Source organism: Pteronotus mesoamericanus, unplaced genomic scaffold (assembly GCF_021234165.1).
Source record: "Pteronotus mesoamericanus isolate MK-2021 breed Mesoamerican mustached bat unplaced genomic scaffold, CSHL_Meso_final contig_192, whole genome shotgun sequence".
Classification (NCBI taxonomy): Eukaryota; Metazoa; Chordata; class Mammalia; order Chiroptera; family Mormoopidae; genus Pteronotus; species Pteronotus mesoamericanus.
The window spans coordinates 2,820,587-2,933,476 of NW_026555082.1; the positions used below are offsets into that span (position 1 = coordinate 2,820,587).

Below are 112,890 nucleotides of genomic sequence, written 5' to 3' on the forward strand. Positions count from 1 at the left end.
CCTCCAGCTGCCCTGGGTCACTTACCTCCACGTCGCCACTGGCCGCCACCAGACCACGCTACCCCTCAGAGGGAACATGCAGTCTCAGCTACGTTCCCCTCAGGCCGCCTGGTACAGGCGAGTCCACGGTGGGTGACAAGCATCTTTATTCATTTTAGGGGGGGCGGTGAGCGAGAGAAACGCGGACTCGCTGTTCACTCGTCAGCGCGCTTGCTGGTTGACCGCTGCCTATGGTCTATGCCCGGACTGGGGACCAGCCTGCAGCCTTGGTGCACTGGGGCGCGTTCCAACCCAGGTTCCCGGCCAGGGCTACAGCTTCTTCGAGGAGGCAGTTTTTATTCACCCAGATGACCACAGCTGGACGCACCCCCAAGGAACACGGGGCCATGGTCCCAGGCCACGCGCCAGCCCTTCTGGCCCCTCCCAGGGATACTTCCCTCGGACCTCAGCGGCTCCCTCCTTGGACGGGTGTCCAGGTCCTGGAGTCCACGGCCCAGGCCCAGCACTGGCTCGGCGACCTCTGGCACACCACTGCCCTCTCGGCCTGTTTCCTCCTCCGCACGCGGCCCGCAGGTCTGCCTCGCCGGGTTCTCGAGCTGACGTGCAGCGACGTGCTGCAGACCTGGCGTCTGGGGCGCCCCGGGGTGCCGTGCGGTGCCCCAAGGGCCCTGGTGGGTGCAGTTCTCCGCATGGGTCAGTGGTTTCCCAAGTGGAGCCCCCTGGAACGCAGCCCGCGCCCCCAGCCCCCAGGCGATGCCGGTGCGAGCTCCCGTCCGAGGCCAGGGGGCCTGGGCCAGCGGTGTCTGAGTCAGGGTCTCTCTGAGCACAGCGCCCATTTACCCCCGGGGGCTTCTCGGGCTGGGCCTCCCCATCCCCACAGCGTCTCTGGGGCTGTGCAGTGCTTTCCCGCCCAGCCCTCCTGGAGCCACGAGGCCCGTATGATCCCACTTCACAGGAGACGGAGGCACGGACACCCCCAGGAGGCGGCAGTCGTTCGTCAGACCCCGACCGCGGGCCAGGCCTGCCATGACACGCTGGACGCGCAGACACCGGGAAAGGGACACGGGCGAGGCCAGCCAGGCCCCCCCCACAGCCTGCGAAGACCCTGGCTTCCAACCAGACTCCCTTCCAGGCCGGCGTTTTAACGTGCGTTTCCAGGGGCCTGGGTCACTGCCTCAGACGGAGACAAATACTGTGCAGCATTCATTCGGTATTAGCTGAACTGGAAGAGACGTCAATCGATTTTTGTTCACATTGTGGACTCTGCCTCACAAGTGGCTGCCTGAGGAACTCTCCCGAGGCTTGTAACCCCCACCGTGGGGTCTGAATGACGTATCTTCTGAAATACCGAGCTTCTCCGCACCTTCTCTCACTACCTTCCTATGACGCTAAGTTAGAGCTTGCCCATCACCACCTCCGCTTTCCAAAGAGACCACGGAGGCTCGGAGGTCACACGACTACGTCGGAGAATCACCTGGGTAAACACATTTATTGATATTGAACATCCAACGTGTGAGCGCCTAGATCTGACCCCCCACTCCTACGGCACCGAAATGCTGACCCCCAGGTCCTGGGGATTCCCAAGGACGGGCCGGCCCCGGAAAGTCGGAGGGCACCGGCCGCCGTGCACACGGTCGCCTCGGGGTCCGACGGGCACGCGGGGGCGGCGGGAGAACACCGAGCAGCCCGGGGTGTCTTACAGGTGCGTTTATTCATGCCAGCAAGGAAACGGCACCCCCACAACGTACAGCGTGCCCCGCGTCCCCATCTAACAGTGCTCCGAGGCGCAGCCAGCACGACGCTCCGCCGCCGGGCACTCCAGGTCCAGCTGCTCAGTGATGACCATGAGCGGGTGCGGGACTCGAACCTTTTGAAAGAAGCAAAAACACGGACCCGACTTAGGACGGACCAGCAGGACCAGGCCACCGTGCAAGCGTTAACGGGGCAGAGGCAGGACGCTCAGAGGGCTGCCTCCCTACAGGACGCCAGGGAAGGGACGGGCCTGCGGGGTCGGTTGTGCGGGCGCGCCGAAGGGGGCGGGCGGCGGGGGGCGCCGCCTCCCACGGGCGAGGAGTGGCCCCGGGTGTGCAGGCGCGGACAACTAGGTCCCGTCGCTTGGGGAACAGTGGAGGGCCGCCCTCACGTGGCGCTGGCCTTCAGGCTCGCCACAGCGCAGCGCGCCGCCCGGCCGCCTGCCTGCCCCTGTCTCCATCAGGCCCGCAAGCAGGCCTTTCACTTGGCCCATGGGGTGAGCGGTGGTTTTTAACATTCAGGCCACAAGGAGCAGAACTTGACGTTCAGAACATCCCTGTCGTGCCTTCTGTTGGGCTGACTAAAAAGTCCATTACGTTTTCTCCGTAAACTAAGAGACACACTGTTCGTGGTCACCAACACCTTGTCTGATTTGGTATTTCGAGTGTGTCAGCGTCTCCCCCGCTCCTGGCCTCCAGCGCATCAGACAGCCCCACCGCATAGTTATTTGGCCAAAACGTCAACAGTGCAAGAAACCTCGCAGCCACTTCTGACACGTTCGAGCAGTCACAGCACCTTCTCTACAGACAGTGCAATTTTTTTGGTGTGTATTAGTTGCATTTTACCTCTCTTGAAATAATAAAGAATACGCGGAAAGTGTTGTGTATCTTCTTCCATTTTCAACATTAAAGTGGTGACACAAAAATTCACCAATTTTGATGAAGTTTTTCTTTTAGGGTTTTTTTTTTTTAAGAGAAGGGAAGGGAGGGAGAAAAAGAGGGAGAAACATCAACGTGGTTGCCTCTCATGTGCCCCCTGCTGGGGACCTGGCCTGCAACCCAGGCCTGTGCCCTGACTGGGGATCGAACCAGTGACCCTTTGGTTCTGGTTCGCAGGCTGCACTCAATCCACGGAGCCACACCAGCCAGGGTGATGTTTTAAAAAAATGCACGCTGACATGACAGCTGTCACAATACAATCTAACAAAATTGTCTGGAATGCGTAGTGGACTTTTTGGTCAACACAACACGTTTACTGAACCTGTGTCTGCGTCAATTCAGGGCACTGACATGCCCCATCCTGGATCAGTACGATGGTGTTTTCATTCCCCACCCAGTTAGAAAGCGGAAATCTTACCTTTCAATGCTTTGCTTCTTTTATCTAAAATACAAAGAAGGAAAAATGGGTCACATCAATGCTTTACAAAAACCCTCAACAAAATTCACTGCAGTTCTTGGTGTCTGGCCGGCCAGCCCAGCCCGTGTGGAGCTGCCGCAGGGAGCTCCCGGAGGCCAGGAGCTCCCCGCACCTTTGTGGCCACGGAGTAGGGCCTCTCCCGCGGGTGTCCTGGGAGTGGCGAATGGCTCCCCACAGCCGCCCGGCCCAGACTCCAGGGCTGCAATTCAAAGGTTTTCCTTTCTCTCCTCTTTTTGACCCACTGATTATTAATGTGATTGAGCCCCATTGCTGCTCTGCTGAGAACCAAACAGCTACCCAGCTAAAACTTTTAACGTGAAATATCCCCAACATTCAGAATGACGGAGGAGGAGCAGCAGGACACTGGGCACCATGACTCCGCCCCATGAGGTCTAGCCTGCACTTCTTAGAGCTGAGGGCTTCCCTATGCGTTCGAAAGAACCACTGCCACACCTATGGAAAGTCACAACTCCCTGACTTCCAGGTCTTGCCCAAATTTTCCCGAAGGTCCCGTAATGTCTCATGGCTGGTGTGTGGACCCCCCCCCCCGATTTGAACGAGGGCAACTGGTGTGCGGATGGTCACGCCTAACTAAGAACCACGTCCTTCAGTGTGCACTCTGGCTCCCGCTGAAAGGGCCTCTCTTCCTGGCCTCCGGTGAGTCGGGCGTGGAAACTTACCAGCGCTCCTGATTTTGTAAATGATGAAGCTCATCAGCCCCATTCCCACCCAGATCTCCTGGTAAACCTGGGTGTAGTAGGGCTTCATGGGGACCCAGACATTCTTCACGAGGCTCTGAAACATCTGCAAAGGAACGCAGCGATGAACTTTAACATGACCGTGGTTTTAAACTGAACTGGCAAGGGATTTCCATCTGCTCACGAAGTTCACCCTATTTCCCACAATGGCACATCAGGGGTCTGTGGATGCGAGGCGTGCCCCCCGAAACCGCAGCCACACGGGCTCCGGCTCACGACTCTGGAGCCCACTCTCCCCACGACGCCCCGACGTGGCCACTGCGGCAGTCACTTCTCATCGCACTGTCCTGCTCAGAACTAGGGGCGTTTGAAGCTGCAACAGCCCTGGCTGGCGGGGCTCCGCGGGCCGCGCACTGGCCTGCGGCCTTGCGTTCAATTCCCAGTCAGGGCACCTGCCTGGGTTGCGGGCCAGGTTGCCAATTGGGGCGCGTGAGACACAACCACACATGCATGTGTCTCTCCCTCTCTCTCAAAAGAAATAAAATCTTTTAAAAAAGCAGAAGAAGAGCACGGCCAGGGCACGGGCACCCGGTGGGACCGAGACCTGGTTCGCGCTCAGCGCCCGGCCGTGCCCCGGGCTCCAGGCGCCCTGAGGTCTGACTACACGTGGGAGCGGCAGCCGCTACGGCACACCTTGTGGCGAGGACTTCATGCGCGTGTGCGCTGGAGGATTTCCTGTGCGGCAACTCACACCCCCCTCACCCCGCGTCCGTTGTCTCGGCGCTACATCCAGCGCAGTTATTAACTACAGTCGTGCTGTTATACGTGTATCTCAGTCTACAAGTCCATCCCTAAATACAGAGCAGCTTAAGACGACAAGGTCACGTCCTAAGAGCTGCAGTTATCACATGACTTATTTCATGAATAAAAATATTGAACCAATCATGGAATGTGATCGGTAAAAGCCACCCATTTCTGCATTTACACAGTTCACCTTTATGTGCAGGTCCAAACTAAGGTTTTGTTTTGGTGTTTATGGTTTACTGCAGACCCTGAACGGGACACGCACACTTTCATCTCGATGAGGAGCGTAACACCTGGCCCACTGCCCACAGTCATCCCAGCCGCCGACTGGAATCTCGAGACCCCCGTCCTTCCCATGTGGCACGAAGATGCCCCTTTGCCTCTAGTGTTGCAGTCTCACCTGACTCCGCCCTCCCCTCACCTCACCGCCCCGCCCCCCCGGGGCTGCCCAGAACCCAGAACCGGCATCTCTTCGTTGGCTCTGGTCCTCCTCCAGGGAAGCCCGGCCCTGCGATCACCACCCGTTCTTTCAGCAAACGTGACCTGAGCCTGTGGCCCGTGCGCCGAGACCCCCGGATCAGATGGAGCCTGGAGGGTGGGGCGGGTTCGGAGGGAGGCCCGGGAATGCCGGACCCCACCCCTAGCCCTGCCACGTCCCAGCTCAGTTAACCAGCCTTGGCTTCCACACCCGTAAAACACCGCTAAACACTGTGCCCACCTCCCAGGGCTGTAACAAAGACGAGTTACTCTGTGTCAGGCATTTAGTGTCTGAGGTCCTCTATGGAGCGCTTGTTCTATCCAGTGTCATGGCTGGACTAAGGAAGGGAAGGCGGCCCAGGCCATTTAGGGCCTTGGAGGCCACGATCAAGACTCCAGCTTTTAAGACTGGCACACAGATTCACCAGCATTCACGACACGCGTCCTGTGCTTTCTCTTCTGCGCTGCTCCCCGTCCCACCAGTGCGAACAGGAGCAAGCTGAGTCCGCTCTTCGCTCCTGCCCCAGGCCTGGCTTCCGGCTCTCCCCGAGGAGAACACTCACTCAGCCTGGAGCTTGGTCCTTGCAGGAGGGGCCACTCCTCCACCTGGAAGCCCTCAGTCCCTGTCCTGAGATGGTACCGGAACCAAAATGCTCTGCCAGCACGAGGCTCCAAGAAACCAACAACCTGCCTTGAGAAAGGCGCCTGGGAGGCTCTAGCAAGACCCGAGGCTGCTGGACGCCCCGACGGGCAGAGCTCAGAGGCACGGAGTGCTGGCCTCTCCTCCTTGCACCCCGCAGTTGGGGGGTGGGGGTGCTCCAGGAGACCAAGGGGTTGGAGGCCTGGGCTGTGCTGGAACCAGCGCGGCCCGCTCTGCTCCCGGCCTTGGGCGAGCCCCTGATGCTGTTGTTTCAGAAGTTTTCCCTTCTGTGAAACAGGACGCTCAGTGGGACTCAAGAGACACAAAACCCAGCCTAGTGCCTGGTGGCGTAAGGACTCGGTAACCGACTGGAGCAATAGCAGAAAGAAACCCTACGAACACCCAACTGACTGCAGTGTATCTGATGAGGATAGCCAGGACCAGAGAGCGGCTCTCAGCGAGGCCAGGTGGGGCCTCCTGAGCGAGGCTCACCGAGGATCTGAGGGGGCAAAGCAGGCAGGTGAGAAGGGACCAAGGACACGTCCGTTATCCTGATGCTTTGCTCAGGGCCCAGGTACCCCAGCGTCATCTGGTCACCTTTAATTATCCTGGTCTGCTAACCATACACTGAAAATACTCACCTTTCTCCTCCAACTTGCCCTTTAACCAAAGTTGCCATATGGGGTTGGACAAGTGACACGATCTCAGCGTTTAGTAAAGTAAGGCCCCTACTTCCTCCGCCTGAGTCCCCTCTGTCCCTCCAGGCCTCCCAGCTCTGTGTGCAGGTTTTACAGCACCGGAGGCCCATCCTACTCAAAGGTTAATTGGGTGTCCACCGTGTCCGTTGAGGGTCTGCAAACGTTTTGGCACTTTAACAGCAAACTGCTTTCAGACCGCCCCGGAGGGAACGAACGTCTGACCCCTGGCGCCCCAGGTCGGGGCTCAGAGGCCGAGTTCGACCCCGTTTTGGACCCGTTCCCCGCTCCTCCCTGGCGTACACACAGTTCAGCCTAGAGACAAGGGTGCTGCGGGAACCTGAGGGTCGCGGGCGAAGGTTCTAGACGCCGTAGGTGTTCTTCTTTGGACTATGGCTCGTCACCGGCCGCGGCGTGACCTCCGCTCGGCGGCTCAACCGCGCACGGCCGAGGACGCGCCTCATCCAAGGGGGGACATTAACCCTAACCCCTAGGCCGGCTTCTCCAATTTCGGGGACCCGAGCGGAAGAGCTCGTGCGGGGGGCGGGGCACCAAGGTCAGCGGGGGTCGAGGTGGGGCTGTCTGGGCTGGGGAGGGTCCCGCTCGCCGCCGGCTCCCTCCGCGGGCACGCTCGGGCCCGGGCCTCCGCCAGCCAGCGTCCCGTCCCGCACCGTCCCGGCTGCTCCGCGCTGAGCACCGAGTCCCGACTCCCGCACTCACCTCGTCGCAGGACCAACGGCTCAGGCCGCCCCAACGAGCACAGCCAACAATTTGGGAAGGTCACCGAAAGCGCAGGCGCCGCGCAGGGCCTGCCGGGAGGGCGGAAGGAGCGGCGGCGTCCCAGAGCCGGAACTCTCCCCAGGCCGCGCGGGTGCACCACAGCGCCCCCAGCGGCCGCTCCGATGCCGCAGGCTCGGAGGAGGAGCGCCGGGGGAGGGGCTTTGGGTGTGTGTCACAAATGGTGACTAACCGTCGGGGTTTGCCCGGGACGCGGGACTTTCAGTGCAGTGCCGAAACCGGGAAGGGCCTGGACAAAGCGGACGAATTGGTGGAGGTGAAAAAGGGACCATCTTTATTTGCTAAAACTCGAGAAGTTGAGTCCCCCATCTCTGTGGTTTTCTTGCCATTTCTCCTTGCACTGTTAACATTTTGCTCTGCATACTTTAATGCATCTATTTGGTGCCTCCTAATTCTACTCATAGCCAATATAAAGACTTCCAGAGTCTGGACCTAGCAGACACAGGCTTTGAAAACAACTGTGCCCTGGCTGGCCTGGCTCGGTGGACTGAGTACCAGGACTGTGAACAAAAGGATCCCCGATTCGATTCCCGGTCAAGGCACACGCCTGGGTTGCGGGCCAAGTCCCCAGCAGGCGGTGCGCGAGAGGCAACTGATCCGTGTTTCTCTTCCTCTCTTCTTCTCTTTTCCCCTCTCTGAAAATAAAAAAACAACCCCCCAAAACCTACTTACTATGCACAGAGAAATAAAAACAAGAACATTGTAACAAATGAAACAGGAAAACGCTTATGTGCTTTAAAAAAGAGCAAACAGAAAGCAGATGTGGTTAGCTGCAGATTAGACACTTGAAGAATTACTGAAATGTAAAATAGTTAGAAGAAACCATTCAGAAACATAGACAAAAGAGTTCAGAGAGAAGGTACAGCAAGAAAGTCCATCATACATATAACTGGAGTCTTAGAAGAAAATGAGAGATGGGGCAGAAACATTAGAAGAGAAAATGGCTGAGAATTTTCCAAAAGCGATGAAGGAAAAGCACACCAAACATTAAAAAAGCGTTATGGAAACGAAGCATGCAGGTAGATGAAAATAAATCAATACCTTAAACCTCAAAATAAAGCCACAGAAAACTAAAGAAAATGAAAAAAAATCTTACAATAACTGCCAATCTAGAATTCAGTGCATAAGGTGTTTGCCGTGTATAATGCGCACTCATCTTTTTGGCCCAAACCTTCAAGGAAAAAAAATCTTTCATTTTAATTTTTTAATTCAATTATTTATTTATATTTAGTTTTTTGTACTATAAAGGAATTTTAGCATTTCTTTTTGAACATATTATGGTATGAAAAAATTTATGTAACAAATAATTACAAAACAACAGAACAGATAAAAGATATTTTTGTAATGGGGCACAGCCAGGGTCCCCAATACCAAAGGGTATTTGTAACAGGGTCCAGAAATTGGGGTGTCCAAGAAAAATATATTCTCCCCACCCCAGGGCGGGCTGCCATGGGGGATGGGAGCCTTGACAGGGTCATTGAGAGTCATTTTGCGTGTCAATAACAGGATAGCTTCCTTCCTCATATGCAAAGAGAATTATTTTGCATATTGCCAAAGCTAATCAGGAGGTTTAAAAGACTTAATACAGAATGTAACCGGGAGAGGAGGAGGGCAGGGGCCTGCAGGAGAGACAGAGACTCAGACTCTGGGGAACAGTGTGAAGACCACGTGGGAAGGAAGAGGGGAGAAAGGACTCTTGCTGGTGGGCCAGGAGAAGGTGCCACATGGTTATGGAGTAAGAGCTGGAGATCGCGGCGACGCAGCGGAGGGTGCTGAGACCCGTGAGAGGCCTGCCGCGCCGAGCCCCGGACTTCTGTCCTTTTTCTTCTGAAGGACGGCGCCCCTGACAGGCCTGACTGGCCTCACTGGGCAAAGGGGGGAAGGCAGGTGCTGGTGGTTGTTTTAAAGGGATTTTGAGGTTTAAGGGCAACATATAGCCATTCATCAAACCTGTATAACTTTTGAATAAATAGTTCCTTTCCTTTCCACCAAACTCTGCCATTCAGAGCCATAATTCCAAGGGCGGCGGGCAAAGGACCCACAACCGAGGGACCCCGAGGAAGTGAGGCAGGAGATAGTCAGGAAGGAGGACACTCCAGAGGTGCCCCGGGAGATAAAGCACATGGATAAAGGGCGGAGACCCCGTCCTAAGTCTGGCGGTTTCTGCATCCGGAGAAGCGTTGAATCCTAGAGAATCCGGACTGCCCCTGCGCAGAAGATGCTGCCTGACCCCTGCTTCGTTATAATGAATTAGCACCGTGGGGCCCTCTTCCCCGTAGCCAATCAAGGAAAGGGAGGCCCACCCTACGGAACAAAAGTCCTCCAGCCCCTGAGTTCCGCCCTTTTTTCTTGCCCTGCTCCAGCTGCCCCTGCTGCCCCTGCGGCTGTGGCCGCGGCTGGTAGGCTCATTTCCTTTCTTCTCTGCTCCACTCTGCTCAGAGCTGGCCTGTTCCCATGTTCTGTGCGGCTTAATAAATCTGCTTTTCTTCGCTTTCTGCTATAAACTGTGTGTTTGGTTCCATTTTTTGTCCGCGATCACCAAGAACCTGGTTACCTGTGCCCACCTGTGACAGAAGGGGGGGTGTCGTTTCGGTAATAGCATCTGGGCACCCTCCCCCCGCCACGGGTCCATTTGTTTGGTAACAGTTTCAGGCACTACCCATGTGTAACACGTGTCCTTATTTTTCCCTCAAAAACTTGAGCAAAAATGTGCGTATTATACACAGCCACATAGGGGTAACCTTCCGTGAAGAGGGCTGACTTTTCAGACAAACTGCGACTTTGGGAATAATCAGGAGATGCGCAGGGGGGAAAAAAAGAAAAGTCAGCATTCGTTATTCAGGCAGAAGTAAACGCGCTCCGGTGGAAGGGTGGTTGGGGGCAGGAAGGTCAGCGAGCAAGGTCCTGCTAGCAGCTCAATCAGGTGAGGCTGCGTGCCACCTCGGGAGGCTTGCCCTTTTAGGGCAGTGGTTCTCCAAGGGTGGTTCGGGGGTTTCCACAGCCCCCAGAGAGTCAAAATTATTTTCATAATAATGGTAAAATGTGAATTGTCTTTTTCATTCAAACTTTCTCACAAGAGTCCGGTGGAGTCTCCCTGAGGCTGTGTGACTTGTGCTGTCACAGAGAATGACTACAGGAACGGGGAGGCAGACATGAAGAGACCTTTGACAATGTAAGAGTGTCACTATTCTCACACAGAAAAAACATTGTATTCATTTATTAGATTTTGTTTTTAGAGAGAGCGGGGAGGGAGAGAGAGAGGGAAAGAAGCAACGATGTACAAGAAAGAAACATCGATTGGTTGCCTCTTGCGTCCCCTGCTGGGGACCTGGCCCGCAACCCAGGCCTGTGCCCTGACTGGAACAAACTGGAGACCTTTTGGTTCACAGGCTGGCGCTCAGTCCACTGAGCCACACCAGCCAGGGGAAATTTTAAAAAAAAAATATAGTTATTTTTTCATAAAAATAATTCTCTAACATCATGTGGTTTCATTATTTTAAAGTAAAAAAACCCAACAACAAACCCAACACCATTTTTCAGCTGTAATCCCTAATCAGGGAGATGTAACCCACATAAACAAAAACTCTTCAGGGTCTCCAATTACATTAAAGAGTACAAAGGGGTCCTGACACAAGGACCAGGTCTGAGAGCCACTATCTCAGACTAAGAATGTTTCAAAATCACAGTTAGTTAGAAAACTGCTGAGGTCCGCAAACATCCAGGTCAAACTTGAAGGGCATCGTTGTAAGCTATTTCCAGACAAAGTTTTTGAACTTCCAACCTGACTTGAGATCAGTAGATTTTTAATGTCTTCAGCTGCACACATCCAATAAAAAAACACATCTTCAAAGAAAACAATGTTTAAAGACGTCACCTGTCCATCTGTCTATTCTCCCCTCCCCGCCCCCTACTGGCCATGTCAACACCTTTATTCAAAGTGCCAGATGTTGCACTTTGTGGTTGAGAAGGTCAGCAAAGACAAGTAGGAACTTGGAGCTTGGCTTCTCCTGCTTTTTGGGAAGTGCTGCTTTGGCATCAACAGCAACAGAAATTGCCATCAGTTGTTCCCCCTTTGGGTCTGCAGCTGGCGCTGCTCCCGGAATGCAAGTAAGCAAAGCCTCCAAGGGTGCAGGTGCTCAGCGGCCTTCCCGTCTGCTCTGGCCTAGATGTCTACAAGCCTGCTGAGAACTGTCCAGCTGTCTCTTTCTAAAGGAACTTTTGACAAGAATGCAAGATCAGCTGGGCTACGTGTGGAGCACCAAGACCCACTAAACCAAAGGAGAGGAGCTCGAAGCCAGTCAGCCTGTGAGGACCCAGAATACCAACTAGTGTTTGGTCAGGAAAATGGCAATTAAATGAGATAAGATCTCCAAGTGGAAGAATCATCAACACACTGTCCTTAAACTGTAGTTAAAAACTCAAAACTCAAGAGGATGGAAGGAAATAGTAACCCCAAAGCATCAATGAACATAGAAAAAGCCCTCAAGAAAATGTATGAAGTGAACCCTTTTCAGAAAAAAAGCAACTGCTACTTAAAAACATATTCATTGTGACATTAGCAAAGGACAACAGCCAGTGGTAACAGGAACATACCAGGACACACAAATGTCAGCTAGTTCCAGAGTTGTTGGGAGTGGTTTCAACACATTTTGTGATATTTGGAACATGCGCTGGACTTCATATAAAGCATGAAGTTGAAGTATTTTCTAATCAATGCTGCACTATTTGGAATAGTCAGAATACATGGCCCAGAGCTCATAATAGTCGGGTGGCCAGAAGTCCGTATTTTTTTTTCTGTAACATAAGACACATTTTTCATTTCCACCAATAACTTTATTGATTTGGATATTTTGAGTATGTCGGCTGTCTCTTGAGTGGTGTAACATTGATTGTTCTCAATTAATGTCTTAATGTGATCGCTACTAACTTCAACCTGACCATGGAGCAACATCCAGCAAGAAATCTCCAGCATGAAACTTCGCAACCCTCTTTTGGTATGTTTGATCAGTCACAGTACCTCCTCCATATGCTGCACAAACCTTTTGTTGCATTTGTTTTTTACCTTTCTTGAAATAATAAAGGATAATATGCTGAAAACATTGCATATTTTCTCCCATCTTTAATATTGAATGGCTATACAAAAATTAACCAATTTTGACTTTTCTTTAAAAAGAGTTTATTTTTAGAGAGGTAGAGGGAGAGAGGAAAACATCAATGTGTGGTTGCACCTCACACGCCCCCTACTGGGGACCTGGCCTGCAACCCAAGCATGTGCCCTACCCTGGGAATCATACCGGTGACCTTCTGGTTCACAGGCCAGCGCTCAATCCACTAAGCCACACGAGCCAGGGCTTGACTTTTTTTTTAATGCATGCTGATATGACACCACAATACGTCACCATACAATGGTAACAAAATTGTTTTGAATGAAGGTAAAGACAACTAATTGCTACAAGAGCCATCATATGGAAAAATGAACGTTTAGGCCAACCCAATGTTAGTGGTGTGGCCAGGATTCAGACCTGAGACTCCCAGCTCGGTCCCGTACTGGGCTAATTTTTTTTTTTTTTTTTTGGTGAGACACCAGTAGGTCAAGCCTGCCTAGCCTGACTTACGCTGGTTTCTTGAGCTAACCTATTTGGGCACTTTGGGGGCATATTCCAGCCCTTAACTGATTGGACATCACACTGTTGGTCCCGAAGATTCTTTCACACGGCTCTTCCCTGAAGGCGCCCCACGGTGCCAGACAATGCACTAGGCACCGACAGTATGACAGGAGAGCTGGCAGTCGCCTCCCTTCCTTTGTACACCTTTGCAGGATTTTCCCTCTGCCTCTCCCTTCACACTGTTTCCTAGGGTTCTCTCCTCCACCTTCCTCCATTCGTCTAGCTTGGTCTGGACTACTTCAGCGGCTCAGCAAAACCACCGTCGATCTGCCGACGACCTCCAAATCTGTGCCTCTCACCCCCTTGCCTAACAGTGGGTAGGGCGGTGCACCTGAGACGCACGTGGAGGAAGGAGGATGAATTTCATTTATTTATGTTCTGGCCCCAGAGAACTTCCAGATCCTCCACTCAGCCATCGCGGATGCCGGCATCCAGGCCTCCGCCCACGAGCCCCTCCTCCGTGCTCCCCCGAGTCCTCTCCGGTCCGGTTCTTCCCCGGTTGTCCCTCCGGCGCCCACCTAGGTGTTGTTTTGTTCAAGAGGCCTTTCCTGACCTTCTCCTTGCTCCTCGCCACCAACTTAGGTGCACAGTGTTCCAGTTTTGCAGCCACGAGAAGCACAAGTCTCTTCTTTGGTTTGCTTTCCGCCTCCGCACCCTGAGCTGCGTCCCTGCTGTACCCTGCGGCCCTGCACCGGGCCAGGCACACAGGCGGTGCCCCATAAGTGCTGTGCACCGCGGCCTGGAGCCTCACGCGGCAACCCCCAAAGGGAGAAGGCGGAAACTCGAGGCCTGGTCTTGCTCGTCGGGTCCATTGACACGTTGCCTCAGCCCCGAGGGCGGAGGGGCCCGCCAGTCTGCCTCCGGGACCGCAGTCCCGCGGCCCAGGTCCCTGCGCGGGGAGGCGCGAGCCGAGCTCCCGGCAGTCCTAGCGCGCTGCACGAGGCGCAGGCAGCGGGCGCTAGTGCGCTCTGATTGGAGGGCCCCTAGCAGGGCGGAGCCTCCGGCCGCAGGGGGCGTGAGCGCGTGGACGGTGCGTGGCGTGCCGGCCGACGCCAGTTCCCGCCGCTTGGTCGGGCGGTTGAGGCGGTGCCGCCGGCGGGCTGCGACCATGTTGCGCAAGCTCACCGTCGACCAGATCAACGACTGGTTCACCATCGGCAAGACTGTGACCGATGTTGAGCTGCTGGGCTCGCCGCCCGCCTTCCCGGCAGAGGCGGCCAGGGACGAGGCCCAGCGCGGCGATGGGGCCGCTGGCGCCCGCCTCGTCACTCCAGCCCCCGGCAGGGCCCAGGCCCAGGCCCAGACGCGCCAGGCGGCGCCCTGGAGGTAGGAGCCGGGCGAGCTGCGGGGAGGTGCGGGGCCTGGACCCCTGGGGCTGGACCCCATGGCGCGCCCCTGGCCCCCGCCGGCTACCCAGGCTCGCCTCTCCCGAGCAGAGGCGCGTTCGAGTTTCCTATTAATAGTTAGAGCAGTTTAGGGCGCTCGGAAAACTGAACGGAAGGTCCGGGTGCCGGTACCCTTCCTCCCTCAGCGAGTCCCCGCTGGTAGCACTGGGCTGGAGTGCGCTGCGTTTGTCGCAGCGGGCGGGCCGGTGTGGGTGCGTTGCCGATACCCGAAGCCCGAGGCCGCGGTGCGGGCTCACTGTTGGCGTCGGTGCGCCGGGCGGCGCGGTTGCCGGGCCCTGGAAGTCCTGCGCCGCCGGGCCCCCCCCCCCCGCCGCCGGCCGCCGCGGCCCCGTTGCGCTGCTCTCTCGTGTTGCGTGGTCCGGGACGTCTGGGGGCGGAACCTCCGGCCGGCAGCCTTTGCACACCCGCGGCCTTCCCTTAGCGGCGGGCGGTTAAGGTTCCTCCGCGTCTGCTCTGGCCGCAGAGCTGCTGGGCTGCCCCAAAAGTCTGTTGCGTGTTTCCCGCACGATGGCGCTAGTAGCGCTCGGTTGTCTGGAGCTTCATTAGAAACAATCCTGTTAGACGGTATTGTGACGGTGGTCACGTCAGCGCGCATTAAAACAAAACATAAAAATTGGCGACTTTTTGTGCAGCCATTTTATTATTGAAGACAGAAGAAGGTACGGGACATTTTTGGTGTATTATGGTTTTTTATTTCAAGAAAGTTTAAAACCGAACTGAAACGCGAAAAAAAACTGTGCCGTGTGTAGAGAAGGCGCTGTGACTGACAGAACGCTCAAAAGTGCGAGGTGTCTCGGCATTGCTGACATTTTGGCCAAATAGCCCTTTGCCGTGGGGCTGTCTGATGCCCTGGAAGGTGTTGAGCAGCTCCCCGGCCTCCACCCACTAGACACCAATAGTCGGGAGAGTCAAAATATCCAAATCAGCAATTTTATTGAAAATGAAAAACAGGTCCTTTATTTTATGGAGAAAACGTAACGGACTTTTTGGCCAACCCAGCACTTCTTTTGTAAGCGCTCAGTAACACCCTGGGCCTGACCTACCGCGGCCTGCCGGCCCGTCCCCCTGCTGAAGGGGAGCCTGGCACCCAGGTGTTGGCGATGAGGAGCAAGGCCGCCGTGGGCCCGTGGCCGCGGGGCCAGAAGCCTTCAGTGCAGTTGGGTACCCACCGAGGAGCATTGCACGCGGGATGTTCAGCTGTGCTCACGCTCCGCCTCCCGCTGTTCTTTGACGTAAGTACAGCAGCTGCTGTCAGGTGCGCTGTCCAAGTGATTTTGGTGGAAAGAAGGGGAGAAGACACCTTCCGTTTTTAGAAGACCCAGATCCCGGGGGCAGAACACCTGATCCCTGGGCAGAGGCCAGCGTGCAGCGCCTCTGGCTGCGGGGTCTGCGCTCGGACGGCCCCCCACCCCCAAGCTCAGAGCCCTGTACGGTGGTTGTTAATTTTGTTAAGTTGATCTTGTTTGTTGCTCTCTCTGATCTCGTGGGTCAGGTTTTCATGCCCCTCTCAAGCCTTTGCAGAGCCGAGTGCAACTGGGGATATTTGGTAAATGCTTTCTTGGAGGCCGGAGGGGACAGAGACGCCCTTGTGAGCCTGCGAGCGGCGGTTTGGCCCCTGCTTCGTGCACCGTTTCCTCGGGTTGCTCTGCCGGTGACCTGCAGATTGCCCTTCTTCCCCCCCCCCCCGGCCCCGCCCTGGCTCCCAGACGTGGGCGGCCGTACAGTGTGCTTTTACAGAGCTCACTGCATGTGAGGTTGAAAGTAGGTTATTGTGAACCTTGTCAGAAATTGAAAGTATGGATTTAAACATCCTTTTAACTGCTAACGACCAGTTTTTAAAATGTCCAGTTCTTTATGGACTGAAACTGGTAAAATCAATGTAAATGATATTACAGAGTAATGAAAAGACAAAATACACACCCTATTATAAAAATCGTTACAGTCAACATAGGCAAAGTTAATTTGTAAAACTGCCTTGGGGGTTTCAACCTCTGCAGCTAACTAGTGGCAGGCAAACAGGTTGACATTTGTCTGTTTCAGAGTAATCCTCCGCCTGAAAGTGCCCTCCTTGACCCTTGATGTTAGGGTGGCCGGTGGCCTGGGCCGTGGAAGAATTCACCAGAGAAGGAAGTGCAGAGAACAAAGTTTTAAAAGAGAGGCAAAGAGCTGGGCGTGGAAGTGCGCCGGCCTGGGGCAAGGGGGCCGTGAGTGCTCACGGGGTCAGGAAAGAGGTGGGGGCTGCAGCGGGGTGGTCACTGCGAGCAGTGCCGGAGCCGGAGCTTGGAGGCTGACTCGGCCGCCTCAGCTTGTTCGCTGTTGTCTGGGGGTCCAGGGTCGGGGAGCTCCTCTCTGGCATGTCCTGTCTGTAAGTTTCGAAGCACCCGCATAGCGGGTGCTCTGAGTAAGCTTCCAGGTCCTGGGACCAGGGGCTCAGAGAAGCAGCAGTTCAGGGTGCCCGACGGGCTCGAGGGGAGGGCGCCGGTGCCGGCGAGGAGGGCCGCCAGGGCTTTCTGCCCCCTCCTACCACGTGCACGTGTGATGCCAGGGGCTCTGGCATGTGGAAGGCCCACAGCTCACTGCAGCGCTGGTATTTAGTCCTCGAAGCAACCCCTTGAGGTTGGTGGCATTTTTGATTACAGATGAGAAAAAAGACCTGGGTGGCAACGTGACTCGCTCGGCTTTCGCAGTAAATGGTCGTGGGAGGCAGAATGACCCCAACATCTGTCCCTGAACTTGTAAATGTGTGACAGACACAGGGATTTTGCAGGTGTGACTGAGGTTACAGACCCTACAGCAGGGAGTGTGCTGGCTGGGGCGTGGGCTGATGGCGAGCAAGGAGGCGGGGCCTCTGGCCCACAGCCGTGGGGCAGTGAGTTCGGCCGACAGCCTGGACGGGCATCCAGCAGGGGATGCAGCCCTGCTGGCTCTTGGACGTTGGCCTTGTGGGACCCTAAGCAGAGGACTCAGCGGCGTTCACCTGGGTTCCTGAGTTGCAGAAACAGAGATGATAAATTTCTGTTTTTTAAAAAATCCTTAACCTGAGGACATGCTTATTTTTAGAGGGAGGGAAAGGGAGGGAGAGAGGAGGATAGAATCGTCAATGTGAGAGAGGAACATTGGTTGGTTGCCTTCCGTACGCACCGTGACTGGGAATCGAGCCTGCAACCTTTGGTTTATGGGATGGCACGCCAGCCAGCAGAGCCACACTGGCCAGGGCAGATTTCAGTCGTTTTCAACTGCTGACTCTGCGGTTCGGCACGCCTCGGAGGTATAGCGGGTTGTGTTCCAGACCACCACAGCGAAGCAAATACCGCAGTAAAGTGAGGCATGTGGATTTTTTTGGTCTCCCGGTGCCTGTAAAGGTGTTTGCACTCTACTGTAGTCTATTAAGTGTGCAGTAGCACTGTGTCTAAAACTGTGCGCACACCTTCACTAACAATGCCAACCGTCACCTGCGCCTGCGGGCAGGCGGCTTCCGCAGACACGCTCCGTGCCGGGTTGCCCCGCCTTCGGTTTCTACAGAGCACAGTGTTACCGGGAGGCCTCCTGCCGCGAGGGATGCCTGTAACGTGTTCTGGGGCAGCAGGAAGCCAGACTCCGGGCGAGCTCATGCAGGAGGGCGGCCCCAAGGTCGGTGCCTGCCGTGGCTGTGTCTTTTCAGGAGGAAGAGCTGTGAGTGGAGTTTTGATGGCGAGACCAGGGTTGACGGGGCGGGGGGGCGGGGGGGGGAAGGCCGGCTTCCCAAGCAGAGGCCGTCCCAGTGTGGGCCAGGCTTGCGAGGGACGGCCACTCACGCGGCGAGACCCAGGGCGTCGCGTGCCGGGGGCGCAGCTGGTGAGGGGGCCAGCAGGGCGGCTTCGTGGGGTTCGTGCGCAGTGGCCACAAGCAGTGAAAACAAGAGCAGCGGCTCCAGGCGGGGCCCCAAGCGGGTCAAGGAGGCTAGTCCTGGGAGGTGCACGTGCAGCGTCTGCGGCCCCTGTGGCCTCGATGTGAGCGTCTCCCTGAGGAGTGGCCTGCGTCCCTGGTGGCAGACAGGGCGCTGGGAGGGCATCGCCAAGGGCGGGGAGGAGTGGAGTGGTGTGTAAGTTGCGTGTTTGGTGCTGTCTGGACCCGACTGTCCTTGCTCCCGATGGCGCTGCGTGTACCTGTGCGCTGGCCATGGAGCGAGCTCCCTGCACGCGGCGGGGAACCTCGGTAGCTGGCTGAGCGGTTTTCCCCCAGTGCCGTCGGGCATGCGGGCTGCTGCCCTCAGCTGTGGCTGGAGCTCATGGCGCCCATGGCTCTGGCTGCGGCTCTTAGCGCGCCCTGGGGCGGGCTCCCGGCTCCAAGGCTCACGCTGCCTCCGGGCGCAGGAGGCTCTCACTTAGTTTTCTTTGGAGGGCTTTCAAATTGCCATCGTCTGGTGCTCGCTCTCACCCAGTTGTTAAAAAAAATTATGTATTGATTTGAGAGACATCGATTTGTTTTCCACTTAGTTATGCTTATCTGGGTTGCCCCTCCTACAGGCCCTGCCCGGGGACCGAGCCCGCAGCCTTGGCGTGTCAGGGCCAGGCTCCCACCAGCTGGGCTGCCTGGCTGGGGCCAGTTTTCTTTCTTCTTAATTCCACTCTCCCAGGCTGGCCCCATGCAGTGGGGCCTGCAGAGACCCCCCTGCCCTCCTCGGCGCGCCCTGCCGTGAGCTGCTTGCCTGCTGCTTTACGCCCAGTGACCCGGGCAGTCTGCCTGGCGGGCGAGGGAAGTCCCTGTTGGTAGCTGCGGAAGTCAAGGGTCAGGCAGGTTTAAACGCCCGGCTTGCACAGGCCTGTCAGGGCGTGGCGTGGGGCCGTTCCCGCAGGGCAGGTGGGCCCCCGCTGGCCTGTGCCCTGCCGACCGCGGGCCTTGCACAGACGCCAGCGTGTGTGCTTGTATTGCCCTCCAGGGGTTTGATTTTCTGTCCACTTTGAAGGGCATGTTTTCTTAAATTTTTAAAAAGGATTTCATTTATTTTTAGAGAGAAGGTAAGAGAAGGAGAGAGGGAGGGAGAGAAACATCAGTGTGTGGCTGCCTCTCACACACCCGCCACCAGGGGCCCGGCCGGCAGCCCAGGCACATGCCCTGACTGGGAATCAGACCAGCGACCCTTTGGTTCGCAGACCAGTGCTCAGTCCACTGAGCCACACCAGCCGGGACTGGTTTGTAGATTTTTCTAGAAACAACTATAGTTGTAAATTATACCAGTACTGTTACAGGAAACGTGGTTGGTAGGTTATCGCCAAAGCCACATGAGGTAGAAGCTCAGGAAGAGCACCAGCACTCCGTTTTCCGCCCCGTCTTCCAGTCTGAGTTAGGCTTGATGCCTGCGCTGTGGTGGCTTAGAGAGGTGCGGGCTCCTTCGCATCCTGACTCGCGGGGTGACAACAGTCCTTCCTTCAGCCACTGTGAGCTTTTCGATAAGAGTTACTTTAAAAGATGCCCCTGTGAGGCCGCGGAGGAGGACGGCTCGGCCATTCCTGCTGCCCCTGGCAGTTGGCGGTGCTGTGGGCTCCTCCTGGTGCCCCGCTTCCTGGAAGACCCCGGGTGGGCGCCAGGTCTGCTGGGTTTCATGGACAGCGCCCCTATTCTCGTGACAACAAGGGTTTTGGTTTCACCCTTGAGGCGATGCTGCCGAAGCCCTCGTTTGCTCTGTCCTTGTGCGGCACGAGGAGCAGCCGTGCCCTTTTGCCGCTGCCTCTCCCGCAGACGGTTTCCACCCCGGAACCTGGCGGAGCAGGCATCGCAGTGATGGCTGTGCCACAGAAACGGGAGGAGGAGGGCACGGGACTGAGCGGCGTCTTCGTTCCAGCTGCGCCTCGGGCTCTTCCTTTCCCTGTTCTTGTTGAACCCTGGTCAGCTTGACGCCATTTATGGCACAGCCAGGAGTGAGGACCGGGTGCTGCCTGTTCACCTGGTGTGCAGGGAGACCCAGGGCGGGAGGGGTTTTCTGGGAAGGTGTATTTTGTTCCAATCTTGAGGATTTTCCTTTTAGGTGAACCTCCCCCAGTCTCCAAATATAAAGTTATAGACATGAGGTTTTCTGGAATTACCTTTAAGAGTGGTAAAGCTCTAAGCCCTGGTTGGTGGGGCTCAGTGGACTGAGTGCCGGCCTGCAAACCAAGGGTTCGCTGGTTCAATTCCCAGTCAGGGCACAGGCCTGGGTTGCGGGCCAGGTCCCTGGTTGGGGGTGTGTGAGAGGCGGCCACACGTTGACGTTTCTCTCCTGCTCTTTCTCCTCTCTTCCCCTCTCTCTAAAAATAAATGAATAACATCTTTAAAAAAAACTTTAAAAACATGGTAAAGCTTTAGCACTTTATCATACAAATAAATATGGCCAATGAATAGTTTCTTACTTTAATGAGATTATGAAATGTAAATTTAGGTGTTAAATATTTTGTTGCTTTAAACGATCATAATATTGTTTTAAAGTGCACATCAGCATTGCTTTCTTTGAGAGCAGCAGCTACTAATGTTAAGCCAGGCTCTCCTTTTTTTACCGACATAACATAGAGCTATGTTTTCATACTTTCCCTTAGTTTAGTTGAGATTAAAAGTGGATGTGAGTGTCAGGGCGAAGCTTTGTCTTCACCCGGGTCCTGCCTGTCGCTGTTCCCCCCCCGCCCCCCATGGGGATGCTCTGGGGACACTGAGCGTCAGAGAACGGGACTCTCACATTGTGTTCTCTACACAGTTTCCTTTTAGAATCAAAGTCACGGTAAATGTCCAAGTTTCACATTGAATTTGTCAAATTCCACACTAAGTAAATGCTTTAGTTCCTGTGAGATCCTTTGAGGTATAAGAAAATACTTAAAAATATTTTTTCAAAGTATTTAGGAAACAGTTTTTAAGAAACATTGCATTTTTAGAGAGGTTCAGAAAGAAACCCCATTTAAGAGAGGACATGTCCACAGGGATTTTTACCTTCTGACCGTGCTGCGAAGAGATTAGCACCGCCGCGCCGCCTTTCCTCTCCCTTGACGCGGAGACGGCTCAGGGCGCCGGGCGGTGCTGCGGCAGGTCCCACGTGCTGGGCGCAGACGCCGGGGGCCTGTTCTCCGTCTTTCGGTCCACGTAGCTGGAAATGGTGGGAATCTCGTCCTTGTCCGAGCTCCGGGCGTGGTCCCCGGGGCACGCGGGGTGAGCGGGGCCCCCCGCGGCCAGGCCCCCTGGCTGCCCGCCGTTCTCAGGGCTGCCCAGGGCATCTTCGAGAACCTGCTTGAAGATGTAGACGATTTCCCAGGGCAGCACATCATTTTCTGCCAGAACTTCTCGAAATCTAGGGGGAAAGCAGTAAGGAGTGTGCATTACAAAAGATTTCTTTGGCCGTTTCCCTTTATCTCCAACATGCAGCCAGTGCGATGGGATGGTATGGCCGTTCCCAGCCTTCTGCGTGACCTGCACTTTGCTTTACCCTTCTGCACTGAATGTGATTTGAAAACATGTCCTCGCCAGCAAGACATCCACAGATGTTCTGTCCGGCCTCCCCGTAGGTGTGTTGGTTGCTGGGAATTTGATACGTACGATCAGAGACCATACGAGAGCCCTGGCTGGTGGGGCTCCGTGGGCTGAGTTCCGGCTTGTGAACTGGAAGGCTGCCCGTTCAGCTCCCTGTCAGGCACATGCTGGGTTGGGGGACCTGGTTGGGGGACCTGAGAGAGGCAACCTGTTTCTCTCTCACACTGACGTTTCTCTCCCTCTCTCTCCCCCTCCCCTCCCTCTAAAAGTAAACAAAGTCTTTTTTTAAAAAATAAAAAATAAGAGTTTCTGTGGCAGTCTGGTGTCTAGTGTGAACACAGCGCTTGGACTGGCCGGTGCCCCCGCCCCGGAGAAGGCCGGCCCCTACCTGCTGAGCACGGCCCCCGCCTGGCAGGGCCGCAGCTGCGCGCACAGAGCTTCAAGCTGCCCTTGCGCGGTGGCGGGGATGGCTGTGCGGGGGATCTGGCGGTCTCGCAGCCTGCTGTCATCCACACCTGTTTCTTTCCCGTTTTGCTCATCTGCGATCTCTTGTACGCGTCTCTCTCTCTCCTTTAGATGCCATTGTAATTCCCGAAGCAGCATCTTTGTCGCTGCCTCTGAGCCAGGGCGGCGGTTGGGTCTGTAGGAATTGTATTTGGGCCATTTTGTCCAGCCAAAAAGTGGCATTTTTAGCCTGTGGAAATAGTCTTACTTGTTTATTTGCATAAAATGTTATGGTTCTGATGAGCAGATATTTGTTTCTTCGTAATAAATTTGCCAAAAAAAGTGTGTTTTTCACTAGTTAGATATACAGGTCAAAGTCAGATTAGAACATGGATGAAAGTCTTTTAAAATTTCTAAGTAGGTCAGTGCCAAAAACCGCCTTTGAAAACACGTTTATGTAGCTAAGCAGAAATATACAAAGTTAGAGATAATGTGCAGATTGAACATTTTCTGAAAGTAACACTTGCTATGAAAAGTAAGACTTGCTATTGAAAGTTCTTGCTACTAAAAAACATTTAACATACTAACATAAAGTGCAGCCTAGAGACATGGCTTCCCTTCGGTTTTGCACGGAAAAGGATGAAAGCGCACCTGTTAGGTCGGGGGTCCGATGTGGTGGTGTTGCCAGATCACCTGCGTCGGTGCCGGGGCCTGTGGACTTGGGCAGGTCTGCTGCGCCCGGCTGCGTGCCTCCTGTTGATGAGCAGCCTCCTCATTTATCCCTCATTTACACCCGAAACCGTGTTTGAAATACACACCCTCTGGGGGAGGAGCGAGGCTGCGATGTCCTCGGCAGGGGGAAGGCTCCTGGCTCACCTGCGGGCAGGCTGGGAGAGCCCGCAGCAGGACCCGTCGCCGAGGCCTCACAGGCGCCCTGGGCCTCTGGAGGTGGCGCGGCCACCTGACGAGGCAATGGCGGCTGTGGGTGCGGGGCCCCATGCGCCAGTGTTTGGGGGGGGCGAAGTGAACGGCGCCCCGTGGCTGTGCTCCGGCGACGGGTGGGCGGTCACCTGCCGCGCTGCCTGCTGCGCGTGCTGTGGGTCTCTGGCCAGAGCCGTGTTTTTGTGCTCTGGACTCTAAAAATAACCCTGCTGCTTTGATTCTTCAGCTTAACCTCCCCGCCTCTTGGAGGCCAGGTCACTGTCCTCTCCAATGAGAGCAGGGAAAAGAGACGCGGCCTGACTGTTGGCGAAACACAGGTCCTGCGGAGGCGCCTTCTTGCCGCAGTGGCCAGGCAGCGGCGCTGACGTCGGCGTGTGTTGGCTGGCGGGTAAGCGGACACCTGTGCTCGTGTTCCGCTCCGGGCAGCAGCGGCTTGTGCGTGTGGGCCAGTCCTGGGGCTCGGTAACGTCAAGTGCTCCCTGTCGTCTCTTTGGAAATGTGGTGTTCGGGTAGCAACAGACGAAGGCAGGAGGGCCTGGACCTGGAGCACAGAATTGAGTGCAGAAGGTCGCCTCTGTGTCAGGCAGCCGCTGGGTCCTGGGCGGCCTGGGCTGCTGCTCAGGCTTGCGGAGGGCTGATGGGCCTTTCACGCCCCCGGTCTGGGTTACTCGACTGCACAGTGGCTTTTCCACCTGTGACATTTCAGACTTTCTCTCCTGCCTTTGCCTCCCAGCGAACCGTGAAGCACAGGCATGGTTCCCCGTCAGACTCGCGTGTCGTGCGTGACGGACAGTAACGTGCGTGGCCGCTCGCAGGGCAGAGCATGCCAGGCGTTGGGCTTCACTGCTGCCAGCGGCGGGGCGGGGGGGGGCGCGTTCCCGTCACCGGGCGTGTGGTGCTCTGAACGCTTATCCTGACGGAGCTGTCCTGTCGCATTTGCCGCTGCAGAACGACGAACCGGGCCCCTTCCTCCTCTGCATGGTCTCCTTGGATTGCTGCTGTTTTTACGTTTGCCTCGGAAGGTGGCGTCTGGGGACGTGCTGGATGTGGAGCAAACACGGGATATCTGTGCTCCGCCCAGAGCACGTCTTTGTCCCGGCCAGGCCTGACCGCCTGGCCCGCGCCTTGCCCTCTGTCCCTTCTTCAGCCTGCCCTGGCGGTGTCTCCTGAGACACTTGCTCTGTCTTTCCCGTGGACCTGCGCTCCAGCCCTCTCTTCCCGGGCCCAGGTCCCTGTCTTCTCCTGTCTGTGTGAAAACATCTCCGTGCCGTCCTTGGCTGTCCCCTTGGCCTCCGGCGCGTGTCTCTGCTGTCACACTCAGAGGGCCATGGGGCTGCGATTCTGTTCTCCCCTCGCCCTGTCTCCTGGTCCTTTCTGATGAGCTGTCCACTGCAGGGGTCGGCTCCTCGGTGCCCGGCCGGCGTCCTTGCTGTACCATGGCCTGGACGCTGGCGCGGGTGGGGGTGCAGCAGCGAGCAGCACAGACCCACCTGCTCGTGGGCAGACCAGCGCCCGCGCAGGGTGACCTGGCAAGGACAGCAGCGTCCGTGGGGGTTGCCCATTGATGGGCCACTGCCACCCGGCCGGCTTCCAGCTGCCTCCCCGCTCCACCCGACGTGCTCACGCCTCTCGCCACAGAGACTTTGAGTCCGGCTCCTCGGAGCGGCTCCCCCCGCCTCGGCCCACGTGCGGGCGCCTCCCTTTGACCTTCCTAGGACCAGTCAGCTTTCCGGTGCTGAGGGCGTGCTCCGTGTGTGATCGCCCGTTTTATGACTTGTCCTGTCTCCTGAGAGCGCCAGGCTGACACAGGGCCCACGTGTCATTCTCTGATTGCGGTGGCTCCCCCCACCCCCGCCCCTCACCCACCCCGGGCACTTGTGGGTGAGGAGGGGACGCGCTTTCGCAGTAACCCTTCCCGTGTATCTGCATACCCAGGATAACCCTCGATTTCCATCAGATGCTGGTAAGTTGAAGGAGTGCATTGTGCCTAACGAACTGCAACCTCATCAGGGTATTTGACGTGGCAGACATACAGCTCAGGCTGTGAAACCAGCAGGTCAGCTTCCTTCAGGTTCTTGTCATGGTTTTAGGCTCCATCTTGTTAGCTGAATAGTGCACAGTTTTACGACTCGACGTGAAACAGGACCGTGGCATTCATCCTGTGCGAGTGTGCGCGCGTATACACTTGTGGGCTGTGTAAGGAAGTGCGCAAGGAGAGGAACGTGGCGGGGCCGGTGGGGCAGGCGCCGCGTGGCCGGCTCTCCGCCGGCGCCTCTGGCCTGTGCGGGCAGGGGCGCTGAGGGCCCTCGGAGGGGCCTCGCTGCACGGAGACGGGCGTCCTTCTGTTTTTCCCTCGGCTGCTGAGTGGGAGATCCTGGATTATTGGTTCTTTCCGGGCTATTAAGGACGCAGTTGATGTCTGAGGAGAAACTCTGACGTTGGGTGTCTTCCCATCGTTGTGCCCTCTTTAAACCGCTCTGACCGCAGCGCACCAACACGCGCGCTCGTGGAGCCAGGGCCCCCGCCGGGCCCGCGGGCCCTTCTGTGCGCTTCCCGTGACCTTTCGTCTTCTTGGTGGTAGTGAGTTTTCAATTATACTTTAAGTTTACGGATCCTTTCTTTTGGCGTTTCCTTTTTGCGTTCTTGTGTAAGAAGGCCTTCTCTGCTCTTACAGTTTTAACCTCCAGAACAACAGTAGCTTCCTAGGCTTAAACATGTAAGCGCCTTGGTGTTGGCTTGGCGTTGACCCGAGGCTGGTGTGGGATTGGTGTGAGGGGTGGCGGTCAGGCTCTTGTCCCCAGGTCAGGTGGCCAGTAGGCAAAGTATGTGGGCGTTGCTCCAGCTGGGAGGCTGCCTGGGGCGTCCTGGGCCCTGGGACCGTGGGAGCGCGGCGCTGGCCGACCCGGCTGGGGTGCCGCTGGCCAGCCTCGGTCAGGCTCAGGCCCCGCCAGCCTCTGGGCTGTGGTGTCAGCTCCCCGGGCCGTCCTGCGCTGTGGGGTTCCACGGAGCCACCCGAAGCTCTGCTCTCCACGGCGGATCCCGGCCGGCCCGGCCCTGAAACAGCCGCTCGGTCCGCGGGTGCCGCCCCTGGGCTTTCCCGTCCGGGCCTGTGGCCTTGCTCTGCCTTGTGCTCTGCGCCTGCTTCTGCCCACCTGCCTCCGGGCACTGCAGCGGGAGGATGGGGACCAGACTGAGGGGGGCTGGTCCCGCCTCTCAGTGCCTGCTGCCCCTGGAGCAGGGAGGAGGCAGGGAAAACCCCCAAATGGGGGACTGCCCCGTTTTGAGCATTGGGAACCCCTTCCCTGCCCTCGAGGCACAGCGCCTGGGCTGTGGGGGGTGCAGGCCGGGGCGTGCGGAGGCCAGGGGCGGCGACCTCGCTGCTGGCGGCTGGTGCCTGCCCCCTGGTCCGTCCCCCAGCCAGCCTGTGTTGGGCACCTGCAGAGCCCTCAGAGAGCCGTGGGGGCTGTCCGGGGCTGCAGCCTCATCCTGTGGGCAGGCGCTCAGGTATGTGTCCTTACCTGCGCTCACGGGCTGGCCCCTGGCAGCCAGCCTTGACCCCTCTCTGCTTTTTGTTCCCAGGTCTGACGCGCCCACACGGTCTGTGGGTGCCAGCTCCCCGCTGCCATGCTCCTCTGAGCCACGCGGACCCCCGTCAGCAATGACACCCCATAGGTGGTCTCCCTGTGTCCGCTGCCGGTGCCCCATCACCCCGCTCACCAGGCAGAGCCGTCTGTTAAACTAGGAGCCACACCGCCTGACCTCTCTCTCTCTCTCTGCCCGAGCCATCTCGTTGTGAGCAAAGGCACCGGGTCTGTCACCGGTCCCTGCCCGGTCCTTGTTCCCCGGCTCCTCCTGGCGCCCCTTGCCCTCCTGTGCCCTTCAGACTCCCGCAGCCGGCACCTGAGGGGGCCTGTGCTTTCCTGTGTCCCATCGCAGACCCCCACGGCCCTTCTCCCCTGTCCCCTTGACCTTCACCTAATCCTGCCGATGCTGCCTCTCTCCTCCCTCCCCTGCCCTGCTGCTGCCTGACATGCCACTTTCCTTCCTTCCCCCTTCCCCTGGCCTGCAGGGCGGTGCTGGGCCTGTGGCCCCCGCTGAGCATGTGCTGGGTGAACCAGTGAGCAGCGTCAGGGAAACCATCACCCAGAGAGCGTGGCGGGGCCGGTAGCCTCGGACAGGGCAGCTCCAACGCAACGGCGTGTCAGTAAAGCAAGGCTCTCGGTGCAAGGGTTGGCCTCGTGGCCTCCTTTCTGACAGCCTTGCGATCAAGTTAGACGGCGCTGTCCAAACCCTGATTAGTTGTAAAGGCCCACAGTTTGCACGTCACCGCGTGGTCGTTGTTCCTCACTGAGCAGCTTGGGAGGTTTTGTCTGTCGGTGTGAGGGCGGCCCCGGAGGGATTTAAACCCGGGAGGGATTGAGCACGGGTGGGCACTGCGCAGCTCACCCCTCGGTGAGACTTCAGGGTTTACCGGTCACAGGCACGGTGAAGGGGGCCCTCCGCCTCACCGCCGGGCCCTGCAGGTCTGTTGTGTCCCCTTCTGGGGATGGCAGGGTCGTGGGGCTGGACTGGGGCAGCTGCAGTGCCTCCCTGGCCTCTGCGGCCGGGGGCGGAGACGCATGCCCACTGGCAAAGGCTGCAGCCGCCTGCCCCCTGTGCGCCACCCCTCCCCCGCACTGGCAGGCGCTGCCGCAAGGCAGACACGAGACAGGACGTTTCAGAGGACGTGCCAGATCCCTTTACTGCCCTTCCCTGTGAGCTGAGAATTGTCTTCTTCCAATTTGAAGGATGAAAAAATGGTTTCTCATCATTTTATTTTGCATCCACTTGGTAAATGACTGTAAATGTGAATTTCTGTTTATTGGCCATTTGCATTTGTTCTATGATTTAATGTAAAAGTAAGCAAGAATGCCTGCAGCACAGTGATTTTCAACCATTTTCATCTCATGGCACATATAAGCTAATTATTAAAATTCTCTGGCACTTCAAAACAATTATATTTTGCTGATCTGACAGAAAATAGGTATAATTTTGATTCATTTCACACTGGACAGTTTTTGTGTTGGCTGTTATCATTTTTTAAATTTGACAGCCCAAGGGAAAAAAAGGTCAGTGCCCCGGACTGGATAGTCAGGTGTTGCGCGTCTTGCAGCACGTCAGCTGAGCATCACTGCTCAGCCCTGGCCAGGCTGCCCAGTCGGTTAGAGCGTCGTCCCTGCACTCCACGGTGTAGGGCTCGATCCCCGGTCGGGGCACCTGCAGCAGCCAGCCAGTGAAGGCGTAATAGAAGAGTGGAACAACAGACCGACGTTTCACTCTCTCTCCCTCCCTCTTCCTCTCTTCTCTAAAATCAATCGATGAAGAATTTTTAAAAGTCACTGCTGTAGCACATGGGGATGCCTTGGCTTTTTTGAAACAGTATGCTAACTTCTGGTATTCTTTGCAGGCCACCCAGCCAGAAGACTGCGGAACTGGAGCACATAAACAAGCACAGGCAGCTCGAAGCCCAGGAGTGTGGCGAGCGTGGCGAGCGTGGCGAGCGTGGCGAGCACCTCTCCAGCGTCCGGCCAGGTAGCAGCGCTGTCCGTGTCGCGGAAAGGGGTGTGAGCTGTTCATGCGTTAGGACGCTGCGTTCTTTTCTTCCAGCTTGAATTTATTGGAGCGACGTTGGTTAATACAATTATATAGGCTTCAGGTGTCTAATTCTATATGCCATCTATATACTGTGTTCTGTGTTCACCTCCCCAAGTCAGGTCTCCTGAAACATTAAATTCTTAAAGGTCTAACAAATGTAGTATTTGGTTAATAAAGAACTCATACTGTTTGTTAATTTGGGGTTTGGGGGGCTAAATTGATTACTTTTTTTCTCTTTGAAATATAGTTCCTAAATATTCTGTACTTTGGAAGACTACTAGTGGTCCTATTAATTAGGAATTTATTTAAAAATTATTACAGTTTAAAATAAAATTTCATGCAGTACATAAATATAAAAAAGGTAAAAGGTCTTTTTTCACCCTCCTCCCCAAGGGTATAGTTGTTCAGAGTTTGGATGGAACTACTTCCTATGAGTATGCAGTTTCTTTATCTGAGTTAATTCTTTTTCTTTTTAAAGATTTTAATCGTTTTTAGAGGGGGGAAGGGAGGGAGAAAGAGAGCGAAACATCCGTGTGTGGTTGCCTCTCGTGTGACCCCAGCTGGGGACCTGGCCTGCCACCCAGGCCTGTGCCCTGACTGGGAATGGAACTGGCAGCCCTCCTGTTTATAGGCCAGCGCTCAGCCCACTGAGCCACAGCAGCCAGGGCTGGGCGAATTACCTTATTTGCATCAGGCCCTACTCGTGTGCTAGAAGTCAGCTTTCGATTTGTTTGCTCCATAAAGGGCTGTGCACTCAGACTTCCTGCCACTCCAGCCACGAGGTACTTCGGTGCTTTGCTCAGTGCGTCACGCCCCGACCGAGGGGCAGCATTCGGGGTGCAGTAGTAGCTCCCGCCTCTTCCTCAGCCCCCCTGGGCCGTGACACACAACCCGTGGATAACCGCATGTGCCCTTGTCCTCCCCGGGGCTGATGTGGGCTTCTCGGCAGCATGGGGCGTTGGTGCCTCTCATCGGTCTGGACAGCTCTGAGCCGGTTATCTGTGCCGCACGCTGTCGCTTGGCTTTGTGTGTTTTCTTTTTTGTTTTTGTCACTGTATTCAGGCCAGTCTGTCGTTGTTGGTCGCCCCCCTTTGCCTTCCCCCTGCGTTGTTGCCTGCTTCAGGCTTCGGCCTGGCGTCTCCTCACTGTCCCCTCAGCCCTCTGGTCTTGGCAGGTGGCGTCTGGGTAGTTTATCTGGAGTCTCCAGTGGCCTCAAGGAGGAACGTGCGTCAGAGCCACCTGGCACGTCATTCCCAGACATGGTGGTTCAAGGGTGCGCCCGCTGTGACCAGAGTTTACTCGGGGCCTCTCTGGGGGTGGGCTGTGGGAGTCCCTTAGCTGTCTCAGGGCCGGGGGGCCAGCCTGGAGGGCGGGGGCCCGCAGCTTCAGCAGCACGGAGCAGCCACGCATGTGGTTGTGGAAAGGCATCGTCGTCTAGCGTGTCCGTCTGGGGAAGTGTGTTGGGTATACCCGTGTCCTCTGGCCCCGGGCGCCTGCCTGGCCATAGCCCTGTGGCCCGGGGCATGCCAGGCGGTGCCTGTGGAGTTGTTGCCCTGGATGAAGCCAGGCTGCAGACGAACACCGGTGACTACAAGGGTCCGCTCTCTTGGGGCTTGATCTGGAGTCATGCAAAATTGTCGTTTGCCTCCTCGGTCCCTGGTGTCCTGGTGCACGTGGGCTTTCCACTGGGCGGTGCTGTAGACCCCTAGCCGCGGCCGCTCTCAGAGGGTTCGCGCCACCCCAGCCTGAGCGAGGCGCATCGGGGCGGGCGAGGCAACGGGGCGTGCTCAGTGAGGCCCGGCCCCTTGCGCCGCCGCCGCTGCTGCCGCCCTCGCCACAGGTCATAGGCATGCACGTCTGGAGACAAGCCTGAGAGGCAGCCCTGAGAGGTCCAGTCTGTGGGTGATTGCGCTTATTTTCTACAATGCACAGTGTCTGCATTTTCAGAGAAGAAATGCTAGTACGTTGTGCGGTGAAAAGTCATCCTATCCTGTTTGGAACCCGAGCCGCTGAACTTTTTGGTTAGACCACATGGTGGGGTGGCTTCGTGAGCAGAAGCCAGCATGTTCTGTGGTCTCCAGGTTTTTCCAGGCCACGTAAAACATTTTGGTGTTGATGACTGAGGGCGAAGAGGCAACGGGCCACCGACTCGCACGTTCTGAGGTTGCGCACGTGACAGGAGGAACTCCGGAGAGGACGGTGGGCTGGAGAGGCAGGCCAGGCGCCGTCGTGTGCTTCACCAGGGCGGCGTGGCCTTTCCCGGGGCCTGCACGTGCTAGGTTGGGAGCGGGGGCTACTGCTGCCAGTTAACCGAAGCAGCAGGGTGTGAACGGGGACGCTGAGCGGAGCGGAGCTCTCCGCTCCAGCGTCCCTCAGCGCTGCTCTCTAAGCCCACCCTCCGAGTACCACTTCCAGGCGGTGGGTGCTGTGCTTCCCGTGTCTTGCCTTCGATGGTGGTGCTGGGCCAGCGGCGTCTGTGGGTGCGACGGAGGGATGGGGGCGCGCCCACTGACCGGAACGCTGGACGGTGGGACCAGGGAACCTGCTGCATGACCCCGCCTTCAGGCTCGGCCTGCAGGACGTGCGTCTGGGTGTTTGTGCGCGCCAGTGTAAACGTGGCGTGCATATAGATTGGAAAGACCGTGGGGGTGCTTGCCTCGCCTCTTTTCCAGATAAGAAATAGCCTTGTGTTTGTTCTGTCTGAATCCAGGTCCAAGGCCAACTTCAGCTAAACTAAGCAACATCACGTGCATTCCAGAGATAACCTACCAGTACCCTGACTTGCCTATAAATCGGTGTAAGGAAGAGGTAAGAGCCTTCCTGTCCCAGTGTCACTTCGCTGTTTGGATAGATGCCGAGCCCCGGTGCTTGTGGTTCAGAGCCTGAGGAGGCTGGGAGCCAGGCGGGCGCCCTGGCGTCTTCGAGGCTGTGGCTGCGGGGGAGCGGTGCCGGGGCGGGGCGGGCCGGCGGGGGCAGCCGGTGCGGTCCCCATGCAGGGGCTTCCCGCGGCCGCGGCTGCGCCCAGCTCGGTCGGCCTGTGCCGGGTGTGAGCCTGCCCTCTGACCAGCGCTGAGCAAACCCCGCCCCCCTTGTCTTACTGAGACCTCGCCGCCCTGCCTTTCTACCACGCAGACAGGGCGCCCAGTCCCCGCCAGCACCCTGGCGGGTTTCCTCCCACGGCGGCCCTGCGTGCACTCCCGCCGAGCGGTCGGCGTGGCCTGCCACGGGCGCGTCGCCTTTGAGCCGGGCCAGGCCGGACATCGCAGTGTTTACGTGCGTTCAGTTACTTCTTACCTCAGTTACGGGTCATCACACGTGGTGGAAAGTCACCCGGTGGAACCTGTATTCGCTGTACTAGTGGAAGAGGCAGTTAAGATAAAACAGAATACTCCAAATTTAATGTTTCTTTTGCTCTAGCTGGACTCGCGCGGCCCTGGTAGAGCAGATACACTTCACTAGTGTCAGCAGCTGGCGCTCACTCCGCGGGGCGTCCCCCTGGCCACCCCGGCTGGTGCTAGGCGCCTGCGCGGGTCCAGGCTGGCGGCAGGGCGCCGGCGGGCCGCGCGGGGACGGCGGGAGGCGGATGTCCGGACGTGCGTTGGGACAGTTACCAGCGGGATGCTGCAACCTCTGCGGTGCAGTGACAGCTGTGTCTTCCTGTTTTTCTTACTGAAATTCCATATTTCTCAGTAGAATTGTTTAAAAACTTTAAGATAATGGAAACTTAGACGTAGCAAGGGGTGAAGAAACCCTGGTTCGGTATTTTTATTTTTCTGTGGAGAAGCTGAGACGCGGAGAGCGGAAGCCGGCCGGTTTCCCGTAGCGCGACCGCTGCTGATCACGGCGGTCGCACCGCTTTCACTGTAGCAAACGTGGAACCTTTTTGCTCCCTTTTGTGGTGTTTAGGTGGTTATTAACTTTCAAAGATGAAAGGAAAATAAGTCCTGAAAGCCTTCTCCCGATAAAGCTTTTGGTTCATAGGTAATACTTTGTATCACTCCTCATTTTGCGGCAAGTTTGAAAGGTTCTTCTTTCAACCCTAGGTCATCTCTCTGATAGAAAGCAATTCCGTCGTCATCATTCACGGCGCCACGGGCAGCGGGAAGAGCACTCAGCTGCCGCAGTACGTCCTGGACCACTGCCTGCAGCGCTCTGCCTGCTGCCACATCGCGGTCACCCAGCCGCGCAAGATCGGGGCCAGCAGCGTGGCCCGGTGGGTCAGCAGAGAGCGCGCCTGGGCTCTGGGCGGCCTGGTGGGCTACCAGGTGCGTGGGGCCCGGGACGGACGCGCTCCTGTCCGCGCCCGATCCCGCGTGGACCCGCGTGGGGTCGCCTGGGTTCCTGCCAGGAGGGGTTCTGCTTACGGAGCGGAACTGTGGCAATCTTTATTTTCATTTTCACCTGAGGACATTTTTTCATTGCTTTTTAGCGAGAGGGGAAGGGAAAGGGAGACATGGATTCGATAGAGAAGGATCAATTCGTTGCTTCCAGTACACGCCCAGACCACAGATTGCATGTGCCCCAGTTGGGGACCAGACCTGCAACCTAGGCGTGCATCCCGACCAGGACGCGAGCCTGCCGCCTTTCGGTGACAGAACGACGTTCTAACCAGCGCAGTCACACTGGCCAGGGCAGAACTGTGGCATAATTTAAAAAATGATGGAACTCTGAATTTCTTGCCCAGGCTGGCGCGGCCCAGTGGGTTCAGTGTCGACCTGCAAACTGGAAGGTCACCAGTTTGTTTCCCGGTCAGGGCAGGTGGCTGGGTTGCAGGCCAGTCCCCAGTAGGGGGTGTCAGGGGCAACCAGTTGATGTGTCTCTCCCACTCTGATGTTTCCTTCTCTTTTCCCCCTCCCTTCCTCCCTCTCTAAATGTAAATAAATAAGATCTCAAGATAAAGTAAAATAAATTCCTTCCCAGGTGAATAGGAAGGAAGGGAGAATTCTCAGATTCGTGGCTTTTATAATTTAAACCTTTTAATTGTAATTTTGTATGTAGGTATCTCCACACATAGTTGTCTTGCTGTAAAAATGATACAGGCAGTAAGACTAGATGAGCCAAACCCCCTCCTGCCCAAACCGAACTTCAGCTTTGGTTTAAACCCTGCATTTTTTGTGACCTACAGATGTACTTGACTCTCTTTCTTTCCCTCATGATAAAGTGGACACAGCCTTGTGGGGAGCTACGCGCAGCCATTGGAACCCAAAACACTCTCCTTTCCCTGTCCCCCCACCCCCCGGTAGGTGGGCCTGGAGAAAATAGCCACAGAGGACACCCGGTTAATCTACATGACCACTGGGGTCCTGCTTCAGAAAGTCGTCAGCGCCAAGAGTCTGACGGAGTTCACCCATATCTTCATCGACGAGGTGGGTGCCCCTGGTCCTCGCGGTGCCCGCCTCGCGACCTCGGTCGCAGGAGGAGACAGCGAGGGGCCCGGGGAGCGGGCCTGTGCCCCCGGGTCTGTGCAGGGTGGGGGCTCGGGTCAGGAGCGGGGCCGGAGGAGCCGGCTGTGCCAGGTCCGAACCCCGAGTGCGGAGGCTGCGGTGCTTGGGCGCCGAGGAGAGGCCACCGCGGGACCCCCGGCGATGGATGGGCATCGTCTCCCCCGCAAGTGCGGTGCCGCACGTCAGCGTTGGGCGTGTCCCAGATGGAGGGACTGCGACCTCACGGCGGCGCGCTGTCAGCATCTCCTGCCCGCCACACGGGCCTGCCGCGCCCCTCAGCCGCCGCGGTTCCTGCTGTCCTCCGGTCCCCTCCCCCGCACGTCCGCTTCCCGGGGCTGGGGTGGGGCGGGGTCCGTGTGATGGCGCTGGACTCGGTGGCCAGGCCTGTCACTCTGAGGAGGGGAGGCCTCCTGTGTCACGCACGGCAGCTCCTCTCTCCACTTTGGCAGAAAAGTGCCCCACAGTAGAATTGCTGTCCCCCTGTGTGCGCAGGTGTCCTAAGTGACGGGAACGTAGGCTCACGTCCTGGCCCTTCCCTGTCAGGTGGCTCTGGGGCGCGGGCCAGGTGGCCAGAGCGTCTGAGTGACCCTAGGTCCTGGGGTTGGCACAAGGCCCCTGTGTGAGGAGGCCACAGGCAGCCGCCGTCCCCAGGGCTGTGCAGCTCTCCTGATGGGCCGCCGCCTCCGGGGCCGCCCCTCGCCCGGACCTGCCGCCCTGAGGCCTGGCTGCGTCCTGTCGGGCGGGGCCCTGCTGCCCTGGCGCCGCTCCCGCCCGGCGCTCGCCCGCGCGGCGCAGCGGCAGGGCTGCCCGTGTCCCGCAGAGGCGCGGTGCGGGCCGGCGGTTCTCCGTGCGGGGCGGCGGGGCCCCTCCGCCGTGTCCGGGCCCCCTGGCTCGGAGGCCCCCGGCCTCTGCTTCCTCTCAGCCAGGACGGACTCCAGGAGGAGCCCAGTCCCTGAGGAGGCCACTGAGCAGCGAGAGATGACCTGCCCCCGACCCCCTGCCCGCTCGCCCGCGACGGCGCGTGTGCTGCCCGGCGCCACGTGGGTGCCCCTTCTTCCTTCGTAGGTGCATGAGCGCACGGAAGAAATGGATTTCCTGCTGCTGGTGGTCCGCAAACTTTTAAGAACGAACTCACGCTTTGTGAAGGTAAATTTGATTCCATAACGACAGAAATATTCAGGGCTAGGATTTATCACTCAGTTTGTCTCTCTCCGTTTTAACGCTGGCAGTCCCTCTACGGGCTCACGGCCGGGTGCGGAGCCCCACGCCCGGCCAGCAGGGCGGCTCTTCGGGCCAGCGTGTGGGCACCTTTCGGTTATTTCGTTGCACGAAATTGCAAACCTTTCTCCAGCCTGTGGAAGCAAGATCAGTAACGGCGGCTCTAACGGGAGGCTGGGAGTTGGAGCGCTGCTTTCAGTTGGGCATGAGCGCGCCTGCGGCCTGGGCTGTGAAAACGGCACCGAAGCGCGTGGGCGTCCGAGAGCCGTTAGACGCGCTGTGAGCATAGAGGCTTACGTGGCCTGAACGGGCCGCTCCCACGGATGGGAAGCGCCGCTCACATCCCATGCAGACAGAAGCGGGGTGCGAGCCGGGCCAGAGCAGCGGAGGCTTCGCCCCGTGGTCCAGGCACGGGTGGCCCCGCTGCGCCCCCCAGAGGCCTTTTGGAAGCCGTGTGGGACGCAGAGGGGCAGGGGCTGGGCTCCTCTGCTGCCCGTGAAGGGACTGTGCAAGGACCCGCTGCCCCGGGAAAGCGAGGGCGGTCTGCCGGGGCCCGCCGCCCTGCCGGGGCCCGCCGCTGGTGTCGCTTCGTTTAGGGAAGTGTGTCTTCTCTCCCCCTCCCAGGGTGGGGCCCGTCAACGCTGGGCGTCCAGCTGGTGGGGCTGATGACCGGGGCCGCCCTTTGCAAGGCTCTCATCCCTCTCGCTAGAGGGGACTGTGGTGGGGAGGGGGGCGTCTGAACCGCTACTGCGTCCCTTTCAGGGTTTATCATCTTTTTTTAAGGTTTTTTTTTTTTTGATTTTTAGAAAAGGGACAAGAGGGAGAGAAGGGAGAGAAACATCTACGTGTGGTTGCCTCTCATGTGCCCCCCACTGGGGACCTGGCCCACAGGCCAGGCCTGTGCCCTGACTGGGAATTGAACCGGCGACCCTTTGGTGCCTAGGCCAGCGCTCCGTCCACTGAGCCCCACCAGCCAGGGCCCCTTTCAGCGTTTTAACTCAGAGATGACATTACAGACTGTCCAACGAGTTGGGAGCATTTCTTCCTTGTTGTTTTTAAGACCTTTTTTGCTTAAAGATAATGACTGGACTTGATTATTATTTTTTTTCTAAGATAATGACTTAGTTGTTTTTTTTGTTTGTTTTCGTTGTTTTAGTCATGGATTTTTTAAAAAGTCACCATGCTGCTGGATGGTGGCCAGGAGTCCGATACCTGCTGTATAGGTAGTAGGAAATGCTTCTCAATTTTAACGTTTTCGTAGTTTATTTGAAAATATATGGAGCAGTGTATTTTCTAAGTGCAGAACCTCTGGAGGGTGCAGGGGGCTGGGTCAGGAAATTAGGAGTCACGTTTAGATGGTTTTGTAAATTTTTTGAAACTTTCAAAAACTCATTTTTAAAATATTACTTTTTAAAAAGAGAGCTGCTGCTGGAGACCCAGGTGCAGGGATGCGGGCAGGTGGCTCGGGAGGCCCCGCCCCGCCGCCCCTGACCCTGGTCTCGCAGCTGGCTGAGCGACTCCGCAGGCCCCAGACAAGCGGGGTCTCGGGGGGCAGCCGGGCAGCCGCAGGCTGGTCTGCCGAGGGAAAAGCCCGCAGGGCCCCGGGGGCGGGGCTGGCTGTGCCTCTCTGGCCACAGGTTTGCCCTCCCATTTGCATCATCTGCTGGGACACGGCGGTCCCTTGGGGCCACTCTAACACCCCAAGTGGCTTCTCAGAGCCTTCTTTCTGCTTGTGGACGTGCCATCTCAGAGCGAGTTCTGGTCAGTATGGTTTTTAGCCATTTGTGTTTTGTCTACTGGCAACTACCGGTGATGCCCACGCTTTACTTTCCGGCTGGGGCTGACTCAGCGGGGCCCAAGCCGCCAGGTGCCGCACGTCGGCGTCACCCCCGCTGGGCGCGTGGGGCCTGGAGAGCGCCCTGCGTGGCGGCTGCGGAGCCCCAGGGACATCACCGTCACCGCTGCACAAGTGCGGTTGGCTGGCACGAGCCCCGCAGCCGCCAGGCCCGGGCAGGCTATGCGCGGCTGCTGCCTGGCTGCCTCGCCCTCGCGGCTGCGCTCGCTCCGTTCTCTGGAACGCGCTGTCCAGCCACTTGCTCTGCCCTACGCTGGCTTCCGATGCAGAGATTCCCTATAGAGGAGCCATTGCAGCTTCATTGGAAACTGTGGTTTCTCCTTCCATAGCTGATTGAAGAGAAGTAGTGAAAGTTTACATCTCTGAGCGCTGTTTTAAACCGCGGAGGTTCAGTCACTGTGCTCTGTTCCAGCCGCAGAAGTTGCCGAAGCTGAAGAAAAGCCTGGGCTTGCCCAGTGTCCCACCCCGTCCCCGCCTTCTGCCCCCTTGGCCCCTCTGCAGGTCATCCTGATGTCGGCCACCATCAACTGCAAGGAGTTCGCCGACTACTTTGCCGTTCCCGTTCAGAACCAGCTGAGCCCTGCGCGTGTGTTCGAGGTGCCCGGGCAGCCCCACGCGATCGAGGAGTACTACCTCAGCGACCTGGAGCGCCTGCCTCCCGGCGGGGTAGGCCGGCCCGCTCCCCAGGCGCTCCCCGGGGGCGCCGTGGGCCTCGACTCCGCCCCCCAGCCTTGTCAGGCTCCTCCCCCACGGCGACAGCCGGCCCCTCGTTTGTGTTTGCGTGTGTCAGCCCGGATGTGAACAGGCTCGGGAGGGATGCCTGTGTCTTTTCCTTACTGTCTCCTTTGGAAGTCAGTCACTCAGTGTGCTGGGTCCTTGGGGGGCGGAGCACCTGGACATTTCGCGTTTTCCGATCGTGTGGGGTGGGAGAGTGGTGAGGGTCCTGCCATCCTCTCCCCCGAGCCAGAGCCTCGCTGCCGCCTGCCGAGGTTTCTTTCACGCGCACTGGACACGCGGTGCGCCCGACCGCTGCGGCCAGGTGAGAGCCCCACCAGGCCCGGGCGCTGGCCGCCGAGCCCAGGCTGCGGGCGGCCGGCTGGAGGGGACGCCCCCTGGCTGGTGCCTGACAGGTGCGCGGCGCGCGTTTCAGTGAGTGGCTCTTCCAGGCGTGGCTACGTGTCGGTTTCCGGCCTTACAGGAAGAGCGTCCTGTGGATTCTGTGACAGGTTTTGGCATCAGCAGACCTTTGTTCAGGTCCCGGTTGTGTGGTTCTCCCTCCCCCTCTGTTGCCTTGCCTGGCGCACTCTCCACTGCTCCCGGGGTGTGCGACCGGCCCTCGGGACGCGGGCCTTTCCTCTGTCTCACCTGGCAGCCCCTCCTCCTGCGGGACTCCTTCTGTCCCTGCCCCCCACTCACTGTGCGAGAACATCTGCGCTCCCTTTCTTGTTAGCATTCTAACAGCGCTGCGTCTGTGTCCTCCTTAGAAGCGCCTCGCAGGTCCCATGTGTCTCTGGAGCTTCCCCCAAACCTCCTGAACTCCCAGCGTCCATCCCCCTGCGTGCCCCTCACTCCCGCCCGCCCCGCCCCCCTCAGCGGAGGGGACGCCTTGCGGGCCCCCAGTGACCCGCAGCCCGCAGCTCTCCGCTCGGACAGGCGCTTGCCTGGCCTCCGTGACAGGCCGCACGGCGGCCCTCGCGTTTCACCGACAAGCACGCTGTGTCCCCAGCGCCCGCCTGGCCCTTCTGGCCCTGGCTCTGGCTGTTCGTGCAGAGCCCTTTGCGGAGCCCTCTGCACGATTCGCTTTCACCTCTCACTGCAGAGAGCCGCCCTTACGGGAGTGCGTGCACCGTCATGGGCGCTGTTGCCCTGTGGCCACTGGGATCTGCGACCCTGCGCTGCGGCCGCCCCCCCGGCCCCCGCCCCCCGCCCTCCGCCCTCTGGCGGCTGCGGGCTCTCGCTCTCAGAGGAGCGGGCGGGCCTGGTGGCCCGGCGCCCGGCGCACGGGGTGGCGACATGCGGGGCACCCGCTCCCAGCTCCGACTGAGACCCTGGCGCTTCTGCCCCTCGTTGCTGATGGCAGACCCTCCCTCCCCTGCTGCGTCCTGTCACGCGTGGCCTGTCGCTGTCCGCCTGTCCTCTCCGCCCGCTGGGTCTCCTGATTCCCGCACACGGACGGGGCCGCAGCCCGGGCGTTTCTTTTGTTGTCTGTGCCGAGGCAGCTTAGAGGCTGTGGGGCTGTGTCCGGTGCCTTAGCAGCGTGTCCACGACGTTCTCTGCGCCTGGATTCTCGGAGGCGGTCACGTTGCTCGTGAATTGGTGACGTGCTTTTCCGTGGCTTTTTGGGAAACCGTCCCAGGTGCCTCGGATGCTGCAGCTGGCATTTGGGAGACCACCTGTTTAAAAATTGTTAGGATAAAGCAGAAAATTGTTTAAGGAAAAGGCTGACCATAAAAAATGGACTTGTTAGACATGCTACAAAAATATTGAAGTAAAATTCAGTTGTCATTCTTACATTAGTAGAATTGTCATAAAAATGAAAAGTGGGTTAGTTGCATTTTAACTGACTTGACTCATGTAAAAGTTGAAGAAAAAGTTTGTGTTTGTGGTCTCTCCTCGTCCCTGGAAGGGCTCTTTTGAGGTGCCCTTGGTGGAATCGTACGTGGTGCCTTGCACACAGGACGTGGCGAGGAAAGCTGTGAAGCAGGCGGTGTCCTGGCTGTTGGCGGAGAAGGCCTGGTGTCCGTGGCTGTCGTCCTGGGCGCGTGGAGGGGCTGGCGCGCAGCTGGCTCGTGCCACAGGTGCTGTCGGCTCTCTCACGGCGCTGCCGCTGTCGGGGAGTGGGACCGCCCTTGCGGTCGCCCCGTGTTCTGAGAGGTGCCCGAGGGAGTCAGCCCTGAGCTGGGCTGTCACACGCAGCCCAGTGACAAGGACCCCCCAGCGGGGCAGCTCGCTGTGACGCCGCCATGCGATTTCCGCAGGTTGGCAGGCACAGATGGGTGTTTCCTTTTCCTGGGGCTTGTGGTTTTAAAGGACTCGGGGCCCCTGCAGGTGGGGCTTCGACAGGAGGCCGCACCTGGACCTTGGGGGTCGTGGACCCCCCGGTGTCCCCCGCTGTTTGAGCCGCTCACTGTGTCCTCACAGTGGGCCTCTGCCCGCCGGATGCCCCTGCTGTGCCCGGCCCCGTCCGCGCCCCGGCCCCAGGGCTGGGGCCGCACAGTGTCCCAGCGGCGCCCGTGCGGGCTGCGCTTGCGTCGTGCCTGGCACCCGGCGGGCGCTCAGGTGCGGGCTGCAGGAGCTGTGGCTTTTCTTCGGGACGTTGGTCACAGTGACCCCCGAGGGGAGCGCCGCCCGTCCAGCCCCACTTCCCTCCCGACCCGCGGGGTGTCCCAGCTGCTGCTCCCCCGTTTCAGCTGTCTCCCCACGTCCCGGAGGAGCCGGTGATCACGAGGGACATGTACGAAGTTGCCGTCTCCCTCATCCAGACGTTCGATGACATGGACAGGAAAGAGAGCAGGTAAGGCAGGTCCCCGCTGCTGCGCCTCGGGCTGCCAGCTTGCGCCCCTCCCTTTGTAACTGCCTGTGCCTTTGGGGCACGAAGCTCTAGCTGTGGAGACCTTTTCATAGCCACTCTACGTAACTAAAAATAAAGTTAGTGTCTTGCGAACTTCACTGGAAATCTCCACTTCAAAGTAGTTAAAACCATGCCAAGTGTGGTTGTAGGACCGAGAGCCTTGAAAGCCAGAGAACACAGCTGAGGACAGCTTCCCAGGCCTGCAGGCGCGCTGGCCCCTGCGAGCCCCCCCCCCCCCGCCCCCCGGGTCTCTGCTGTCGCCATCTCTCACAGGCGGGGCCCGGCTCCCGGCTGCGCCTCCGGGGCGGGAGTGCGCTTCCCTCGGGGGCAGTTGGGGCTATTGGCCGTGGTCAGAGCCTGCAGTTGCTGTTTCAAGATCTTCAGCTGAAGACACATTTATTGATTTTAGAGGAGGGGAGCCAGAGAGAGAGGGGGACATGGGTTGCCTCCTGTACATGCCCCGCCCAGGGGTCAAGCCCCCAGCCTTTTGTCGCGCGGGACAGCGCTCCAGCCCACGAGCCTCCCGCCCGGCAGGGTCTGCCGCCTGTGGAAGGGGCTGCTGTCCCTTGAGCATTTCCCTGTCGCCGTGGCCTTGTTTTTCCCGGAGCATCATGTAGTTGGCATCCCATGTGTGTCAGGCTGGCTTCTCTCACTCCGCGGTGCATGTCAAAGGCTCCTCCGTGTCTTCTCCGGGCCTGACGGCTCGTTTCTCCTTGCCGGGTGGTGGTCCCCAGCCTGAACGGACCTCCGTGTATTTATCCATGGCCTGCTGAAGGGTGTTTTGGTGGCTTCCAGGTTTTGGCCGTTACGAGTAAAGTTGCTAGAAACATCCATGTGTGGGGTTTTTTTTAAAAGATTTTATTTAGGTTTTGTTTGCCTATTTTTGGAGAGAGAAGAAGGGAGAAAGAGAGGGAGAGAAACGTTGACCAGTTGCCTGTTTTCATGCACCCCGACCGGGGGACCCGGCTCGCACCCCGCACGTGCCCTGACCGGGCATTGCACCGCGCCCTCCTGCTTCATGGGATGGTACTCGACCTGCTGGGCCCCGCTGGCTGTGCACGCAGGTTTCTGTGTGGACCCAGGTTTCCAGCTTCGCGTCAGCACCGGGGAGCGCGGTGCCTGGCTCCTGCGGCGGGGACGGGCCGGGTTCTGTGGGAAGCCACCAGGCTGTCCTCTGATGTGGCTGCCGCCCCGGGGCCGCGAGGGAGCCCGTGGCGCCACGTCCCCCAGCGGGTGGTGGCGGCCCGGCCGTTGGGCGGCTGTGCACGGGCGCTGCGTTGCTGTGCCTGGCAGCCCCTAGTGACACGGGTGGGAAGCGTTTCTTTGTAGGGTGGTCTGTCATCTGCGCGTCTTCTGGTGAGGCCTCTGTCAGGTCCTTTGCCCGTTTTTACTTGCGCTGTTTGTTTTCTATGGAGCTTTCAGAGCTCTCTGTAGATCGTAGGTGATAGTCTTTTATATGCTTTTGGCAAAGGTTTCTGTGCCGTCTCGTTCCCTTGAGATTTCGATCAAACTGCGAAAGGCCCTTGCAGTCAGGTTTCTTTTTTGACGCTCGATGACCCAGAGTTTGGTCGGCGGGGCCTTCAGGAGGCGGCTCCTGTGCCGCCCGGCAGGCTGCCTCTCCTGCCGTCAGCCCGGCGGCCCCTGGTGCTTCGCCTGCTGCTGCCTCCGTGGGAGGTCGGGGACCCATTGTGTGGGTCTTTCCAAGGAGCCCGGTTTGGGCGTGGGGAGGGGCGGCAGGGCCGCAGGGGAGAGGTGCTCGTGCGCACCACGCACTGCGCTGATGCGGTGGGCGCGGGGCGGTTGGCGGTCTTGCGCTGTGACTGTGCTCCCTGGTAAGAGCTCTGACTTCCTGGAGTTTATTTGAAATGTTTTGTATTTGGGTCTCTGGATTGTAATAACTGAATTTCAAGAACTGTTACGGATAGTTTTATGGGAGGAAATAATGGGAACCAGGAGGCCCGGGGCCCCAAAGAGCCTCGGGACGCACCCCCGGGGCCCTGCGTCTCCTCACGCAGGGGAAGGGAGGGCGCCTGGCGCGGCCTCCGCCCTCCACGGTCAGGAGCCGTGGCATCCGCGCCCGGGGGGCAGCGGCCGTCCGGCCTGACTAACGCCTGTGCCCTCCCGATCTTCACAGGAGCAAGGCCGGGCCGGGCGCCCAGGTGGCGTGGGAGCGGAGCAGCGTGCTGGTGTTCCTGCCGGGTGAGTGCCCGCCCTCGTGACCCGGCCCGGCGCGGCCCGGCGCGGCCCGGTGCGGCCCGGTGGAGGTCCAGCCTGTGCCGGGCACGCGTCACGCAGTCGTTTCTCCGTATGGGCCCACGTTTTTTAGACCCTGAGAGCGTGAACACGTGATTTTCAGTTTGACCTGTTACTGTGACCTTTGTATCGCTAAAAAGATAACTTCGATCTTGAAAGCAGTCTCACCCCCATCGGAATTTTCAGTGAAAGACGTGACCTTGTAAAGTTTGCTTCATTACGTGTACGTGTGTGGTTATAAAAGTGAGGCCATTGTCATCGGTCTGCACTTAAAGCTTATTTGATAATAGTAAACATTACTGAGTCACGGTGTTGGTATTGTAACACCGTGAGAATCCTCAGGCCGGTCTTGGAGTTTCTTTCTCAGTGTTTGAGAAAATAGGCTCTTAAAATACCAGGAAGAGTAATTTGTGTATAATTGTATATACACAATTTGTGTATAAATGACGTTTTCGCTGTTGCGATGAAGTAGAATAGCTTGGTGAGTCGCTGGGGCAGCTGCACAGGCTTTGCTGCCGTAGGAGGTGCCCTGTCCGGCGCTGCGGGGAAGGGGAAGCAGGCGTGGCGGCGACTCTGCATGGGACTCCGGCTCTGGGTGCCGGGCCCTGGTCACTGCTGGCTTTGGCTGCTGTGCGTGGGCGTTGTATGCAAGAGACACCAGCAGCTGGCAGCAGAGTGGAGTTGCATTTGCCCCAAGAAATGCCTGTTGAGAACCCGTGTGTGCGTGACACTGTGTTAAGGCAGGAAGCGGCCAGGCAGAGCTGCGGCGACAGCAGCTTGACACCTAACCGGAGGCCGGTGCTGTCTGGCTGCTGGCCATGCCCGACTCAGGTGTTCACAAGTGATGTCCCACAGCTCCGTTCGTGGCCTTTCTGTCACGTGTGCATGAGAACTCAGGACTCACGGGGGCCTCGGTCATGCATTGGTCTGGCATGAAGGGCCCTGCGTGCCTTCTCCAGGGCCGCTGTCACCCAGTCCTCCGCCGGGGCCCCGGCTGTGGAGGCGAACCCACTCCCTCCTCCAGCGGCTGCAGCCCAAGCTCCGGGCGCCCGCGGAGCCTGTCGCCCCGCCTGCTCCGTGGCCGGCGGCCTGTGGCGCACCCTGGTGGGGCCGTGGCGCCTCTGGCCCTGCCTCCACCCTGCCCTGCCTTCCTCCCCAGTCTGTCTCTCTTTTTCTTAAGTATCTTAATGTTTAACAGCGATAGTACTTCACAATACTGATATTTGGTACTTTTTAGATTTTTTTTGTTTTGGTTGTAAAAATTTTCACATTCATTGCTGGGCATTAGGGAAATGGGTCGGGGAAAAAGAGAATCGTGAAGTCGCACAGCCAACATCCCCGGGCGGCCCCTCCCGCAGGAGGGGCAGCTGGGGAGGAGCAGTTTGTGTGGTCCTGTGGCACGTCTGGTGGCCGGTGCCGCTGCGCGTCTGCACTTGTCGCTGCGACGTGCGTGAGCCAAGAGAGTAATGAACACGTGAGTGAAGGCAGGGCCGTCCTTCAAAGGCTGGCCTTCCAGCCCTGGCCGGGCAGCCGGCGGGTGGCGCGGCGTCCCTTCGCCCCGGTGGCCGCTCCGCTGCCCGGCCAGGGTGCACAAGCGTCAGCTGGTGACGGCGTCCGTGAGGGGACGGCGAACCCGTTTCTCTCTCTCTCAAAATAGGTAAACAAATGTTGGTTTTTAGCAATAAATACAAATGTTTTCTTTCCTGCCTTTTTTCTTCCCTAGGTCTGAGTGAAATAAACTATATGCATGAACTTCTCACAAACATGATCCAGAAAAGGTGTGTTTAAAGGGTGCTGCCGTGTCGGCTCCCCTTTTACGGGGTCTGTGGGAGAGACACCCGTCCGTGGAGTCGCCGCGGTTTCTGGGGCAGACGCGGCTGCGCGCTCCCTCAGAGGCCCTTGCGCTGGGTCCGCCTTAAGTGGTTGGAAAGGCCCCAGCGAACAGGCGCTGGCTCGTCCTCCGGTCCCCGCGCACCTCTCTGCCTGACCGGCTCTCTGCCCCCGTTGGCCTCCCAGGCTGCAGGTCTACCCCCTGCACTCGAGCGTGACCCTGGAGGAGCAGAGCAACGTGTTCCTGAGCCCCGTCCCCGGGTACAGGAAGGTAGGAGACGGGTCATCGGAACAGGCGCTGGCCTCGTGGGCCGGGGCTCATTGGGTTTTGTCTTTGCGCTGCTGAATCAGTTTGCTGGAGGTTTTTATTTCCTTCGATTCCTCAAAGCGTGGGACTGCTCTGGCGACTGTTAGACTTTATGTAGTTTTTAGAGCGGAAGGGAGGGAGCAAGAAGTGAGAGAAACAATCGGTTGCCTCTCGTGCCCCCCCCCCACCGCCCCCCGCCCAGGAGCCCTGGTCGCAGTCCAGGCCTGTGCCCTGACCGGGAACCCCACCGGTGACCTTTGGGCTCTAGGCTGGCACTCAGCCCGCTGGGCCACACCAGCCTGGGCCGGGAGGGTTCCTCTCCTCCGGCCACGCGGGAGCAGTGGGGCCCTCGCGTTGCCCCTCCAGCGCTGCCTGCGGTGCTCGGGGCACTGGACTCCGGCGGGCGCTCTCAGCCCCTGGGGCAGCCTGGCTCCCATGTGGCTGCAGCTTCAGCCCTGCCTTGGGTTCCAGCCTCGTGGCGCCATTTGCCCCCGAGAGCGGCCCCTGCCCCCAGGGGAAGGAGGTGGCACCACCCTGAGGTGTAGGGTTAGGAGTGCGGGGACCCGGGCAGGCGGCTGGGGCCTCTCTCCTGCAGTCTGTGCGGCTTTGAGCGACTCGCTTCTCTAAGACCTGGTTCCACCGTTTGAAGGCTGAGGCGGTCACGTCGGTGCTGCAGAGCTGCTAGGAAGGTGGCCCGCGGTGTGGGCCCACGCGCTCCTCAGTGCCTGGCGCTGGGCGGGCATCCAAGAAAGGGCGACCCCACCCCAGGCGTGGCTGCTGGCGACCGGGTCCGGGCTCCCACCGGGAGCAGGCCGCAGCGCGCCCCGCGGGTCACCTCGTATGACCCTCACGGCAGCCCCCGCGGGCGGGCGGGTGGCGGCCTCGCCTCCGGTGCCTACGGGAGGAACAGCGGGGGCTGGCCGGCCCAGGGGTCTGCCCTGCGGGGCAGAGCCCAGGATCCTCGATCCGTGGTGACGGGGATGAAATAGGAAAGCGGCGCATTTCAAATTTGAGTCCAGTGTGTACACTAAGAAGCTTTGAGATGATTTTTGAGGTTTGAGGTTTCTTACTTTGCCCCGTGATTTCCAGTGTGCAGTAAGGACATCTGGTCCTTTTTTTTTTTTGCTGTTTGATAGATTATTCTGTCCACCAACATTGCAGAGAGTTCTGTCACGGTCCCCGATGTCAAGTATGGTAAGATACTTCCCTGTCTCCTCTGGGCGTAGCTGTGGCGCCGTGTGCTCCCTGGCCCCAGGACTGTGGGAGCACAGCTCTGAGGAGGCGACGTTGGAACAGGGCTTGGGTGGCAGGAGCAGTGGCCGTGGAAGGATGCGGCTCTGGCCCAGGGACCGGTCTGAGGGGCAGCAGGGAGGCGGGTGTGGCTGGGACCACCGGACGGGGCCTGCGGGCTTGTCCTTGCGCCAGGCCTTGCAGTCTGGGTCCCGGGCGGAGCGGTGGCGGAGGCCTCTGCCCCCTGAGACAGCCAGGCTGGGGACGGGGGAGGTAGAGCTGCGCGGCCCACGCAGTGGGCAGCGGTGAGAGGCGTGAGGAGGCTGTGGGGAGTGCGGGCCGGGGGCGTCAGGAAGGGAAGTCGGAGTTTCCGTTGTGCTGGCCCCCCGGAAACAGGGCTGGGGGAGGCCCGGGGGAGCCTCGGCACAGGGTGAGCGGCCTGTGGTGGCCACGGGGGGCAGGTGAAGAGGGGCAGCCCGTGGGACGCGGGCGCCCCGTCAGGAAGCCTTTGAGGAGGGGGGAGCAGGCACCTAATGCTGGTGACAGGTCAAGGTCACGGGCAGCTGACGGAGGGGCTCAGCCACGTGGACGTCATCGGTGACCTTGACGGGCAGTTTGGGGCAGGCAGGGCCTGAAAGCAATGGGCTCATGGCGGGGGGTGGGGAGAGGATGGGGACAGGAAGCCGGGCGGACGCTCTGGGGGGCCAGTGAGAGGCGGAGGGTGCGGGGTGCGGGGCTCCTTTCCTGCCGGAGACCCGGCGCTGCTGTTGGGTGACAGGAGCGGCACAGGGACGGGAGCTGGGGAGCTGCCCGCTGTGACGGGGCCGGGGCCGCGCGGGAGGGCGCAGGCGTAGCCCTGGCCGCGAGGTGCCGGCAGGTGGGGAGCTCTGCTGGCCTCCGCTCCCTCGGGCGCCAGGGGCCCGGTCAGCAGTCGCGAGGGGGGAGGGAGGGGGCGTGGGAGGCCTGAGGAGGAGCCCTGAGGTGGGCCCCGGAGGAGGGGGCGGGAGTGGACAGGCGGTGTCTCTCCGAGGGCACCGGGGCTGGCCGCCAGGGCCGGCAGCCCCCGGCCAGTGTGGCCGCTCCCTCTCTTGCCGCTTGAAGTGTGTGGGGTGGGCGGGCAGCTGTCCCCGGGCTGGGCTGGGGCTGAGCCAGCGAGTAGAGGGCGAAGGCGCGGGGGCGGGGCGCAAGGTTTGGGTCAGCGTCAGGGTTAGGGCTGGCACCGGGACCTGTGTTCAGGGCAGGAGGGGAACGAGGCCAGGCGGGGGGCGCAGGGTCGCCCCAGGGCAGGTGGCAGGGCCCCTGCAGTTCTGGAGCGTGGGGGGCACTAGACACGGGAGGGGAGGGTCTGGTGGTGCCGGTGCGTCAGTGGGCGGAGGTGCGGCAGCGGGGAGGCAATGGGTCGGAGGGCCGCGTGGGGTCAGCGGGGGGCCGCCCGTAGCCCCTCGGGCTCTGAGGGGGTGCAGGAGAGCCCCCGGCACCCTGCTGCGGGACAGCCGCTCTCTGTAGCCAGGCTTGGAGGGTCTGTCCAGGAGGGGTCGCGGGGACTTCTGCCGCCTGGGCTTGCAGGTGAGGACACAGACGCCCAGGGAGGCCCAGCGGCGTGGCCCCAGCCCTCAGCCCTCAGCCCTCGGCCCGGGGTTCCAGTCCGCGGGGCCCAGCGGCCATGGGCTGTCGGGTGCTGCCCGGGGGGCCGCCCTGGGGCGCGTCGGGTCCTGTGGGCCCCGTTCTTTGCACCCAAAGATGCCGCCCCGTCCGTAGGAGGAAGACCACAACCACAGCCACCCTGGCCTGGGCCCCGCGTGTCCCGGGCTCCTGGGTGTGGCTTGTCGCTGTGCGTTGTGATCATCGCACTGCTGGGTCCTGTTTGCATCCTGTTTACATTCTTTTTTTTAACTGACAGTTATAGATTTCTGTTTGACCAGGACTCTGGTCTGTGATGAAGACACGAATTACCAGAGCCTGCGCCTGAGCTGGGCATCCAAGACCAGCTGCAACCAGAGGAAAGGTGAGCGGGGCCGCGGAGTCGCGCTCCCCCGTCCCCGCTCTTCCTGAGGTGCCGTTCCTTACGGGAACCAGTGTTAAGCTTTAAGCAACAACACGTCTTGTTGGAAGCCTCCGCACCTCCCCTGTGGCCCACTCCGGTCCAGCGAGCGAGGTGGCGGCCTGTCACCTCCAGCGCGGCCGTTTTCCACAGCAAGCCGACACGCGTCCAGCGCTGGCTTTGGAAGCCACGTGGCTCGCTTTGTAAGCTTTGGTCGCCTTCCTTCCTCTTCCCTCCGAGTGCTGACTTTTTTGAACTGGCTTCACAGAGGGTCCACATTTGCGGGGACGTGCCCACGTATCCCGTGGCGTTGGAGGTGGGGCTGTTTTTCAGGGCCTGGGCCTTGGGTGACAGTGCAGGTGCGGCCGTGACGACCTCGGGGACCAGGCTGCAGGTGGCTGGGACGTGCCGTGCTTCCTCTGAGCCTTTAGAGAGGGCGGGTGACGGCTGACGGCCGCCTCCCTTGAGAAAGAGGAGCCACCCTGGCTGGTGCCTGCCACACACCGGTGCCTGGGCGTTCCCCATGCCCTCAGGCAGTGCCTGCGCGCCCGCAGGGCAGAGCCTCGGTGCCGTGCGGCGGAAGAGCGACTGCCTGGCCACCCCGGGGGGTGGCGCGGCTCGTACTGGAACCCTGAGGTCAGCCCAGCCCGTGGACGGGACCTGCCCAGAGGGATGTTCGGAGACTATCGCAGGGCTGTGGAGGGCGGCCCTCGGACCGCACCTCAGGCTGGAAACCGCACGTCCAGTAAGCGGTTGCCGCGAGGACAGCGAGCTGAACTAGGTCATCTCACTGCTTGACCTGCCCCGCCCAGAACCCCCAAAGCAGTGAGCTACGCTTAGAATGACCAGGAATACGTGTACAGAAACGTTGAAGGCGATTATCTTTGGGGTGGTCTTCACATTGTAGGAGTCCTAACCTTCTGTCGCTTTGCACGTTCAAAACTGTAATGGCGGGAACCGCCCGTGCAGGAGCTGCAGAAGTGGCGCGGGGAGCCCCCCGCACGTCGGTGGCCGTGCCCCCCGGCTGGAGCGCCCCGCGGCCCTCTGCCACCGCCGCCCGCTGCCCTCAGCGCTGGTGCTGCGTGCCCTGGAGGACCCTGCGGCGCGTGAGCTGTGGGGACTGTCCCCTGTCACCGCAGGCCCTAAGACCCGTCCGCTGGCCGTGCGTGGTGGCCGTCGATCCTCGCCACTGCCACGCCGCAGGGCTCTGTGCCGGTCGCCGTGCGCAGGCAACGGGGCGGTTTCTGTGTGTGGCGATGGCCCACGCGGCCCCTGTGCGAACCGATGTCTGTGTGGACGCGCGTTTCATTCCCCGGGGCCCCTGCCCGGCTGCCCCTGCCGCGCGTGTCTGAGCCCCCGCTTCGTGTGGAAGGCGCTGCCTGACGCCTCTGCGGCGGCCCTGCCCTTCCCACCCCCGGCCGCGGCGTGTGGCCCGTCCGCTCCGCCACCTGCCAGGGTCGGCCGCCACCCTGCTTTGTACTGTGGCTGCTCACGAGGTCCGCGGTCGCCCCTTGGCTGTGCTCTGAGGTTGCGCGTCCCTGGCGGCTGATGGGGTTCAGCCCTCGCCCCTGTGGCCTGTCGTCTGCATCTCCTCGCGGGTGCGCCTGTGTGTGGCGGGTGCCCCCGCCCCGGGTGGTTGGTAGTTGGAATCCCACTGCTGGGCCCTGAGAGCTCTTCCTGTGACCTGGGGCGCACGGCTGCTTCCTCCTGGGTCCCCTTGAGGTTTGTCTTTCCATCCTCGTAGCCTGGCCTTTCAGAGAGAAAGCGTTAAGTTTGGAGGCGGCCTCACACTCACTCTGGGTGTAAGGGTGGCTCTGACGCGGCGTGTCCGCAGGCTCTGGCTCCTGGGTCCGCCAGTAGGTCTGGGGCTCTCCTAGTCTCAAGCACGCACTTGGGCTCACCTCGGAGGAGTCACGCCACGTGGCCTGTGAATGTTTCTCCTTTGAAGGCCGTGCCGGACGCGTGTCGAAGGGCTACTGCTACCGCCTGGTACACAGGGAGTTCTGGGACAGCGCCATCCCTGACAACGTCGTCCCGGAGATGCTGGTAAAACGCTTGGGCCCAGGTCAGAGGTGCTTCTTTACCAACAGCCGTACCGCTCGGCCTAAGTGCTGTAATTTGGACCGTGTAGCATTGCGATCCTGGAAGATGCCCTGACCAGCGGTCAGCCCAGCAGTCTCCAGGCGCGGTGGCTGCTCACTCCCCGCGCGCCGGGTGCCCAGCGGGCTCCCCTGGGTCGCCTGTGGCGGGAGCTGGGCCTGCGGCTCCGACACTCTGCCCTCCCTCAGCCTGGGGGCGGGGGCGGGGGCCTGGTGGTTTCCCTCCCCCCACCCCCTCCTCCCTTTTTTCTCCTGCATCCGCCTGCTTGTCCACTCCCTTCCTGTCCCCCCCGCCCCCCGTCCCGCCTCACCTTCCCTTCCTCCTCTGGCTCGTCCTCTTTCCCCACCTGTTCTGGCCCCTCCTCCTACCCCTGCCTGGGTCCCTGGTCTTCCCCCCTCCCCCGCCCTCCTCGAAGTGCTCCTTGCGGGAGGGGGCGGCCGCGGTAGTGGCTGTGCTCTGTCCGAACGGAAGCTGTGTCTTTCCCAGCGTTGTCCCCTGGGAAGCACGATTCTGAAAGTGAAGCTGCTGGACATGGGCGAACCGCGGGCTCTGCTGGCCACGGCCCTCTCCCCGCCCCGCCTGGGTGACATCGGGCGCACGGTCCTCCTGCTGAAGGAGGTGGGCCCGTTGCCTGCTCGTGGGTGTGGGGGGGCGGGGGCTTCTGTGACTGATTTTCAGCGTTTCGTGATGTTAGCTTTAAGGTGTTTAGTTGTACCTGCTCAGCATTTGCTTTTAAAGCACACGTAATGACTAATTACCGATTTCACATTCCACACACGGAGTTCACGTGAGCTTTCCCAGTTGTCCTGCCAAAGCTGCGCTGTTTCCCCTGCCCTCCCTCCCAGTGCCCAGAAGTTGAGATGAGACAGTGGCAATAACGTGCAGTGACTTTTCTGAAATACTCCCTTAGGCTGGTATTGGGGTAATGAATGCCCAATGGCATGTGAACGTTCCTCCTGCGGAGGCCGGCGGGGACGCGTCTGCGGCTGCGGGGCCGCCCGATGCGCGGGTTTCCGGGGCAGCCCTCCCCATCGGCCTGCTCAGCCCCCCGTCCCTGCCGCTCACCCGCACCCCAGCGTCCCCCTCCCCTGGCTCTGGGCTCTGCTCCCAGCCTCGGAGGTTCTGCCCTCGCCCCTCGCAGCCAGGGCGTGGGGCCGGCGGGTCCTGTTGTGCGGGCGGAGTCTCGCTTAGCTCTGTGCAGGCGGTGGCGCTAAACCGGGAGCCAGGCAGGCGCTGGTGGGACTGGCCTTGGCTGCCACCCACCAGGCCACCCCCCTTGAAACAAGGATGAAACGGGCTCTGCCCATCTGGAAGCAAACTGCGAGTTTCAGTCGCGTACCCCGGTCCCAGGTTGGCCTGGGTGCCTCTTCAGAGCCCGGCGCGCGGCGCTGGGCCCTCGCTCCATGGCTCAGAGGCCGCCCGAGGGGCTGTGCGCAGGCCGGGCGTGCTCAGGGTGCTCCTCTGTCGGCAAAGGTCGGTGCGCTGGCCGTCGGCGGGCAGCGGGAGGACGAGAACCCGCACGACGGCGAGCTGACCTTCCTCGGCAGAGTGCTGGCCCAGCTCCCCGTCAGCCAGCAGCTGGGCAAGCTCGTGGTCCTGGGGCACGTGTTCGGGTGCCTGGACGAGTGTCTCATCATCGGTGAGTGCCAGGGCGGGCGCGGCGCCCGGCCCCCGACGGGCCGCCGCCGCCCTCTCGCGCCCTCTCACGCCCTCTCTGGTTTCCCTCGGCAGCGGCGGCTCTGTCTCTCAAGAATTTTTTTGCGATGCCTTTCAGGCAGCACCTTGACGGATACAGGTATTTCACGTTCGCATTTTAAAGCCACCTTGTTCTACTGGTAGCGAATGACACTGCTTGCCCTCCCGTTACAGGAACAAGGTGTTCTTCTCTGGCAACAGCAAGAGCGACTGCATCGCCCTGGTGGAGGCGTTCAGGGTAGGCCCGCCAGCCCGCGCCCCACGGCCTTCCCGGTGTCTGCCAGAGTGCGGGCGGGGGCGGGGGCGGGGGCGGGGCCGGGCTCCGAGAGCCACCTGCTGGGAGTGGTGGGTGGGTGGGGGTCCAGGTTCATGAAGCTGATTGAAAAATTGAGTTTGTGAGTTCCCTATAGTTCAACTGTGTTGAAACTGGACTTTAAGAAAACAGCGGAGTCACCAGGAAGCGCTTTGAAACCCGGGTTGTTTCTTTGCAGACCTGGCAGGCCTGCAGACAGAGCGGGGAGCTGCGGCACCCGAAGGTAGGCCCTGGCGGGGCGGGGGTGGCCCCGGGCTGCTCCGGCCCAGCCTGAGGGGCCAGCGAGGCGGGGGGCCCAGGCCTGACCCGGGCCACTGCCTGGCCGGTGGCAGCAGGCCTGCCACGTGTGGGGGCACCGCCCCTGAGCGGCGGCGACCTCCTGCTGCCCGGTGCCTGGGGGGCGCCCGCCTGCCCCCGAGGCTTTCCCTCCGTGGGTTTTAGCTACAGGCTGTGAGCAGCTTGGCCTGCCAGCCTCCGCCCCCCTTTTTGGGTCGGGTTCTGTTCTTGTAAGCAGATGAGACCAAGGGACCGGGGCAGGGGCCTGCCTGGTGGTCTGGACCCTCCCAACGAGGCTGCGGGGCCCCGCGGGTTGCCAGCCAGACGTCTGCCACGCCGCGTTGCTCGTTGGCATGTGGTCCTTCTGGCGTATGTTTTTGGACGAGTCGTACATGTCACGGTAGCCACATTTAGCTCTCACTTGCTGCGTTGATACTGAGTGTGATGCTTTTCTGTGTTTAAGGATGAACTTGACTGGGGACGGTTAAATTACATTCAAATCAAGAGAATTCGAGAGGTAAGTTGTCGTACACAGGGAAGCCGTGAATACGCCAAGAAGCATCCCAGCTTCAGTAGAACTTGTGTGTGTGTTAAATCTCTGTAATAATTTGTAAATGTGAGTACATTTATGTGAAACAGTACACACTTTACACAATTCACAGTCAATTATCTATTTACAGAACATGTAGCAGAGTCACATATAGTTACAAGTAACAGTCGCATCATTTCCAAAGGGAGAGCGTAACCTTCCTCATTCTGAGGGTTGGGTGCTGGTGTCCTCTTTGTCTTTGATTGGATTTGTATGTTAGGGGGTGTCCCCGAGACGGGCTCCCCGGGTTCTGGGATTGGCTAGGGAGGCTCACAGAGCTCAGCCAGGCCGTGTCCCTTGTGGGCTCCCGGGAGCACAGCTGAGGGCGCGGAGTCGCAGGAGCCCAGCGGGACACCCGTGGGGAGGGGAGGGCCGGGTTCCGGGGGGACCGGGGCCAGGGCCCCGTGCGCACGCCGTCTTCTCCCAGCAGCGGCGTGGGGCAGCAGGGCCGTGCCGAGGGTGGGTCGCGGGGCGGGCCTCAGTCACTCAGGGTGCAGCCCCCAGAGGTTGCGTGGCCCGAGGCCCCCAGCAGCCGCAGGCGACAACGGCTGTGTCCCAGGTCTGCGCAGACGTGCGTGGTGCCCAGAGGCGCCGCCCTGAGGCCGGCCCGCCCCTGGGGTGTGTGGGGAGGGCCAGCGGGCCTGCTGTCCCAGTCCTGCTCCGCTCGCTGTCTGGGGGCCCGGCCTGTCCCGCTGTGGTTTTAGAGAACTGCCTCTTGGTTTGATTTTACTCTGTAGGTTTTTCAGGGGAGGGGAAGGGTGGAGGATTTTAATTGGTTGATTTTGCTTTTCTGTTAGTTTAGTTTTTCTGTGTCCTTGGGTTCGGTGTTTCAGTCGTCCTGAGAGGAGCATTGTGTCGCCGATACTGTGAGTGCGTCTGATGGGAGCACGCGGGGCCGCACGTGTCCAGGGGCAGTCCACACCCTGTCCCGCTGGTCTGCGGCCGCCTGCGGCCGCAGCGTCGTCCTCAATGCCAGCACTGCTCAGGAGAGCATTTGAGCTCCCAGGGGGAGAGATGGGGTTTTAGACGTTTTGTTTTGCTGTTGATTTTTGTTGCCCGGCTCCCCGCCCAGCTCCCCCCCAGCCCCCCCGCCCAGCGCCCCGCCCCCCCCGCCCTGCCCAGCGCTCCTGTCTCCCAGGTCTCGCGCGCAGTTTCCTCCCCGCTGTGGCCGTGCTTGTGGTTTGTGTGTTTTTACTTTCTGTAGTTTATTGAGGTAACTTTGTGGACACTTAATTTGCGAGCAGGTCACAGGCCCCTGAAGCCGTGGCCGCGTGCGTGTGTGCTGGAAGTCGGGTGGTTTACGTGGTGCTGTTCTCCTGCAGTGAGGGGTGCTCTGTTCAGAGCGACTGCTCGGTCCCTTAGCGAGTTTTTCACCGTTGCGTCAGTACGCGCTGGTGGTCGTGGTTTTGGACGTGTTTCGAGGACGTTGAAGCAGAGGACTTGGTCATGTGGCCCCTTTCCAGCCTCATTGACTGTGGTTGACCATTGGCATGGCTTCATGTGCACGCGCACACGTGTGTGGGGATGCTGGGACCATGGCGGGGAGAGGGTTTGTGTCTGGCACGTTTTGTCCACACGTCGTGAGCACGCCTTCCGTTCTCTGTTCATCAGCCCCCCGTGAGGCGCCTGGACGCCCAGCAGCGCCCCCTCCAGGAGGAGCCGTTCTTGCCCCACGGTGCGTCGCGTCTGCCCTGATCTGGGCGCGCAGCTGCTCTGAGACATACCCGTCCCTGTGTTTGCCTCAGGTGGCGGAACTGTACGAAGAGCTGAAGAGCCGCATCTCACAGTTCAACATGAGCGTTGGCTCCCGGCGGCCCGCCCTGGACCAGGAGTTCACCTACAAGCAGCGGTTCATCCTGCAGGTGCGCCAGCGCGGGCTGTCTGCCGGCACAGCCCTGGAGGGGGTGCCGCCACCTCCTTCCGGCACGCGTCACGCCGCCCGCATGGAGTGGGACCCGGGGGACCGCTTCCCCCCGCAGTGGCCAGGACCACCCAGGACGGAGCCCTTCGCCATAGCTTCTAAGAAAGCAGATGTGCTCTCAGCATCCTGTGCTGCCGCTTACCCTGAAGATAGCCTGACCGTCCGGGGAGCAGGGCGGGGGCCGTGCAGGGACCGTGCGCGGGGAAGCATGTCCGCGCCGGGCTGAGCTCCTTGCGGGCCCGGGAGGTTGTGCACACCGGGCGGCACGGCGGCCGAGGCAGGCGGAGCTGGGTCTGGGCGATGCGGGAGGCCAGGCTGCCTTGGGGCTGGCGTGTGCTTCAGGCGGCACTTGGCCACTGATGCAGGGACTCCGTGCGGAGTGCTGCTCCCACGGGAGTCCTGGCGGCACCCGCTGGCACTCGGCCCGGCCCTGGGCAGGTGTCCGGGGACGAAGCGGCCAGTGTGCCACCCCCCGCCCCCGCCCCCCACGGGAGGACCGCTTGGGCTGCCTTGAGGAAAGACCATGCCTGGTGTGTTTCTGTTGTGGGAGAAGAACCAGAATTGCAACTCTGCTTGAGCGGTAAAAGGCCCGGTGTTGGAATAAAAACTCACTTTTACCCTGTAGATGTTCTGTCCTCCTGGGAAGAGTGAGGCACGCGGATAGAGCGACGCTGAGGCTTCATGGAAACGCTTTCTCCTCCAGGTCGTGTTGGCAGGCGCTTTCTACCCGAACTACTTCACGTTCGGGCAGCCTGACGAGGAGATGGCGGCGAGGGAGCTGGCCGGCAAGGACCCCAAGACGACCATTGTGGTAGGTGGGGGGGCGGCCGCCTTCTCGGGAGGGCACGGGCCGCCGGTGTGCAGAGGGCTGCCCTTGTGCGCAGCCGACGCAGCATTGCCCTCCTCCACTGTGGCTGGCTGTGCCGGTGCTTGGAGGGCCTGCCCCACGCAGCTCCCTGCTGGCCCCCAGCTGGCCCCCGACAGGCCTGGCAGGAAGCGATGTGCTAGTGGCCCACATGGGTCTGCTGTGTGTTGTCTCGAAGGGTTTAAGGCATTTTTGCGTGAATTTAAGCACGCTTTGTTAATCCACGGCTTTGTTTTACACAAAGTGGCTGTGACCACTTGGCCGCCGGGCCCTGCAGTCTGCACCGTGGCCCCCAGCCCGAGTGCCTCTTGCCTCTGAGGCCCTGCACCCCAGTTCCTCCACCGGGCAGGGGGGCCTGGAAACAGCCCCGAGCCAGCGTGGGTGCTGGGTGAGTCTGGGGGTCGGCCTGCAGGGCCCGTGTGGGGACCCTCCCTCTGCTGAGGGGCTGTGGAGTGCTCGGCTGAGTTCCTGGTGTGCCGTGAACACGGGGGCATTGCCAGCTCTTCCTGTCGCTATTCCCAGCACCACTGACAGGAGGCAGCGGAGCCAGCGAGGAGCAGGTCACAGAGCGCCATCCCGGGGGGCCTGGGGGCAGGGACGGAGCCGGAGTGCAGGCGGGGCGTTGCGGCGCGCGCCTGCGGCCGCCTCCCACAGGGCTGTCTCGTTGGCCATCAGGGGCCAAGCCTCGTGCCTGGCCCGGCTGCTCACGGGGCACCCCAGGCCAGAGCTTGGGCCGTGAACTGCGGGACGGGCAGGCGCACTCAGCCCTCAGTGTGGGCTGGTGGGACGCGGGCTTCCTTCTGGCCGTGACAAGCACATCCTGATCCCTGGGCTGTTTGGACCGGGGAGGGGTTAGCGTCACCACCTGTCTGTTGTTGCCCTTGGCGACGACTCAGAAGGCGCTGTCCTTGGCGCGTCCTGCGCCCAGAACCCGCAGGCCGGCGGCGGTTGCTGGGCGCAGGGCCCTGACGGTCCTGCCTGTGTTGCAGTTGAAGCACACGCCCCCCTACGGCTTCCTCTACCACAAGCAGCTGCAGTCCCTCTTCAGGCAGTGTGGCCAGGTCAAGTCCATCGCGTTCGACGGGGCGAAGTAAGTCGCACGCTTCTGTCCTCGTCTGCCGCTGTGAGAGCTGCGGGGTGCTTCTCGCGCCCGCGGGGGCAGCGCGGGCTGCAGCTCTCGCTCGGGGCTGCGGCTTCCCTGCCACCAGCAGCGACGGCTCTCCCTCGGCCGGGGCCTTGCAGAGCGGGCGGCCGTGGCTGGCGGCCTGGCACCAGGAGGACTAGGGGACGGCGCGTCCTGGGCTGGCGCCCTGGCAGCGGGCTCCGCTGAGGCGCTGTCCCAGCCACCCGCGGCCGTGCCCCGCGTGCCTCTGTGGCCAGGAGGAGCCCTGGGCGAGAGGCCGTCTGCTCAGAGCTGCCGGGGCCGTGCGTCAGACACCGAAACAGCGACGCTTGGCCTTGTTTCGGCTGCAGATGAGGAACAAATGTCGTGTTTTCCAGTGTCGCTCAGAGTATTTGTTTCCAAGAGGGAATGTTTACATGCAAGAGAGGCTTTATAGTTTTAAATGGATTTTTAGTGTTTAAAGTTAGAGACATACCCTAGTATTCTGTAAGTTTCTTTTAGTTTACAGATTCTCGTAAGCCTAGGGAGGAAGAAGCACTTCTGGTTTTTCTTTGACTAATTCCTAGTAACTTGGGCTGAACGCCTTGGCTCTGTTTGCCGTTTGGATCGGTTTTGCCAAACGTTTGAGTCCGTGGCTAGGACTTTGTAAACATGTAAAGGCCTCACGTGGCGGATTGATAAGCCCTCCAGGCAAAACCTTCCTGAGCACGTGAACGGCTGTTACAGGCTCAACAGCTCAGCTCCCAGCGTCCTGAGTTGCCTTCAGTGCTCGCCCGGGCTGCAGACGGTGGGAGAGCCTCAGCCGCCCGTCCAGCCGCCCGTCCCGGGCTGGGGTTGCAGCGCCAAGCCGCCTGCCTGGGACCCTGGGCGTCGCTCACCCGCTGAGGCCTGGCCGTGCAGGGGCCCACCCTGGTGCCCTGTGTCTGTTTCCTGGTCCGCGCCCTGGGCCTTTTCTGGGAATGAGATCGCTGGTGTTTTGTGGGAGGTGCAGATGGGTATTTCCACCCGCCCCGAGAGAAGCCAGCCGGCGCGCGGCTCTCTGCTCAGGTGCCTGGTGGCCGTGTGTGCAGGGCCTTCGTGGAGTTTTCCCGGAACCCAACAGAGAGATTCAAGACCCTTCCCGCCGTGTACTTGGCCATAAAGATGTCTCAGCTCAAGGTGCCCCTCGAGCTGAGCGTGCACTCGGCAGAGGAGGTCGAGGGGAGGCTGCTCGGAGGGGCTGTGTCGAAGCTCCGGAACACCAGGTACTTCCGAGGGAGGTGGGGGGGGAGCTCTCCACCTGCCTCCAGGGTTTCAGTGTTTTCAAGCCGCTGACCTCGCTTCCGCGGCAGCGCTGGCTGCGAGGCCCCGTGTCCCACCCCCTCGCCGCGCTCGAGCACAGCGCTCGGCCGCCCTGAACCCCCGTGCTCTCGTCCCCTCCTTCCACCCCAGTTTTACTGAGCACGTGGTGCTGCGTGCGTGTAAGCGTGTAAGCGTGCAGCGTGCCGCCTCGGTCTACGTGCGCCGGCAGGCGGTTACCGCGAGGGGTTCCCCTGACATCCAGCCTCCCAGAGAGAGGCCCTGAAAAGAGGAAGGAGAGGCAGCGACCCTTGGGCCAGAGCGCTCCGCCCCTCAGAGCCCGCAGCAGCGGCTTTGCCTTCCGGCCACGGCCTCTCCCTGCTGCGGGCTGGGGCTCCCCTGCTTCACTTCCGACCTGCACCTGCAGCGCGTGTGGGCCCTGGGGCTGGGAGGCGGGGCCCTGCCCGGGCCCGACCCCCTCCCGCCTCTCAAACGGGTCTGGGAGTGCGGGCGAGGGCGGGGCTGCCGTCTCCGCTGTGATTTTTCCTCTTCGCGCTGGAAGGAAAGCAGCAGGAAGGGAAACTTTCATTTTTACCAAATGTGTGTTTTGTGCCCTTGAACTTGGCAGTCACTCGCTGTCGTCCTGCTTCAAAGGATGAGCACTGATTCTTGGGCTTGTTAGAAAACTGCGTGTCTTTTCTAGTAACATGGAACCAGGCACAGATTCTCATAGTTTTCTAAACCTCGGGAACCACAAGGTAGAAAACGGGGCAGATCCTAGATTTAGAATGTATCCCCTTGAAAATAGAGATCCATGAGTGTCTTGATCTTGAGAATACATTGTTCCTGGCGAGTGCGGACGGACCGCTGGGTGCGCCCCCGCAGGGCCGCTCGGGAGCCCCAAACGCGCCGGGGGGGAGACCCAGCGCGTCCTCCCTGGTGCAGGTGTTCCCCTGAAATGATCTCGTCCAGTAGAGACGGGGGACATCCAGGCAGTCCACGTACGTGTATGTTTTCTTTTTAACACTTTTATTCTTTTTCCCCAAATCACGGTAAACAGGGTGAATGTGGACTTCCAGAAGCAGACCGTGGACCCTGTCCAAGTGTCATTCAACACACTGGACAGATCTGGCGTGGTTTCCGACCTCCTCCTGACGGTCGAGGTCACGGAGGTGAGAGTCGTCGGAGCTGCCCGCTCGCTCCTTGGAGCAGCTCGCCGTGCGTGGGTGCGGGGCCGGGGCTGCTCCTGCACCGTGCGGGCCGAGCCATCGAGGGAGGGTGGCGGGCGGGCCCCGTCGCGCTCGTGACGTGGGAGTGTGGCTGAGACGCGAAGTGAAGCAAGATGTTCACTTTGGGTTCAGAGTTGCGGTTTTGAAAGTTGAGTGTGCTTGAAATGCTGGAAATCAGCTTTAGCCACAAGATGCAGGTGAGAATATAACTGGTGTCATAGTGTATGCCTGTGTAACTCAGTTTATGTTCACAGAATTAGCGTCGCTACCGTTTTTCTGTAAGTATAAATGAAATGAAGTTTACTTTTAGAGAGAAGGACAGGGCGGCGGGGGGAGAGCGCAACAGAAACCCGCAGCCTGACCCGCAGCCCAGGCAGGTGCCCTGACTGGGAATCGAGCCGGAGACGCTCGGGTTCGCTGGCTGGCGTTCAACCCGCCGCAGCAGCCAGGGCTGAGTGAAATAAAGTGCAGCCGAGCTTTGTGATGAATTTGGAGCCATGCGTCGTTGGGAGCCGCCACGTGGAAACCCCGGCAGCCGTGGCCCCAGCTGGCTGACGGCTGCAGTGGGCGGGGCCCTCTTCCCGGGCCCTCGCACCGGCCCTCCCCGCGCTCCCCGGCACCGCTCCCAAGGGGGGCGGGGTGCTCCTGTTGGAGACCTGGGGGTGCGGCTGGGGAGAGCTGGTGGCCAGCGGGCTTTACCTCTCCCGCTCCCCTCCTCTCCTAGGTGGTCGAAGTAGGGCACTTTTGGGGGTATAGAATCGATGAAAAGAACGCCGCGGTTCTGAAGAAGCTCACTGCTGAGATAAACCGCCTGAAGCTGGTTCCCTTGGCCGTCCACCCACACCCAGACCTGGTCTGCCTGGCGCCTTTTGCCGACTCGGATGAGCCGAGCTACTTCAGGGCGCAGATCCTCTACGTGTCCGGGGGCTCCGCAGAGGTGTGCTGGCCGCGGCGCCCTGCGGGGGCGGATGGGCGCGCGGGTTGCCGTCTTCCCTGACTCAAAGTGGGGGTTAAATAGCACGTAATCACGTTTGGAAAAGTGGCCGGGGAGAGCAGACCTCTCCCTCAGTGACCAGCGCGGCTCGGCAGCGAGAGTCCCATGGTGCCGGGGGGAGCGGGGGCAGTGGTGACACAGTGTCCCCACCGACGGGGCCTTCGTCCCCTGCTAGGTGTTTTTTGTAGACTACGGCAACAAGTCTCACGTCGACCTGGATCTTCTGATGGAGATCCCCTGCCACCTGCTCGAACTCCCGTTCCAGGTACGGCCGGCTGGCCCCTGCGCTGTGCCCGGGAGCGCAGGCTGGCTCCTGGGGGTCATGGGGGACTTGCGTAGTTGCTTGAGCCATGTTGGGGTCCCCCCACTCGATTCCAAAATATAGGTTGCCATAGTCGTTTTTGCCAGTGTTGCTTTCGGAGTTGAAATACACGGAGGGCTTCACACTGTAAAACTGTCTGGTCCTGTTGAAGGAGACAGGCTGGGTGGGCCAGGGACTGGCCGACGCGGAGCCTTCCCGACAGGACGGAGACGGGCAGGGGCCGCTCTGCTTGGCCACTGCCGTGGGACCGCAGTGGCAGGGGCCTCCGAAGCACCTCACCCAGCCCCGGTGGTTGGCCGTGGGGCTGGCGTGCTGGGAGCTGGGTGGGGCGGGGCGGGCGGGCGGCCGTGCCTGGGCTCCGTCACCATCACCGACAGCCGGCCCCGCCCCCTGCCCGCAGGCGCTGGAGTTCAGGGTCTGCCGGCTGCGCCCGTCGGCCTGGTCCCTGGTGTGCGGGGAGCACTGGAGCAGCGGGGCCAGCCGGCGCTTTGCCGCCCTGGTCAGCGGCCGCGTGCTGCTCGTCAGGGTCTTCTCCGTGGTGCACTGCGTCCTCCACGTGGACGTGTACCTGTCCTCGGGGCTGCGGGACGTCGTCAGCGTCAGGGACGTGCTCATCGCCGAGGGCCACGCCGAGCTGGCGGAGGAGTGCTACGAGTCGAGGGTGCGTGCGGGTCCGCGCAGTGGGGGCGGGGAAGGGGCGGGGCACGGTTGATGTCTGCCAGGGTCCTTCCAGGCTAAACATAGTGACTGGGTGGTGGCTGCTGGTTTCCTGGTAGCAAGCTGTTTTTTTTCTTCTTGGAATGGAAATAAGATATGAAAATGTTCTCTGGGGTTTTCCGATGGGTTCCCGGCTTTAGCTCCTTGGTGTGAGTCATCAATAAAAGATTTGTTACTGGCGTTTCAGACGTTTCAAAATGCCTTTGAGCTGTTGCTTTCAGAATGGGCTCCGCAGCTGTTTTTCTTGGTCTGAGGCTCCAAGGTGCCACTTTTGAGGCTGCTGTGCAAGGTCGTGGGGGGCCAGGCTCGGCGGTACACATAGGTGCGCGAGAGCCGCTGAGTGCTGTTTCCACGCACGGGGAGCACTCCCGGGTCCTGGGGACGGTCCCCGTGGGGAGCCAGTGTTGCGTTTACAGGGAGTCCCTTGGAACTCCCTCGCAGTCAGTTCTCTGACGGCTGATGGGTGGAGACCTTAGGAAGCCCGTCTGACTTTTGTCTGAATTTACAATGCATTGGACAAAGTCACCTCCTGACACCTGAATCACCGGGAGATCAGCTAAGAGAAAGGTCGTGCCTGAGAAAATACTTCGATTCATTTGGAATAAAGGGCTTTTAATACAGTTTTAAAAAACCTTTATTGTGTTTTCCCCAGTACCACGTAGCCCCTTTATTCCCCTCTCCCCCTGCAACCCACCCCACTGGTGTCCTGGGTCCACGGGTCCTTTTTCCGTTTTGCTCAGCCCTCCACCCCCACCTGAGCTGTCCTCTGCGCTCCATCTGCGAGTCTCTCTGTTTTGCCTGTTAGTTCAGTTTGTTCATTAGATTCCCCACGGGAGCGCGCTCACACGGCGTTTGTCTTTCTCTGACGGGCTCAGTTCACTCGGCGGCGTGTTCGGCAGGCCCGTCCCTGCTCTCAGCGAAGATGAGACTTTTCCTTTCCGTGGCTGAGCAGTGCTCCCTTGTGCTAACGGCCCCTGTTGTTCCATCCCCTCGTGCACCGGTGGGCACTTGGGGAGGTTTTTTTGTAAAAGGAAGTTTTCTCATTTTGTTCAGCAAAGCCATGAAGTTCTGAAGGGGCTCTTTTCCAAATCGGGAGAAGGCGTGACCGACGTGTGCGTGCCGTCCCCGGGGAGGGACAGTGAGAAGCGCCTGATCCGGGTCTTGTTGGACAGCTTCGCCTCCAATAAGCTCGGGACCCCGAGCCACAAGGTACCGCCCTTGGCTTGTCTGCCGACACCCGCGCGCCGCGCTCACGCCATCCTTCCGGCCTCGGGCCGAGCCTTGCGCAGCGTGGTGCAGCTGAGGGAGGAGCCCGTGCTTGTCCTGGGGCTGTGCGGGGGTGGGCTGGCATGTGTGCCGGGGACAGACACCGAGTGAGCCTGGCTCCCTCCTGCCGCCTGGATGGGGAGGAGGGCCAGCCAGCACGTCCCCTCGCGGGCTGGTCACGGGCTGGTCACGGGCTGGTCACGGGCCACAGTGGTCGGGTGCTGCCGGGCGGCCAGAGACTCTGGAAACTCGTGGCATGAGAGGCTGGCGGCACCGTCGATGGCAGAGATGCGCCGTCTTCAGGGCACTGCTTCCCGCCAAGTCTGGAAGGCCGGCGCCTGAGGTGTAGCTTCTCTCTTTCCTGAGCGTGGGAGCCGACTTTGGATCTTCAAAGTGTTAACGTGACACCTCGCTGCTCGGTGACGGTGTGTGTTTGTGTGCACAGGCAGTGCTGCACGGGCCTTTCAACCCGTACGAGCTCAAGTGCCACAGTCTGACCAGGATCTCCAAGTTCAGGTATGGCTCGCTAAGTTTTACACGGAACTCTTCCCTGTGCCCCCGCGTGTACAGAGCTCGTCAGAGACGAGTCTCCTTTCCCTCTGGCTGTGGGCACGTGTTCCCTTCCCTAACTGCCGCCCTCTTCGCTGCCCCATGTGAATGCCACTCTGTGTGGGACGTTGGGGAGTATCTTTCATCCCAGAATCCTCCTCTCTGTCCTTGTGATCACCGTTGGTCGCTTGGCGAATGTGGGGCTGCCTGCTGTCCCTGGGGACGGCACGGCCTGGGGCATCAGCAGTGAGCAAAACGTAGTCAGCGTCCTCCCAGAAGTTGGGGGTCCAGGGCGGCGTTCGCAAGAGAGAGCGGTAACCACCGGGGAGGCTGACGAGGGTCTCGGCAGGGCCACGGGGCGCTGGGGCAGCACCAGGGAGGCCCCCGCTCGCAGAGGCTGTCCAGGGGAGCCGAGGCAGACGGGCGCGGAGGAGCTGGCCAGGCGGTGTGGCGGGAGGGGGCGCGGGTCCGGTGGAAGCGGCTGGCGGGGGCCGGGGCCCTCCCAGGGGAGCTGCTTGGAGAGTGGTGGAGAGTCAGCAGGGTGCACCGAGGCCGCAGAGCTGGTGCCGGGCTGAGGGGCGCCGGCGGAGGGGCTAGGGCAAGACCTTACTGTGTGCGTTGGACAGGGGCCCCTTTGGTGGCGAGGCAGACCCTGGCTTCCCGGTGCCCTGGGGCTCGCGGCGCAGGTGTCCCTGGGAGCCAGTTAGGAGTACAGAGCTCCGGCCGCCCAGGCAGCTGACCAAGCGCCTGCTGCTCCACAGGCCCCTGCGGACCTGTGGTTCGTTCGAGTCTGCACTGGATTTCGGGGTAGAAGGGTCCCTGGGAAGGAGCTCACGCCTCCAAGGCTGGCCGCGGTGTCAAGCCCGGAGCAGGGGGCGCAGAGACCAGGGCTTTCCCACAGCCGCTGGGTGTGGCATCCCCGGCAGCTCCTTGGGGGGAGCTGAGGACGCCCTCCTGGCCTTTGGGGCCTCTGCGGGGTGGGGGTGGCAGTGGGGTGGGGGCAGACCACTGAGTGTCCCCTGCATGCTCCGCAGCCGGCCTGGCGGGGGTGCAGGTGGTGGCCCCCACAAGTCGGGAGGAGGGGCAGAGACGGGGTGTTGTCTGCACATAGGTGGGCCTCGCGGCGTCGCGTGGGCATGAGCAGGAGGCAGCAGGGCCCCAGGGTGAAGGGGTGGCAGTCCAGGAGGGACGGGGGCGCAGAGGTCGCGGACAGTTGTGTTTCCGCCGCTCGTCAGGGCCCTGGCGCATGTGACCGCACCTCTGAAGGGGTCCGCTGCGGGGCGGGCATGGCACGGGGCCGGGGCGGCGCCGCAGTCTCCCTGCTGGCTCCTTGCAGGCGCGTTTGGATCGAGAAGGAGAGCATCAACTCGGTGGCCATCAGCGACACCCCCGAGGACCTCCACCAGCGGGTGCTGGTGGCAGCGTCCCTCTCCGTCAACGCCACCGGTGAGCAGGGGCCGCTCTTCGGGCGGGCCTTCCCGCCCGGCCTTAGTTGCTGGGCACGGAGGGTCCTGGAGTTCCAGGCACGTGGCTGGGTCCAGGCTGTCGCCTGCGGGACCGGCTGAGGCGGGTGGGAGGAAGGGAGCCCTGCCCCCTGCCTTCCACGCGTGGGTGCAGAGGCCGGCGGCTTGCCCCTCTTGCCCTCGCTCTGCCGCGTGCGGCCGTGAAGCGGGACCGGCCCAAGGTCTTGGTCCCAGACAGGCCCGCAGGCCGGATGAGGAGGAAGGGAGTGAGGGGACCAAGCAGAGGGCACCCGAGACGGCTAGAGGGTTGAGCGTGGAGGTGGGGTGCCTGTCTGCAGGGAGCTGTGGGAATGGGCAGCAGGGAGTGCTTCGTTGTGGGGCTGCCCGGGGGGCCAGGCCAGCAGAGGAGCGGCCCCCTGGGGCGGGGGGATGGTCTGCCCAGGGAGTTACCCATGGGACCTGGCCTCTCACCGGCTGACTGCAGGGTCCACCATGCTGCTGAGAGAGACCTCCCTGCTGCCGCACGTCCCTGGGCTGCCGGCCCTGCTCAGCATGCTGTTTGCCCCGGCGATGGAGCTGAGGTGCGTATGTGTCACCCCGGCTGTCGTGAGGGGGTGCCTGGGGAGAGACGGGCTCCCCTTCCCTCCCTCCCTCCTTTTGGAGAAAGCCCCGGGCCCCTCCCTGCATTGGGGTGGCTGGCGTGGCCTCTCCGAGTACCGTGCGTCTGATCGGACTCGCTAAGGAGGAGGCCGGGGGAGCGCGTACGGGGCCACATGGGGCCACACAGGAGCTCGAGCGGCATCTGCTCAAGGAAACGGGGTGAGGCCTGAGGCCTGAGGTCCAGAGGCCGTGAGGGCAGCCTCACCGCTGCGGGTGGGCCGTGAGCGTGGCTGTTGGGTTTCTGGCAGCCGGTCGTCGGCAGGAGGCCTGGTCAGTGCCGCTCCGGGCAGTGGCTGTGAGGGGAGACGACAGCCCGCTCTGCCCCCGGCCGCTGTTTTGGTGCCTGGGACCACCCAGGCGCTGGAGTGCGGAGAGCCGTGTGTGCGCAGCGGCCTGCGGCGGGGCCTCGGCCGGCTCTCCCTGGACCGCAGGGCTCACGGAGCATCTTTCTGTGCATGTGGTGCCCGCTGCCTGGTTTGCGGGGGTGGGGGTGGGGTCACTGGGGAAGGGACCAGGCCTGGCCCCAGGGAGCCCCCATTCTGGGGGCAACATAGACCAGGTGACTGTGACACACCGAAGTGAGGCCTAGCGCCCATGCTCCCCAGGCGGCGGGCGGTGGGGCTGCGGACGGAGGAGCCTTAGACGCCCTGTCGAGTCCGAATCCCGATAGCGGGCTGCGGAGACCCTGCTGTGGGCTCCGCCCGGCCTGCCGTGAGGCCTCGTCAGGGTCGGCCGTGCAGTCTCAAGTGTTCAGTGCTTTTTTTCAGTTGTTCTTTTTTTCTCCACTGAAACATACGTGCACTTAGAAAAATCTAGAAAAAGTTGAATGAAAAAAATGAACATGATCATTTCTAAACATTCAATGTGTGTATTTCCAATGTTTTTACATGTATACGTTTTATCTTGTTAGGTTTTTGTCATAGTACATCTTTTCCCACAAACCCCAAGCGGGTTCGTATTTTCATGACACGCTTGTCAGTGCTCACTTAGGTTGCGCGTGACACGCAACAGCCCGTATGAACGGCCTCGTCTCGGACCCGACCTCTCGCGAACTTGGGTGGTGGGGTTTGCCGCCTCTGGCTGTGCCGTTGTGACATGATCACACCCCCGTGAACACCCAGTCTCCCGCGTGGGCCTCCTGGAAGCCAGCGTCGCCCTGGGCGGAGGCGGGGACGTGCCCGGGACACACCCGGGGACACACACCGACCTCCCTCGGGGCCTCTGACAGCCGGCCCATGTTTTCGGCTGGGCCAGGCCTGCTTAGCACTCTCTTAAATGGAAGCTCTTAGAGGATGTGAGCAACCGCGTGTTATTTTTAGATCTCCAAAGTGGAACTAGTTCAGTTGCTGACACTCAAGAAGTTCGGGGTAATTGTACTGCAAATACCATCTTACTAGAAAAAGAGCTGAGGAGGAGGAGGCGGAGCTTCTCTCAGAGCTGACGCCCGGCACTCCCGGGGCTGGTTTACAGGGCCAGCGTGGGGGGCCGCTGAGCCTGCGGGGCTGCGCCCACGTTCTGGCCACCACCCCCCTGCCCCCCGTCATGCAGGGTTTGACTGCTGCGTCGGCTGCAGCCGTCTGCGGGCGGGCACCTTCCTCGTGCCCAGACGCGCGGCCTCTGGTGGCCGGGCAGCGCAGGTGGGGCTGGGGCTGCCACGGGCCAGGTGTGCCTGCAGGGACAGCTTGGCCTCGTGGGCCCGCAGCGCCCTCCACCCGTGGCCTGCCTCTCGGGCTCCGCCTGCGGGGAGCGTGCCCAGCGCAGCGCCAGCAGCCTCCAGCCCCGGGGGCGGTCCGCCGGTGGCCGCTGCTGCGGAGAGGCTGCATGGTTCTCTGTGAGAGGCACGGTCCATGGCCTCTGGGTCTGTGCCCATCCAGTCACAGCTGATGGCAACTTGAAATCTGCAGGAGTGGGAGGAAAGAGAGAGAAGTGAAGAATTGAAGTGTGACGTTTCATTAGCATTCACAGAGGAGGAGATCCGGTGGCCCCCCGCTGGCCAGCAGAGGCCCGCTGTCCCCGCTCCCAGCCCGGGCAGCCCAGCTTCTGTGTCCAGCCACTCGCTGGTCTGCGGCACCGAGCCTCCCTCCATGCTCCGCTGGTCGCCTCAGGCCCCCCGCCCCGCCCCGGGCCCGCTCCTCCGTGCCGGCCGCTGTCGGCCCCGTGTCCTCCCCGTCGGGCCGGCATGAGGTCCGTGCGAGAGGGGCCTGCCTGCGGGGCTGGCTGTGCAGCTTCAGCGGGTCCGCAGGGCCCTGGTCCAGCCTCCAAGGGCGGGTGGCCCATGAACTGGCATCTCCACACCACAAAGGTCTGTCAGGTAAAATGGTAAAAAATGGAGAGTGGATTTGCAGGGGATTTTGCTACTGTTTGTTTCCCTTGCCGTGGCTGCAGAGCGGTTCCCCCAGAAGCCCTTGTCATGCCGCAGGCGAGACGCAGACGGGCCGAGGCAGCTGGTCTCTGCAGCCTCGGGGTCTCCAGCAGGAGCACCTGCAGGCCGGCGGCTGGTTCGGGCTGAGCCTCAGTGTCCCCACGTGGGGGCGGCCTCAGGCGGCCTCTGTGCGGGCTGTGTGGGCTTCCTCACGGCCTGGTGGCAGCTGCCCTGACAAGGACCCGCTGGAAGCCGTCTCCCGTTGGGACCGGCCGACCCGAGGCCCTTTCTGTGGACAAGGCTGTCTCCGCCTCAGGATGGCCGGACGCGGGGAGCTGTGGCAGGCCCCACATGGGGGTGTCGGGGGCAGGGGCGTGTGCCCGCCAGCAGCCCTGCCCCCCCACCCCGGCAGCGGGCTGGCCTGGGGGGGCCGGGCCGCTCCCGAGTGCACTCTCTGCGCCGCGAACCCCCTGGGCTCCCGCGGGCAGGCTCCCCTGCTGCTCCCGTGATCTCCGCGGCGTTCAGTATGCGGAGGAAGGGCGCCCCACGGAGGAAGCCAAGCGTCTCTGCGGTCTGAAGGACGGTGTCCTGGGCTCACATGGGAACCCCTGGAAAAGAACCAACTGCGGGGCTCTGGCTAGTGCTACCGACCGAAGATGTGGCGCAGACGAGCAGAGTGGCGGCGCTGGTGTGCGTCAGTCCGGGCCCGGCCTCTCGGGGCCGCCCGTGTTGACGAGCAGGGGTGGGCGCGGCGGGCAGGCTCCACCCCCGGCGGCCGTCACGCGGCGCCCCCGCCCACAGGTGAAGCAGCGCGTGTCCATCTCTGTGGGCCCTGGCCACCTGTCCATGGCGGAAAGGTTTCTGTAACGGAAATAGTAGCTTACGCTCAGTCCCTGACGTGCGGAGCTCCCCGCCTAAAGGGACGCTGGTGGCTGTCCCGTGGGGGAAGCGTCTCGCACGGGGCTCCTGCGTCTGAGCCCCGAGTCTCTTCTGGGTTGGTGCAGAGTGGGTCCTGCTCAGTTGTCATCAAGGGGAAAAAGAAGTGGGTGTGTGTGTGTCTTTAGAACTAAGAAGAACACTGGTTTTGCCGAGATTATTTCATCAAAACTTTATTGATTTAGGTGGTTGGGGGAAGGTCTGAGTTGATTAAGAGTCAAGGAAAATTAGCAAAAACGTTTTTAGAGGTCTTCCACATTGACGTCTGTTTCCTTCGTTTGTAATGATGTGTTGAGCCCAGGATGGGCCGTAGCTCTGGCATTTAAACTCGTGCCAGAACGCGAGAAAGGGTTTAGGGGGCAGTTCCCGCTGTGGGGGCGCCGCCAGGGGGCCTGGAGGGGCACTGCACGGGCCAGAGAAGGCAGCTCGAGAGAAGGCGGAGCCGCCGGCAGGCGTGGCACTGCCGCGGGCCTGCGGGGCTGGTGCTCACAGAGCTGGAGGAGGCCACGGTTGCCCCCGAGCAAGGCAGCGGGGCGAGCGGGTGGGTTTGGATGCTGACGCCCGCCATGCGAAATAGGCTGGAGCCCACGGGCGGGGAGGGACTTGCTGGCAAGCGGTGAGAGGCGGCGGTGTGGCCAGGTGGCGGCAGAGAGGGCGGCACCGACCGGGGACACCTGTGGAGACCAGGGGTGGGCACTGGAGCCCAGGGTGCGCCTGCCTCGCCCTGTGGGAGCCGCACAGCTAGTTTGGGGTGGGGGGTGCGCACACGCCGTGCAAGCCTCACTGAGCGCCGGGCCCCCTTCACGCACCACACGCATGTGCGTGGCCTGTTCTCCGGGAGTCCCACTGAGGGTGCGGTGTGGGGCGGTGTTCGGAGGCGGGCAGACGGCCGTGTGTGCTAGGAGTGTTTTTTACATTCTCTCGTCTGCCGCCATGAGAATTAGAACTCTTAAGTAGCAGGTTAGTAAAAATGTATAGTTTACAGCTATACATACTCTGTTATTTCTACTGTAAAAACTGGAAGAGGAAATGCAAAAATGGAACTGGTTGCCGCACGAGAGTCGGCAGAACTCAGGTCAGTCCCGTCCGCCTGCATGTGCAGCGGCGGGCGGTGGCTTGCCAGTGGTGAAACGTTCACTCTCCTCAAAACTTCGCACGCAGGGTTGACCGGGCTGGCAAGAGCTACACGGGGGTCCTCTGTGGCCTGGGGTGGAACCCAGCCACAGGGGCCCCCGTCCTGCCGGAGCACGACATCGAGCTCGCGTTCGACGTTCAGTTCAGCGTGGAGGACATCGTCGAGGTGAGGCCGACGGGCCCTGTTCTGCGCGGGCGCCACCTGGCCACCCGTCTGACCTCGCGCGGCGACGTTCCCCGGGGCCCCCGCGCCGCTGCCCTCCCCGAGCGGAGCTGCCTCTGCCTTCCGGGCCCGGCGAGCTCTCCTGGGCGATGGGCCAGGCCCTGGGGCGGGCAGCTGTGCATTCTGCCAGCTCAATCGGGCCGGGGCCAGGTCCTGCCCCGCCGACCCCGGGGCAGAGCACAGCTGGGCTGGCCGAGCTGACCAGGCTGTCCTGCAGCCCGAGGCCTGCGCTTCGGGGGAGGGGGCTCAGAAGCTGCAGCAGGTGGACCGGTGACTTCACAGCTTTTGAGCCTGACAGTGAGAAGTTGGGGCCCCTGCTTTGTGTGCTACTCTCCTTCAATTTCATTGTTCTCGTGATTCTGTCCCATTGCATTTTCAATAGCGGCGTGTAGCCGGCCCCTCACGCGGACAGGCTGTGCCCCAGGGCTCGTCCGCCGCTGTCCTCCGCGAGGTCCTTGGAGTGGTCGAGGCAGCGCCTGGCACGGAGGGAGGGGCTGCAGCGCTGTGCCAGGCCTCTGCATCGTGTGCTGCTGATTTAGCTCAGCTCCTTCCGCGTGGAGAGCTTTAGGCTGAAAAATAACTCCTTGGATAATAGACCAAATTGTGAAACGTAAACTACAAAACTTCCAGAAGCAAGTAGAGGAGAAAAATCTGTGCAGCCTTGGATTTGACGAGGCGTCTGTAGATGTAACAACAAAAGCTTGATCTTCTGTGAAAAAATAATTGATGAGTTGGATTTATCAAAATTAAACTTGCTTTGCAAAGGACTGTTAAGAGGATGGAAAAATAAGGTGCACATTAGAAGGTATTTGCAAATCATGTATCTGATAAAGGACTTATACCCGTAACATGTAAAGAACTCTGGAACTTGGTATAAAACAAGCAGCTGAATCAAAATACGGACAGTAGCGAGCAAGCGACGAGATGCTCAATGTCACATGTCGTGGGGAAAAGGCAAGTTCAGACACCGTGGCCCACCTGCACACCCGTGAGCGGCTGAACTACGGACAGCTGCAGCGACCGGCACTGGCACGGCCTGGCACCCAGGAGCTCCATCCTCTGCCACGAGGCCCAGCCCGGCATCTGTCCCTGGGATTGGAAAACTGGCATCTGCGTGAAACCTGTGTGGGGCGGTGAGCCCTCTGTGTGGGGCGGCGGCGCAGGAGGGGCGACCGGGAGGCGCAGGCCACCGAGTGAGGGAAGCCAGGGCCAGGCCTCCTCGCGGTAGGACTCTGCTCACATGGCTTCCTGGCAGAGCTCAGCTCTGGGGACAGATACAGAGCAGTGGTCACGGGGCAGGAGAGTGACCGCTGACACGGCGAAGCAGCCACCTCTGTGGCACCTGGCGGCAGGGGTACGACTCCACGCATTTGTCGAACCCGCAGAGGGTGCCTATTGAAGGAGGGAGACTCAGCGTGTGTGATCAGCACACCCCGCACCCCCACCAGCAACAGCTGCCCTGCGTGTGGACAGCGCCCGGGAAGGACTGGGGGTAGGGTGGCTGCCGCCACCGACACCTGAGGAGCCTGGCGGGGAGCCGGCTGCTCCCAGGCTGCTCTCCGTGTGCCTGCGCTGCACACAGAGCTGGAGGTGGGAGCGAGTGTCTCGCTGGGTCCGTGGGAAGGAAGCTAGAGGGGCCGCTGGGCACGCAGGTGTTCTGGCCGTGCGCGTATTGGCGAGCTCGGGAGGCCTGGAAACAGACACCGAGGGCCAGGGGCAGGCCCAGTGTCCAGGCTGTGGTTTCTGATAGGATTTTTCCAAGGCTCTTGACGTTTGTGGTGAGGCTGGCTGGGCCTGGGCCGGGAGAGTCCAGGATGGGCCTGGCGCGTCTTGTGCCAGAAAGTAAGGATGGGCTCAGAGAGCAGGGAGGCAGCGGGGAGGGCTCTAGCCACAGCGGGGCAAAATAAAACTTAATCCGTACTGGGCTCCAGCTAGAGTAGGGAATGACGTCTGCGTGTCCATGGGGTATAAACGGTGGGAGAAGCAGATGGGAGGCGGAGGCCCAACTCCGTACAGAATCCCAGCAGCACATGCCGGTGCCCCGCCCTGAGGGCGGACTGGACTTGGTGTCCCGTGGGGAGAGGGAGGAGGGTTTCACGGTGGGGGAGCCGGGCAGGCCCCCAGCTCGTGACCCTAATGTGCTGAGCGCGCGCCGCACCTCTGTGGGGTTCTCCCCAGAGCCCGTGACCCCCTCTGAGCATGAGAAGGGCCTCACGCAAACCAGGCTCTGGACCAGGACCCAGGGCAGGACACGAAGCTGCTGGGGCGCGTCCCAGAGCAGAGGAGCCTGGGGGACACGCCGCCAGGGACAGCGCAGGGTCTGCCCTGATGGGACCCTGGGATGGGAAGGGCCCAGGAGAGGAAACGACTGCATCCATCCTGACGCGCCCGTTGGAGCCTGTGCCGTGGGCGCGGGGCGTCCTGCCTGCCTGTCCGACGACTGTCCTCGCCGCTCCCCTGTGGCGCCCGGGCCGGGGGGGCGGCCGGCGAGCCTTGGCGGGGTGCTCCTCGGGCCCCGTGCAGGCGTCAGGCAGCGAGGGGGTGCACGACCCGGGCGGAGCAGTCGAGGCCCCCGCGGCAGGCTAGGCCCTGAGGTTTGAGGCTCAGAAAGGTGCCCGACTGCGAAGTGGGAACCTTTCTTGCAGGTTTTTAATGTTTTCTTTGTTTCTGAAGTTACAATGGTGGTTATCAGTGTCTGGTGGTGTTTCAGTAATTTGCTCAGAGGCCACATTGATGGTGGCCGGGAGCGCCAACACCCCTGAATTGTTTGGATGCGGAGTGACGTGAGGTCACGGTAGAACCACGAGCATGTGTCTGTTGCGTTTGTTGCAGATAAACATTCTCAGGGCCGCTATCAACAAGCTCGTCTGCGACGGACCGAACGGGTCCAGGTACCTCGGGCCGGAAAGAATCGCGCAGCTACAGGACAACGCCCGACAGAAGCTCTTGGGGTGAGTGTGCCGTGCAGGACCTCGCCTCCCACCAGTCCCCTCAGAGCCCCACGGGGGCAGGGCGCCCGGCCAGGCGCCCGCTCACCAGCCAGCCCCTCTGCCCTGCGTGCCCCTCAGCCCCGGACATGGGCTCGTTCTAGGGAAGGGGACAGAGGCACCCTTTCAGAGGGCACGGGCAGGGCCTGGGGAGGCCACTGTGCACACAGGGCCCACGTCAGGGGCTGGGGGGAGAGGCCTGCAGGCTGAGAGCGGCCTCTGTGGAGCCTCCCCAGGGAAGGAGGCCGGGAGCACCTGACCCTCCACCCCCAGTGGGACTCCCGGGGGCCCGGGCAGGTGTCCTGAGGGCAAGGCGCTCAGGGTTGAATCCTTCTAGCAGAATCAGCCCTGGCTGGCGCAGCTCAGGGCACCCAGCGCCAGCCTGCAAACCACAGGTTGCTTGCTAGTTCAGTTCCCAGTCCGGGCACAGGCCTGGGCTGTGGACCAGGTCCCCACTTAGGGGTGTGCGAGAAGTAAACTGATCTGTTTCTCTTCTCTGTTCCTTTCCCTTTCTCTAAAAATAAAATTAAAAAAGAAAAGTGGAACCCTTTAAAAAAATCACAGCAGTATTTTCAGTTACTAATGTTTCTTTAGGGTGGCTTTTGTTTTTTAAAATTGTAGTCTGTTCTGTCAGTTGAAACCAAGAGAGACAATTGTCCCCAGGTGGCACGAAAAGCCGTATGAGTGGAACCAGGTGAGTGAGCAGCGGGGGCGGAGTGAGCAGCTGGCCAGCGGCGCCTGTGGCAGCAGGCCACACGGCACGCGCCACCTGCTCAGCAGGCGGGCGCGGGGGTGTTCCGGGGCGAGTGGGGACGGCACGGGCTGGCTGGCGGGGTGTGGACGGCACGCACTTGTCGCACCCTGTGTGGCCCTGTGGGACTGGATACAGCAGGCGGGGCCCCGGGCCGCCTGTGGCTGTCCCTGCAGTCTGCCGGGCTGCTGTGACTGTGCTCCGTCCCCGGGCGGCTGGGAGGCAGGGGGAGAGCTCTGGCCCCTCTCCCTGTGAGGGCGCGCACCCCCACCCAGGCCCTCCGGCGGCTGCGCTGGCCCTGGCTGCCCTCCCGGTGGCATCCCACCGGGGGCTGGGGCCTCAGCGCATGTGCCTGGGGACGTGGCTCAGCCCAGAGTGGCGTGGACCAGGGCCTGGCCGCGTGGGCCTTCACGCTTCCTCCCTGTGGGGTCGAGAAAACTGAGTAAAATTTGCCTTCAGGGGAAAGACGGGGTGGGGCGGGGGGGGGGCGGGGAGAATGTTAAGCTTTAATTCTAGAGCCAGGGACGCCTTTCCAAGGGAGCCCGCTGGCGGCAGCTCCGCGTCCGTCACTGCTCAGGGAGCGCGTCCGCCCAGCCCCGGGTGGAGGCTGCCCCGCGGTGACAGAGCCCTGGGGGTGTCCCGCAGGCTCCGGTGTTTGAAGCTACGAGCAGAATTGTGTTCGGGGGCTGGTGCTCCAGGAAACCTGGGCGCGGGGAGTACCCTGACGGCGAGGGGGCGGGGCAGCCCGTGGGAGCTGCCAGCCTGTCCCAGCGGCAGGAGCAAGTGCTGGGAGAGCTCTCTAGCCAGTGTTTGGACAGACTTGCATACAGCTTTTTTGTTTTGTCTCTCTCTGCCCTGGTGGTGAGCCTGACGGACCCTCTGTGCCCTAGGTGGACCCGAAGCTGGTCATGGAGCAGGCGGAGCGGGAGGGCGGCTGGGGCAGGAACACCTCCCTCTACCAGCTCCACAGGCTCGTGGTCCTCAGCCCCTAGGGCGCCCACCGCGGCCCTGCCCCGCTCGTGCAGCCCGGCCTGCGTCCCGCCCGCTCGCAGTGGCTGCACCCTGGCTCCTGGCTCTCGGTGGGGGCTGGACGGCCATCCTCCTGTTGGGTGGGGAGGACTGGGGGCTGAGTCTCTTCCAGGACAGGAAGCCACGGCACTGAGCGTGCGGGGCAGCTGGGCCGAGGGCCGCGTGGGCCGGGAGCGCCCCCAGCGCCTGGGGTCCTGCTTGTCCTGGTGGGCGCGCCAGCAGGCCCACTGCCGCACGGCCCCAGCTGCGTGTGGCCAGAACCGTGCGGGATTTCCTCATTCTTTCTTCATGAGGGAAAATGTCTAACTTTGGTAAAACTAAGTTCCGTTTTGTATGCTTTAGGTTTGTACTTGTTTTGATTGTTCACAGTTTGGAAATCAGAGAGATTATCGGGCATCCAGCGTATCTGTTGAGACAATAAAAGCATTCGACTAAGTTCCTGTTTCTGGCCATTTTTAGTCAGGTGACTGGAATGTGTTTTATCCTAAAAATCCCAAACCTATAAAACCGACGAGGAACAGAGGCCTCTTTTTCACAGCTGCCCCTGTCGGAGAGCAGAGCCCGGGGACCGTGGTGGCAGTGGGAGAGGCTGAGCCAGCACATGCCCGGCAGGGGCAGGCGAGGGCCTCGGAGGCCTGTGAGCCAGCGTGTGAGGGAGCACACGCCACATGCGCGCCTTCTGCTGACGCACGGTCCTCTGTGCGGGGCCCCGAGACCAACTCTGGCCGCGGCGCTTCCCTGGGCGGCAGTGGCTGGCAGCCCCCACAGCGGGGCTGGAGCACAGCGAGTGGGCGCACAGGCCCGTCGGTGCAGGCCTGGGGCGGAGGCCTGGGGGGCAGGCGCACACGTCCCGGGGGCTGCGCCGGTAAGGCCGCGCGGCAGGCCGACAGCGGCTGGCCCCTCACACCTTCTGGCCCGTGTGCTGACGTTCCAGACTCCGGGTCCTGCGGGGCCCATGCTGTCCTTCTGAAGAGTTCAGGCACAAGGAGCCCCTTGGGGACGGGCGGGAGCCCTGCCGATGGCCAAGCTCCCCAACACTGGCTGGGGGCCAGCCTCGCGAGCAGGCCCTTCAGCCCAGTGCTGGGCCCGCCGCCTGTGCCCTCTGCGCCACCTCGAAGACCCTCTGCTGTGATGAGGCGCAGTGGCCCCTTGAACAACACACGCTCCGAACACGCAGGCCCGCATGCGTGCAGGTGGTTTCAGCAAATACTGTGCTTGTTTGGCGTCCATGGTTGGCGGCCTGCGGGTGCCGAGGGGCGACTGTGTGGTGCTGCGCACAGCGTGAGCGTCCATGGGCCTCGGGGGCCCATGGGGGCCCATGGGGGCCGGGGGGGTCCTTGGGCCCATCCTCTCCGAGGCGGGGGGTCGGCCAGCTTTCTCGGGAGTCGGGAGCTCGGGCAGGTGTCGGACTGCGAGCGCGGCGTCAGGGTGCCCACGCTGGTCCGCAGGGCTTGGCAAGGCTCCTGGGCACAAGCAGAGAAACGGCCACCGCCGTTCCCCAGCGTGGCGGCCCTGGCCGGGGAGGCGCTCTGTGCGTGGGGACAGACACGTCGGAGGGCGGGCACAGGGCCTGCGCCCGCCTGAGGAGGCGGGTCTTGCCGAGAGGCGCAGCCGGGCCAGGCCACCGTGGAGGTGAGCGCAGTTCCAGCCGGGGTCCTGGCGGGGCTGCCCCTTGGCGTCGGGTAAAGGTGCCTAGAGGTGTGTGTGCACAGGCAGGTGCCCAAGGCCTGGGGGCGTCAGTGCCAGGGCCCTGCTAACGCGGACACGGGCGGCCAGAACAGGTGAACCGACGGGAACAGGGGTGATGGCTGTAGGTAACAACTTCGTTTGGCAGGAGATGCCACAGCCACTCAACAGGTGGGGAAATTCTTGGGACACAGGTGGCAAGGGCTTAACGTGGGCCATACAGAAGCCCTTCCCAGATAAGAGCAGCAGCGAAACAAAAACAGGACGACGAATATGGCTGGGTGGCCCGAAGGAGGACCCATTCACGCGGCCAGGGAACACGCAGACGTCCCAGTTCCCTGGCATGAAAAGAGCCTCGTAGCCGTGTCACTTGTTGCGGGGGTAGGGAGGGGAAATGCTTCCATGTTGCGGGTAAGGTCGCACGTGTTCCAGCTTCTTGGAAACCAGTCTGGCAACATCTGTGAGAGCCGGAAACAGCCCCCTCCCGCCACTCGGCTGTGTGAGGACCGCAGCTTCGGTGCCGCAGCAGGAGGGGCTGCGCCGCCCACCCTGGGGTTAGCCGTCCCTCCGGGAGCAGGGCGGCCGGGGAAGGCGGCGTGGCAGCCGCCGCTGCCCTGCAGGGGCGTCCTCCAGGCACGGCGTCTAGGAGCAGGAAGACACGGGAATGCTGCCTGCTTTTAAAACCATTAATCCCCTTCCCCCCTCACACAGAGCGTGTGTGTGTGTGTGTGTGTGTGTGTGTCGGTGGGATCCAGAGCACAGAGAAAAAAGCATGGGAGGACACACACTCCATGATGACCCCTGTCGCCTGGGTAGAGGCATGGGGCGGGTCTTTTCCTCTTAGACACCTTTCCTGCCGCTTCCCTGGACCACAGACCTGATGGCTGGAGCTTCTGCAGCCGTCGTCAGCCTTGAGGGAAACCACCCCCAAGCAGTGGCAGAATCTGGGTCCTCTCCGCCGCAGTGCCAGCCCGCTAGCCCACCCCCCGGCTGCCTGCTGTCAGATGGACTGCCTTTACGTGAGGGGAATGTCCTTTTCAAAGCCTCCTTTATTTTTGGTCTGTATTACAAGCAGTGAAACATAGTTGCTTTTTGATACAGTATATACTTTCTAAAAAGTTAGAAAGCCCTGGTATAGATCAGTGGATTGAGCGTCAGCCTGCGAACCAAAGGGTTGCCGGTTCGATTCCCGGTCAGGGCCCAGGCCCCCAGGAGGGGGTGCAGAGACAACCACACATCAGTCTTTCTGTCCCCCTCCTCCCCCTCTGTAAAAAAAACCTTACAGAAAAAGTAAAACAACATCAACTGCCTGGAGGACGCACAGCGGTTTCCCGGGCACTCGTGCTTGGCGAAGGGCCCTCCCCGCCGGGAAGGTGCCCCGTCCTGGTCCTGACAGTGAAGACCCAGGCGCCGAGGGGCCCCGGGTGCTCTGGGTCGCGCCCTGCGCGTGCCTCTGTCGGGGTCCCGATCGTAGGACGTGATGGGAGAGGGCATTTTTCAGTGAAACAGGAGGAAATGTCGTGAACGGAAGTGGCGCAGCGTGAAAGGCGGTGGGCCCTGTGTCCGTTGGCGGAACCTCGCCTGAGGGTGAGCTCTGGAAGACCTGGAGTCAGAAGCTGCAGAGCATCTCTTACGTTAGCTCTCCGGCCTGGGTCTCCTTTCAGGAGGAGCTCGCTCTGTAGGCCCTGCGAGCGCCGTGCCGGAGCCGGAGCCGCGTCCTCCTGGTGGGCGGAGAGGTGGCGGCGGCGCCGGCGGCGGGGACACACTGCCACCTAGCCCAGTCCCTCAGAAGTGCAGCCTTTGCCTCCGCCGCAAAACCAGGTTCCCCCCTGTGAGCTTGCAAACGACCAGCCATCGGGAACGCTTTACACAGGAAGAAAAAGGTGGGAAATATGGAGAAGTTTTGACAAAGCAGAACCCCCGATTTTGTACAAACATTTTAATGAAGAATTTGGAGAACTGTTACATAAGTGGTGTCTATATGTTACTGGTAGTTCACGTTTATTCAGGAACGGCTTTTAGTGGACGCGAACCCTGAAAGACATGGGCAGGTCAGGCGGCTCTAAAGGGAAGGCGCTCTTCCCCGTCTCAGGCCGTGCGAGGCCTCCGTTATGCCCGGGGCTGAGTCCCAGCTCCGGGAGCTCCGAGGAGCCCCGCAGGGCGCGGCCGCGGCCGCCTCTGCCCTGGGGCGCCCGACGGCTCTGCAGTTCGCCAGGGCCCCAGCATCTGAGCCTGCGCACGGGGGCGTGTCCCAGCTGCTGCCGAGGTCACGGGAGGGAAGCCTTCCCGCGCCCCCCCGACCCCCGTGGGCTGCGTTTGCCCCCGCCAGGTTTCTGAGCTTCATCCTTGGTCCGCTGTGCTCCTGAAGGGCGCTGCACCTGCCCTCAGTCCGGCCCACAGTGAACGAAGCTGCTCCAAACAAGTCTGCAGACAGACGATTGCCCTTCTCTTGGGTCACAGCCGGACAGGTGGGACCGCTGCGTCCTCAGCCCGGGGCGGTGTAAGTCTGCCCAGAACTGGCCCATTGTCCAAAGTGACTGTGGCGCTTGCGCGCCCTGCTAAGTGGAGCCCCCCGCGGCGGCGCCTGGCCCCGGTGCGGAATGCCAGGCCCTGCCGGCAGAGGCCGCTGCAGCGGGCGTGGCGGCGAGGGGTGAGGCCCCCGTCGCGGCACCTCCCGCGCGCCCCTTGGGTGGCAGCTCTTTGTTTACTCCGGATACAAGTCCTTTGTCGTATCAGTTTTGTGAACACTTTCGTAGTCTGTCTTGCCTATTGAGGAAAACCGCAGAATTTACCGTCTTTAACTTTTTTGTAAGTGTTTTACCACTTTGTTGATTGTGTCCTTTGATGTACAAAACTTTTCAAGTTCGACGTTGTTCCATTTGCTTTAGCTTCTGTCGCCGGTGCTTCGGCGTCACACCCAGTAACGCATCGCCAAGTCCGCGCCCCGAGAGGCGGTTGTGGCAGCGCTGCCCACGAACAGGTGCGGTCGGAGTGGAGCGAGACAGACGGCAGCCCGGCCTCCCGCAGGCCCCAGCGGGGCGCTCAGCGCCCCCACCCCCCCGGGCTCTGGCGGCTCCGTCAGGCTGGCGGCGAGGCTGCCAGGGACGGGGCGGGCAACTGCCGGGGCGGGGGTGTAGCCGGGGGCCGCGGCAGGCACAGAGGGGCCCAGCCGCGACCCCGCGTTCCGGGGCGCCCCGGACCCGGGCGCGGCGCTGAGGTCGGGGAGGGCGGGACCGAACCCCTCCTGACTGTGACCCGGAAAGCCGAGATTCGGACACAAGCCGCCCGCGGTCACGCTCAGGAGGCGGAGGCCTCAGGGGGGGCCGGCCCGCGCGTGCGGGCTGTGCGCCTTCGTCACTGCGGCCCCCGCACCCTCGCTGGGGCTCCTCCGCCCGCGGGAGGGACGCGGCCCGCTGGGCAGCGGAAGGATCGCGCCGCCACCCCAGTGCCGGCGCGGCTCACGGAGAATAAAGTCGGATGCGGGCCGGCGGCTCCGTCCAGAGGCGGCGCCGTGCCCCGGGGCTCCCGCGGCCTGGGCTGCGGGCGTCCGCACTGGGTCCGCCAGCGTCGAACCTGCGCCGCGCGCTCCCCGCGGGCTCTCGCCCCGGGGGTTGGCTCCCTTCGGGGACGGGGCGGCCTGGGGCCTCCGCCCACCCTCGGCCACCCCAAGGGGTGGACACCGGGCCAGGCAACAGCGCGGGCGCCCGGGTCGGAGGGGCACTGGAGCCTCCAGCCCGAGCTACGCCCCAGTGGCTGCCCCGCCCCCGGACAGGACGCCCCGCCCCAGGCCCCCGCCCACCCGTTTGTCCTGCCCACATGCTCTTTCTCCTGCCCTCAGTCCCCGAGGTCCCGTGGGGTCGCCGCGCCTCTCCCAGCGCCCACCGCCTTCTCCGGCCCCCGGCCCCCGACCCGACATGGCGCGCGCGGCGGGGCCCGAGCGGCGGCTCCTGGCCATCTACACGGGCGGTACCATCGGAATGCGGAGCCAGAGCGGCGGTGAGTCGGCCTCTGGGCGCGCCGGGTGGCCCTCGCGCTGTTCCGCTGTCCCGCGGCCGCCCGCCGCACCCCGAGCCCTCTCGGCTCCAGTAGCCGCCCGGGAGGGCAGGCGCAGCACGCCGGCAGCGGCCCGCCAGCCCCGGGGGCCCGGTGCCCTGGGCGCCGTGGGCCGGAGGCCGCCAGAGCACCTGTCTCGCCGCTTCCCGACCGGCACGCCCGCGGGCAGGTGCTTAGGGGGCCAGACTCACCCCTGGGACCGCCCGGCGGCCGCAGTGCGACCCGCCTAGGCGTCCACTGCCTGTCTCCAGCGCCGGGCCGCCCCGAGGGCTCTGTCCCCTCCGGGGATGCATTTGCTCACATGCAGGTGGCTTTGGGGCATGGGGCCCCCTTAGTTTTCTCTTCCTCTGTGGTATCGGCCTCATCGGAGCCTGGAAGGGGCGACTGCTCTGCGTGGGGGCGAGGGTCTGGGCCGGCACCCGGTCCACAGGCTGCTGGGGCAGGGGTGCCGCCTTCATGGAGGGACCCAGTCCGGGGGGCCTGGCGCCCCACAGGGGCGAGGGGGGCCCCAGGACGTCCCTGCATTCCCAGGACAGCAGGAAACTGCAGGTGCCTCCCACAAGGCTGCTCTCGGCGGCCGGGGAGCCCCCGCCCGCCCGCCCCAGGTGGGCCCAGTCACCCCCTCAGCCACCTCCGTGAACCCCCGTCTGCTCTTTCGCTGTCCACGCGTCAGCCGTGCCCAGAGAGTCCCGCTTCCCAGGGGCGCTGGGCCTTCTCCCTCCCCTGCTCCCTCCGCTACCCCAAGTGCCAGCCACACTGGGGCACCTTCCTGCCCGCACCCCCTCCCGGCTCCCCTCCCCAGCGGGCAGCCTGGCCTCTCCGTCCCTCAGGACTACCCCAGCTCCTGCCCCTGCCCGACGTCCAGCAGAGAACTCTCTCCCTTGCCCTTGTCAAGGGGGGGAAGGGCCCCTTCCCCTTCTGTCCTCTTACCCAACCCCTTTCCACTGAAGCAGCTCCTCACACACCCTCCGCTCTCTGACAGCTGCTCCTCCGGGCCGGGCCCCTGTCCCTCCACCTCCCGCCCCCAGGGGACTTTCGGGAGGCCCACTGTGTGCGGGGCCCCAGGACCCAGAGCCGTGTGGAGCCCCATCCTGGCAGGCTCGGACGCCGGCCACCCCAGCTGGTGGCTGTGCCGGGGCTGCCGGGCCCCAGTCGCCTGCTACGGCACCTCTCACGTGTCTGACCAGCGCAGCTTGCCAGTTGGTGAATGCACCGCGGGCCCGTGCGGCGCTCTACCCGCCCTAAACCAGCAGCTGCTCCGGAGTGAGGAGCGGGTCCCGGGGCCGCCGGCTGCGGGACCGCGGGGCTGCGGGCGCCTGATGGCCGACCAGGCGCCTGTGTTGGGAAGGGCCGCCCCGGGCGGGCGAGCGGCGCTGGGGCGGGCAGCGGGCGGCGGCCCCCTGGCTGGCCGGCTTGCCAACTCCGTCTGGAGTCCTGTCCACGCTGCTGGCCCCCCCGGCTTGGCAGGGGTCCACCTGCCATTCTGCTGAGCTCAGCACGGCGTTCCCGAGGGTCCAGGTGGCCGGAGAAGGCGGGCTCTGGCCCCTCTCCTGCCCGCACGGCGTCACGTCCCACGCGCTTGAGGCAGCAGCCCAGGGAGGCCACGGAGGCCACGGGCCCGGAAGGCCACCTGGAGGCCTCAGCCCCAGAAAGTGGGGCCCATGGGACAGAGACCTCAGGTCCCCGGAGGTCTGCTGGGGCCACTGGGGTTGGCAGCCCGTGAGGCTGAGGTCAGCAGGGGTCCACCCCAAAGCCAGCGGAACCCCAGGGGCCAGGGGCCTGACCGCCGGGCTCAGAGCAGCCAGCCTGCCCGGCAGGAGGGGACACTGGTCCTCTGAGCCCTGGGTCTCAGAAGAGGAGGAGGTGGGGCCCCCAGCCTCGGGCAGGGCCTCCTCGTCCACAGCGGTCACGGCGGAATCTCCCAGCTGCTGGCAGAGGGAGGGCTCAGCTTCCCGAAGGAGCCCGCCACCCGGCATCAGGCCTTCCTGTGGCCTGACCCTGCATTCAGACCCTTCCCACCTCACGGGGGGAAGCCCCGGGGCGGAAGGGGGAAGACGCCCAAGACCAGGTCCCTGCCGGCCCCGGAAGAGGAGAAGCCGGGGAGCCCCGGGCCAGGGCTGCGCGGCCCCCTTGGGCCTGCCGAGGCACGTCTGCTGCTCGGTCTTCAGGGACAGTGTGTCGCCCTCTCTGCATCCAGGGGTGAGGGCAGCACCCAGGCCGGGGAAGAAGCAAGATGGGACCGGACTTGGGAGCCGGGCCCGGGGGCCTTGGGGAAGCCCCTGCCCCGTGAGAGCCCAGTGGGGGTCGGTGAACTTGGGACCACAGGCCGCCCGTGTCAATGATTAACTGGCCTGGCACCCGGGGGCAGGGGTGGGGGAGGGAAGGAGGCTGGTCCCAGCGAAGCTGTGGAATTCACGCCATCGAGAGCTTTTCTGCACCTGCTGGTAAACACTGCCCTGCAGGGCACGCCCTGCCCAGGGTCAGGACAGAGGGGAGGGCAGAGGGTGGCAGCTAGGGACAGCCTGTGGCTCATCCCCTCCCGGAGTTCATCAGAGGTGTCACAGGGCAAGGGGTATCAAGAATCCAAACACGGCTGACACCCAGGGGCAGGCCAGGCAGCCTCGCGGGCAGAGAACCCGGAGGCCCCAGGCTTCGTGCTGTGGCGCCACCTGCCTCGGGGCGGGCGGAGCTCCTGGGCTGGGGAGGCTGCAGGAGACCCCGGAGCCGATGCCAGTCCCGCAATGTGGTGTCTGGGTCCCCGGCCTGGACCTTCTTCTGAACAGGTGCTCAGGCTCCCATTTGTGTGGCCTCCGCCACAGGTGGTTCCCGGGGACCCGACGTGCTGGGGCAAACCGTCCCTCACGGAGGAGCACATGCGACCTGCGCCAAGGACGCGGCTCCTTGCGTGCACGGCAGCCCTGACCCCGGCCCCGGGCAGGCAGGGCAGCCTCTGGTTCTGCCTGAAGCCAGGAGGCCCTTGTTAGGAAAACAATACAATTTTGCCCTGGCCGGGCAGCTCAGTTGGTGGGAGCATCGTCCCATAAACCAAGAGGTTGCGGGTTCAGTTCCCAGTCGGAGCGCATGCCTGGGTTGTGGGTTCCACCCTCCGTTGGGGTGTATACAGGAGGCAATTGATCGATGTTTAATAAGCATGTTCTCAGGTGAAGATAAAAAAAATAATAATACAATTTACAAAAACCAGACTTAGGTGTGAAAATAGATATTTATTTAGAAGGATGAGGGAAATCACATAAAGCCAAGAATGTCACAAAACCCAGAAAAGTATTGTTTTTCGTAAGTAAAAATAAGCACGTGCAACATGTATGTAGGGGGACCTTGCACACACAAGAGAGTTGGGGCCCCCCACACACGGGAGGTCCCAAGATCCAAGGAAGGAGAGCGGAACAGGCTCCCTGAGCTGGGGACAGGGAAGGCGCCCTGGGGGCTTCAGAGGGCGGTGACAGGTGAGAGGAGCAGGCGCCAGCTGGGGGCCCGGGCTCACGTGGGGGCGGGGGTGGTGCTCCCCCAGGCCAGCCCTGGCTGCTGCCCCACGCCCGGCCCGGCCCGGCCCCCCACGGGCCGGCAGCGGGGGAGGGCCCGTGGCTGCAGGAGCCAGCAGGGGCGGCCGCCCTGACCCCGCCCCCGTCCCCCGCAGTGCTGGTCCCCGGGAAGGGCCTGGCCGCTGTCCTGAGGGCACTGCCCATGTTCCATGACGAGGAGCACGCCCGGGCCCGTGGCCTCCCCGAGGACACCCTGGTGCTGCCGTGAGTCCCCTGCAGGGGCGGGCGGGGCAGGGCGGCCGTCACGGGGGAGGGCCCTTGGGCCAGCTCCCAGCCAAGCCCTGGCAGGAGGCCACCGCTGTGTCCACCCCACGGCTTCCGAGCCGACCGAGGCCCCTTCAAGGGAGCCTGAGGCCCCGTCCCTCAGCGCGGCCCGGCCATGGGTGCCCCTCCTGGCCGGACGGCCAGCGGCGTGCGGAGCGGCCCCGGGTCGCCAGCCCCCTCCTGCCAGCCCCCCCCCCAGGCTGCCTCCCACCCCGCCCCGGGCTGGGCCCGGCCTCCCTCGGAGCTGGGGGTGGGCAGGGGGCCGCGCCCACCCGTGCCCTCTCTCAGCCACCACGGTCCGGCTTCCGGGGACTCCTGGCGGGAGGGAGGCCGGGCCCTGCACTCAGGACGCCAACGATGCGTGGGGGTGTGGGGCGGAGGGACGCGGGCCCTGCTGGGCAGAGGGGCCCGGCCCGGTTGGGGCAGGGGGCCCGCGTGGGAGCCACCCTCCCGCCTCCCTCAGGCCGGCCAGCCCCGAGCAGAGGGTCATCTACACGGTGCTAGAGTGCCAGCCCCTCTTCGACTCCAGCGACATGACCATCACGGAGTGGGTCCAGATCGCCCAGACCATCGAGGTAGCCGGGCGTGGGGGTGGGGCGGAGGCCCGGGAGGGGGCGGGGGTGCGGCCCGTGGGCGGCGCTGGGCGTGTGGGGTCCGCGGAGGCCGGTGCGCTGGGGTCTGCGGTGGGGCCCCAGCCTCAGGGAAGTGCCAGGACGCGGGCCGCAGCTCGGCTGCAGGGCCCCCGAGGCCCCGCTTCCGGGGCGACGGGAGGGCGGGCAGCGAGGGCGAGGCCCTCCCGGGGACGGGAGAGCGCCGGACAGCGGCTCCGGTCGGGTCGGACAGCCGGTTTGTCCCGTGAGTGTCCCTGGCAGGATGTGCGCTGCCTCCCCGCAGACGGAGGAGCGCCACGCCGGGCCGACCCCCCGCCCTTCCCCCCGTGCCCCGCCCCCAGCCGTGGCCTCGGTGGGTTTAAGACCCTCCACGAAAGGGTGCAGGAGGCATTGGCTCTCCGCGTTGAGCGTGCACGCCTTTCCTGCCACCGGAGGGCGCTCCACGGCGTCCCCAGTGTCCCCCCTACGCTGCCCTGCACGTGCTGGCCGGGCGGCCCGCCCCGCCCCCTCCAGGCCCATTTCGCACCTGCCTCCTGGAGGCTCACCTGGCAGGCTCCCTCCCGGGGCCACAGTCCCAGCTGGTCTCCTGCCTGGGGCCGGACAGCCTCCTGGGACTCACCACGTCCCCCTCATCGGGAGCGTCTGGGACCGTGTGTGGCCCTGGGCCAGGCCATGCTGTCCCTGAGCGGGGCGCCGGCCACCCGCGGGCGTGTGGCTGCTGTGGTCTGGGGCCGTGTCCCCGGCCAGGTGCCGGAGCGCTTTGCACGTGCATCTGCGGTCCTGCCCGCAGGTGGCGCCGCAGGGACGCAGGGGCTGCGGGGGAGCCCCGCGTGGCCAGCAGATGGCGCCCCAGCCCGCCATGTGGTTCAGCTCCGCGGTCCGGGCCAGCTTGCCGGTCTTTCAGTCCCCACAGGAGGGGCCGGCCGCTGGGCCCCTCACAGCTGCAGCGAGGCCCCATCCTGGCCACCCTCCAGGAGGCAGGGGCAGGGGCGTCCAGGCAGCTACCCTCACCTCTGCAGAGCTGGCCGGCGTGCCAGTGCCGGGGAGGACCCTTCCCCGGCTTGCCCCTCAGCACCCCCCCGCCTGCCCTGGTTGCCAGCCAGCTGGCCCCCAGGACCAGCTGTGCCCAGGCTGGGCCCGCCTGCTGGACCCCCAGACGCCCCCATGGCTCCTGCTGCCCTGTGGTGCCGGCCCTCAGTGGGGCTCTCTGGACCACTGAGCCGGGCTCTGTCAGGTTCCCACTGGCCAGCGTTCTTGGGCGTCCTGACTGGACAGCGCCTGGGGGTGACCCCACCGGGTGCCTGCCTGTCCTCGGGGAACATCCACAGCCCCCCGTCCGCCCCCCGCACGGCGGGCTCACACCAAGTCGGTAGGGAGGCCTGGAGCCTGGGGCAGGGAGAGACGCGGCTGCTTTCCAGCGAGGGCCTTCGATGCCCAGGGCGCGCCGGCGCCTCCCCGGCCCCCCGGCGGCGTGGGGGGCCCGTCCGTGCGGCGGAGGGCCAGCCCCCGTCCCCAGCCTGAGCGCCCCCGCCCTGCAGAGCCACTACGAGCAGTACGACGGCTTCGTGGTCATCCACGGCACCGACACCATGGCCTTCGCCGCCTCCGTGCTTGCGTTTGTGCTGGAGAACCTGCAGAAGACCGTAGTCCTCACCGGAGCCCAGGTGACGCCTGGCTCCCCGCTCAGTCCCGGGAGGCTCCTGCGCTGCTCGCATGGGCTGACCGCGTGGCGCGCCCGTCCTGCTGGGCCGGAGGGAGCCAGGAGCCGGGCCGGGCATCGGGGGCCCCGGGGGGGCCGGTGGACGGGGGGGGGCCGCCCAGCGTGGGGGCCCGGCTGGGCCGCAGTCCTGAGGCGGGGCCGCGGACCCCTCCCAGCAGCGGAGCCCGCCCCGCCGGCCTCCCGCGCCGACTCGGCTCCGTCCGTGGCCCCGTAGGTGCCCATCCACAAGCTGTGGAACGACGGCCGGGAGAACCTGCTGGGTGCCCTGCTCATGGCTGGCCAGTACGTGATCCCCGAGGTACCTGCCCAGCCTGGGGCGGGGCTGGGGCCTCAGGGAACTGCCCTGCGCTGAGGGGACGCGTCGCGCAGGACAGTGTGGGGAGTGGGCAGCGGAAAGCGCAGCCACCCCCGGCTCCCCGGTGCCTAGTCAGTCCGCGGGGCCCCCCTCCCGCCCCCGTTCGCATAACTGCGCCGCGCGCGTGTTGGCGCCCACGAAGCGGGCGTCCCCGGCGTCGTGTGGGCGGCTTCTCCCTCCTCCACGCTGTCCCGGGGCAGCACCCCCCGCTGAGACGCCCGGCCCTCCCGGCTGGGGCAGGGGCCGCGCGGAGGGGCCCTCCCGCGGTCTCACGCCGCGGCCGCCCGGCCGGCAGGTCTGCCTGTTCTTCCAGAACCAGCTGTTCCGGGGCACCCGCGTGACCAAGGTGGACACACGCGGGTTTTCGGCCTTCTGCTCCCCGAACCTGCCGCCTCTGGCCATCGTGGGCACTGACGTCATGAGTAAGCTGGGCGGATCAGGCCCGCAGGGAGGCGCCTGTGGGCCCTGCAGGAGGGAGGCCCCAAGGGGAACCCCGGCTCGGGCCAGGGGGTGGCACGGAGGAGCAGGTCTGGGGGACTTGCCCCTGCGGGCCACGTGGCCCCCGGCTGAGGAGTCCCTCTTAGTGACGGTGCCACATACTCGGTCCCCAGGGATGTGGCTCCTGCGGCAGGACCTCCTCCTCTGCCTCCTGAGCCTGGCGGGCAGCCCAGCCCCCGTGTGTCTCCCGCAGGCCAGGTGTCCGGGGGCCACTCTGGGGAGGCCGTGCCCCTCGCCCTGCGCCCCAAGCTCAGGCCTTGTCCCGTGCAGGCCACCCCTCTCTCTGCACCCCGTGGTGCCTCCCGCTGTCTCCTGGCTCCTCTCTCAGTGGCACCCCGGCCCACTCCGTCCGAGGTGGGTGTGGCCAGCTCCTCCAACTCCCGTCTGGCACGGCAGCCCCTCCCTGGGACCGGCGGGACCGTCTGCGGGCTCCCGTGAGACGTGGGTCTGCTCCGGTGGCCCCGCCGCCCGCCTGGCTGTGGAGTGAGAACAGCTCCAGCGCAGCCTGTGCTTTTCACTTCCTGCCTGAGCCGGGGGCCCTGGAGGACCTGGGCCCTTCCCACCGCAGCCCCAGCTGTGGGTCCCGGGGGCAGGGGCAGGGGCTGGTGACCGGCGGGGGCGCCAGGCCTGGCCTCGCCGGCCTCGCTGTCGGGAGTGTGGGGGCCGTGAGGCCTTGCTCGGGACGGGGCCGCGGCTGTCGCCGTAGAGGACCCTGGCGTAGAGGACCCAGGCGGCGCGTCCGGCGGGGCTGCCGGAGGCGGTCTCGCGCCCACCAGGGCTCTGCCGGGGCCGAGGGGAGCCTGCTGGGGTCTGGGAGGGGCAGCTCCTGGAGGCCGACTGCGAAGAGGCTCTGGAGGTCTTGGGGTGCAGCAGGTGAAGGACTGGGCTCTTCCCCGGGGCGGGGGGCAGGCTGGTCACGTGACTACGAAAGCCCTGAGAGCCTTGGGATCTGACGTCAGGACACACGACTGTGGGGTCAAGGCCCAGGGGCAGGCGGGCCCTGCTGGCTGCCCTGGTCCTTCCCAGGGGTCATGGGGCCGAGGTGGCCAGGGCAGGGGGAGGTGCCAGTGGGGGAACCAAGGTGGGAACGGGCGGGGCCCCATGGGGGCTCGCTGGCTGGGCTCTGAGCCCTGACTCCCACTCCGGTGCTCGGGCCCGGCGCCCCCCGCCCCTGCCCACCCAACCTGCTTCCCTGGTGCCTGCCAGGGGGTGGGAGGCCCAGAACACCCCACACACCTCGCGTGCGTGTAGCACACCCCGGGCTCCACGGGCCCGCTGGGGACCAGGGCAGTCCGGGAGGCTTCCTGGAGGAGGTGGCATGCATGCCGGTTTTGACAGAGGGCTTGGCTTCCCTGCCCAGGCTGCGTGGTTGCGCTTGGCCCTCCCCCTCCTCCCTGGGCTGCGTCTGAGTCACACCTTATCTGCAGCTCCTGAGAGCAGCCTCGGGGCGAAGCCCGCTGGCTGGCAGGTGCGGAGGAGTTCACTGGGTCCCGGGGCCTCTGGCTGCACCTCGCCAAGCCCAGGCAGGCCACTGGCGCAGGGATGCCGCTCTGCCTGGCCCAGCCACTTGGTGGGCGCAGGGCTGGGGCTGGCCCGAGGACAGAGGCGCCCCGGGCCCCCGGGCCCCTGCCCCCGACGGCTTCCCACTGGCTGGGGTGCCGTGAGGGTGTGAGAACCCGGCCCGCCCACCCAGGCCCAGCCGGTTCGGCAGCTGATGTTGAGAAACAGCAGCTCGGCCCAGGGTGTGGCTGGCGGGGCCGGGGAGGGGCCGCGGGGGCCGGGGAGGGGCTGCCCGGGCTCGCGCGGTGTCTAGCAAGGCAGTGGCAGGCCGATGCCGCCAGCCTGGTCCCACTCCGGGGGTTCCTGTGTTTTCACTGTCCCCTCCCCGCCGAGGCCCCTGCGGACGGAGCGCTCAGGGCTCAGGAAAGGGCGTGACTCACCCCCCCGGGGGGGGGTGGCGAAGGCGCGCGGGGTCCGCATCGGGCCTCGGGGGGACCGCGGGCGCTCTTGGGAAGCCCCAGGCCCGAGCGCTTGCCGCTGCCCCTCTTCCCTTGCTTGGCCCCTCTGGTCCGGGGTCAGCCGGCCCCTGGCTGGGCGCAGGGCCGGGTTCCCTGGGCTCTTGTGGGGGCGGCCCACCACGGAGGGCGGGCCCCCTTTGTCTCTGTCGCAAACCCCCCTGCGGCTGTCCCTCCCGGGCGGTGTCAGCCCCCCGCCTCATGCCCACTGACGCCTTATCTGCCGGCACAGCTGGGGCGGAGGAGCCTAAATCAAAGGGCGTCTGATGGATGCCCCGGCTGGGGGCGGGTGCTCTCCTGGCCGGGCCGGCTACCTCTCCCCGCGGCCCCCGCCTCCGACTCCAAGTGCGAGGGCAGCCGCCTGGAACGTCCTCCGTTTGTTATCCCGTGGGAATCGCTCCGGCAGACACAGCAGGGGCGCGCAGGCCTCCGCCCCGGGGTGTGGGGGGGCTCTGGCGGGAGCCCTGAGCCCGGCCCCGCCCCGTCTGTGCAGCCTCGGCTCTTCTCCTCTCTGGGCCTCGGTTTCCCTGGGGTGCAGGGGGCCCGCACCTCAGGCGGGCTCTAACAACAGTCGGTGCCGGCAGGGCTGCCCCCCACCCCTGCCTCTGCTGACCCGAGCTGCCGGGGGGCTGAGGGCACGGCCGGGCGCTGGGCGCCTGAGGGTCGCGGGCCGGACCCGCTGCCAGCCTGCCGTGCACCCCTGCGGCTGGGCCCTGGCCGGGCGGCGGCCATCACACCAGAGAGACTGACCCTCCGGGAGCCCTCCGCACGGCAGGCCCGAGGGGCACTGGCCCCGAGTTTTTGCCCCTCTCCATCCACAGGGCTGGGACCCACCGCTACCCCGGCGTGGGAGGTGGGCGAGCCCATGTTAGGCCGCTGAGACTCTGGGTGCCTCAGACGGAGGCTTTCTTTCCCCGCACGTGGAGTCTTGCGCGCTCGCTCCTGCACGGACTCGCCGGGCTGTGGTGCGGGGGAGGGGGGCGGGGGGCGCCCCGACGGGGCAGGCGGGGCTGGTGCGTCTGAGAGCGCCGTCGCCTCTCCCGGGGTCCACGGCCGCCAGCTCACTGGGACCCCGCAGCGGCGCCGCGTCTGCGGCGTGTCCTCGCCCTGCACGCCCTCCCCGCACCCCTGCCCCGCAGCCCGCGGGGCCAGGCAGGCCTCCGTCCCTGGGCGCCCTCCTTGCCCGCTGAGCCCCACGCCCCCGAGGCGGCCCGGCCCGAGCCGGGGCACACGTGAGCCCAGGGCTGGGAGTCGGGCGGGCGGTGGCCCAGAGGCCTCGGGGCTCTGAAGGTGCCAGAGGGAGTCCGGGAGGCACGGAGGGGGCTGGGCGGGGGTCTGGGCCTGGAGACGGCTCCTAGGTGCCACCCGGTCCCCTGCCCTCACAGTCAACCGGGAGCTGGTGCGGAAGGCCAGCGGGAAGGACCGGCTGGTGGTGCACAGCAGCATGGAGCGGGACGTGGGCCTGCTGCGGCTCTACCCCGGGATCCCCGCCTCCCTGGTAGGCCCGCCCCCGGGGTGCCCGCTTTCCTCTCCTGCCCTCTTCGGCGCCCCTACTTCCCGCCGCGTCGAGGCCACCTCAGGCCCAGGCACAAGAGGGCGACAACCCGTTAGGGCCCCGCCTGCCCCCTGCCTGCCCCCCGCCTCCCCGGAGGCTTCGGGGCCCAGCTTCCGCTTTTCTGGGACACGGCGCGTATCAGGGGAGCCGTGCATGTGTGGGCCAGCGGCTGGGGGCACCCCGCTGTGCGGGAGACGGGTAGGCCGGGGCCACGGAGGGTGGTGGGGCCGCCGCGTCCACGACCTCCTCCGGCCTCTTCCCACGGTGTCCTGGTCACCTCTGCCCCAGCCGTGGCCTCACACACTTGGAAGGGACAAGGAGTTCCGCTGGGAGGGCTTGGTGGGGAGCAGCCTCCCGGGACCCTCGACGGGGCTGGCTGGGAGCTGGGCACCCCGCGAGTGCAGCGGCAGCCCCACGGCCTCCGGCCGACGCAGAGGGGCAGGCCGGCCGGCTGGGCCGCGGCTGGTGCTGGAAGCCAAGGGCCCCCATCCCGTCCCGGCCCGCAGGTGCGGGCCTTCCTGCAGCCTCCCCTGAAGGGCGTGGTGATGGAGACCTTCGGCTCCGGGAACGGGCCCACCAAGCCCGACCTGCTGCAGGAGCTGCAGACGGCCTCCCAGCGAGGCCTCCTCATCCTCAACTGCTCCCACTGTCTGCAGGGCGCCGTGACCTTGGACTACGCCACCGGCATGGTGGGGGCGGGGCGCCCCGGCGGGCCGCGGGAGGGCCGGGCCGGCTCGGGGCACGTGGGCGGGGACGACCACGCCCCGCTGACCCCCGCGCCCCGGCCCCGCAGGTGGCGGCGGGCACGGGCGTCATCTCGGGCTTCGACATGACGTCCGAGGCTGCCCTGGCCAAGCTGTCCTACGTGCTGGGCCAGCCCGGGCTGAGCCTGGACCAGCGGAAGGAGGTGCGAGCCCCTCAGGCCGTGGGCTCGGACATGGGATCCCGAGGGCGTGCGGGGCGGGGGGAGTAATACGGCCGACGGTGGGGGCCAGTCTGGGGGGACGCGACGGGTCTGGAAAGGGCAGGGACGCGGGGCCCCCCAGGCCGCCAAGCCAGCGCCGGGGCCCGCGCTCCCGCACCCTTCATGGATCCGAACGCAGGCCCCACGTGGCCTTCGCCTCCCCGGGACCCCCAGGCCTGGCACATGCCCGCGCTCCCCGGGCGGGCCTCCGACGCGGCCCGGCCAGGCCCCGGGGCCCTGAGCTACGAGGCCTGGAGGCTGGGGCCGGCCGCGGGGCTGACCATGGCTGCCGCGTCATGGCTGACAGGCCGGGTGGGCCCTGGCTCTCCTGTGCCCCCTTCCCAGCTCCTGGCCAGGGACCTTCGTGGAGAGATGTCGCTGCCCATGACGGACGAGGGCCCTCCCTCCCTTCGGAGGAGCTCGCAGGGACTCGGGGTGGCCCAGCTCCTCAGGCTGAGCCAGGTACTGCCAGTGCTGGGCAGGCCCCACAGGGTCACGGGGTCTGCCACGTGCCCGCCACAGCCATGGTTACGCCGGGGCACGCGCAGGGAACCACCAGGCGTGGCTGGGTTCTGGGCCCGGGTCCCCCGCAGGAGGGTGTGCAGGGGCTCGTGGAGCAGCGAATGGGGAGGGGCCGGGAGCGTGTGGCCTGGACGGCAGGGCTGCCTGGTGGGGTGGGCGCCGAGGTTCTGGGTGCGGGAAGGAGGGGCCCCCTGCTCAGGGGCCCCCGGGCTCTGAGACCAGGCCCCACGGCCTCTCCAGTCTTGAACCGCCCCCCATCCCAGCCAGGCTGCCTGGGCCCATGAAGGGGCCGAGAAGCAAGGATGGGCGTCAGGGTCTGGGACTGGGGGTCCCGGCTGGACCAGCCTTGCAGGGGAGGTTGGGGCCTCTCGCTGCCCCCGCCACGTACCCGCCCTGGCCTCTGGGCGAAGCGCGTGGGCCCTGCATGGGCACCGGAGGTCGCAGAGAGCGCTGTGTCCAGGGTGGCCCCAGGCTGTGCCCCGCACCTCAGTTTCCCCTCCGCGCAGCGGGGGGCGGGGGCGGGGAGGCCGAGCTGCCGTGGTGTGCGCTGTGGCTTGCCAGGCCGGCAGTGTCCAGAGGGGAGGCAGGGTGGGTATGTGCCGTGAGGGGCTGCGTCGGGGGGGCGCCTGCGGGGCCTCTGCTGGGACCCCTGGCCTCCTGGCGTCTCGGGGAGCTGAGGCAGCCCCCACACACCTGGCGCTGGGGACTGGGGAGGCACGTGGGGCTGGGTCTTTCCAGGGGCCGGGCATTCCCTCCCACGCCCCCACGTTGGCGCCTGTGGCGACTGCGTCCCTGCGTCCCTGCAGCAGTGCTGGGGACCCCAGGGAAAGGCATGGGCCCAGCTGCTGCTGCTTCCCACCCAGGAGACCGATGCTGTTCGGGACGCCCTGGCACCCAGGCTGGCCTGTGCCGCGGCCCATGCCGGCGACCTGGAGGCCCTGCGGGCCCTTGCAGACCTAGTGAGTGCCACCTCCCTGGGGACGCACCCCAGCCATGCCGGGCTCAGGGGCAGAGCTTCCCCCGGGGCCCTCACTGCCCCGTGCCCTGGTCGCCGGCCGGGTAGGCAGCCGCGGGGCCTTACGGCAGCTGTGGGGCCCGGGGCGGTGCCGAGCCCTCCCTCGGGGAGCACACCGACCCTGCCTGTCGCTTCCCTGGGGTCTCCCCGACCCTGCTCAACCCCTCCTCAGCGGGCACGCGTCCGTGTGTCCATCCAGGGCAGTGACCTGAGCCTGCAGGACTTTAATGGTCAAACTCCGCTGCACGTGGCTGCCCGGAGAGGCCACGCTGGCGCGGTCACCATGCTGCTGCAGAGGGGGGCGGACCCGGGTGCCCGGGACGAGGATGGCTTCAGCCCGCTGCTGCTGGCCGTGCGGGGCAGGTACCGGGGCCCGCGGTGGACGTCCGGGCGGGGCGGGGCGGCCCGGGCGGAGCTGGACAGGGCCCAGGGCACCTGCTTCCTCACCCACCCCCGGCCTGGGGAGGGCTCTCTGGAGGAGGTGACCCTTGAGCTGAGCCAAGCAGGACCAGCAGAACCCAGGGAAAAAAAACAAAGCTGAGGGGTCTCCCGTTTGCTCCCAGGGAACACCTGAGGGCCTGGGGGTGGGGCGGAGGGAGGAGCCCCCCGCCCAGGTGCCGAGAGACACGCTCAGCCTGCACGGCTGTGGGACGGGGACCCCACACTGGCCCCACACCCCGCTTCTTTAAAGGCATGGCTCCCGCCTAAGGTGTTCCTGGGGGGCCCTGCGGGGTCTTGCAGAGTTGAGCTCTTGCTGAGGTCGCCTTGAAGGAGGGGCAGAGGGCCCTGGGCAGAGTGGACACCAGTGTGTCGTGGGTTGGGGACAGCAGCCTTGCCCTTTGCCCTGTTCCCAAAGGCAACAGCCGGGAGCGGGGGTGGGGGGGTGGCCCACAAGAGCCTGGATTATTTCAGGGACGGGGTGTTCGGGAGTCCCAGGAAGAGCAACCCTGGGCGCCCCTCCACTGGAGCCCTGGGCTGGGGTGCATCGCTCTGCGCGAGGGGCCCGGGGCACGCCTTCCCTCTCGGGGCCTGAGAGTGCAGGGAGGGCAGAGGGCGAGGCCTGTGGGGCGTGCCCGGCCCCCCAGGGACCTGGCTGGAGATGGCGGCTGCGCGTCAACCCGGCCCCATGTGCTCACTTGCCTGCCTGCGTCCCTCCCCAAGGGCAGGGCCTGACTCAGTTTCCCCAGCGGGGGTGGGCATGTGCAGAGGGCAGACTGTCCTCCAGGGCGGGCTGGGCCCGGGGAGGGGGGCAGGGGAGACCTCGTGGGGCGATGGAGGAGCTCCTCGGCCTGGGCAGGCTGACAGCACGGCCTGGGGCCCGAGGCGGGGGCCCCCTGCACCGCCAGGTCCGCCCTGCAGAACCGGGCGTCCTGGACACGCGGCGGGTGCGGGGCCCGAGGAGGTCCTTATGGGCTGAGCAGAGGCTGTGGGGCTGGTGGCCAGCACGCCCTTTCCCCTGGCAGGCACCTGGGTGTCATCGGGCTCCTGCGGGCAGCCGGGGCCTGCCTGTCCCCCCAGGAGCTGGAGGACGCGGGGACGGAGCTGTGCAGGTGAGGCTGCGGCCTGTCAGCTGCTGCACGGAGGGGGCCGGCTGCGGCGGGGGGCTTCAGGGCCACAGCCGCCCGTGGCCAGCGCGGTGACCCTGACGCCGCCACAGCTGCCCCGGGAGGCAGGCGCAGGGCTGGGCGCGGGGCGGGGAGGGGGCAGAGCTCGGCCCCGCCCTCCGCCCCTGGGACCCCTCCTCAGCGCCACTGCCCAGGCTGCCCCCGGCCGGAGGGGCGGAGGGAGGGGCCGAGGGGGACCTGGGGAAGGCGGAGGGCGGAGGCCTGTCTGCTGTGGCTGGGGGCCGGAAGCGGCCGGGGCGCGTGCTCCTGGAACCCAGAGCCTCCGGCCGCGGCGGCGAGGTCTCAGGATGGCTGTGGGGTGAGGGGGCTGCACCGCCTGCCCCGGAACAGGACCCCTAGCCCCGGCTGAGCCCCCGCCCCGCCCCCGTGGCCCTGGAGGCCCGGGCCTCTCTCCCTCCAGCCCTGGTGGGGGTCACATCCTGCAGAAGACCTGCCCCCTGTTCTCAGAGAAGCCGGGGAAACGGGTGTGAAGGCGCTAGCGGAGGGCGGGGGCCGGGAGGGCGGGGCTCGTCCGAACCTGTGGGGCCTGCCCACATCACTGGTCTCGGCTTTGAAGGGACTTCTGGTTCCGGGCTGCACCCCCAGTGGGCCTTGTTGGCTCTGTTGACAGATGGGGAAACTGAGGCAGAGAGCAGTTGGGTCAGCTAAGTCCCCTGGGAGTTGCGTGGCTGGATTGGGGAGGCGCCGGGTCGCCCCTTCCCAGAGTTAGTGTGCGGGAGGCAGCGGGCGCGAGTGGTGGCCTACCCTGGGACGCACCCCAGGAATCTCCCCACGCCGCGACGGGGACTGCAGCTGCCGTTCCTGATGTTCCTGAGTGGGAGTGGGGTGGCCGGGCCGCTCTGCTCGGGGGCGCCCCGGTCGGCACACCTAGCGTGGCCTTCCCCAGCGGGTCCCCGGTGGGAGCCGGCCTCGCGACAGCCTGGGCGGTGGAGGACCCTGCTGCGCGCCCGGGGGGGGGCCTCCTCGCCCGCCTGCCAGCCGCTCCTCCGGGGCGGGCCCGGGCCCTCTCCCAAGCGGCCCCCCCGCCCCCCCACGCGGCCCTTGCTGCCCTGGAACCACCGCTCTGCCCCAGACTCCCCGGGCCTGTGGGGCCCCGCCCAGCGAGAGCCGGTTGTGAAATGTGAAACTGGCGGCCGCGGTCGGCAGGCAGGGTGCGTGCGTGTGCCCGTGCATGCTTGCCCGCGTGCGTGCCTGTGTGTGCCTGCTCGTGCGTGCGTGTGCGCACACCCTTGACCTGAGTCAGTCCCCCCCGCGGGTGGAGCCAGACCCCAGGCTGCCCCACTCCCACGCTCCTGCCCCGGGGCCCACGCTGCTGGGTCCGCTTTTCCGGCCGCAGGCGCCCAGCAGGCCCCCCTCCCCGCTCCCCTCCCAGGCTGGCCTCCAGGGCGGACGGCGAGGGTCTGCGGGCGTGGTGGCAGGCGGGCGCCGACCTGAGGCAGCCGGGCTACGACGGGCGCAGCGCCCTGCTCGTCGTGAGTACCCCGCTCCCCGCCGCCTCCGGGGGGGCCGCCTGGCCGCTCTGCAAGCTCCCCTCCCTCTGCCCCTCCTGCAAGGGCCCACACTCTCCTGGTGGGCACAAGTCCCGTCGGGGAGCCCAGGCGGACCCCGCCCCCTGCCCCAGAGCTGCGGGACGAGGGTGGAGCCCTGGGGCCGAAGGAGGCAGGCAGGGTGTGCTGGGCGGGGGTCAGACACAGACCAGGCTGCCGACTGCGGGCCCCTCCCACGGGCTACCCCCACAGGCAGAAGCCGCTGGGAACCTGGAAGTGGTGGCCCTTCTGCAGAGTCTCCAGGGTGGGGCTCCGGTAAGTGCCCCCAAGCAGGGCTGGCTCCTCCAAGCTCTCTGGCTTGAAGCCTCCCTCCCCTCCGCCCCCCACCCCACTCTCTGGAGAATGTGGCCTACGGCTTGTCCGGGAGGAGACTGTGGTGGGCAGACGCACACAGCAGGGGAAGCCGAAAGCGCTGGAGGGAGGCAGGCGCAGTCAGGAGGGCTTCCTGGAGGAAGGGCTTCCCCCGACCTCCGAACCCTGTCCTGTGGGCCGCCCCTGGATGCCCCCGAACACAGCGCTGCAGGGCCCCAGCCACGGCCAAGGAGGCCTCTGGGCCTTCGGGGGCTCGGGTGCCTCTGCGGTGTGTCCTGCCCTCCTGCACCACCTACCCTGGGACCCACTGGGCTGCGTGCCCCGCCTGCTTCCCGGCTGTGCTGGCTGGGCCCCAGCTGACACCTCCACCCCCGTGCCATCCCCTGGCCTTCTGGAAGGTTCTGGAGGCTGGCTAGATTTGTTGGGTCCTTGAGTCCCTCCCTCCTGGAAGGCTGGGCCCCACTGACAGGTGCCTGGACTTGCCTGTCTGCCCTGGGCCTGAGCAGACCTCTCGTTTCAGGAAGTGCTGCCTGGTGTCTAACCTGAAGCCATCTTGCTGTGGCATCAGCCATTCCTTCCTGCTGTGACCGGCTGGAGGGATTGCAGGCCCCCCATCCCATGGCTCTGATCGAGATGCACTGCTCCTGGGACTCCTTCCCACTCTGTTGTTAAGACACAGCCTAAGTGTCTTTGTTGGGCACAGTGACAATAAAGCCTCTCTGAGGCCATTCCCTCCTCGGGTCCCCAAAGCCCTGTGCCGGTGGGTCTGTCTGGGTCTGGGGCCGTAGGGACGTGTGCGGGGCGTCTGGCTGTGGCTCTGGTTCAAAGGGTGGTGACTCCAGCACCCTGGGGGTGAGGGACGCTCAGCTCGTCTGTCCCCAGGCAGCGTGAGGCGTGAGCATGTGCGCCAGGCCCTGTGGCAGGGCAAGCGCTCCCCTCCCCCGCCGCCCTGCCCCCCCCCGCCCGCTTGGGCGAGCCCCCTCCTCGCAACAGCCCTTGCCCCGTGTCTCCTCTGTCCGAGCCTTCTTAGTCGGGAGGCTCGGAGTCGCCTCCTCCAGGCAGCCCCCCGCCCCCAGGGGAGTCTCCTGGCAGTTGCTCCCTGCTGCCATCTGGTTTTCAGCAGGTCTCCTCTGCCCCCGATCTGCTGGAGGCCCTGACCCAGCACCCCTGAGAGCCGGCCCGCCCAGGCCACTCGCCTGGGGAGACAGACAGGGAGCGACCAGCGCAGCCCTCGTGCCTGGGGCGGGGGTGGGGGGTGGCGCCGGAGGGGCCCAGGCCAGGGCCCTGGCCCCCAGGAGTGGCCCTCCAAGGCCGCCCTTGTCAGAGGCCCAGCTGGGACGGAAACCAGGTGCTCGGCCCCTTGGCCAGCTCTCTGTCCCACTGTAAGTGGGGCAGTGGGGACAGGACACCCCCTAGGCCTGGCTCCACTCTGTGCCTTGGGGCCTGGGCTGCCCAGGGCCCCCTCCAGCCTCCCTCCACGTCCCCTGACCCGCCCTGCCGGGGCCTGAGCAGCCGGGGTGGGGACGCTGCCTCCTTCCGGGTCTGCGGGCGCCTTACCACCTCGGACGGCCCCCGAGAGGACTCTCCTCTGTCCGTCCACCTGTCCGTCTGTCCCCTGGGCCGAGTGCCTGTGCCCTGCAGATGCTGGGCGCGAGCGCACCCTGAGCTTGCCCTTGGCGCCCCCCACAGACGGGGCCTCGCCCAGGTGGGCCTGGTGGGCGGCCCGCCAGCTCCCCGGGCCTCTCAGCCTGGTTCCCAGGCCCGGCTGGCGGCCTTCCAGGTTCTCACCCAGGCTCGGGTGTGCCAGGGCCTTGCACAACCGGGTGCCACCGCGTGAGCGTGGTGGGTCCCGGGAACCTCTGCCTCACACCGATGAGTGGGTGCGGGGTGGTGGGGGGTGGGAGGAGGGGCCGAGGGGCCGCAGCGCACTCAGCAGGGCTCCCAGAGCCCCGAGCCGGTGGTGACCGCTGTCCCAGCGCAGGTGCGAGCCTGCCGGTGCGAGCCTGCCTGGAAACGCCCACTGTGCCGTGTGTCCCTTGCAGGAACACGGCTGAGCTGGCCCTTCCCCAAGTGGGTCACTGATGGCAGGGCGGCCTCCGCCAGCCGGCAGATGGGGGCCCTCCCCACAGGGTGGGACAGCAGTCCCCGCGCTCGCCCCCCTCCCCGCACTGGGGACGCAGAGTCCCAGGCTGGGCAGGGGCCTGGACTCCTGCCCAGGAGTTCCCGGGGCGAGGCCAGCTCCCGCGAGGTGAGGCCAGCAGTCTGGGCTCCGAGGACGCTGGCCGTGCCGGTGGGACAGCCCCCTCGCGGTGACAGGCCCTGTGCATGCGCCTCAGGGGCCCTGGGTCCTGCTGGGCAGCTGGGGAGACGCAGGCCCAGTCTGTGCTCAGGGCTCCCGCCTGGGTGGCCTCCGCGTCTCCCGAAGGTGGTGCCGTGGCACACGGCTGGGGGGAGACCCGGGAGCAGGGCTCGGCTGGGAGCGCCGGCCCTGGGGTCTGCGAGGGACTGGGCTTCCCCACGAGCCCACACCCAGTAATTTCAGGCTGGGTGGGGCTTTGGCTCCTCTTGAATCACGGAGATCCCAGGGTTATCTCTGGGAAATCTCTCTCCCTGGAACTGGACGGGCTACCCAGGGTCTTCCCTCACACAATCTGCTGTCAGGCCCCGCCCCCAGGCCACCTGACCCGGCTGCAGGGAACCAATTTCTCCTCCTGCCAGGGATGCTCGTCCCGCCTGCCTTCTCACCGGTCCCCTCCGGGGCTGGAGGCTGCCGGGGTGCGGGGATCGGTGTGCGGGGATCGGCCTCGGACCGGGCGGTCGGGCTCCGGGCGGGGGTGGGAGCGGTGGTGGTGGGGGGGGCGCTCCTGAGCTCCTCCTCTTGGTCACGAGCCTCTGTGACCGTCACACCCCAGGCCCCTGCCCCTGCCCGGACGCCCCCCCACGGACTCTCAGGCCTTCAGGCCCGGGCACGAGGCCCGGCTGCACCGCCGGGCGCTGTGCGACCTCCAGGAAGTCGCTGCCCCGGGAGCTCGGCCTCCCCAGGCGCAGTGGCCCCGGACTAGGTGAATGCTGGCGACCCCGCCGCCCACAGGCGTCCCGTCGGCCACACCAGCGGCTCGAGATGTGGGCTGAGGCCTTCAGGGGCCGTCTCCCTCCACACTGCCCCTTTCCCGACTCTTGAGCCCCCGGCCGCAGGTGCCTGCCACAGGCAGCTCTGCTGGGACAGTCCCCGGAGACCCCGCCGCTCAGGCCCCAGCCTCTGCAGGTGGCCCAGTGGCCAGGCCAGAGGGCGCGGGGGCGGGCGGGCAAGGAAGGGCGGTGGAGGCTGGGCGGCTGTGGGGAGGCGGCCGGAGGGGCCGCCCTGCCCTCGGGGACGGCTCGGCCGAGACGAGAAGAAACCTGCTGGACACGGTCTCTCCAGCCTCTAGTTTCACTTTCTCTTTGTTCCCCTCCCACGAGGTTCTCTTTGAAGAGACAGGGACCGGGAAGGGTGTGGGCGCCCAGCCTCACCCCACCCCCAGGCCGGACCTCTCAGGTCCCCGGCTCCGCGGGCGTCACCCCAGCTCCCCGAGCGCGCACGGGCGCCCGGTCCCAGGCCAGGCGGTCCGGGCGTGGCCCCCAGACCTGGGGCGGACCCCGGGGACGCCAGGTGCGCTGGGCGGGGCGGCGGGGCCGGTGAGTCAGGGCCACCCCCGCACGGGCGCGCCGCGCAGGTACCGGCCGCGGACGACCCGCCGCGCGACCCGCGGGGCCGGGAGCCGCCTGCCCGGAAGAACCGGTCGGGCTAGCGCCGCGCGGGCGCATTCCGGCGGCGGGGGCGGGCGGCCTGCGGCTTAAAAGGCGCCGCGCACCGGCTGCCGCCGCACGGACGCAGCGCCGGCCGCGAGGAGCCGCGGACCTCGGGGCCCGGCGGACAAGACGGCGGGGCCGGGAGGGGCGCCCACGGCCCGCGGCGAGCGTGGCGCGGGGCAGGGCGCGGGCGGCCGGCTCTTCTCTCCACAGCGCGGCGGCTGCGGACTCGCGCGTCGGGTCCAGTGGTTCTTAACAGTTCAACAGTTCTGTAGCGCAATTGTGAAATGTTTAGGACCACTAGACCCGGCGGGCCTGGCAGCGGCAGCGACACGACGCGGCGTCCCCCGTGCGGCTCCAGCTCCGGTCGGGCAGCGTTGCGCCGGGCCCCCCCGCCAGCAGCCCCGGGACGCGGGTCTGCGCCCCTGGCCCGGCCCGGCCCCGCCCAGAGCTCTGCGCGCCGCGCCCGCGGACCTGGCCAGGGCCGAGGACCGCCTGCGGCCCAGAGGTGGTCGGACGTGGAGGTGCCGGGCGCCGGGTCCTTCCCAGCCCCCATCCCCACGCTCCTGGCGCCTCGCGGGCCTGGAGATGCGGCTGCCGCCCTCCCGCGCCGGAGGGCCCCACCCTTCCCGACGCTGCGCGGAATTCCCAGCCCAGACGTGGCGCGCCGGTCCCCGCGGGGAGAGTGCGCGCAGCCTGGGCAGCCCGCCTCCTGGCCAGGAGCGGTGCCGTGGGTGCCTGCACTTCCCGGGGGCCTGTCGGAGCTAGCGCGGGCGTTGGGAGAGCGAGCGGCGTGAACGAGGGGTTCTGGGGACAGAAGCTGGGGGCGTGGAGGAGGTTGGGAGCCGCGGCGGGCCGTCGGGTGGGCCCAGAGGCGCGGTGGGAGCCGCCAGGCGCTGGGCGTGCGCCCCCGAGGTGCTGGCTCAGCGAGGTGTCATTCCGTTCCCACCTCCCGCCGGGCGAGGCCGCTCCTGCCTGCAGCAGGGGCGGGAGGCCGACCCGCCCCGGGCCTGCCTGGACCGCTGGACCGGCTGCACCCTGGGGGTGTGGGGCGAGGTGCTCTCCCCCGTGGCCCAGGGCTTAGGGGCTGCGGGTCAGAGGGGCCGCCAGGGCGTGCTCCTGCTGCGTGGCCTTGACCCAGTCACTGCCGGGCTGGAGCCGCCGGCTGGCAGGCCGAGCTGCCCGGGCAGCGTGGCCGGGCCGTGTCCCCAGGCCAGGCGGCCGTGCCTTTCGCTGGCCAGCGTGGGAGGGGGCTCTGGTCTCCCGAGGGGGGTCGATGCTTGGTGGGCACCTTCCTCTTTCACAGCAACGCCCCCGGCGGCCTCCTGGAGCTCAGCAGCTCGGCGGAGCCAGGAGTCCGGAGTCCGGAGTCCGGCCGGCGCGTGCGTGGCGCTCTGGGGGCCTGGGGGCCTGGGCAGCGGGGCCGCCCTGCGGGCTCCGTGGACGTCCTTCCACAGCCCCCCCGCCCCGCCCCCGCCCCGCCCCCGCCCCGCCCCACTGTCACCGCAGCGCAGCTCAGGGAGAGAGCTCGGGCTGGGAGTCGGGGTCCCCTGCCCTGGAGTGGGGCCGTTTCTTCCGCCGAGGTTTCTTCCGCTGTTACAGTTGATGGAAATAAACATGTGTCCTGACTCTTGACCGTGTCCCCGGCTGCTGTCCTTCCCCCCGCCCCCGCCCCGTGGCATCTCCCCGAGGGGGGGACGTGGGCCGGCTCGGCCTGCCGCTGCACTGAGGTCTCCGGGGGGCCCCCACCCTGCCACCGGCGTCCCCTCCCTGGGGAAGGGCTCCTGGACTGAGCAGGCCCTCTCTCGCCCCCTGAGACGGGCCCTGGGGTCCTGCTGTCCCTTCTGCTTGGAGGGAGCAGGCGGGAAGGGGACCTGGTCCCCTGGAGGGGGGAGGTTGGAGGTCAGCCTTGGAGTGACCGAGGACCCTCCGACAGCACCCCGCCCGGCTCCGCGCCGTGACGCAGACTGGGAGTCGGCGGGTGCAAGCCCAGCCCTGCTGCCTGTGGGCAGGGGGCCCGGGCAGGCCCCTCGCTCCCCCGAGCACCCACCTCCCTCGGCGGAGAGGCCAGTGGCACCCACTGGGGTGGTGCGGCCCAACCCAGACACGGGTGAGGGGCTCTGCCCGGGGCTCGCTGAGCAGAGGCAGCTGCGTTGCCACGCCTGTGCCCGCGCCCTTCCCCCCACCCCTTTCCGGGCCGTGGAACCACCCCCAGAGGGGCTGGGCCGCTCTGGCTGCGGAGCAGAGGGCCGCTGAGAGGAGGCTGAACAGCTCGGTTTGCCTGGGACTTTCTTGTGTCCTGGGACCTTCTTGTGTCCTGGGACCCGACCCCCTCCATCCCGGGCAGGCGGCGACAGCAGCTCGCCCGACACTGACGAGCCCAGGGGACACCCTGCCCTAGCCCCTTGGACCGCGTGTCTTTTCCCCAAGAGAAATGAACCTCTGTCTCCTCCAAGCCACTGTTATTCTGGTCTCTACTAAAGTAGCTAAACCAGTCTTCTGAGTCAGTGGTTCTCGGCGTGCAGCTGAGTCACCGGAGGGCTGGTGAGGAGCCCAGGGGCCGGGCTTGGGAGTCGGACAGAGGGGCCGGAATCCGCGTCCGGCCCGAGTCCAGGGCGGCGGAACAGAGGCCCGAGGCCGAGACCCACTGTCAGTAGCCGAAGGCCTCAGCCAGGGACAGGGTTGGAGCAAGGGGAGACACGCCCCCGCCTGGGGCTTCGGGAGATGTCCTGAGTCCCCAGCCCCTCTGTCCCTCAGCAGAGGGGCCCGCACGGGGCCACCGCGCCCCGGCCTGAGCCCCCACCGCACGGGCCACCCGCGAGAGCATCGGCCAGGCCACGGCCGCGGTCACCCGGACGCCTCCGTGTGAACAGCACCCTCCGCGGCCTCGGGGCCTCGGGGAGCCCGCCGAAGCAGCTCTGACCCCCCGCAGGGCCCCGGGGCGGCCACCGAGAGAGCACCCGCTGTGGTTCGGAGGGGCCCGGGGCACGTGATGGGGGGCATGGTTGGGGGCACCCCCAGCGAGCTTTCCTCGAGCCTGCCAGTCTTCGGCGATGGCCCCTCTCTTTATTTTTTTTCGGTTTATAGAGGCGTAGGGGACACAGAGCTAGATGCACCCGTTCACAGCGTGCCCCAGTGGCACCGGACGGGTGCACACACCCATGAGGCCACACGCAGTCAAGGAGCCAGCAGGTCCGCCACCCAGAGGGTTAATCTGGCTCAGTGCCACCTCCCTCCCTTCCCCAGGCCCCCGCCCCCACCTGCGCACCCCGGTGTTTTCTTTGTTGGGCAGGTTTCAGCTGCACATTCAGCATCTTCAGCCCCACCTGGCTGGCTCAGTGGGCACCCCCGAGGGGCAACGGCGTGGCCGTCTCCCTCCCTCTCCCTCCACCCTTCCCCTCTGTCTAAAAAAATAAATAAATAAAATCTTTAAAAAAAGACAGTCGGCATCTTTAATAGCTGTAGGACTATTCCGGTTATTTATTTCTTCTCAGGTGAGTTTTAGCAGTTTGTATACTTCAAGAAATTTGTTTACTTAATCCAAGTTGTCAGATTTCTTGGTATAAACTTATGCTTAATACTCCATCGTGATTCTTTTAATATCCATAGACTCTGCAGCAATGTTCCATCTCTTATCCTTAAAAAAACTCTTTTGAGTTCAGAGAAAGAGAGGAACATCGATGTGTTCTCCCACTCATTGATGCACCCGTTGGTTGATGCCTGTATGTGCCCTGACGGGGGATCGAACCCGCGACCGTGGCACGTCGGGGTGACGCTGTGACCAACTGGGCCACACCAGCCAGGGTGTCCACCTCTTATTCTTAATATTGATGACTTGTGTTTTCTCAGCCTGACTGGAGGTTTATCGTTTTCATTGATCTGAAGGAGCCAGCTTCCGGCTGGTTTGATTTCCTCTCTTAGTTTCTGTTTCCTGTTGAGCTGATTTCCACTCTGATCGCCTCCTCCTTGCTTTGGGTTTTCTTCGCGCCATTTTCCCAGTTCCCCCAGGCGGGTGCACCGGGCTGCGGACCCACAGCTCGTTGGAGCTCTGTTCTTTGTTGACGGTCTTCCGTTTTCTCTGTTTCATTGTGAGTAGTTTCTAAGAATTCTATCGAAGTGGTTCTTCTGCAGTGTCTAATTTGCTATTAACACTATCCTTGCGATTTCCATCCTGGAGATTATATTTTCCATCTGTGAGGGTTTGATGGGGTTTGTTTTACAGTTTCTAAACCTTAATGGATTCAAACGTCCCTATGCCTTCTTGAACCTACTGAAAGGCGCCTACTGAAAGGCACTTGTCAGTGTCCTGTCTACTCTGTTTACCTTCTGCGCCGTTTCTGGGTCTGTTTCTAGTGACGGGTCCCCCCGGCACCCCCCTTATGTCGTTTTCTGTGTCTTTGTGTGTCTGGTAATTTGCAATTGGCCACCACACGTTGTGACTTGCACATTGGTTGATAATTCTGCACCCTGCACATACATGCGAGCCTTGTCCTGGGACGTGGCGTGGCTTCCTGCTCAGAGCGCAAGCCTTCGGGGAGTTGCTTTTCGCTTTGTCAGCGGGACAGGCTCACCTTTTATTCTGCTTCACGCCCGCGACAAGGCAGCCCGTGGGAGGGCTCTGCTCCCTGCCTGTGAGCGATGAGGCTTATCCCTACCAGACACCATTCCAGCGTATTAAAAAACTTTGTTTTAATTATGAGAAATATACACCACATCAAAGTTACTCTTTTAACCGTCTGTGCACGGCTCCGTGGCCCGAAGTGCATTCACCCTGTGCTGCTGCCATCACCACCGTCTGTTTCCGGAGCTCTTTCCATCTTGCAAAACGGACAGTCTGTCCCGAGTTCACTCTGTACCTCCCCTCCTGCCTCTGGCACCCGCCCTCTGCTTCCTGTCTGTGAGTTTGTCTCCTGAAGAGACTTTCTGGGCGCGAACCACGCAGTCTCTGCCTCTTGCACTCAGCTGATGTCCTCACGGTTCACCCACGGAGTGGCAGGCGTCAGAGCGTCCTTCCTTTTTAAGGCCGAATAATATTCCCTGGTGTGGAGAGACCACGGTTTTCTTATCCATTGTCCGCTGGGGACCCTCGGGCGGCTGCTGCCTCTGGCCGCTGTGGGTGACACCGCGGTGGCCGCGGGTGTGCGTGCGCCCAGCGTGGCGCGAGGCACAGGTGGCGCCCCCCTCGGCCGCCCCATCTCCAGCCTCAGGAGCGTCTTCCCTCATGTGTGTGTTCAAAGACCTGCACTCGGCTACAGGCTCGAGGGCGCCCCTGCGGGCGGCTCCAGAGCCCTCCCTGGTCCTCTGACCCTCTGCCCTGCAGCCGCAGCAAGCCTGGTGCCCCTGGAGTCCCAGCGTGTCCCCTCTCCCAGGGACGCCTGCGAGCGCCCCCCGCCCCCAGCCACAGCCGGCGCCCTCTGTGGGCAGCGGGCTGGGCTCGCTGCGCTGGTTTCCGTGCTCCCGGGGACCCCTGCCCGGTCCCGCCTGCGGTCCAGTCTGTGAACTGCTGTCTCGTGTGTCTTGTCCAGTTTCCACGTTCTTTCTGGTGGGAGTGTGGATCTGGTCCCTGTCACTCTGTCGCCCCCAACGTCACCCGAAGGACACTAGCTCAGACCTTCATGGAGGACTGTTGAGATTCTTCTACCACAGTCCTTTACCGGGGACATTTCTTGCTATCCCCAAGGCATGCCAGCGTTGTTGCCCGTCTACCTGGGCACCCTGCCGCACCTGCACTTGGAGCGAGGCCGCTGCCGGACCCCCCATGCCCGGCCCTGCGGCCGAGCGTCCTGGGGGCTCGGAGGCACCACCGGGCTCAGGGACGGGTGGGTTGGGCCTCCTTCACAGCCGACTCACGTCTGGGCCGGCACCTGTCATACCCAGGCAGCTTCCCTGGGGGCCTGGGGCCAGCAGGAGCCCGCGCGGCGGCGGCGGCAGCGGCCTTCTGGAGGGGCTCCTTGGTGACGTCTAAGTTGCAGAGCCAGCTCCGCCCCTTCTGAGGGAATTTTCCGGGCCCTTCCCCCTCCTCCGAGACCCTCCACAGCCCCCCTGTAGCCCCAGGCTGGATCGGACTCCGGCCCCCGCGGCTCGAGCGGTGTCCCAGGGGGCGCCCTGACACGCGGGCCGAGGCAGCGCTTGGTCGTGCGTTTTGCGGAGTCTGGTTTGTTTAGTCCTTACTCTCTCTAGTTTTCTAATAAATGCGTACAAGGGTTCCAGGTTCCTTTGGGGCCGCTCCGGCTTCAGACCGGGGGCGGTGACCTGCTGGCTTTCTGTTGCTTTCTCTGTAATTTCCGTCGGGTCTTTCTCGAGGAGTAATTCAGAGGAATATTTGTACTTTCGTTTACTTTCTAATTAAACAAATACTTTCTTTTAAAATGAAATTTAATCATGTATATAATTTTAAAAGTCAAATAATAATTACAAAGCTTGTTAAGAAACACAGGCGCCTCCTGCTCCAAGTCAGCACGTAAGACCCCAGCTCCTTTCCGTACAGCTTTTTAATTAAAAAAAAAAGCCGCCATAATTTAAAATGTGCGTAGTGTTCTGGTACTTGCGAGTATGTCCATGCCCTTGGATGGGAGTCCAAGTCTCTGCTCAGTGTGCTGATATACCTGCAGGAACCGGGCGCCTCTCCACGGCCTCCTTGTGGAGTGGCCCGAGCACCTCTCGCATCTGCGCCTGTAGGACTCCCCTGACGCCCCAGCCCTCCAGGCAGCCCCCCACCTCGGAGACGCCCGCAGCCTCCTTCCGGGGTTGGGCCCCCTCTTCTTGGCCCCATGCCCTCTCTTCCCTCGGTTGAGCTCCTCGTTTTGGGAGAGCCCGTCTGCCAGGAACGTCGAGGAAGGGACCAGGCCTCGTGTTCCCCTCTGCGTTGCTCTCCTGCTCGGGGCGTGGCCTGGCCCCACAGAGCCCTCCCGGGCCGCCCTCCCTTCTGGGGACTTGGCTCTGCCGGCTCCTGTCGTCTGTTGCTTCTGCTGGAGGTTGGCTGACGTCGGCTCTTTGCTTGACAAGTCGGTCCCTGCTCCCCGACCCCAGCCGAAACGTAGTGTCTTCTATTTGCTCCCAGTCTTGGTTTAAAATTTCACGAAGATGCTGCTTTTCTTGTTTTGTTTTGTTTTGTTTTGTTTTTAAATTCTGCCGGATACGGAAGATCCCAAGTCGTGAGTTCTGGGTACTATTATTTTTTTGCATGATTTCCCTTCTCGTATTTTTTTCTCTTCTTTCCCCCGGGAGTCCTATTCTTCACACATTAAACTCCCTACACTGTCCTGTAATTATTTCCTTCTCCCTTCGTATTTTCTTTTTCCTCCACTTTCTGGAAGATTTCCCTGACTTTATCTTTCCATCCTTCTTTAGAATTTAACTTCTCCATGTTTACTTTCCGAGAGTCTTTCTCATTCCCTGAATTGCACCTGTCCTTCAGGTCACAGAGCGCGGCAACTTCTCCTTCTTCCACGGAACCTTCTTCCGGGGACCCGGCTGTGGGGCACTGAGCCCGGGACTGGGGTGCGCGCAGGGACCCGAGGCAGCGGAAGAGGCCGGGGGAAGACGGCAGACCTGCGGGGTGGGGGAGCGAGGCCACCGGGCTGGCAGCGCCTTTGGCACGCCCGTCCCCCTCAGGGGTCCCAGGCAGGCCCCTCCCTCTCAGGGCCTCAGTTTCCCTACCTGCATCAGAGGGAAACTGAGCCCCGTGATCTCAAATACCTTTCCTCCGGCCAGAGACCGTGGCCAGGGCGCGCCACCTGCTGGCCGCAGTTGGAAATACCCCCTTGCCAGATGCTCCCCCGTATCCCGGATCACCCCGTGCGACCCCGGGGAGCGCGGGGCGGGGGGGGGGGCGGGGGGGGGGCTGTTCCCACCACTCATCGACCCCCCTGCCTGGCTACCTGCCTTCCTTACACGCCCGCTGGCACCCAGGGGTGCTCGGCCCGAGCAGGCTCTGGACACTCAGAGGAGAGGCCAGCCTCTGCCAGGAGGGGCACAGGACCAGGCCAGGCGCGGCCGGAGCGCTGAGGCCGGGCTGGGGGCCTCCCCGAGGAAGCGCCACCGCCTCTGGCCTGAGGGTGGGGTTGGCCATCTCGGAGGGAGAAGTCCAGGCAAAGAGGCCACGCCACCTGTAAGGGCCTGGGCGGGAGTTCAAGCACCGGGACCCTCGCATGGGAGGGCTGGGGGCCGTGTGCCCAGAGAGCAGGAGACCTGGGCTGCGGCCTCGCAGGCTGGCTGGGCGACGGTGGCTTTGGGCTCAGAAGTCCTACGGGGGCTGGGTGCCCGGCAGGCACTGGGAGGAGGCGGGGTTCCCCCCGTGTCAGTGAAGGGGTTTGAGGGACAACCCGATGCCACGCACATTCCCCTCAGCAGCCGGGAAGACACAGAGAGAGAGGGTGCCTGCGTGTGGGCCGGGGCGTCCTCAGGCGGGTCCACGGCCGGGCCTGGGCTGGGCTGGCTGGGCCTGGCCAAGAGACCCCAGGGCCAGGGTCTGGCACCGTGCCCCCCCTCCTCGAGGGCGGCGATGGGAAGGAGGAGCCAGCACAGAGACCCAAGCTGGTGGGGGGCGGGGAGCAGAGGGCAGGAACCCCTGGGCGGGAAGCCCCCCCGGGAGCGGGCAGGGAGGCACGCGCCTGGGGTTCGCTGTGCCTTTACTCCCTCACCGCCACCCGGGGGTGGCCGCTCCGCGCCGGGGACTGATGTCCCGACGGGGGTGAGGGACAGCGGGCGCCAGGGAGGAAGCCTGAAGCCTGAAGGGGGGCGGCTGGGGAACGTGGCAAGGGGTACGGCTTGGGCAGGGCGGGAGGGGCCGGCTTTGTGGGGGCGGCCCCGCTGGAGGAAGAGGAAGGGGAGAGCTTCGTGGGTGTCTGGGGAGCAGCTTCCCGCAGAGGCAGCAGCGGCAGCAGCCACCAGAGGGGCTGCTGGACAGGCTTAGGGACAGCAAGGAGCCCGTGCGGCTGGAGCCCAGTGAGGTGGTCAGAGGGCCTCGCCCGCCCGGGGTGCCCATGGGCCGGCAGCACCGGAGCTGAGCCGAGCAGGGGACCAGTGTCCCTGCCTTCCCAAGTGCGTCCCTGGCTGCAGTGGAGACCAGGACCGAGGGGCAACTGCAGGCACCGGAGCCCCACCCCAAGGGGGCTCCTGCAGTAAACAGGTCCGTGGCTGAGGGGGTGCCAGCTGCACAGGCGGGGGGAGGGCTCCGACTCCGGACGCACCTGCAAGGGACTGGGGGCAGGAGGGCCTGGTGCACAGAACGCGGGGCCATGACAGTGAGCCGGGGCCGGGCCCGCGCCAGGGCGGCGAGCTGAGCTGAGGAAGGAGCCAGCGAAGGGTGGGTCACCAACGCCCCTTCCCGAGTCCTCACCGGGGCTCAGAGGCAGGACCAAGGGCGCTGGCCGAGGTGCTGAAGCCACAGCGCCCACGGCGCCCGGAGCTCCGGCCGGGGGCTCCTCCTGACACGGGGTGCCGGCCGGGCCGGACGGAGGGCAGGCGGGTCGGCTCAGTGACTGGCCCCCAGAGCGACAGCTGGCCCTCTGGCCTGTCTCTCCACTCGACAAGCCCTCAGCCCGCGGCCAGCTGTGGGCTGTCCACCGTCTGCCCCCGACTCTGCCCCCGCGGGAAGCTCCCGGGTCAGAGCCCCGTCCGCCCCCACAGCGGCGCCCCGCGGCCAGCTCGCGGTCCAGGGCATGGCGCTGCAGAGTGGAGCGGTTGCCAGCACAGACTCGACACAGTTGCTCAGGTTGAGCTCTGGAAAGTCCTGCCACCCCTTGGCGCCTGTTTCCTCGCGAGTAAAACGGGGACCATGGCAACACCCCGCCTGGCGCGGCTGCGAGGATGAGTGAACTCCGTGGGGCGGGTAAAACGCAGCGCGGCCCACAGTGAATGCCGGTGTTCGCCAGCCTGGCCAATGCACCCCGCCTCAGCAGCAGGCACCCCTGGAGAGGGATGGGTGCAGGGACAGCGAGCGCCCCCGCCGAGGCCTGCCCCCAGAGCCCGGCCGGGGGCAGCCGCAGCGGGGGCTGGTCCCTTCTTGGCAAGGCTGGCTGAGTGGGCCCAGGAGGGACTGGTCTGTGTGTGGAGTGTGCGCGCACGTGGGGGTCCCCAGCGTCCCCAGCAGGCTGGCGCGAGATGTGGTGTGAGGACTCAGGTCTCCCCACGCCTGGGGCAGGAAATCGGATCGCTCCCGCCCAGGGTCCCCTGCCTTCCTGAAGCACCGCCCTGGTCTGATTGGAAGCCGCGTCCAGCGATTAGTCCTGTCTGAGCCGCCCGCACGACGTGGGGGCTCCACTGTGCTCCCTTGGCCTAGATTTCCCCGGGGACAGCTCTGGCCGCCACCGTGCGCCTGGTAAATTAAATGTGAAAAAATCTCCATGATGACTTTAATCAATCCACTGAGATGGGGGCGGCCTCCTCCCGGAAAGCCTGGCCCACCCCAGGGAGCCCCTCCCCCAGGCTCAGGGTCTTGGAGGAGAGGATGAAGGGTCACAGCGGGCGGGGCTCCAGGAGTGCCTGCGCGTGCAGGAGCGAGGGGGGCGGGGCCTCCTGGAGCCTAGCTCCTCCCAGTCCAGGCCAGAGGGGCCCCGAGGAGGAGGACTGGGAGACCCTGGGCCCCCTTATGGCTTGCCTGATCCCTGCCGCCGCCAGGAGCGGCCACAGGGCACGGAGGGGCAGCTTCCCTTGGGATCTGTCCTGACCCAAGGCCCAGGTGGGCATCCCGCTCCGCAGATGTAGTGGGGTTGGTGGGGGGCAGGTGGGTGGAGACAATTCCTCCAGCTGCCGCTTGGGGGAGTCAGGAGAGGAGCCCCGTCAGTGGGGGTGGGGACGGGAGGCTCCACGGTCCTTCCCCGGGAGCGGAGAGGGCGCCGGACTGGGGTCCGCCAGGCACCCCGGCCAAGCAGTCGCGTCCTGCCGTCTGCTCGCGGAGCCTCCGGCACTCTGACCCCCAGGCCTCACTTCCCCAGTCTTCTCCTTGCCTTGCCGTTTACCTTTCAGGGCCCGTTCAGGGAGCCTCTCCCTGGGCAGTGCTCCCTCACACCGCCTGAACTCCCAAACCTTCCCCGCGGGCCTAGGTTATTTAGGGCGACCCTGACCGGCTGCTCCTCTCTCTCCAGGCAGGGGGCGCCCGCACAGCAGGAGCGCGGGATCCGGGTCTGAACTTGTATCCGGGAAGAGCGCCCCCGCCCCGCATTCCCACCGAGACTTGGCCGCGCCCGGGGACTAGCCCGAATCCTCCAGCCGCGGGGAGTTACTGGAGAGACCGGAGGGGGTCCGGGGCCGGGGCAGAGAAAGCTGCAAGTGGCGGTGGAATCGGGGTTTTGGAGTGGAGGCGCGGAGAGGGGCAGAGGCCCCCCTGCGAAGCTCGAGGTTCCTGGTGGGGTGGGCCTTGGAGGTCCATAGGCGGACGCAGGGGCGTGGGATGAGGGCTAAGGAGGAGTGCCCGGGAACACGGGCAG

General features: G+C 63.6%; 4 protein-coding genes across 4 annotated transcripts; 2 read left to right on the plus strand and 2 right to left on the minus strand.

Moving 5' to 3' along the window:
* Positions 1 to 1,692: 1,692 nt before the first annotated feature.
* Positions 1,693 to 7,310, minus strand: ATP5MJ (ATP synthase membrane subunit j). The gene is made up of 4 exons (XM_054567775.1): positions 7,203 to 7,310; positions 3,849 to 3,972; positions 3,109 to 3,132; positions 1,693 to 1,867 (listed from the first exon to the last, which is right to left on the minus strand). Exons 2-4 carry the CDS (start codon positions 3,970 to 3,972, stop codon positions 1,833 to 1,835), a joined length of 183 nt encoding a protein of 60 aa, XP_054423750.1. The 5' UTR covers positions 7,203 to 7,310; the 3' UTR covers positions 1,693 to 1,832.
* Positions 7,311 to 14,054: 6,744 nt separating this feature from the next.
* TDRD9 (tudor domain containing 9) lies at positions 14,055 to 75,333 on the plus strand. The gene is given in 37 exon segments (XM_054567683.1): positions 14,055 to 14,272; positions 18,200 to 18,211; positions 28,661 to 28,717; positions 31,512 to 31,647; positions 32,883 to 33,104; positions 34,083 to 34,205; positions 35,349 to 35,429; positions 37,858 to 38,022; positions 40,767 to 40,870; positions 43,062 to 43,126; positions 44,904 to 44,958; positions 45,197 to 45,281; positions 46,454 to 46,511; positions 48,448 to 48,552; positions 50,537 to 50,634; positions 51,175 to 51,306; positions 52,162 to 52,327; positions 52,420 to 52,483; positions 52,558 to 52,621; positions 52,875 to 52,919; positions 53,436 to 53,489; positions 55,307 to 55,423; positions 56,186 to 56,293; positions 57,337 to 57,437; positions 58,541 to 58,714; positions 59,809 to 59,920; positions 60,702 to 60,914; positions 61,147 to 61,236; positions 61,694 to 61,954; positions 63,064 to 63,219; positions 63,722 to 63,792; positions 65,162 to 65,271; positions 65,773 to 65,869; positions 70,408 to 70,546; positions 73,436 to 73,554; positions 74,212 to 74,284; positions 75,232 to 75,333. Coding segments are annotated over 37 exon segments (4,152 nt in total).
* RD3L (RD3 like) lies at positions 21,355 to 22,506 on the minus strand. The gene is made up of 2 exons (XM_054567655.1): positions 22,208 to 22,506; positions 21,355 to 21,640 (listed from the first exon to the last, which is right to left on the minus strand). The coding sequence occupies exons 1-2, from the start codon at positions 22,504 to 22,506 to the stop codon at positions 21,355 to 21,357; spliced, it is 585 nt and encodes a 194-aa protein (XP_054423630.1).
* Positions 75,334 to 80,969: 5,636 nt separating the features above from the next.
* On the plus strand, positions 80,970 to 98,414 carry ASPG (asparaginase). Its single transcript, XM_054567684.1, has 16 exons — positions 80,970 to 81,052; positions 84,765 to 84,873; positions 85,397 to 85,508; positions 87,083 to 87,208; positions 87,479 to 87,562; positions 87,915 to 88,041; positions 91,518 to 91,630; positions 92,194 to 92,376; positions 92,481 to 92,594; positions 92,997 to 93,113; positions 94,037 to 94,132; positions 94,388 to 94,551; positions 95,652 to 95,738; positions 97,186 to 97,285; positions 97,553 to 97,615; positions 98,193 to 98,414. Exons 1-16 carry the CDS (start codon positions 80,971 to 80,973, stop codon positions 98,211 to 98,213), a joined length of 1,698 nt encoding a protein of 565 aa, XP_054423659.1. The 5' UTR covers position 80,970; the 3' UTR covers positions 98,214 to 98,414.
* Positions 98,415 to 112,890: the final 14,476 nt, after the last annotated feature.

Excerpts from the sequence above, each read along its gene's own strand:
- ASPG (XM_054567684.1), top strand. The coding sequence starts at position 80,971 with ATGGCGCGCGCGGCGGGGCCCGAGCGGCGGCTCCTGGCCATCTACACG. Across the intron at positions 95,739-97,185 it reads GCGGGGACGGAGCTGTGCAG|GCTGGCCTCCAGGGCGGACG; the intron begins GTGAGGCTGCGG and ends CTCCCCTCCCAG. Across the intron at positions 97,616-98,192 it reads GTCTCCAGGGTGGGGCTCCG|GAAGTGCTGCCTGGTGTCTA; the intron begins GTAAGTGCCCCC and ends CTCTCGTTTCAG.
- RD3L (XM_054567655.1), bottom strand. The coding sequence starts at position 22,506 with ATGCCACTTTTTGGCTGGACAAAATGGCCCAAATACAATTCCTACAGA. Across the intron at positions 21,641-22,207 it reads GCGGGGGCCGTGCTCAGCAG|ATTTCGAGAAGTTCTGGCAG; the intron begins GTAGGGGCCGGC and ends CTTTCCCCCTAG.
- ATP5MJ (XM_054567775.1), bottom strand. The coding sequence starts at position 3,972 with ATGTTTCAGAGCCTCGTGAAGAATGTCTGGGTCCCCATGAAGCCCTAC. Across the intron at positions 3,133-3,848 it reads TTACAAAATCAGGAGCGCTG|ATAAAAGAAGCAAAGCATTG; the intron begins GTAAGTTTCCAC and ends TTTGTATTTTAG. Across the intron at positions 1,868-3,108 it reads AAGAAGCAAAGCATTGAAAG|GTTCGAGTCCCGCACCCGCT; the intron begins GTAAGATTTCCG and ends TTCTTTCAAAAG.